The sequence below is a fragment of the Cenococcum geophilum genome (assembly GCF_001692895.1).
Source record: "Cenococcum geophilum 1.58 unplaced genomic scaffold K441scaffold_8, whole genome shotgun sequence".
In the NCBI taxonomy this organism is placed as follows: domain Eukaryota; kingdom Fungi; phylum Ascomycota; class Dothideomycetes; order Gloniales; family Gloniaceae; genus Cenococcum; species Cenococcum geophilum.
The window spans coordinates 1,057,874-1,181,447 of record NW_027137566.1 but is presented as its reverse complement, the minus strand read 5'-3'; the positions used below and the strand labels follow the sequence as shown (position 1 = coordinate 1,181,447).

Sequence of the window (123,574 nt, the reverse complement as noted above, 5' to 3'; positions counted from 1 at the left end):
AGCCAACCAAAATATTGCGATATGAATGAATAATCACGATATCNTAGATATAGGCGGTATCACCGGTCTTGGCATGGTGGGGGTACTGAATCGATGGGGCCGATGTCTCCTTAGAGGCCTCTACCCCCCCNCTACCCCCCCTTCTAGCAGCTCTCTCCTCCTAGCCTTATACAACTCATCCTTTTTCCTACAACTTTAAGTACTCCGACGGCTTAATATTTACTAGCCCAAGTCTCTATATATATTCATAATTTTATGAATATTCAATCATTATCACTCCTTATGAATGAATATATCGTTATGAAGCAATGAATAAAAATATCATTGACAACCCTGTCTCTCGCCAACCTCTCGGTCTTGTCCCACTTGAACTTGCTCCATCCCCTTTTCTTCTCCTCACTTCCCTTCTCCTTCTTCTCCTTCTCTCAACGCTTCCCGAGAATCCTTTGTTTCTATGATAGCTGATTATCTGAGCAAGAGATCTCTTACTAGCTTATTGTACTTCTTTAGAGCAGCAAATTATGGACTCGGCTGGCACTCCTGCATGTATGGTTCTTCAATAGAGGCCAAGCAATGTTGGCCCCGCTATAGGTTCAAACCTAACAATCTTACGTCACCGACCTATGGCGCTGTGACCACCCCCGCGATGGAGAACGCTGACACCCGTTGTCTTATCTCTAGCGAGCTGGAGATCGCTCGTATTGGGATTATCTGAGGAGCCAACTACCCAGCCCTATGGAGAGTACATATACCCTATAAATACTAGGCTAAGAAAGGGCGCAGTGAGCTTGTTAGATTAATTATCCCTCCAGTTCACCAGCCCGTTATCGCTACTTTTAGGGGGTTAGAATTTATATCTTGAGTTCTTAGATAGCTTAAGTATCATGGGCCACAGCGTCACGTATATCGCTGAATCACAATTAGAATTAATTAGGCACTAGTATCTCGTGCAGCTTACTTGATTAGCTGACCCGTTATCGATAATAGATGCATACAAAGCAGCGGATTAAGGGATATATATTATGGTCCTATATTTATAATATTAAAGGGGGAAATATAAAGTTAAAAAAGGTAAGCAATTCTCTAAAATTCCTAAGTTAAAAGGTCTTCAGACGTGTTTTAGATAAACTTTAATCAAATACGGCTAACTGCCTATATTTAATATTTTATATTATAAGGCATATTACTAGGCGTACGGTAGGGAGCGGACAGGCCGAGCAAGAGTTATAGGAGAGTCAATGTAAGAGGACGATGGTATGGCGGGGGGTGGGGCGGTAACCTCGTATAGAACGAACCGATAAAGAGAGGAAGAGGGCTGCAAGCCCGAGGAGCTTATAAGGAGGTACGAAGGCCTAGCCGAAGGCTAGCCCCTAAGAGCTCTCGGGCAATCCGATAAAGATTCGCTATTATTGTTGATTGGGTATTTTGTATTTACCTAACCTCTCTGATTAGCCTAATTGTAAGCTTTGCAGTGTGGGGAATTGAACGAGCGACTTGATTGTAAATGTAGCTCTAAAGCCTCTATATATACACGAGGTAGGTAGCAAGAGGATAATGACGATAATCTATAATTGCCTCGGTAGACAGCGCTTACAGTCGGCAATAGGTAATGGAAATAGATAGTGAGACATAGGTAGTAAGACATAATGTTAAGAAACGGGTGGTAAGTCACAAGGTAATACAAGCCTCGGTAGTCGGTTATACACCCCCCCAGATTTGACGGTGTAGTTAAAGCTGTAGAAAATAAGAATGAAGGTAGAGACTATACTAAAATAGGAAATTTGGATATGGTTTAGGGGTGGCAAAAGGACAGGGTAATGGTGTTTGAAAGCTGCTTAATTACGTTAACGTGCCTATAAAAGCTGTTTAATTGCATTGACGTACTTATGGAAGCTGCTTAATTGTATCGACGTGCTAACGGAATTTAAATAGAATTTAACTAGTGCTGAATATGGCAGCATTGCAGTTCGGTGTTGTAGAAGCTGGGGTTGTTTTAGAATTAAAATTAATTGTAGATTCTGTGTTCTCTGCTTCCAGTTCTTCTTTTGTGTCTCCCCGGATTTGATTAACTATATGTTTAACCTAAGGTATAGATCAGTGCTGTAATTGGTCTGGTTGGTTACAAATTTGAGCTCTGTAACCAACCAATAGCCTACTTAGAGCTCCGAACCGGTTCGGGAACCGGTTTAACCGGTTCAACCAGATGATATTTAATATACTGTAAGGCTTGGCATGGTGTTGGGTTACAATTAATCGTCGACAACGATATATTTAACAATGTCTTCCTCGTTACCCTTATCTTCCNCCTGGCTCTTATCGTCCTCATCGCCCTTATCGCCCNTATCGCCCTTATAGCGCTTTTTTCGTTAACTACTAGAGCCCTAGCCGGCGCGCTTTTAAGAGGCGGTGGGAGCCTTGCNCGTAGAACGACTACTACTTNCAAGGCTGCCTCTTCCTCTATGCAACGATCGACTGGTTGAAATAATAAAGCCCTCCATCGAATTGGCGGTGGGTAGAAATAAGGGTAATAAGGATAAGGCAGTAAGGCGACGTAAGGAGGCGACGCGTAGAAACGCGACGCGTAGAAATAGGACGCGTAGAAATGGGCGACGCACAACACCAAGCTCGACCCTTAAATAGTATCCGGAAATAAGGTGGTAGATCTTAACGATTTAGTGGCTTCGGCTCCCTATGTGGCGTGTGCTCTTACCCAAATCATCACCATCAAAAGCCTATCCTAACTCTACTGGTTTAGCTGGTTACCCGGTTAATTAGAGAGCTTCAAAACCAACCAGCTGGAAGCCAATCAAAGCTCCGAACCGGTTGCGATTTTGGAGCTTTTCCAACCAACCAACCAATAGGCGAACCAGACCAGTTACAGCACTGGTATAGATAAGATCATTTTATCTATTTGCCTTTGAATGTCTGGGTTTGGTTTCCATCCTTAAGGGCGCTTTTACCTAATAATGTAGTAGCAGTCGTTGTATTGATGTATGAGGCCGCATATGCATTTCTTATGCAGTTTGGAATTGGAATTGGAATCTGAATTGCTTTGTAGGGTTGTAAATGCGGAGTTATTGGCAGTAGTGGTAGGAGATGCTTGCTGCTGCATGCGGTAATGTTCTTTAAATTCCTTAATTAGATTAATGATGAATGGGGCGGCTTCGTCCTTTCGGTTTTTTTTTTGGATAAGGTCTACTTCTAGTGCTCCTGCAAAGCTAGAAGAGATAGGTTTAATTGCTTGAATAAAATTGTAGTGTGGCCTGAATCCTTGTACGTCTGGTAGCTCTAATTGCTCCGTAAGTTTGTAGATGTTCTGCCAGCTATTTAACCACCTGTTAATGCTGTGTTGTATTGTAGGTTTTCAGAGCCGTGTATTGAATGAGGACGTCGTGCTTTTGACCTGAGGTGGTAGGGGCAAGTGCAGTCTTTAATGCTTGAAGCCGTGCGTGTACCATACCTTGTTGGTTTTGGCGGTGTCTTGGATGATAAAGAACTATTGAATCCAATCAGATGGCTTGTTAAGGATGAGGTTGATTTTTGATTTGGTTGGGGTGGTCGCCATTTTAGGGTTTGAAAGGGTCCAAAGAAGGGTCCAGTTGGTGTCTTGGCGTAACCTTATTTGGACGTTCCGAACTTTTGATTTGATTCGTCAGTTTGTCCGTCGGTCGGTCGTACTGTTGTGGGTCGTACGGTCGGTCGGGTTCGGTTTGATCGATGTTCGATGTTCAATGTTCGATGTTCAATGTTCGATATTCGATGTTTGATGCGTTTAATGTTTGATGTGATCGATGTTCGACTTAATTGATGTTCGATCGTCCGTCCGTTTGGTAAATGAAGAAGTTCGAGACACTTGTAAAGGTGGTAGAAGTAGTGACTTCTTAAATGAGGTAGTAGATTGACTGCTTAGCAAGTGGTGCGATCTGGGCTTATAACTGTAAGCTTTGCAGTGTGGGGAATTGAACGAGCGACTTGATTGTAAATGTAGCTCTAAAGCCTCGATATATACACGAGGTAGGTAGCAAGAGGATGATGACGATGATCTACAATTGCCTCGGTAGACAGCGCTTACAGTCGGCAATAGGTAATGGAAATAGGTAGTGAGATATAGGTAGTGAGACATGATGTCAAGAAACGGGTGGTAAGTCACAAGGTGATACAAGCCTCGGTAGTCGGTTACACTAATTCTTATCGATAAGAGAATGTCCAATTTTGACGGGTTAAGGGATACAGATAATATAACTATAACGTTATTATTCGATATAATAATAATTCATTACTTAACGTCCGATACGGATCCCTGTTGGGCCCACGCGGACTACTCCTTATTTACATGTGGGGAGAAAACTCTATTTAAGAAAATGAGAAAACCCCGTAATCCATCTCCCCGCCTTTTAGGACTCAACAACTTAGCGCCTGTAAGTCGCCTGTGAGTTGCCTGTGGTGCTCTACTACCTTACTTTTTGACCTTCTTAAGAACCACTGCTGCCGTAATAAGTCTATGGACGCGCTAGTATTATATACTTTACTCTACCACTGTAGAGTTATTAGGGGGCGCCTGCTGCTCGCCCCTTTGCCTTCTATTACTATTTCCTTTGTAACCCGGAACTAATTTAGCATACTTTAGCTAATAAGCCACTGGGTAACCGCCTTAAGACCTTTTTATATTGAGAGTAGTGTATTATAGTTCTCTGTGCTAGCTACTAAGAGCATTACCTCTTAGTTGGTGCGTAAGGGGTATAATAATATTATATGTTTTGGTGTCTGTCTTGGCTAGCTATATTCACATCTTAGGCTACCTATTAGGACACCCACCTAGTAGAGCCAATCTTTTAGTCTTATTACTTCTGTTCTTATAAGTGTTGCTATTATATTTTCTGCCTTTATTAGGCCTTTACGAAGCCCTTAAGTATTTACCCCCTATGGCGTTGACTATACTATAGCTTGGGTTTCTCTTGCCTGAGTTAGCCTTTAAACCTTCGACTCCCATACGCCTCTTTAGCGTTGGTCTAACTAGTATTACATTATAGTAGATGGTTTCCCGGCATTCTTCCGTGCTCTACTTTAGCTCCTTTCTCTCTCTTGCTGTTATTTTTGCTGGCCTCTTACGTGTCTCCCTTCCTCCTCTATATAGGCCTGGGCCCTAAAGCAGCACCATTCTTCTTCTGCTTTCTTTACCTACTTCTCTAATATATCTTCCCTACTTTAGGGTTGTTAGTTTATTCTCCTGTGGGGTGCCCTAAAGTCTCTCTATAGTTTATTTAGGCGTGTTTTAATATACTTTATAATATTAGAGTTGCGTTTATTTTACGCCCTTTATATTATAGTGGCTTTAATATATAGTTATAGGGGGGGAATATTGGCTTCCTTCTTAAGAAGTACTGTGGCCGTTCGCTTATACCCGCCTATTATACTCTAGAGGCAGGCTGTTTAGACCTTTTAGAGTAGTTTAAGGAGTAATTTAGGAGGGCCTTTTTTAGTTTCTCTAATGGCCTAAATACTGGATCTATACGTTATGGTTGGCCGGATAACTGCTATATATAGTAGGCGTGACTTCTAGAAGTATAGGCCCCATATAGAATTAACAATCCTAGATAATGTGATATACTATACTTAGCCCTTATAGGCCGCTTACGCCGCATATACGCTCTATTAGAGCTTACTGTCTACCTATACTCCTAATACCCTTAGGCCCTGAACTGGTTGGCCTTTAAAGCCTTAAATGCGAATTATATGCTAAAGATCTGTAAATTGGTTGCGTTTTCTTATAAAATAGATTAGCTGGTATTTCTCTGGTGAGAATTAGACTCTATATTGTCTTGCCTATTCTATATAGGTATTATAGGCTTTCTCTAGTGTTCTATAATTCTCTATGGCTATTGGCCCGTATATAATTAGGTTTGTGTCGTTAATAAAGCCTATCCCCTAGGTCGCCCCTTCCTTAAAGAAGTTAAGTAGGTTGCTTATAAAGAAAAGGAAGAGTATAGGCGAGAGGGGTGATCCTTATAGTATTCCTGTTGTAACTATAATAGGGGGGCTCTGGTATCCGCTAAAGACTAATAATATTTCTTTCTGGCCTATAAAACCTTAAACAAATTATATAATTTATTTTGGGAAGCCCTTTACCCTAAGGATATATAGGAGGCGCTTATAGGGTATGTTATCGTAGGCACTACTAATATTAAGGCTAAGCATTAATACTATAAAGTCCTTTCGCATCGCCTATATAGATTTAATGGTAGTAGCGAGTAGCGTAAGTGCTAATAGTGTTAAGCGGTTCTTTCTTGCCCCTATTTAGCTTTATAGTAGTAAAGCGTGTTCCTCTGCTATATCTACTATATATTCCGCTATTACCCTTTTTAAGATCTTACTAAGGGTGTTTTCTAAGGCAATAGGGCGGTAGCTTCCTAGGATTAAGTAATCTACTTTACCTTCTTTTTATAGGACAACCGTTATTATAGATCTTCTAAGTTACGGGTAGTAGCCTATAGTAAAGTATGCTCTAGCTATATCTATAAGCTAAGGTGCTATAAGTAGCCCACAGGTTTTTAGGGCCTTATTTAGAATCCTGTCTGGTCCTAATACTATATTATTTAAAAGGCAGCTAATAATTCTAGCCATTTCCTCTATTATTATATCGCTGTTAACCCGCAGGTAAGTCACTAGTGTTTTACCTGTAATGTTACTAAGGTCTGCTAGAGCCGGTTAGGGGAAGAACCTTTTTATAAGGATCTTTACCTTCTTATCATTGTTATTTATGGCCTATAATTCTCCTACTCTTTGTAAGGGTAGTAGGTATAGGTCTTCTACTAGGCGCCCTACCTTTTTCTTTACCTATTTTGCTATAGCCTAAAGGCCCTTATTATAGGGGAGGCTCGGGTTAGAAGTATACTTATTTATAAACTATCTCCAGTTATTCCTTGCTTCTTTTTTTAGGGTATTCTTTAGCTGGTTTCTTATATCTTTATATTATCTCTTATTTTTAGGGTTATGGCTACTTATATATTTCCTTTTTGCTTATTATTGGCTAGTAACTAGAACTATATATTATGTGGACCATATATGTTACGCGTAGGGGCCCGGTTTTAAAACCGGGCAGTGCTCTTCTAGCCTATTTTTAATTGCTGCCTAGATCCTTTCTAGTCTTTGGTCAATTTCCTTAGGGGTGGCTAATAAGCCTTGCTTGTTTAGTATTGGGTGGATTTCTTCTAGGTCTTAAAGTTATTGTTTAACTATATTAAGGAAACTGTTTATCTTAAGCTTCCTTATTGCGTATCTTTTTCTATTTAGTTACGCTTTAGTATCTAAGTCTAGCTATATCTAGATAGGGATATAGTCTAGGGTAAGTGCCCATTCTTCTTTAGGGTTGTACCTTTTAAGTCTTTAGTATAGGCCTTCGTCTATAAATATAAGGTTAATTGTACTTCTGGCGGTACCTTATTACTATATAATTGCTCCTAGGGGGGTAGCTAGCTTAAGGCCCTAGATATCTATAGCTCTTAGTAGGCACTCTAACTATTAATTTACAGCAATATAGATACCCCCCTACTGCGGGTAGTAGAGGTTTATATCTCCTAATAGAATAGACTCTATACCTTCGGTTTCTAGTAAGCTTATTACTGATATAATATTCTCTATTTATGGGACCCCTTTAACCCTAGGGTTATATATATTAATAATTTGTACCAGTCCCCTATATATTTAGATTGTTATAACTGCAATATTTAGGTTAACTGTCTGCTATAACCATAAGGATAGGCTAATAGCCTTACTAATTATAAAGCACACGCGTGTAGCTGCTTTTGGTTTATATAGGAGCTGGAATCCTTAGGGGCAGTATATTAATTATATAAAGGTATTGTAATACGGCTCTTGTATAGCAAGGATATAGTATTTCTCTAGGTCTAGACTGTCTAGTAGGGGCCTTGCGAGACGGTGGTTTGTGTTGCCGTAGTTATACTGTATAATGGATAGGTGGCGGACCCCCGGCGAGGGTCCTTCAACTCTCCTTTATTCCTCGCTTCTTCTGTTTCCACTTTCTCTAGGATATTTGGAGCTTCTGTCTCTTGTGTCTACACCCTAGTCACTACTTATTTTGTGTAGAGCTTTCCATTCCCGTGTCTTGTGTTCCTGTTAGCGCTTCTATGTCTAAATCTATTATTATTACCAGTTCTTCCCCTGTTCTTGCTGGTCGGCTATGTGCCCTTTGTGGGTCAGCTGCGAATGTTATATTTGCCGCGTTGAGTCTAATTCTTGATTGTCCTGGTCTTGAGCCTGCTGTCGCTGTCCATAGGGGTCTTCCTACGGGGCGTCCTCTCCCTTGTGTCCCCTGTGACCCTTGTGTCCCTGATCGGTCTGGTGATGTTGCGCGGCGTCGCTTCTGGCCCGTTGAGGCTTGGGTTATTATTCGATATAATAGATAGAGAAGCTAAAGAGCTCCTACCTCGTAGTATGTTTATAATAACTAGATGTTGGTAGGGGGGGGTACGTGGACATCCACAGGAGCTTCCTGAGATCACGTGATTGCTTTCGCCTGTTGTATATATTCTCATCCTTTGAGACTACTCCACCTTATGGAGTCCTCACACCACCATACACCTGCATTCCCGTGTGACACTAGACATTATGAAAAGGTCGAAATATGGCGGTAAAAAAGGTGATTTTTGGTGTATTTTGACGCTCCGTTACCACCAAAACGACACCCATAACTAAGCTCTCAGCCCTCGGTGGAGAATTCGTTGGATAAGGAGCAGTACTCGTATGCTTGCACATGCGCATGGTGCACGTACCACCGGGGTCTGGTTTATGAGATAACCATTATCTGAGGATATGCCTGGGGTCACGAGCTTTCCTTTGGCTCGAAGATCATCCCGGCAACCCAGGCGTTTAATAGACATCTTATGCAGGTCAGGGTTACGGGAGCATACCCGGAAGCCGCATCAGAGCCGCAAAAGAGCTTGTAGAACCGCTGGGCGAGAAGGCGGATATTAATGGCTTAGGCTATAATTCCCGCAAAGCTAGGACGCTGTAGGCCATCCCGGAAACTTTACTGTGCCCCACGGCTCGATGGTGCAGCAAAACATTGAAGTCTCAAGGCAGCTTGGCCTTCTTGCCAGACAGGTGACGTCAGAAACGTTCAGCAGGGATAGGCTTAACCTCTACGTACAAGAAAAGGGCGCCCAGAATTCAGGAGTTAAAGGATGGGGATAGGATGTCAGATGTGGCTCGAATGGCTCGATGGACTCTCAGGAACGGATTTGTTGGTGGCCATTTCGAGGAAAGCTCCCGGAACGAAGCGCCCTTGGCAAAGTGCACCGATTTTGGCGCCCACATCCTTCGCACGCTCTGGTCTTGCAAGGGTCTGAGAGTCCGGATGATTCAAGCTTCAAACGAAACCCAGCCCCGTGCTTTTGTCCATCCTCCCGTTTGCTTCTAGCGGTCCAATCATGCCCTAACAACTGAAGCTTTGGTCTCTCGGCCTTTTCCAGCCGTTGTCGCCAGCACACTACCCTCACCCAATCACAATGCGTTTATTTTTACGCCACCAACTCCCACACTCCCAACTTCTATCCAAATCCCACCCGTCGGCGTTAAAAAGTTGAAAGAGTGTGGCCTTATGGCCCTTACCTAAGGCGAAGCGCCCTGCGCAAGATAGCTAGCCCCTGCTCAGCTTGATGCCACAACTGCACGGCCTGACGCACGGCCTTATTGGAACTTGTTGGATCGGCACTGGCAGCCATCGCCAGACAGGACCAAAGAGCAATATTAAATTCGTGGAGCCCTTAGCATATCGCCCTCGTGCTTCAACCTCCACTTCCTTGCCCTAACCTCTTATTCAATTTTGACATTAGCTTACGCATGCTTCTTTAGCGGCTTCTTTTCCACTTCAGTTTTGTAGATATTAGCTATTTTTCCCTTCTTACATTGAGCGTTCAGCAATGAGCATGGCTGCCCGTGCCCCATCGGTCAGGAGCCCCACTCCGACACCCAGAACCATCTCTCGCAAGACTTCAGCGCAGTCCATACGAAGAGATATTCGATCTGAGAGAAATCATTCCATTGACTCGTCTGACGAATCTCCCACCGTCAGCGTCATGACCCCAGGCTCCAACTCAACGCATAACAGCGTATATTCAGATCGAGAGAGCAGAAACTCTTCCCCTAGACGTATTGCTGGTCTTGCTGGTCTTCACCTTGGCGATAATCTACGTGCGCCTGAAGGCCATGTCCACCAACTCTTTTCCCCCTCGGCGCCACCTAAGCAACCTGGAGATGAACTGCTGTATAATGTTGCCTCCGAAAGGCGTCCGGATGAGCGCATATTCAGCCAAGCCTTTCAAAGTGCCCTAGAGGAGACCAAAGGAGAACTCCGAGAGCTATCCCTTGCGATTTGGGGCTGTACAGCCGCTCATCAGGCCGGAACAGGTCTTTATGCCTTGCGCCAACAAGGACAGAGCTTAAGCGAGTTCGAGCCTATGAGGACTCGTACAGTCGGCCTTGTTGGAGACTCGGGAGCCGGTAGGAATCCTACTGGAGCAGGAAATTTCTGGCAATAACTTTACTGATGTAACGTCCAGGGAAAAGCAGTCTTATCAACTCTCTACTTGACCAACCCAACCTAGCGAGATCGGTATGGCTATACTCGACACCACGTTTTACTGCAAAAGCTAATGCCTTGTAGACCGGAGATGGTAGCGCTTGTACCTGTGTAGTGACCGAGTATCGATTCCGTCCTACCCACGAGGAAGAACCTTACGGGATTGAGGTGGACTACATGACCGCTGAAGAAGTCAAGGAACTTCTTGAAGAGCTTCTGAGAACATTCAAGCAGTGTTTCATTCCAGCATTCAACGATGTGGACAGCATCCAAGAACAGAACGAGATTAGAGAGAAATCATCAAAAGCGTGGGAAACGCTTCAGTCCATGTTCCGCGATCGACCAGAGTTAACCCAGGGATTCCTGAAGCAAGAATCTACGGGGGAGGAAGCGTCGGTCCTTGGCAATCTTCAGGAATGGGCAACTGCTGTACTTGCTAAACGTCCTGGTGGTGCGAATACTAGCACATGGTCCGCAACTGCTACGGATGTTGATGATTGCACCGACAAACTGGATCCCTTCGTCAGAGACCCAGTTGACGAGAAGTTGCCTTCGCTTTGGCCTTTCGTCCGAATTATCAGGTCAGTAATGACACCTTAAAGATTAGCGTATGATCTCATGTTCTACAGGGTCTATCTCCGTTCCCCCATCCTCCAAACCGGCCTTATTCTCGTGGATCTTCCTGGTGAGCCCTCCTTGAAAGTAATTGAAGGACTGCTTGTTAACCTAGGGAAGGCCTTCGAAACTTGAACTTTGCCCGTGCTCGAGCTACCGAAAGGTATCTGCGCAATTGCCACGAGGTATTCGCAGTCACAACAGTGGCTCGTGCTAGTACAGACGCGGGTGTACGAGACGTCATTGCAAGAACTGGTCGACATCGCCCATTGCGGATTATTTGCACTAAATCTGAAGTAAGTATCGTTCATAACGTGAAAAATTGTTATTAACGCATTACGCAGCTAGTCAATGCTAGGGAGACAGAAAGGTCTTCCCCTCCTGATGTTGCTCTTCAGATAAGGACCTGGCGACGCCAGATTGACAATCTGCACCTGCAAATGAGAAGATGCGAGGCAAGACGTCGCCGCGGAGTTCCAGGAGCACTAGAAGAGGAGGTCCGGACTCGGTAAGAAACTCAAATTCAGGCTCGGCATTTACACTAACTTGTTACAGTGATATACTAAATGAGATAGATTTCGGGTAGCCTCATCCCTTTCTAATGACAATGGGGCCTTCTGCTGACACTAATATACAGCTTGAAAAAGTTATTGATAGAACGACGAAACCATGAAGTAGCACACGACCTCATAGAGAAATACCAAGGGCATGTCCAGCTTGGGGACCTCAAAGTCTTTTGTGTCAGCAATGTGGATTATTTTAACCACCGCCACGATGAACAAAATCGAGCTGAATCAAGGCTCGAGCTTAGTGGCATTGTTAACCTGCGGAGGTATTGCCATAAAATTCCAGCAGAAGCTCAATTTGCTGCTGCCGCGGCATACGTTGAGCATGAAGTACCAGCCTTTATCGGATCCCTCCGCCAATGGAGCGTCGCTGGGTCCGATCAGTTGGCGCTAGAGAAAGCAGAGCATCTACAGGAACTTCTAAAACGGTCAGAGTCAACCCTTTGCAAGGTACAGTGACTGACATGTCCTTAAGCTGCTATAAAATGCTGATCATCAACAGAGACTTGTTATGCCTTCTGGGGAAGTACACAAAGCGATGACCAACCTAAATTATGAGTTTGCGGCTTCTGTTGTTCTACCGATAAGTGAGTTACCTGAGATCCCACATATTACAGTAATACTTACATTATCTAGGAGAAAACCGAGCCGACTGGAGAACATCTTCTGTCGAGATTAGTAAAGAATGGGCTGGAGTAAGCAACTTTATCCTCATTGTAATTACAGCTCTAACAAGTCTATAGTGGAATGCCAGCTCGTACGCCGCGTTCTGCAGGAAATATGGTAACTCTGAGACCACTGCCGTTGGAGCGCGGAGTTGGAACGAGGAGCTCATTAGGCCAATGCGCCTCCAGCTCGAGAGCAATTGGGGTTTCTTCGAGGAGTGGGTGGATGAGTGCAAGGGAGATTTAATCGACATGGTCGGCCGCGTTTTCGACGACGTCTGTGAATCATTAAAAGGTCAGCAGCCATGAACAGGCACTCAGTGCTAGAAAGATTAGCTGGCTAATTATACCTCAGATTATATGGGCGATGCGCCGAACACAGTTGGAAACTTGCTCGACAACATGGGCCCGCGTAAGGAGTGTATCTTCCGCATCATCGACGCCGGGTTCGACGACCTCGTTGAAGGCACATCGTAAGTCGCTCCCCAGCCGCTCCCTTCCCTTCCCCTTTATGTCCGCATCACCCCACTAACCCACCCCTCCCTACTCAGGCAAATCGAAAACGACACCCTCTACGGCCACGACAGCTCGTATACAAGCGACATCATGCGCTCCGCCTACCAAGCCTGCAACCAGGAAAGCGGTACATTTCCGTCCCTCCCCAAAGTAATTAAACCTAAGATCAAAACTAACTTCGTATGTGCACACAGGCTCCGGCAGTGACGCGCGCCGCAAAGAACTCATCAACCGCCACATCCAGGCGTGCCGGCTCTTCCCGAAGCTCTCCACGATGGTCGAGCGCAACCACCGCAGCTTCGTGCGCGCGACATTCGACTCCCTCATCAGCGACATCACGCGCGAGGTGGACAATTTCGTGCGCGACCTGGGCCTGCTGGCCGGCCCCGAGACTGAGACGCCCGAGGCGCAACGGTATCCCGAGTTTGCGAGACGGCTGCGGGTCCGGTTGGTTCAGGCGGATCGCGTGCTGGTGCAGTGTGCGCAGGCGGCGAGGAAGCTAAGGGAGGCGAGGGAGGAGGGAGGCTTGAGGCATTAGGGCTTCAGATTGGGGCTCCGGGGGATCTACATTGTGGATGGGTGCCGTAGTGGAGAGCTGGCTTTGCGCTTCGGAATGTGATGAATGGCTTAACGAAATTTTGGTGCTTTCTAAGGAGTTGCTCGGGTCGGGATTGGGTTCATGAAGGATCAAGGTTTATATGTAGTATTAAGAAAGGTGAAAATAGTGGAACGAATAGGCGCAAGATGTTGCACAACTCAAATATCCCGCCAGATTGGATGCATGAACAGCGCAGAGGCTTATTTACTAATTCATAGAGCAAGATGTTTTATGCGTGCTCTACAATTACGACTACGAGGCAGATGAGAGGAAATTACTGGCGTTGAGCATGTTATTGGTTCAGGAGATCTAAAGAGCTGTTCCGAGGGTGCAATTTAAAGCTTCAGAAACAAGCCGATCTAGAATTCGCATCTGCAGCCGCTGCGATCGGAAGGTGATATGACAATTTTTCACTGAAGTTCCTTCGAATCAGCAAATACGTTTGAATTTTGATTACCCCAAAGTAGTAGTTACTCCGAAGCTCTCTGCTCCAAATCAGAGTCTGGAACCGTCCTGAAGTCGGTTGCGCGAGTACCTGTCCCTGCATTCCTGGAGCATAGCGTACGCTAGAGCTTTCTATATCCAACGGCGCCGGGGATGTGCGGAGAGTTAGCGTGCACTAAAATAACTTGTCATGAGCAAGCGCAACCACGTATGTCCCTGGTAAAAATTTATTCACGGTCTGACCCGATCTTCAATCTTAAATCTGGCATTCACATCACCCACACCTTAGGCCTCGCTCGCCAAATGTTTTGCGTTTCATCTTCGTTAAATACGGGTGATAAAAGTCACCATGGTCGTCTTGTGAGTAAGAATGTTATTAGTAGGAGCACCGGGCTAAGCATAATATTTGTCTACTAATAAGAGCCAATTTTGCGTTTCTTTTTTCTTTTTACGTAGTGTTGCATTTCCCAAATAATTTCGTCCTTTAAATCCACAAAATCTGAGCAATAAAAATTCCCTGGGTTTTTATACTTCCGTAGTTTTATTCTCACCGATTGCACCAACTCTTTTCCTAAGTATTTTCGTGAGATGTATCGTCTCTCTAAGCAAACATTCACTGGTACAAGACCCGCTTACTTCAAGTAGTAACATCGGCCTCGAGACATCGATATACCTTGCTCGCGAAGGCGCCCGTCGCCTTACGTCTGATACCTTCGGGCCCTCCCTGGAAAAGACCATCCTAAAACACATGAACTGACCTCCGATTTTGCAAAAATCGACACCACCTGCACCGACCTCTCCTATGAGTCTGAAGTGGTGACTATAGTTGAATACGTTGATACTTAGTGGCGGCGTTGACGTCATCTTTTAATAACGACAATGGCAAGGGAAAAAAACAGTATTAATAATACCGCCCCCCATTAACCGCACTCGTTAGTTCTGCAATACCACAACTTACCTATGCCGCATCGAAGAACGCTGTTTTAGCCCTGACTCGCGAATTCTCTACCAAGCTCGAGTGGGAGGGTGAACGCCCTCTGCTGGAAAACTGGCTTATCAACGACGTGGCCAGTGACAGCCAGGTCTGCACATGACCCTTTGCAGCCTGAGGCATGCACAACCTAGGCGTAATGTGGGGATATGATTGGGCTGAGTGGAGGATGCTTAAGGGCCCCCATGACAGGCTTGCTATTCGGTTGCCGCGCCTCCTTTCTCGCATGCAGTCCCAAGCTCCTACGCCCATGGTGGCAACGCCACTAAACTATTCATTTTCAGTTTATCCACGATTCAGGACTCACAGGCAGTGTCGGTCTTGACAACAGACCAGAGGTTCTTACAACAAACCCGCGGTGTTGACAACGTCGTCAGAATCCACTGAAACTAGCTTCGCCACGACCACAAGCGTAGCAAGTTGCGATATTATGCATGGTGCTGCGCCAACACGTTTCAGATTCGTTGTTGGGAACCTCTGGAATCCAACAAGGGGTGGGCCTGATTATAATGGAGGGGAGGTAACCAGAGCACTGGAGAGCAAAAGAGCCCGGGTGACTTCGAGCCTATTCTGAGAATCACCAACGACTACAAGACACGACACGAGTTCCTGATCTGGTATTTCCGGTCAACAATGACAGACACTCTGACGTGTGAATCGAAGCATGGAGGATAAAATATCTCTTATCTGGTAGACTTGCTCACTTCACCGAACAAACCCACAATAAACTTACCGAACAAACTTACCGAACAAACTCGTCGAATAAACTCGTCGAACAAACCCGTCGAACAAAAGTATAGATGGAAAAATTCCTGCACCCCAGCCCCGCCGCCATCACAGTTACCGATGCCGACCCCCCCAAAGAGATTCTGGAAAAGCCTTGTTATCCGGACCGGCCCGAACACTCGCGCCAATTGAATCTAAAATCGTGGGCTAGCCCATATAGGTAACTATTATTCTTATTTAGGTATAGTGCATTAGATTTGGATTAGAGCATTGGAGTGGATTTGACCTCAGATCCACGCCACGCCAGTCCAAATAGATCACTGGGTGATTCTACTTTTCTCGGCAAATAGCTCACTATATAGTCTTTTCAGGGGATATGGTGCAAAACCCGTAGCGGAACTCCCAAAACAGCAGCAACGGTTAGCTGTAACGGTCTCTTCCGAGATAATCACGGATACGAATAGCCAACGAACGCCCACTGGCGAAGGCCACAAATATAATTCCATCACTGCCAGCAATGATGCTAGGCAGGTGAATGGCGATATGGGATTGGAGAATGGTGGTCGTTCTAAGAGAAACATATACAAGGGAGTCAAGGCGACGGGGAAGAGCAGACAAGTAAATGGAAACTTGTCCGAAAATATGGCTAAAGGGTTTTGGGGGTAGTGGGGTATGGTTTTCGAGTAGACATCATGGGAGCTTCATACGAAGGCGCATTTTGTGAGCAGGTTCTGTCGACCAATATTTGGATTTGCTTACCACTCTGTTGCCTATCACCCTATTACTCACCCCCCCTCCTCTGGTTGCCTGCACCTACCTCATGTATATAAAGGACTCCCGGAGCCGGCTTGAATAGACAGAGTTCCTATTCTGAATTGTCTGGTCAACAGGTTCGGATGTATCCCAGGTCGATTTTGTTGTTAACTTAAACTATATTCAATGCATCTAGAGATAGATTTTTAACCTATTTAAGACGAGCCATTTATAGACTTTTGTTTCATTTTAAATAAATCCAGTCTTTATCATAAAACTCCATTCACTTTATTATAATTTCTAACACTCGACTCAGCTACCTACCCATTGACTCAGTCATTGGCTCGGTTACCTACCCCGTCTTGACTCGGTGACCTACCCCTTGTCTTTCCTACTTCCTACACCTTTCTTATGTATATATAGAGGCCCTAGAGCCATATTCGATAGACAGAGTCCTCATTCTTTTCTTATAATCAGCGCACGGACTACCGATTGACAATTAGTGTGCTGGCAGCCTGAGCGCTTAGATCCCTAAACCTAAGTTTTATGCCTTCTAAAATAACCCATTATTCTAAAATATGCAAAATCTTCAAACTGATTTTTTACCACACTGTTAAATATAAAGCGATTGGTTTTTCTCAAACGGAGGAGCGTATATTTTGCCAGAGATAGTAAGCAGATCCAACATTTACCATAAAGGAAGACTAATAGAGGAGGTAAAAAGGGCATAAAATACATAAAGACAGATGCATACACGAGCTAAGATTGGAATGCATTGTTATCGTTTCGTTAAATGGGGGAGCAGCTGGTAAGCCACCCAAGCGTCCAGGAAGAGCGATCGTGACAGTTCAAGCCCATTTCAACGCCTAGAAGGACGGTGAGTCACCAGAGGCTAGAGTAAGAATCTCTGCTGACACATCTATTACGAGTCCTGATGTTCTCACCGCGCTGCTTATACTTCCATAGTCTACTCCTACAAGTATGAGCAACAATCGTTACCAATCCAATTAGATTGCAACCTCCCTACGATATACCAATCTAATCTAGTCCCGCTGAGCCACAATCTGTTAGTCTTAGGAAAGTACTAAGATTAAAACTAATAAACATAAATTGGTGTCCATTCTGACTCCTACATCTTCATAAACTGGAGGAAAACATGCGAATCCAGGATATTACCATTGACTTGTCTGCTTACTCCTTTGGCAACGACATTGTTATATAGATGGCTTGAGGATTCCTATATCTGCGTTTACTTGAATACTACTGTCTTTAGAGATGACATGGTAGTAGACATGTCCACCATCCGTTTGGTGTCTAGGGGTATGGCCAATAGTTGCCGTTGCCGCTTCCAGAACCCAGGGCCTGTGCTACTCTACATCCCATGCGCAATTAATCTCCACATAGGCACCCAGTATCAACGCCACAGTTAGAGCGTCCAGAAAATTCACACCCTCCATTATCCGGGTACCAACGCGTTTGGGCATGCGGTGGATGAGACATAACGGTCGGATTCGATATTTGTCCGTATCTCTGCTCTGTGCTCTTATAATTGTACTGTGCTAACAGAGCTTGGATCTCGCTGGTTGGTTTCGCTATGACGTCGTCTACAAACCCATCCGCAGGTGAAGAAGCTGCGTTATACTGTCCAGACGGATTGATTTTTGTTATCAACGTAGTCATATTCGACTCGATTCGAGCTTGCGAAGAGCTGTAACTTGACTTGTAAGCTTATACTGTACGGTTTATTGAGTAAATGATAGAGAAATGCAGCTACGGCTTGAAAAGTGTTGGAAGGAATAACAATACTGGGTTTGACTTACTTGGTAAGGGTTTTGTTGAAAGCGGTAAGCAGGGTTATGTTTACTGTGAGTCGATGCCTTATGCCTGAAACATCCTCTGACCCCCACTTCATCTTATCCCTTCGCCCTAAGGCTGCGATATTTTCGCAGAAGATCTTGGATGTCTTTAAGGATACTGTAACATTCATTTTTTTAAAGACTTGAGGCACACTGCTGCATCGGCATCTAGGGAATGCTCTGAAAGATATTCTGAGATTTTCTTGAGAACTATATGCAGCAAATTGACCTCGCTGGTGATGCTCTTAAAGCTACGAGATGAGTTCTTGCAGGAGCTATAAATATTCATAGCAAGCGCTGAAATGGCAATAAAATCACCGACACTGAAGCCGAAACTCATTTTAGAGCGTTTCAAGTAATAAAACAAGGAGCGAAATAAACCCTTTTTTTGGACAAGTTTTGTTTTGTAAAAGTTTAGCAGAGTGGCTAATTTTCAATTTTGGACACGTGTGAAGCGGTGAGAGGACGGTGCTCGGGGTCCCCAGCCTTGACTTTTTTTAAATGAGCTTCGCTTTCCACTTTTTTTCCTTGGGAAAAATTTTCGAGAAATTATTTCAGATTATTATATGATGCGCCATATGCAGCAGCAGTCTCTAATTCTGATTGCAGAAGATAAATACCCGGAGAATGCGCTAACTGGGATCCTCTTTTCGTGCAGCCCTGGCTATCTTGGATGCCATTTGTGAAGGCATACCGAAAACAATTATTGCGGTAGAGCAGGGGCAAAACTCTGCACTCCAGAACCAAGCCCTACCATGATAATGCACTAAGAAACACTTTACGGAGGTAAAGAGGACCTTTGATATTTAATAATAGTAGGAGCAACTGACTTAGTTGATTGTATATACTAACCGATAAAGTCACTAGGTGATGATACATCACCTGCACGGCATCTTTGCTACGTGCTGCAAAAGTTTTCCGTAAGCAACTCTCTATTTAGTGTACACCAATTCTATGGGCCGAGATACCCTCTAGCAAATTGTTGAACGGCCGATGAATGCTGCGCGATATATGTAGATCAATTCTGTGACGTTTAGGACTACTGCTGACTAAATCTGCAGTTAAAGAGTACGATAATATTAAGGCTAGCCAGCTTTCATTTCCTGATATATATCGAAATAAAACGAAGATAAATATTGTTAATAGGACACGTTTTGACCCCGCCCTAGAACTCAAAAGGTACTCCACATGGATACAGCCAATCCCGAGCAAGCCTCATCTAAGACTAAGCTGGACTACATATCGATATCGAAAACCGAAACCACTCGATCACACTCTCACATTAGATTGACATTATACAGTTTCCCAGGCATCTTAAGTTTGCCATAAGAATGATTATAAAGCCAAGTAATAATGCTATCCCCCCGGTTTCCGACGCCGTCCATTGGTCTGATGTACAACGTCGGTCGAGGTAGTAATATCGGCGTCGGCTGCAGCATCGGCGTCGGCTGCGGCACTGGCGTCGATCGCAGCGTCGGCGTCGATTGCAGCGTCTGTTAAGAGTCGGCGTTTGTGGAGGTTGCGGCATCGGCTGAGGCTGTGGCGTTGGTTGAGGTTGTGGCTTTTGCTGGTGCAGCATCTGTCCGCACTGGGTTTCCGGTACGGGTTGCGGTGTCTGCAATCTCAATGTTAGTTACTCTGCAATCTCTAGCTGTTCAAACTCCTCACGGACTTTCGCCACCCCCTCTCTTTCGTCAGGCAAGCATTTTTTTTGTTCTTTGGATTCTTCCACCTTTGTTTCTCCCTGAGCAGGCTTGTTTCTTGAATCTAACTGTATCAGTTGTCACGATGATGTCAACTTCACGACCTTCAAGACTGCTTGTGGTAACTTACATCGCTAGAATACATGTTAAGAATTAACGTAACGCTAACATTCATGCGACTGTTATCTACATTGCCATTGTGTTGACGTGCTGATCCACCCGCTTTCGGAGCTAGATACGTATTTTTTTGCCTGAGGGGAACTCGTGACCTGCGGACAGTCCTCATATTGCTCTGTGGAAATCATATGAGTAAGGAGCGTTAAGAGAACAACAGGAAGCTTTAATTCCATGGGCGGATTTCGAAGATGAATATATGCGATGGAGTAAGAGGGATGGAAAAGGGGCTTAGGAGAGGTTCCGAGGGAATGGGACATGTTAGGTTGGCAGAGAGACGTGTTGCTCTATCTCTCGACAGGCACACTTCAAGGCACCCACTTCGAGGCACCCTCTCCGAAGCACACACTCCGGGGCGCACTCTTTTCGCATCCTATTGAAAGACCGTAAGTTTCTGCGCGCACGGTTATCTCCACATATCGCTGTCTGCTTGGGAAGGCTCAGGATAAAAAGGTGTGAAATTTACTCGAGGGCGTCGAAGTTTACACCCTTCACTCGGCGCGGTCAAACCAGGGTGTCAAAGCCAGGTGTCAATGGGCTGCAGGGCGATATCGTATAAGCGCTAGGACCTGATAAGGGGGAAGAAGGCTGCATGAACTTACGTTCTGTGGCAGGATCACCACAGCGGCAGGTTGGCACGTGGTAGTTCAGGGCCCAGTTCACTTACCTGAACACGGCAAATTCCAGCGCCTAGCGTAGCAGACTTTGCAAATAAGTCCAAATTTTTTGCCACCTTTCTTTCAAGTCCATGAAATTGCACCACAACAGAGTATAAAACTTACATTAAAACAGGAACTTGTTAATTAATCGCTTCTTTTAATTAGACCGGCTGGTTATCACGTCATATTTGAAAAGGCTAGGTTCAACTACGAATTTCATGCCCATCGGGCATGATAGCTAGCCCCTGCCTCTGGCTGATGAGTTGGCATTTACTACACACCCTCCCTTGAAAATATTGGTGTGCGGCTTGGCATAGAATGGATAAAAATATTCACTTTCTTGATACAAATCTGTCTTAGGCGCTAGCAATCCGTTCAAGGGAGGGAGGTGTATCATCAACGATCTCTTTTGAATTCTAGCACGACGTGTTCAAAACGCCACGCCACTCTTCCACCACCTCACCCCCCTATACAGATACAACCACTGCCCACCCTAGCACCACCACCCATCGCCCCTGACGCCGAGCCCCAGCGCACGCAGCGGACTGATAGGGGCCGGCTCGTACAACCACAGTCCGCCCCTCGCAAAATCGTCCATCAGCAACGGCGCCGTATGATAGAACCACACATGCACATATACCAACCTCACCAGCCGCCCGACCCCCACCGGCAGCCTGCCCTACACGCCCTCCCCAGCGCCCAAGAAGCGCGCCAGCAGCGTCTCCGCCGCAACGCCAGCAGCCTGCAAGACGAAGAAGCAGAAGAGCCCGAGAAGGGGCCGCGTCGGGCCCAGCTGCGTGTAGCTAGCGCAGGCGTGCAGGAAGCCGGAGAAGGCAAACGCGGTCGCGGGCCGGAGGAGCTTCGCGGGCCGCGAGCGGGGGTCCAGGCGCGCGAGGGCGACTAGCTTGCGCGCGGGCTCCGCGAACGCAGACTGGAACGTCTGGTGCCACCACCCGGCCCACCACCCTGCGAGCCCGCGGTCCAGCACGTGTGCGTAGCTGCCCCAGGTGTCCGGGTACATCCAGGGTGCGGCGCGCGCCGATGGTTGGGGCTGAGGATGCCGCTGAAGAAGAGGGGCGCGGGCTGAAGGCGGTTTGGAGGGACCATTTGATCAGGTACTGGCTTATGGCGAGGTGGTAGAAGTGGAGGAGGATGAGGGAGCGGGTTAGCAGTGGGGAGGTAGGCAGGGGGCGGGCGGTCTGGGATGCCCCAGAAGTAGGGGTCGTGGTTGACGATGACTTTTAGGAGGTTGAGGATGGGGTAGCCGAGTATGAAGGTTTTGAGGTTCGCGCGGAGGAGCTTTACTTGTGTTTGGTATAGGCGTGCCATCCCGGAATGTGCTGCGCGGGAGTCTCATTGCGGTATATCCGAACCAGAGTTTTCGCGGAGCTGCTCCTGAACCCATTTAGGAGGAGGCGGAAGACCTGATATCCGCCAATTCCACCCCATACCACGGAAATTGCAGAAGATATCGAGAACCCAATCTAAACGTTCTATAAACGGCAGCAGGGGGTATGGTTGCCATGCGAAATCACCATGACGCTTCCCAGGACCAAGATGCCTCTCTTTTGATACAGTGACGTGCTTGCCTCCAGAGGGGCCATTTGTTATACTTCGGGCCTCTTCTTTCCTATGTTCTTTAATTTCGGTCAAGGTACCATTCTGCTCCACTTTCCTACCGCTCCCATGCACGCCCTCCAGCCTCTCAATTCTCTGGAAGTCTAGCTGGGCATCATTCACCACCAGGATAGTCGCAACCCACAGCACCGACCAGGCCGAGATAATGCCCGTACCAAACGCCGATGCCATATTACGTGAGCGACAATACCTAACCGTATACGCCGCAAAGCCTGCTATCCACGCGAAGGCTAGAAACCTGGCGCGACGCAGCAGCGGTGAGTTTCGGTGCGGGATCAACAGATACACAACTACGACCGCTGCACCGAGCGTGCCCCACGGATATACGAACGGCTCATACCTGCCCTCCTGGATCCCAGCGTCATACTTGGCGTGGTAGAAGGCTGTTAGCTCATGGTGGGTTGTGGGGAAGCCCGGGGGCAGCTTCATCCTGCGGCTGAGTGGCGGGAGTAGTGAGGGACTCGAGGAAGATGACCCAACGGTGCTGCTTTTACGCTGCGGGAACATGATATATATGCATGTGGTTGCATGGTGGCGTTTCCTTTGAAGGTTTTGGAGGTCGGTGTATCGAAATTTGTTACGCCAGCGCTAGGCTGCATTAGGACGGATCGTTACTCAACACCAAACTTCTTCCGTCGTCGCTGGCGAGGCGCAGAATTATCGAAATTTAGATTCTGGCCCAACAGCCACTTATATTCATAGTCAGATCGGTTAGGCAATTCCTGGTTAGCCAAAATGGTTAATATTACAGATAAGATCAAGGAGTAAGAACACGATATGGTTTTTGCCAGGATGAGAGGAATTGACAGCGTGCAGGATTGAGGAGGAGATGAGGAGGACGCAGAGTAACCACCTCTCGCTACATTAATATAAACCGTACTGACTCCTTAAAAGAGAACAAAGCTACTGGTACACGGCATATCCAGCCCTCGAAGCCCATGCGCTGATTTACCGCCCACAGAATACCATCTCGGTCTTTTAAAAGGGTCTGTGAACCCCAGCCCCCAAAAAAAAGAAAAAAGAAAAAAAAAGAGAATGTTACCAACAACACTCACTTCTTTGAAACTAACCACCCCCTAGCAAACTTGCACGACTCCGCGCTCAGCTCCTCGAGCCCGCCCCCGGCGCCGGCTCGGGCGGCGGGAGCGGCTTCGACGTCAGCAAGAGCGGCGATGCACGTATCGCGCTGGTCGGCTTCCCGTCTGTCGGCAAGTCGACGTTTCTGTCAAAGATCACCAAAACGAAGAGCGAGGTTGCCGCGTACGCTTTCACGACGCTGACAGCCATCCCCGGCGTGCTCGAGTACGGCGGCGCTGAAATCCAGGTGCTCGATCTGCCGGGAATCATTGAGGGTGCAGCCGAAGGGAAGGGAAGAGGAAGGCAAGTGATTTCGGCGGCGAAGACGAGCGATTTAATCCTTATGGTCCTGGATGCGACGAAGAGGGCTGAGCAACGGAAGTTGCTGGAGGGAGAGTTGGAGGCTGTGGGGATTAGATTGAATCGTGATCCTCCGTAGGCATCATGGAAATTATCCAACGATTTTAGTACCAGCTAATGGCGACAGCAATATCTATTTGAAACAAAAGAAGGCTGGCGGTATGAAGATCACGTTCCAAGCGCCGCCGAAGAATCTCGATGAGAAGATGCTGTACAACATCCTCCGTGATTACAAGATGCTGAACTGTGAAGTCCTTGTACGGGACGAGAACGGTATGTAACTTACAGCAACATTATCGTCCTTGCATCTTTCTGGCTCCTAGCTCACGAATACTAGCAACTGTCGACGACTTCATCGATGTCATCATGAAAGATCACCGTAAGTATATCAAATGGTAAGCAAATATATTCCCGGCCTTCCCAACTGCCTCAGATTAAATCCCGCAGCTTGTATGTCTACAACAAAATCGACAGCGTCAGCCTTGACTTCCTGGACAAGCTGGCCCGCGAAGATCACACCTGCGTCATGAGCTGCGAGCTCGATCTAGGAATCCAAGACGTGGTAGATAGGTGCTGGGAAGAGCTGCGTTTAATCAGAGTATACACAAAGAGGTACGTCTTTACTTCATCTCTTTCCATATTTCCTCTAACTTTTCATGCAGGAAGGGCATTGATCCAGATTTTTCTGAGGCGCTCATCGTCCGGAACGGATCTGCCATTGAAGATGTCTGTGACCAGATCCACCGCACCCTCAAAGACACGTTCAAGTACGCTTTAGTGTGGGGTGCCAGCGCGAGACACGTGCCGCAGCGGGTAGGGTTAGGGCATATAGTTGCTGATGAGGATGTGGTGAGTATCGTGGCCAAGTAACTCTGCTGGTCATTTGGTTCAGCTGGCCCTTCAATATTTCAGCGAAAGACGGAATGTAGATGCCGCATGAAAGTCAAAGGTGCATGCACCGACGAAAATATGCGTGACATTCAGACGGAAGGGGGATGTTGTAAACATGCCAATCCCAGCATAATTAGGCGTGAAGGGGTATTTGTTCTATGCTTGAAGAAGAAAGCCAGAGATTCCTACACCGAATGTCTCAAAGTTTTCTAATGAGAAAAACGAAATTGCTTCCTTGAGACATCATTGCTTTATATTATCCAAAATACCTTCTCTACAAATATGTGCCTTAATGCTGTCAGATTTTCAATAGCATAGTTGTGACTATATGTAGCGGGCGGCTTCTAAAGGTCCTCAGGAGCCCTGTTAAAAGTACATATTTCATGAGAGCGAGTAAATCAATACTCTTAGCCTCTTCTCTTCTCCAACAATTTCGAGCTTCTATTGTGCTGCTTTACGCAGATTATTCTTTTTAATCTTGTCTATATCTTAAGAAACCAGGATGTTATTTTTCACAAGCCTCCTTCCGCAGCTTTCCCGGCTTCTTGGCAAAGTCCTTATCAGCTCCTGCGAGTCCACCATCTCCACTTCCCGGCGCGGAGTTTGAAGATCTGATGTCAGATTTACGAATGTCAGCATTCATGTTATCCCAACATTCATTGCACCTACACAACATCACCATCTATGACTTAATTTCAGTTCAGCACAATGTCTAGTACACAGCCATCCCGGCTCTTCCCCCCACCAGCCATCCCTCAAAAGTAAAAGGAAGCGGCCCAATCAGAGCCCTAGTGATATCGCGGACCCTATCCCATCCCACCCGTTCGCCATGCCCAAAGCAAAAAAAAGAGTCGTGACAAATTTTCGGACCAAGGCCGTCTCGTCTCAAAATGACGAAAAAAAAGGAAGAAGCAAAAAAATAATACGCCTTCCATAGGTTCCATCCTAGAACACCTTGCTTTAAATCCCTAGCTTTCCCGGTTACCATTTGAACAACACAGATTCGAGGAAGAAGATTTGAGATTAGAGGAAAGGAGAATCTAGTAGGACTAAGAGACTAGGCCGAGCGAAGGTGCTTGTGAGAGCGTGTGGTCAGCCCGTCGGCAAGGTTGCGCTTTTCACCTACGCGTAAGAAATGTGGTATTAGCTTTTCGTAACGCAGAGATAGAACAGTCAAGGAGAGCCGCCGTAGCCGCTATATGTTCCTTGATTTGGATAACTCGATGGTGCAGGAGGACGCGGTGGGATCGTGCTATATGGTTGTGGGGTATGGTGGGTGGGAAGAGGTCGGAATGGTGCTATGCCGTTCAGTGGTCGCGTGTGGGTGTTGTTCGATAGGCTGGGTTGTCGATACGAGTTCCGCGATGGGTCTGGGAGGCTGTTGGGGGTATTGTACGCTACCTTCTTAGCCGGCCGAGGTGGCTCATCATCATCGCTTAAAGTCAGGTCGATGACATCCGAGGCGCGTTTGCTACTAGTTCTCGGAGCTGAAGCAACAGTCGATGCTTCTCGAGAGGATAGCGGAGGTGTTCTTGCTAGCGAGAGGGGGGTGTTTGAGGCTTCGGTTTTGAGGCTTGCAACGCGGTAATCTGATATTTCGACTAGATCATCGCTGTCTTCGTCGTCGTATTTAGAGGTAGCGCCACTGCGTGACGTTTGATTCTCATTAACATGAGACCACCTCCCGTTGGGTTCGATCGTCACCTGCTCAGTGGAACGTGGCACTGAACTTAGAATTTCTTGTACGTATCTAAATGCCGTTAGCTCAATATTAATGTCGTGCGACCTCTTGAGCCTACTGATCCACTGCTAGTGCCTCGAAAGACACCGTCTTATTGCACACGGGACATGTCCATGTTGGTGCCTGCTCTTGTAGTTGCAGGAACGAAGTGGCATCAAAGCATTGGTTATGGTTGCAAACTGTCGACCGGCAAGGGATTGCTATCCGTAATGTTGATACTGGATCCTTTAGCGACATCACTGTGGACTCAAAGACGATGTCCGGATCGTCGGCCTTTCTAAGCACTGGAAATTTGTTAATTTACCTCCACCCTGGCGAATGCCCGTTCATGTACGCACTATCGTTGATGACAGTCTGCTTGCTTATCACCCTTCCCCGTCTGATTCGCTCAGTGAGCTCCTCAACAGAACGCTTCTTGACCAGATTGATGATCACGGTATACTTCTGCTTTGACGTTAATATGCAGTTCAAATCGCACTAGACAGAAATAATAGAAACCTCCGTTTTTGGCCCTTTTTGGGATAAATCACTTACTTTTTGAGTCAGTGCATATGTCACCGCAACCGTATTCTTATAGTTAGGTAGTTTTCGGACACAATCAGTGATATCTGCAGGCCTTGTAGACCCTGGCTTATTTTTAAGGCCCTTGTAGTTCGCTTTGACCTCGTCGCCATTGATTCTGACTTCCACCTGACCAGGGAACGCGATATCTGCTCGGGTATAAGTACCGAGAGGTTGATCGACAGCCGCAAATATCATTATCCGCAAACTGTTATCAGACTTCAATCGATTGATATGGTCCTGAGTCAACGTAAGGCTGCCAGAAGAACTGGTTCGATGATTCGGCGTGACTTCAAGGCAGTTAGCATCTGATTTAGCCGGGGAAGGCTACTAGGAAGGCCTGAAGCCGAGTGACTCACCTTCCAGTGTTATGGGATTTGCAATAGTCTCCCTTATCTCATAGAAGGGGCTTTCCTTGAAGAGCAGGCGACCTGAGCCCGTTCAGTATTGTATCCTCAACGCCCAATACTCAGTATACGTACTTGGGTACATGTTCCGGGCGGGTATGGCCTGAGTCGGCGGTCGCGGGAAACCATTCGGCATGTCATACGGCCCAGGAGCAGTTGGTGATGTGCTTGGGAAAGCGGGCCCGGGGACAGGATATGGGCCGGCTGAGGGAGCGGCGCCGTGATTGGCAATTCGATGTCGTATCCGGGCGAGGCCCTGGACGTCACCGGTTTTGACGAAGGTTTCTATGACTGGAACGCAGGGAAGGTCAGCTTCATTTTTTCCGTGTGCGGAAGTAGCGAACAAGGCGCACGTTGAATGATCCGGTTTTGCAAGGCAGCCTTGACACCGGAGACTGGGAGATTCTCCCCTCTACATATCTCTTTTAGGTCGCTGTTGATGAGTGTCTTGATTCTGCTTTGGAGTGATATGGCTTGATCCTGTAGGGCTCGCGTACTCGTGGCCATGTCTGGAGTGGACGGGCGATTAGGATAGAATCAACGACGAATCTGCAGGAGCAGCGCAAAGACGGAAGTGTCTGGCTGGGGCTAGAGACATGGAAGGCGCGAGAGGAGAGAGAGGAGGAATGGTGAAGGCGCAAAGGTGGGCGGGGGGAGGAGGGAGAGAGAACATGGTAGTCTCTGTAGAAGAAAGAGGTTTCAATGGTGCGGTCCGGGCGATTCTTCGCAGCGACAACATAACGGGGTGGAGCACCATCACAACACGCTCTCTGGAAGGATAAATAACTGAATTGCCAGCACTCTCACGCCATTCTACAAACCACCCGAGTTCCACGGCCTCTTTTGACCTCTTTGCCCAGTTCGTTAGGATGAGGCGTATCATCTTTCATCACATCATCCCGTCGGAGGCATCCACAGCAATCCAGCTCACCCTCTAGGCCGTGCTCTAGCCAACGGGCTTGCAAGGACCAACCAGTCACGCCGGCGCCAAGTGGACTCGCCCATCCGCCACTCCAAAATCCAGCGAGCAGCCCAGACCCGCACTTTACTTTTCTAATTCACCTGCAACAATTTCCACTCCCCACCGATCCTCTCTTCTCTTCTCTCAACCACCACAACCCACACCACCCAGAACCACGCCTCCAAACTCCCCCCTTGCGAGATCCATTGCACTCCACGATTCACAATGGCGAAAGGACTACGATCCAGCGTCAAGAAATCTCACCGCACGAGGCTACGCTCTCGAGTCTTCGCTCCAGTTGAAGACGCCCGAACCGAGCGACTATCCGCAAAGCTCCTCGAGCTTGCCTCACAGCCCCGACCGGCGAAGACAGACATGGAACTAGACGAAGATAATGGTAGTAATACTATTCCTACTACTCCTACTGCTCCACTCACTCATCAAATACCTCGTCACTCAACTCGATCTAACAGCTCTCCAGCATCAAAATCCGACGCGCAAGCAGACGCGCACCAGGACCAGCAGGCAGAAGGTTTGTCACCCTGCATTTCTTGGTCAATTCCGCGTGCGCTGTCCGAAGAGACGGCGGACGCACCCCCGCAGAAGCTCAAGCGCCAGATAGAGGAAGACCTTTTCTATTCTCTGCTCGGCGTTTGTTCTGACATTGTTGGGTTTGACAAGCGGGGCGATTTGCTGTTAGCTTTTGATCGTTAAGGTCATGGGCTAACGCTTTGCTTTTTTGGGGTGGGTTAGACATGGATATCGATGATGGCACTGCTCCCGCTGCCGCTGCTGCCGCCGCCGCCGCTAAAACCGCGACGACGACGTCGTCGACCTCATCTAAGCTGAAGAAGAAATCCCCGAGGGTTCAGAAGAAGAGACGCGGTAAGCCGGCGTCTACAATCAAATTCCCTGCGCGTCGCAGGGACGGTGTTAAGGCGTCTTCGGGAAGGAAAGGGAAACGGTAGCTTTGAATTTTTGGTTTTTGTTTTATCTTCGTGGATATTCTTTACCTTGTTCTTTTCCTTCGGGAGAGATATTAGTGTGGGAGGGCGACTATGGCGTTTCTGGCACACTGCATAGCGACGGAGTTTGAGGCATCTCAGGCGCCTGGTGTGCTGCCTTGTTTCTATATGTATGAGTCACGAGCACTTAAAGCAAGTACCGCTCGCATACTCTTTCACCACCTTCGAACGCCCCATGTTGATATTCGTAGCAATTTCATCACGTGCGAATCACGATGGTGCCATCATCAATTTACCTATTCACTTGCACAAAAACCCTCACGTGAAAAAACAACAACAATACATCCGACAATGGCGAAAAAGAAATGAAAACAGTCCGCTCTGCAAACAAACGCTCCATAACACCGAAACTTCGAGCAGTCTGCATCAACCCAGAACGCACTAAAACAACCGCTCCAAGCACAGCCGCAACACCAGTCATCATCACAGTCTCCACCCACTGACTCACCACCCAACCCCCGACACCTCATACCCGGCTACCGCGCCCTCCGTCCCCCCAATCCCCCTCTCCACGCCCCAGGCACCATCCCCTCCTCCCCACCCCTCCTCGCCCCCCTCTCCCTCCCCTCAACCCAACCACAAGCACCACCACCACCAGCCCCCAACCGCAAACCCAATCACCAACCTAACCTCCAACCTCCAGCGCCGATGACGATGACGATGACGATGACCCCGCGCCGGACGCCCGCGCCGGAGACGCGCGCGAGGGGACGCCAGCCGCAGAGCGAGGGCAGATGCGGGTGCGCGAGCAGGGTCAGGGGCAAGTGGGCGTAGAAGGGGGCGTGGCGGAGGTGGGGGGCGTAGGTGAGGTGCCAGGGGTTTTTGATGTAGTAGGTCTGGCGGAGTGGGGGGTTGTGGTTGTGGTTGTGGTTGCGGTGTTGGTCGTGCTGTCGATGGGGTGAGGGAATGCGGATGCCGGCGCGGATAAGTAAATGTACTTCAGCGGGTTGCTCGTGTGGCACTCTGTCGTCGCGGCTTCGAGGAAGGAGCCGCTGTGGTCTGGGTACGCGGGCGGTAGGGGTAATGGTAAATCGGGTCGACAGAGGGGCCGTAAGGTTGAGATATAGTAGAGGCCGGCCTGTTATACAAGCTGTCGTAGGATAGCGGCGCGTCAGTGCTTCGAGAGTCGGAAGAGAATGATGGGGAGAAGAAGCCCCGGAGACGACCTGATGTCCAGCTTCCGACGGGTCCCAGACCGGAATTGAAACTGGATAGCGGACCGAGGGGTGTGAGGGAGGGTGCTTGTCGCAAATACGGTGGATTTGGGGGGGCGAGACACGGGTATATTCTCCGTGGGATGTTCTAGGCGGACCGTCTTGCATCAAATATGCTGGAGGGCCAGGGAGTAGGCGCGGTGGAAGCCGTTCAAGACGGGTTTTGTAGAGGTTGTATGGGACGGTTTCGTGATCATGTCCTACTGCCTCTTTTACCTGTACGGGCCCGAACCGACGGCTACTTTATCCTGACTCGCCGCAGCAGTCATAGATGTAAGCGCTATGCCCGCGAGAACCGTGGAGACCTTCATTGTATGAGGGATAGTAGGTGCGGAATTACAGCGGTTTCGGTCAAAAAGGTGGTATATGTATTTTCTCCTAGTCGTAGAATATTCGAAAAGGAGAAGAGAATGAGTATATCAAGGTAATATTAAATGTGCAGATTGGCACTCTCTGACTTGTGACGGTGCTAACATTTGGGTATACAGTTTTATCTTTTGAAGTTTAATTGAAATCTAACTCAATCCTATTTGGGCATGAAAAAGATACGACTATATCGTTTTCGATGTATATGCGTCTACACTAAACCGTATAATCAGCAAACCTCGAGACCATCTAAAAGAACAGCTTTGCGATATATACAAGTTAAATGGATGGTTGTGTCGCAGGCCTACGCAAAATTGCCTTCACTTAGAAACTTAAATCACGATAAAAGAAATTTGGACGTGAAAGGCTAAACACTACCAAACCTACTGACAGCCCCGCCAAATTCTCCGAAGAGTAACAATTTAACCCATGACCGATCTTGTAAAGTTCCTCAACCATAGCACACCGTCGTGGTCGGCTAACCGGCTCAATTAGTTCTTTAGAAGGTAAAATAAAATGTATAAAAGAAACTTTTCGAATAGTCGTGGAGAAAGTATATTGAGATAAAGCGATCACCGCAATAAATAGTAAATTCAAATCTATTCCCATCTAAGCGCAGGCCCCTATATCTAACTTTCTGTCGACCCCAAAATGAGGTTCGAAAATGAGGACTCGTGTAAAGATTGATCTATGAAGAAATAGAGACTATATATATGGGGGGGGTTAAGGCAACAGAGACAGGTACTAGGCAACTGAGACATTCAGATTCTGGTTGACACTTTCTAACGCTGGATGATAATACAATTCCCTTTTTCAAATGTGATCCGATTACTCTCTTGCGACGAAGTAGCCTTTCTCGGTGTCGAAAACCGAACTCGTTGACGAATTTGTGGGCGATCCCACAGAGCGCGTGCCGAAGTTGAAAGTTTGCTCCGGGACTGTTAGGTTTGCAGAAGGCCTGGGGATTTTGGGGGCCTTTGGGGCCTTGATGGGCCTTGGGCGGTTATACCATTCTTTGATACTCGAGCCCCAGGCTGAGGCGAAGATGAAGAGAACAGGAAGCCAAAGAGGCGACGTGCAGAAAACAACAACCATGGCAATTTCGACCGAAGGATATGTGTTTTGGAGGATGTTGCGGATCCTTAGCACAGTCTCCTCGCTTGGCTGGTAGTATGTGGTAGCATCAAGGCCTTCGGTTTCCTTAAAACCAATATCTCCGCGTTCGACGGCAGCTTTCACAACGTGATCGACAACGATCCAGTTGCAGTGCGCTGTATGCGGAGACGTGATATTGAAGGCACCTTTTACCAGAGCCTTTTTGAGATCCTTGTAGTATCGCACATACCATGGCGTGTCGATGAAAAAAGTGATATTGGGATTTGATGGTTCGATGAAATAAACATAGTGCCTGGAGATTCCGTGACAGCTTGGATGGTTGCCAGAGTCTTGTGGAGTCAATACTACAGCGCTACCGTTGCCGGTAGCAACTGCAACGTCTCTTTGAGAGAGCTCTTCTGGTACCGGACTTGAAGTGACTGATACTAGGCTGCATAAGAGCAGTAGAGCAGAAAAATGTGATGGAAACATTGTCTCGAGGTTGGATGTTACTGGTAGAAAGGGGTGAAGGGGTTTTGATAAAAGTAGATATAGTACAAGAGCTGGAATAGTGTAGTAGTGGTATGAGTGAAATGCAAATGTTTTACAATGCAAGAGGATGAGCGGCTTTATGTAGGTTTAATAGATGGCCACCCCCATAGAGCATTTTAATTAAGTTCCAGAGTTACCGTGAACTCAACGGGCCTTGGGCTAGCAGCACGCCACAAGGCATTTTTCTTGACCGCAGTCCGCACAGAACCTTGGGAGTGACTGGGTTTGAGCGTGATGTTTTAATTGCCCATCTGGCTAAAGCATAGGGAAAGATGAGTCTGAACAATAAGGCTTTACCGCTCTAGTATCTGAGCGCTGAGCAGCAACCTAAACTTACTGCGCCACAGCTAGCAAGCTTCAGGGTCATCCTTCGGCCTCCTGCAAGGCAGTAGAATTTCGAATCGTGTTAATGGTGGTGTGAAGCTCCAAGCTGTGGCTGGCTATTGGAAGGGCTGAGCACCCTTGCTGAGCTGTGCACAGCCGACGCCAAAACAAAATCACCCGACGTGGTGTGTGGCCCACAAAGTGACCGTCTGCCACCCCATGGCCTTATTTCGTATATGGTTTATAATTTTAATCAAGTTATAAGACGTCCGTACGAGTTTGCCTTGCAGGCAGGCTCGTCGTAGGCAGGCTTATCGCGGGCAAAAGGGAGGATAGGTGCAAGGCGACAAGCAGGCCAGATGTTAGGATATGTTATACATTTTAAAGAAGTCGAGATGCAGAAAACACCAAAGGCCTGTTCAAACGCAGAAGCTGCAAGAATATTGTGCATGTCGTGCACTCACTCACAGCCACTGAACGAGTAAGGTCGGTCCAGCCATGCCCACGGCAGGCTGAGGCGCGCCCGTCGGAAACTCGAGGCGTCATATCCCACCTACCTTACTTCGACTACTTCCCCCACCATGCGCAGCAGAGGACAGATCAGTCTCGTAGAAAGTTTTCGTCTAGCAACTAACCCTAAGTCGTTAGAATTTGAATATTTTGTTAATGTCATTCAATATTTCCTCGATAGGATGTCCACTGCTAACCATATCTATTTCTCCTAAAATCGCCTTCCTTAAAGCCTTTATTGTTGCTATTAATTAACTTCATTGTTACTAGATCCTCTCCCTCAACTACTGATCACCTGCAACGTATTTTAGCCACTTTTTGCATTCCCTTATCACATGGATTGCCGCAATGGTGTCAATAATGCGTGTGTCCCTCAGACATGTTCTTACTTGAGGTCATTAAACGATCTCTCCGCATTCACCGACTCTGGCCAAAGCACCTGACTCAAGCTCCATATTAGCAAGCCCATTACCTGCTCTACCTTCCTCACCTTGATCGGGATTTTGTGTGCCATGATACCTGTACTGAAGTAACGGACTTAATATCGTCTAAAAATCGGTTGGGAGCCTCCTAAGGGGCCGCTGCCCCTTACTCAATCCTTAGAACTATTCACTGCCTCTGGATTCGACTACACAAGCAAGAAACAGGGAACAAGTTTCTGTTAAAATAAGAATATAATTCCAAGCATAGGTCAACCTCCACAAAGATACGGATACTAGGGCCTTTTTAGGGTGTCGCTACAGGGGGGTGCTAAATGGCCCATGAGCGGCTTTGAGTGGAGTATGATCGAAAAACACATGTAACAAATATATAACCAATGAAATCTTATTTCAAATTGTGCTAGCATAAGGATAAGCCACTGGCTGGGTCTTTCTCTGTCATATGCTGGAGAACTCTGCGACGTAGCCAAGCCGAATCAATCGATGGCATCAGCAAACAGATTAGTCAAGGGCAGCGAAACTCCAATGCCGAAACCGAACGAATAGTTTCACGCTCCGCCATCCCCCGAACTCTTCATCGTGCTCATTCTAAAAATGGCCCCAAAATATTCGATAGGCTGGAAACGAATCCCTTTTAGCCGGGTCCGGACAACCATGAGCTACAATGCTTTTGCCGATCAAATTACATTGGATCCGCTTCGATATGGCACCAAGGAGACGGGGCAGTATAGGGCGGAGTGCTGCTCGCAGGGATACAGCGGACTCGCGTCGATAATAACATTCACGGCATCGAGAAAACTACACATCGAACGGTATTAAAATCCTCGCCTAAAGGCTTGTATCACGATGCGGCATGGGCACGGTGTTGTGTAGAAGACTCCATAAGGTGGAGCCGTCATTCCGAACAGATCTATATATTATAACACCGTCATCTGATCACAGGAAGCTCCTGAATGTTGCCTACACCCCCACCAACAGGTTGTTTCAACAAAGAGTGGTTGTAGCGCTGTTCAATCCTGGCAACCTGGAAGCGTTGGAAGATTTGCAATGATGCTGCAGAAGCTTTAAACAGCAGTACAGCGAAACTATGCCGCTAACGAAGTTCCAGACAGCTACGAAGGCAATTTGGAAACACATAGCAAGCGGAGGCACGTACCTTGCCAGAACTTAAGATGCTAATCATCATCCGCTGCGAATAATCTGACGCACATCATCAACGACTAGTGAGTATCTTCATTTTTAACAGTCGATGGGAACCCACTTAATCGATCCTCTAAAATGATGCTCATCAGCGAACGATACTAAACACAATCATTGCCTGTAGCGTATGTTGTGATGATGTACAAAAAATTCGCTCGTTGTAGCAGCTCCAAGGTTTGGGGGCGCCTGCTTCGATGAAGTATTGCGCTGACACATCTGGGTACGTCCGTTCCCCCGAGTAGCCTTGAATTATTTTCTAATGGAAAGCCCACCGTGAGTCTCTTCACCATTGTGCTGAATGAGACGGTAGTTGGTCCAAAAGCTGGAGTATTAGCGCCTCGAATAAATCGGTATGAACTAGAGCTTCTGTAATCTTGGCAAAATTGGTGTAATGAGTCCTGATAGTAAGACTTGAGAAAAAAAAAACTCTGGGGGTATGGCATCTGTGCCTTCAACCCCTACTCTCGTGTGTTGTACAGACATGCAGTACGGAGGACGGAACAAAAATGTATTTCTCTTCCCTTTTTGGGACTAGTGGATAACCCCTATAAGGTCGCCAAGTTATGGGGGCTCTATCGCCTAAGCAACAAGATTTTAGGCGGTCTACGTCCCTAAGACCCGCCAAAGGGAAGAGGCCTAAAACCTCAGCAACCTTATGGGGGAAATCCGCTAGTCCCAAAAAGGAAGGGGAAATCCATTTGCTCCTCCGTACCATGNTCTATCCAATGGCACTATCACTGTCTCGCAAATTCCATTGGCGGCCCAAGCGACACCCCGTCTCCAGCCTCTTCAGGCCCGCGATAATGCCGACTTCGTCGATTTTCTCGCGCTTCAAGTTTCGCTGGCACGGTGCAAAAGACTCCGGCAGGCCCAAGTGGAAGCAGGATGGCGACTCGAAAAAGCTACTATTGCCTTGTCCTTCTTGGCAGAAGTTTAAAAGTCTTGAATCACTGGTTCCTTTAAGGCTCGGGAGTGAACAGCTACAGAATGACCTTGGCTATTCTCGCTGCTGAACACGGCCCCGCCTTTTCCTCACCAACTTGTACCCAGCACTTCGCATTGCCTGCACAATTTCCATCATCCTTTAAGAGACGAAGAGATTTTAATGGTTTCGATCTTACCTTGCATATCCGTTGTTCGCAAGGAATACTCGCGCAGTGAGGACTGTTTTTCTTCGTAGGGCCCCCGATTGCTCACATTTGTGAGGCACAAGTGCGACGGTCCATCCCCATTGCGTACACCACAACGATCGCTCCTGGCCCGAAGATATTGACGGTATAAGCGCACCTCAAATAATGGTCGAATCTAAACCCTGATTACGACTGCCCTGCCAAAGTCGGCGTCCGAGCCCAGGATTCTCCTGTCCATCGATGACCCTCATCTGCAATTCGTGATCGTACCGAGCGATGTCCGGGTTGGATCCCGAGCTCTATACCGTGGCATGGTTCGCCCCCCTCGAGATCGAGGCACAAGCCGCCTTGCATATGCTGGATAACAAACACCGTGGTAGATTTCCGATGGGCCGCGGTGACGATTATGTGTTCCAAGCTGGTGATATGTGTGGACATAATGTCATCATTGCAACCCTTCCGGCAGGTCAAGAATACGGTACGGGTTCCGCTGCTGCCCTTGCCAGCCAGGTGAAGAGGTTCTTTCCTAACCTATGGTTTGGATTATTGGTTGGTGTTGCTGCCGGCCTTCCTAACTTCTCGCGATATCCCCCGCTTGACATCCGCCTTGGCGACATTCTTGTGGGTCTTCCCACTAGCGAGAGTGCCGGACTTATAGCCTACGATTTGGGCAAAGAGACAGGACAGAGCGGATTTCAACTCTTGCGCTTCGGGCATGTCTTGGCCACCACGGAAACCGTTGTCAGGTCGGCGATCGGTAGTATTAAGCTCTTGGCGCCGAATGATGCGGAGGTGGTCTCTCCGTACTACGAGTGCATTAAACACAAAAGGCATTCTAATGGCACGTTTGTGGACCCGGGCCAAAAGCAAGATATACTCTACCAGGTAGAAGATGACGGGAACGAGCGTCTTATGGAACGAGAAATACGACCAGACGACGAGCGCACTCAAGTATGGTATGGTACTATAGGTTCCGGGGATAAGCTGATGAAGAATGCTCGAAAACGGAATGAGCTGAGAGACAAGTACAACGTCATCGGCCTCGAGATGGAGGCGGCCGGGACCATGAACCGCATTCCCGTTGGTGTCATTCGAGGGGTTTGCGACTATGGGGACGAACATAAGAATAAGGAATGGCAACCGTATGCTGCGGCCATGGCTGCTGCCTATGCCAAGGCAGTCTTATCTGAGATTCCGGCGAGAACTATACCAAATAAGCCAGTGGCTCCACAGAATGGTTGGTACGCGTGGTAAACGCGCCGCTTTTGAAGGACCCTTCTACCCAAATCAGATCTCAACTCTATATACTCCTCCATCTATTACATACGGTTCTAAGGCTAACGTATTGCATTAGTGGCACCCTGGACGATCTCTACGGACGACAGGGTTAAGAAGCGCAGACTCGACGAAGAATATCCTGCCTCAATCACGGATGACAGACGCAAGAAGAACTGTGGCTATGAAGAGGTTGTTGAGGCATCCGGAAGCAGTAATAGACGAGCCGCTCAGTCTATCTCTCGCGGACAGGGGATTCAACAGACAGGTGGGAACTTCTCGGTCGGGGGGAACCTGAGTTTTGGTAATGGCTGAATCCTTGCACGAGGTAGTCGGTCTTGATTATTAACGAATAGGATAGTAAACATATGTGCCAGACCTCATAGTGACTCCGTGTGTACGTGAGCGTATTGAAATCCTTAGCCTTCATCTCACCAGAAATGACCTGGTATTCAGTACTATAGTAGCTAACTTCGTGCATTAGCTCTAGATGATCACATCCGGTGCTTACAAGACCTACGAATTACCGATCCGCGCGATGACAAGGATCGCATCCAGCAGACCAAAGGCGGCCTGCTAGCAGACTCGTACCGCTGGATCCTCGACAATGCCGACTATCGACAATGGCGCGATAACCGGGAGAGCCGGCTGCTCTGGATCAAGGGCGATCCTGGCAAAGGCAAGACGATGCTAATTTGCGGTATTATCGACGAGTTAAAGAAGTCGACTGCCGACGCGAGCCTTTTGTCCTTCTTTTTCTGCCAAGGCACTGATTCACGCATCAACAACGCCCCGGCCGTCCTGCGTGGTCTCATATACTTGCTCGTCAACGAGCAGTCATCACTCATCCCGCACGTGCGAAAGAAGTACGATCATGCAGGTAAAGCGCTCTTCGAGGATGCAAATGCGTGGGTTGCCTTGTCCGAGATCTTTGCAAACATCCTGCAAGACCCGGGCCTGAAGAGTGCATACTTGATCGTGGACGGTCTCGACGAATGCCAGAAAGACTTGCTACAACTTCTCGACTTAATTGTCCAGATGTCGTCTATATCATCTCGCATCAAATGGATCGTCTCTAGTCGCAATTGGCCGGAAATCGAGAAGCGGCTAGAAACAGCCGGAGAGAAAGTAAAGCTATGCCTTGAGTTGAATGTAGAATCAATTTCCGCTGCTGTTGGCAAATACATCTGGTATAAAGTGGACCAATTGGCAAGGCTACAGAAGTACGACAAAAAAACACAAGACGCCGTACGAGACCATCTCTCCTCGAATGCAAATGGCACATTCCTCTGGGTGGCTCTAGTCTGTCAACATCTAGAGAAGGCCTCCAGATGGAACACTCTCGCGAAGTTGAACATGAACATGTTTCCACCTGGACTTGATGCTCTTTACAAGCGAATAATGGAACAAATATGCAATTCGCACGATGTTGACATCTGCAAGCGGATACTTGCTTGCGTGACGACCGTATACCGGCCTATTACGCTAAAGGAACTGACGTCTTTCGACGATGAGCTGGAGGCTACTTCCGATGATCTCGAATCGCTCGGGGAGATTATAGGGCTTTGTGGTTCTTTTTTAACAATCCGAGAAGGCATTGTCTACTTCGTGCATTAGTCAGCGAAGGACTTTTTGCTCGGAAAGGCGTCCGATGGAATCTTTCCTTCTGGGATGCAAGAGGTTCACTACACAATCTTCTCGAGATCGCTCCAGACTATGTCTAGAACGCTGAGACGCGACATATACGGCTTACACGCCCCTGGATTCCTTGTCGACCAGATCAATGAGCCCGAGTCGGATCCATTGGCTGCGGTACGGTATTCGTGCATCTATTGGGTTGACCATCTATGCGACTTTAATTCTAGCCGAAACGCGAAGGACGAGCTCCAAGATGGCGGCGCGGTCGATAAGTTCCTGAGACAGAGATATATTTACTGGCTAGAGGCTCTTAGCCTTCTCAGAAGTATGTCGGAGGGAGTACTTTTAATGGCCAAACTCGAGGGTTTACTTCAGGTTAGCCTTACATCAGTAGTACTATTTTACTATCTAGGAAGTGCCCTAAGACCATTCTAGGAAAAGGCAGAGGCATCACGATTGATTGACCTAGTTCAAGATGCTCGCCGATTTATTCGGTACCACAAGTGGATAATAGAAAAAACTCCTCTCCAGGTGTATACATCAGCACTCGTATTCAGTCCAGCCCACAGCCTAATAAGAGAATTATTTAAGCAGGAGGAGCCAGAATGGATTACAACTAGGCCAGCTATGCAAGATGATTGGAGTTCCTGCCTTCAGACGCTCGAGGACCATAGCGGGCCGGTCTTGTCAGTGGCCTTCTCGCACGACGACAAGCACCTCGCGTCAGCATCAGACGATACCACTGTTAAGATCTGGGACACGGTATCGGGCAAATGCCTCCAGACGCTCGAGGGCCATGGCGGGTCGGTCAACTCAGTGGCCTTCTCGCACGACGACCAGCACCTCGCGTCGGCATCAGGCGATACCACCGTTAAGATCTGGGACACAGTATCGGGCAAATGCCTCCAGACGCTCGAGGGCCATAGCGATTCGGTCAGCTCAGTGGCCTTCTCGTACGACGATAAACGACAAGCACCTCGCGTCGGCATCAGTCGATACCACCGTTAAGATCTGGGACACGGCCTCGGGCAAATGCCTCCAGACGCTCGAGGGCCATAGCGATTCGGTCAGGCTCAGTGGCCTTCTCGTACGACGATAAGCACCTCGCGTCGACATCATACGATACCACCGTTAGATCTGGGACCGGCATCGGCAAATGCCTCCAGACGCTCGAGGGCCATAGCGATTCGGTCAGCTCAGTGGGCCTTCTCGTACGACGATAAGCACCTCGCGTCGACATCATACGATACACCGTTAAGATCTGGGACACGGATCGGGCAAATGCCTCCAGACGCTCGAGGGCCATAGCGAGTCGGGTCAACTCAGTAGCCTTCTCGCACGACGACAAGCACCGCATCGGCATCAAACCGATACTACCGTCAAGATCTGGGACAGGCCCCTCGGGCAAATGCCTCCAGACGCTCGAGGGCCATAGCGAGTGGGTTAGCTCAGTAGCCTTCTCGCACAACGACAAGCACCTCGCGTCGGCATCAGTCGATACCACCGTTAAGATCTGGGACACGGCCTCGGGCAAATGCCTCCAGACGCTCGAGGGCCATAGCGATTCGGTCAGCTCAGTGGCTTCTCGTACGACGATAAGCCACCTCGCGTCGACATCATACGATACCACCGTTAGATCTGGGACACGGCATCGGGCAAATGCCTCCAGACGCTCGAGGGCCATAGCGATTCGGTCAGCTCAGTGGCCTTCTCGTACGACGATAGCACCTGCGGTCGATCATAACGATACCACCGTTAAGATCTGGGACACGGCATCGGGCAAATGCCTCCAGACGCTCGAGGGCCATAGCGAGTCGGTCAACTCAGTAGCCTTCTCGCACGACGACAAGCACTCGCATCGGCATCAAACGATACTACCGTCAAGATCTGGGACACGGCTCGGGCAATGCCTCCAGACGCTCGAGGGCATAGCGAGTGGGTTAGCTCAGTAGCCTTCTCGCACGACGACAAGCACTCGCGTCGGCATCAAATCGATACCACCGTTAAGATCTGGGACACGGCCTCGGGCGAATGCTCAAGATGCTCGAGGGCCATAGCGAGTCGGTCAACTCAGTAGCCTTCTCGCACACGATAAGCACCTCGCGTCGGCTCAGGCCGATACCACCGTTAAGATCTGGGACACGGCATCGGGTAAATGCCTCCGACGCCTCGAGGGCCATAGCGAGCTGGTCAGGTCAGTGGCCTTCTACAGACGACAGCACCTCGCGTCAGCTCACACGACACCACCGTTAAGATCTGGGACACGGCATCGGGTAAATTGCCTCCAGTCACTCGAGGGCCATAGCGAGCTGGTCAGGTCAGTGGCCTTCTCGCACGACGACAAGCACCTCACGTCGGCATTAGACGATAATACTGTTAAGATCTGGGACACGGCATCGGGCAAATGCCTCCAGACGCTCGAGGGCCATAGCAAGTGGGTCAACTCATTGGCCTTCTCGCACGACGATAAGTACCTCGCGTCGGCATCATACGATAACACCGTTAGGATCTGGGATACCGCCTCGGGCAAGTGCCTCCAGACGCTTGATGTTAGTACGACACTCTATAATATATCATTTGATGCTGCTAGTCAATATCTCCGCACTGAAATCGGTGTTATTATCTTAGATGTATTATTAGCTTCAGGTACGGCGCCGAGTAGAACTGTACACCAAAAGCCTCAATACCAAGGCCTTGGTATCAGCTCCGACGGTACATGGATCATGTGCAATTTAGAGAACTTGCTTTGGCTGCCCCAGGAATATCGGCCAGCACATCCGGCCGAAAAGTCATGGACTGTCGCTATCGGCTGTGCATCGACTGTCGCTATCGGCTGTGCATCGACTGTCGCTATCGGCTGTGCATCGGGACGGGTTTTAATATTCAGCTTTTATGACCCACAACTCCTTAGCTAGTAGTTCTTGAATTCATTATTCATCTATTATGTCTCTTTCACAGAGGGTCCAGGGCGGTGAATATATAATGCTCGTGAATTGCCATCTATATTTCTCACATCCAGATGGTTCAATAGTAATGTAACAAAAAGGCTGCCAAATGGCTGTCAGACTGTCACGTGCAATAACGCTTATCGAGGGAGGGGGAACTCGGAATCTATCACTGCTTTCGTCTAGAGCAACAACAACAATATATATTCTCGAGAAGTTCTTAAGCATGGCTTACAGCGCTGCGAAAATCTCCTAGGGCGATGGCTTAGTCCTTCGATTGGTGTACTCGTCATATAGACGTGAGATTGGCTCATCGATTAACAGTCAAGATTATACGAGCCGTTTTACGATTGCGGCTAACAAGCTAGACATATTTACGTCTGCTTAGGCCTTATAGTTGTAGTATATATAGGCAAGTCTAGCACTGCCACTAAGTTCCCTTTGGAAAGATGGTCGATCGATCGCCGCCGAGAAACCATTGACCGGCTCCCTCTTCTCTCCTGGCAATGGAATCGGACTGTCGGAGCGGGAAATCAGTCGTGGGTATCTAGTCGGCGATCAGACGATGCTGTTGATGATCCAGACCATGCTGAATCGCTTGGACTCCTGCTCTTGTGCTTTTGGTATCGTCCTTGATGGCTTGAGAGAGTTTGCTGAAAATGTTATTGGTCTCACAATGCGACCTCTGCTGAGATGTGACTGACAAGTGGTCCGTCTCCAGCGCCATTTGCATGAGACTTTTCAAGCGTTCAATCCTAAACAGAATGCCTTCGACCTCCCCTTTGCTGAACTTCCAAGTAAGGGCATGTCCAGCTTTCTGGAGCCCACTTCCGCTAGTGATCTTACGCTGAAGCTACAACAGCGCAACCTTAAATTGATCAAGAAGTCCGTTCTGCATAATAAGTGCTCTGACCGCTGTGAACCGTGCCTGACAGGGGAGCTCTGGCAATGAGCTCCGAGTCTTGTTCTGGTGGGGGTCTCGGAAGATCCAGTTGGAATTCTAAGAGACTTTTTATCCCCTTCGCCCGTATATAGAAATTTCTAGAACGTCTGAATGACCCACTCCGAGCATGACCGCTCTGGCCGCAATTGTCATAATTATGTGAATGACGGAAGCACAGAGCATGACATCCGTGAAAAAAAAGCGGTGAGCATCTAGAGAGAATTACTACAGAAGTAAAAAGGGAATAGGAGACACTAAGAACAGTGCACATCTCACCGGCCCTCAACCTCAGCCCTGCGTTAACGGTCAGTGCCATGACGCGCATATTTGAAACCGCATCGCTACACCCAAACCCTAAACTTCCTGCACCACATCCTGCATGAGCATGCTGCACGACGCACAATGACGCGATGCGCCATCTTTCGCTGCAACTGAAACAGCACCACGAGTCAAGGGAACGCACAGACGAAGCTTTGGAATGCAACCGAANCATGGCACCAAAATAAACTTTCGATTCTCCGACAGCAGCTTGCGCAGGTCATACGGCCGCACGCGCAACTGCCGTCCGCGCGCTCCGCTGCGGATATTACCTAGTGTGATTGCTCACATTACTATAGACGCTAAGAAAACGCATAGACAATAGAAACTTAAACCGGACTAGGGGTATCGCCACGTGTGCGTATGTGTACAGCAGACTCGCTACCAAAACAAACCGACCATCCCGATTCATGTTGCAAAGTTGCCCCCCCCCCCCCTGCCTGATACATACAGTGAAGGAAACAACGACCCAAAGAAAAAAACGCTGGACTGGCCGGACGAACGCTAAAGATGCAGAAACAAAAATAATTGCACCGGTTGACGTAAGGAAATGCCAGAACGCCCGTGACGATGCTTGATACTGGTAAAACGAACTAGTTTACTTTTGTGCGTGAGTGCACATGTGGTTGGGGTTTTAGATTTCTATTAGGAGCGTCCTTCGATGGCTACGCTAGAGGGGAGGTGTTGGTGCCCGCTGAGATTAAGACCGCGGGGTGGCACGGGGTAGGAGGGCCCGAAATCGCCGTGGATTTGGGGTGCGGGAGGCGCAGAGGTGGCTTCGTCGTTTTGGGTCGCGGGGCGGGTATCGAGGCCAATATGTGGGTCGGGGATTTGGATGTCGAGCTAGGCAGGAGTTAGTAAATGCAGTTGCTGATGCTTTGATAAGTCTTTGAGGCAAGGTTATGATTGAGGAGCCGTAGATGAAGAGTACACACAGTCAGATAGCCGGTCCGCCTCAATGGAATAATTTTGACACCTTCTTTGGCTCCGACGTTCTGATTCCAATCCTCAAGCCACCTCTCAAGTGCTTCCAACTTCCTCTTCACTGCACTCATACCCACGTCATCCCATAACCAGAGTGTTGCTACTCCCATAAGCGAATCAACCCAGGCACGCAGGCTGGTGGGACTGAATGCTGATACTAACTCATCGTTCACTTTTTTGATGATGTCTCGAAATGCCTCTTCGGAAATCACAGGGTCCAGGACTTCCGGATATAGATTTGCGAATGTAGGTGCCAAGTCACCAGCCACCATCCAATCCCGCTTGATGCGGATAATGCGGGTGTTGTTGTGTAATGGCGATGAGAGCGGCACGTGCGGGTTCGGATGTGGGAAGCATGGATGCGAAGGGCCCCATGCATACTCAGAGTCGTTGTCTCCATCTCCGTCACCGCCGATCAGCGAACGGCGCAGCGAGTGTATAGATTGTTGACGCGAGAGAGGGAGTGACGCGCGCGAAGCTTGTGACTTGAGTTTTGGTCCGGCCTCGGGGTCGTCTAGCTTGGGACTTGGGGTCGGCGCGTCCTCCACGCCTGCTGCTCGCGCAGCGATCTGTTCCATTGGCATTGGGAGTTTCGGAGTGGGCGGGGCGGATTCAATGGCAAGGCTTCTCCGGTCCCTAGGTAATCCAATACTCGTACGACCGCTTTCTCCGCCGGCGGAACGTTCGACGACCAGGGAAGAAGGGGTAATGCTCTGGCGGCTGCGGCGCTGCTCGGGAAGTGTAAGGAGAGGATATTCGTCGCGGCCTTCGGTGGGTTTAGGGAGGCCTTCGACGATCTGCGGATGCTGGACGGGCACGTTCGGAAGGGTGAGGTTGCGCGGAGAGGAATTGACGGGGTTCCACAGTCGCGAGGCGGGAGCTCGAGGAAGCGAGGAGCGGAAGTTGAAGTTGAAGATGCGATTTGTCTGGCTCCAGCGAGCGGGCTGGGGCCGAGGAAGCGATTGCGGCGCAAACGTACGCGGTGGTGATGACGGGGTAGCTTCACTTTGGGACGCCGTTGTTGCGTGGGCCTAGGCCTCGTGGGATAGACCGGGGATGGCAGTGGTGTTGATATTGGAGAGGGAGGCCGTCGGCGACGCAGGAGGTTCAGGGGTGCAAAAGAGAGTTGGCGGGATTCGCCGCGGAACAGAACCGAGCAAGGCACACGCTCCAGACGCTCAGGACGCAGCATCGAGCGCGGATGGGCAACGAGCAGCAGGAGGACAACAGCGTGTGCTCCTGTTGCTATAGCAGTATTGGTAGCAGTGGGAGCGGCGGCGCAGTGGGAGCAGCGTTAGTATTAGTAGTTGCATGCGGTGCAGCGGAGTGCTGCTGTGTCAAACAGCGGCCGCACTGTGTGTGCAGGTGGCTCTCTTAAAAGAAACAACGACTTTGACGGCCCGAAAGACTTATTCAGAAGGGCTGGGTTGAGCATTGGGCGTTCAATAATGTGGTACCCGCTGAACATCCCAGCTTTGCGGCGATCCGGTTGCCATCATTCGACGCCTTGTTTGAGGCCGTAGCCAGACAGGCGAAGAGAAGCAAAGACAAGGGAGCATGAAGACGGCCTGCAACGCTCATCTCGCACGACTATACGGAAATCGGCCTCAGCAGGAAGGGGTCAGCACAGCACCGGTCGCGAGTAATGTTTTACGGGCGAAACGTCCCTGGCAGCGCTCCCTGGTGGGTGGTGCTCCGTCTGACCCCCTGAATAGTAGCAGGTTAGGTGGCGAGCTACGAAACGCCTCACCCGTGATGAAGGTACCGGTTCCAGTACCCGGGGACGCTCCCTATCATGTCGAACACAACTTAATATATTTCTGGAACCACTCTATCTAACGCCACTTCATTCCTGTCCGCACTATCAATAGGGCTGCTGTGCTGGCCGAGATTCAAGGACGCTTGACAGAACTATAAATTAGAAGTTATGTAAGGATCGTACCGGCTGTTTTCAGCCTCCTCGGTTTATTCCACCGTGGGTTTTCCCATATCGCCTCCCTATCCCCGCCCATGACGCCCATCCGCAAGCCCACTCCGAGACGTTGGTCCGGGTATCATACCTTCCTTCCTTGATCCTGGGCCTCTTAACTTGTAATGCTTGCTGTGTACATAAACAAAGGGGAACGAGAGTCCGTCCACCCCAAAAAAGGGAACATTCATTTCATGCATCTAGGCGTTCTTGTTGGCGGCCGCCTGCATCCGCCGCATGGCCTCCTTGTGCAGATCGAGCATGTCCCCGCGCCGCATCATGTCATCGAAAACCGTGTCGCGATACGTCGCCGCCATCGCTTGCTGCTGCTTCTCCATTTCCTTTTGCTTGCGGTCATTGATCATGGCTATACGCCGACCCTCATCCGCCACAACCGGCTGGACCGGAGCTATCTCCTGGCGCACAGATTCTCGCCAAGTTGCAAGCATTGCTTCACGCTTGCTCTGATCTATGCCTGATGTTCGCTTGGGTTGATGCGAGTCAAATCCCTGAACATGCTCTGCGAGAGGCCAAGTTCCTTGACGCCGCTGCTGTGGCTGGAGTTGCTGGTTCTGAATGAGCTGCTTTCGCTGAGCAAGCGTCATGTTCTCTTGATCAATCAATTGCTTCCTTTCCGAAAGTGAAGTATCGTCTGAACCCTGCCCTTCCAGGCGCACACCTCTCGCAGATGCTGCATCGCTTGGTGCCATAATGTTGACGTTTGGTGTCGACGAGTAAGGATTAAATGACATAGTGGATACTTTGTTTCGTACCATGCCTTCTCGCTTACCCATGAGAGTACTTCCTGGCATTGGCGATGGTGTAAATCGCGTAGCACCTGATTCCTGCGGATCTTCTTCAATGGGCGATTCTACAAGTGTCTGGTTTAGCAGAGGTGTGGAAGAAGACCTTACTCCCTTCGTCATAGTTGCTGAGCTAGACCGAGAAAGTGTGGCTGGTGTTCCAACGCCACCAATATATGGCCCAGGATTCTGGATAATTGGGATCGTGCTGACATTTGCGCTTGAAGGTGTTCTGGATAGCGAGGTTGACGGAATGTCATGTGGTGATTGTTTCACTAAGCTGGAGGAGGATCGAACAGCGTTTGCTTGGCGATATGGGTTGGTTGCCGAAGACTGTGAGACATCCCGCATCAACTTTGTAGTCGCCAGTGGAGGCGGCTGAGGCTTGACTTCGACCGTCGCTGTGGCCACAGTCTCTGCAAAACTGTGATCTACCTGGATCCCGGGAGATTCTGGCTCCTTGATCTCATCGAGGTCCGGTTTTTCCGCAAGCTCCAAGTGCTTCGCCCACTCATTTGTTCTATAGGATAACACTATCTTTGATAACTTCTCCGGCAGAATATCCATTAGGCTCCCTACACGAGACTCGATCTGCGAGCCCTCTGATTGAGGTATCGATTTCATCGATTTTGATCGTCTCCGACTCCGTGCATCATCTTCAATCGCAACAGAAGTCCCTGAACGGCGTCTTTGGCTGCCGAGCGACGCCCGCTTGGGTTTTGATTCGCTTGGTTTGGGATCTGTGCTGATAGTTAAGGACTGATGCTTCGCTAAGTTCCTCAGATCTTCATCACTAGGTTCGTTTGATACTGGACTACCCGAAGGCTTGGCGCTCGAAGGCTCATCCTCGGCGTCTGATTTGGCCGTTTCGGTCTCACCTCTTGTCTTGGTATCAGGCAACTCTGCCTCATCAGCGTTTGAGTTGAGAGGAGCTAAGGCGTAATCTTCAAATCCGAATTTTAGTGGCGAATGTGGCGGCGATAGTGTAGGCAGAGACATTTCGTCCTCATCGAGATCGTCCAACGTAGCCGCAACTGATGATGCCCGGTCATCTTCAATGTGGGGTATTATTAGAGCTTCACGAGATTCGGAATGATCCGTTGAGTTTCTACTCATAGAAAACCGGTTCAGTGCGGATTGAGTTGAATACCTCTTCGACGTCGGTCTCTGTGCAGGCAAAAAATCTAGGACAGTCGATACAGACACATTATCTTCTTTGTCGGAAGATTCCTCGGTAGGAATTGTGAACGGTAGAGGGATTATTACAGGCGGTGGTGGAACGGATGGACGGATAGAGGTTCTCGTAGAGACCATGNGAGTATTTTCACCATCCTCGGGATGTCTGATTTCCGCAGAAACCCATGCACCACTGTTGTTGGAGTTTAGTACAGAATTATTTCCTGTTCCTGGATTACTGGGCTGGACTGTATTGCCACTAGCCTCAATATGTTGAATACCGTCGTCCTGGAGAACCTGAGTAGTGATGGTTGGACTGGAATTGCGTTTGCTTGATGCCCTGGATATGAGGTTTCTCTGACTTCCTTCCTTAGACTTCGACATATCCACCATCTCCACGCTCTCAGAAGTCGATCGTTTTAGTCCTTTGACGCTAACCGAAGTTTTCGGAATACTACTATCTGAGGACCCAACAGCAGAGTCTGTTTGAATGCCAGCGCGTTTGTCTCCATATGCAGCTTCCCACTGCGCGCGTTCCCGTGTCAAGTCGTTCTCGATTCTTCGCCCAAGTTCAGATTCCTCTCGTTCCACATTTTGATCATGCTCCAAGCGCACAACAGCATTTCTCTCTCGGCGCTCTTTAACAAGCTTCCAGAGCTTCAGTTGCGAGACCAAACCCAGCAAAAATATCAAGACTGTACATGCTACCTCCACTCGAATACCCCGTGTTATTGGGTATGTATTGGTGTTGAGGGGGAAGGTATTGGAATTAAGGTCTAGAGCAATCAGCACTTGCAGAAAGGTGTAAGATTCACAATTCCTTACTCCAGAGGTATAGCCAAAATTCTTTCAAACCAGCTCGGCTGAAGCAGTCAATACCAAGCACCGCTATGGTAGCTCCTGCGAAAGAAATGCAAACAATTAAGCCGTAAGTTCGGGTATAATGACTAAATGAGAGACAGAATGCTGCAAAGCTCATGCAAGCAATAAAGATAGCTCGTCCAGTGGTGGAGCTAATAAGGCCACCCTCTTTCAAAGTTAGGAACCACATGCTTACGCAGAATCCACCCAGTAAGCAACCGAGACCATCAGTGATGTCAGTAAACACAAGTGAAAGGGCGCCGAATATTAAACCGGAAATGAATGCGGCTACGAAAAATGCTCCCTGTACTGCATTGGTCACTGGTGGGCTCATTAAATAAACAATGAGTACCTGAATGTCCTAGTCAGCCAGTTAACTCTAGATTTGTCTTTAAGCCAACATACCGTAACAGCTAAGCTGGTCAAATATGCCGCAGAGAAGAATATATATAGCCTATAGAGCTTTAGCAAAGCCTTGGAGGAACTTCGTGGGAAACCGAGTTACCATTTATTCTTTATCCCAATCACGGTGTATACCATGCCAGACATGAGCAATATTACTCCGGCTAAGCCTGTAGCGGGAGTGATTGCCGGCTGGATGGGTAAAGGATTGGTGGAATTCGGAACTGATACTCAGGTCAGGACGCGCTAAGTTATTGAGTTGCTCAGCTTACCATATGTGGCGGAAGCAGAGGCGGTACTTGGTACCGATGTCGATGGAGCCTGGATGATTGTCGTGGACGTCACCAAGACAGAAGATGTTTTTGCATCATTGCCTGTGGCTTTCGACGTCTGTTGGAAAGAGGTCGAAGCCGTGGCGGTAGCCTTTGCTGAGCCATCGGAGGATTGAGATGGATCGGCTGTTGATGAAGCGTGGGCAGCAGCAGTGCTTGAAGGAGCAGAAGACTGCGTGGGATTGGTAGACGGCTGATTATCTTGACGAGGGTCCAAAGGATATCGCAGAGCTGTGGTGGGTTCTAGGTGGAATGCGATAAGAGAGAGAGCGCATGCGAGATAACGATAGGATCGCATTGCAACTGATATGAAGTGATTCAGCTACGCAGCGGGAAGCGATAGGTAGACAATGGCCATGCTACGAGATCTCTCTAGTTGAAGTAGTTCTGACTGTTTTTGCACAACAAGGCAGTTGCGGCCTCCACCAGCAACAACAAGCAGCGAAGAGAATGGAATGAGCGTGGAAGGTAAATAGGCACGAAAGGTTGCAAAAGAATGGGAAAAACTTGGAATAAGTCCGGTGAGCGATGTGCTAGGTCATATCGACGCAGATATCGATTGTACAACGACAGGTAATTGGAACAGGGAGAGGGACTACAAGGGTACGAATCTGCGATAGAAGAAATCCACAGCCCCAGAAAGATCTCCAAGTCGTGTCGAAGAGATTTACAAAGCCATGGCCCCTTCCCTCGCCATTTCACTTCTGAGAATGAACCTGTGGCGTCCGTAGGCGTCAAGGTGAAGCTTTAACCGGGACGGCCGATACCACATCGAGTTATCAGCGGAGCCCTAGGGAAATTACATTCTGGAGACGAAATCAGCCATGGCGGTACTAGATCCAAACGGTCCGCGAACGAGAGGCCCTCACGCTTCCAAGCCCAGAACAGGCCACGCACGGGAGACGAATGGCAGGACCCAATGGCCCAGCTCACAGGGCAATTGCCTGCTTGCTTGCTGGAGAAGCGCAGCGACGATGGGGTTCCGGAGGCGCAGCTGCGTGTCATGCTTGTGTGGACGTTTCAAGCCCAGCAGAGGACGATGCAACGTTCTGCCAGAGCTAGCAATTCACGTTGGTGGCCGGCACGCGCAGAACGACAAGGTCTAGCACTTCGGCGAGAAGGGAAAAGCATCAAAAGCGAAGCGAAATTTGTTGGAGCGTAGACCGGCACAACGGGACGCCCGAAAGCGTTACAGGGCTGTCATTCTGGGCGGCAGTTTGGACGGTCGGGACTCTGCTCGTGGCTGGACAGATCAGCTAATTCGCCTATCACGCCATGCAGACGAGACTTCAGGGGCTTTATGCGGGCCAGTGCTGGTGCCTCGTCCCAGTCCTCTTCCTTGGACCTCCCAGGCCAGTCTGCACAAAAACAGGATCTCCACGCTGTTCCTTCACGCTGCTCGCGTCCTTGTGCTGATAGCCTTGCATAAAATGACGGCGTGCAGTGTCGCCCCGAGTCAGCACCTGGGTTCTGGTGTTTCATCGTCGTAATCGGCTGGAGAAGTCTCTCGCCGTCATGCTGTTGCAGAGGACCAGTCACCGTGAAGAGGCGAAGGGGGTCCATCGGTGGATTTAATTAATTGGGCGAAGAAAATAGAAAATTAGAAAATTCGCCTCAGATCGCCAAGCGATGATCGCCGCCGTCCTGAAGCGCGGGTCAACTAGCGCGAGGATTGCCCCGTGCGCCGTCGAATGTGTGGTTCCACCATTTGACCCCTTGTGTGATAAAAATGGTGGAGCTTGCTTGCAAACCTGCACTCCAACCTTGCTCCTTCTCATCTGAATCGTGAAGACCCTTGCTAGCCGAGAGCAGAGCTGGTCTCTCAAGGGTGCTTCAACGAACGAAGAGACTCGGGATTCGATAATTCTGTGCGAGACCGCGAGTAAGTTTCTTGGTGTATCCCATTGGCCAAAAAATTAATGTGAAGCCGTCCCATTTTTGCCGGAAGGCGTTCGTAGGATCAAACAGCCGTGTCTGTACAACCACACTCGTGCTTCAGGGTCCTGTGGAGTGCACGCGTTTCTTTCAATATATCGGCTCTCTCTGTCTCCTAAAACTTCAATTGCTTTTTGCTTTCATTGTCGCTTCATCAGCTCAACTGAAACTGCCGCAACTGCCCGTTAGCAGCTGAGAACATCCATGCAAAAATATCTCTCGTATTTGTAAATCTAGACCAAAGCTAACTGTAGGTGCTGATGAGCCGCATCCTACGAATTGCGTCTACAACTTACGACTTCATGCAAGGCGGCTTGTCTCCACACGCGTAGCACCTCACGTTCGGTGAGACACGGGCCACGTCGCGATGATTGGACCATCGTAGGTTGACAACGCGGAGCCTGTGACAGCCACGACATCATGCTCACACGTCCACCAAGCAACAGCTATCAACAGCTCCAAACCCTGCTGCTACACCGCCCTCCTCGCTTTGATCACCTTTTGTCCGCAGCAGATATCCTGCCTCCCAATTCTCTAGCACCTCTCCCGCCTTGCCCTGGCCCGTCCCGTTCTTCCACAAGCATACACCATAAACTCCGAGCTCGCTGATGACGCCACCCTTTTGGACTTCGCCGTTGCGCAGGATAGCATTTCTCCGAGCCGGCGGCTCAATCATCTCCATAAGTATATACGCCGGCCAGTATGGCTCGGGCAAAGATTTGAGAAACTCAGGGATTGTTTTTCGATAAACGTTATTCCCGCCGCCCTCACGCTGCGGCTTCAATACGTACTTGTCTGCCGATTCGGGGTTGGTCGCCAAGTTACGTGCTTCCACACCTGCATCGCTCTTGTCTAACGGGTATATTGGTGCGAAGGTTCGGAGCACTCGAGATGCGGTTGCATCGTCTGGCAGAAAGCGTTTCAAGTGTGGTGAGTGAGGGGTGGCAAGCACTTGCTGTATCTTCTTGCAGCCAGCCAGTTGGGTAAGAATGCTCGGACATTTGATCGCCCTGCTTCGTTCCAGCTGTAAGCGAGCAGTCCAATCCTCGGATCGGGGGTGATCGTCAGGTGTGTATCCTGCCCGGAAATACACTGTTGCCACCTCGTATGGAGTTGTTGGTGAATGAGGTGGAACATAAATTAGCGTTCGATCCGAGTCAAGCTTTGTGTCCAAAAGAGTGCGGTGAAATGGTAATCGGAACGATCGCACACCACTTTCTGCTAGCAAGGAATATTCCAAAAGCCTTTGATCAAAAATGTTCCTCTCTGGATCTTGCACAACAAATAAAACACACCTTGGGTGAGATGTTCGTGAAGACCCATAGGCATTGTAAGCTGATGCCAAGCCTGCAGCTAGGGATGAAGCTGATTTGCTTTGAGGTAGAGCATCAGCCTTAATTATCGTGGATGCTGACGAGGGATATGCATTGATATTCAAAAGGTGGTTATGTAGCACGGATACTTGGGAAGAGAGACCCCCAAAAGAAGAGGCAATTGTGTTAAATTCAACCTGCTTGAGTCCTACAGGTGCTCCAGAAATGGAAGGATCCACATGGACCATATAGTCAGATCGAAAGAGACCGAGGGATAATTCCTGGCTCCCATCAGATTATGATAACATAATACATATCCAACTTACATGCCTGGACGTAACCCTCTTTCTTCACGGCAATATGGATTTCCCATAACTTGGCAACGAAGTCGTCAATATCTACAAGTCTGACATTGAAAGAATAAGCGGACTTCTTTAAAGAGAGCGGAGTTGAAAAAGCTTCGAGAAGAGACCAGATTTGGGCTCTTTATCAAAGTTATGAAGTATTTATTCATGCCGTCCGCTGCTAAGACTCTGTACGTGAATATGACCATGCTGTTCTCGAAGCTTCGGCTAGCAATATTGGTAATCGGAATGCAAAAATATTCCATTTTTGACTTTAAAAAATGCAATACTCACTCTTCAACTATGCTTCTGAGCCACTCCTCGTCCCGTGCAATAGCGGAATACAGTTCATTATAGGCTTTCTGAATCGCTAAACCCTCTTCAAAGCATGCCCGTGGGAAAAGGCTTGGGAACAGAGTGATCGGTGCAGTAGTAGCAAGGACGCCTGAAGGGTCCTGATCTTGAGTGACAAAAGATGGCGCTGGTCTTACCGCCAGGCCATGTGCGATAGACCAATCTTTGAGGACATCCAGGAGATATTTCTCCTGCTCCGTGGTTAGTTCCGGCGGGTAATCCAGAAAAAAAGACGGTGCCATTGCGGAGCCCGTATCCTCTCTAATCAGGTAAAGGGATGAGAGCTTGCTGTTGAGGGATAAAGGTCTTCATAAATATTTCTCTATCAAAGGCTGATGACCAATCGTCTCTGACGAGAAATGGGAATTCACAATTACGGAGTTTTTGCTTTTGAAGGTCCAGTAGCGCTAGACGTGTGGTAAATATTGTGGCCCGTGCGGCGAAGCGGACTTCTTCGTCTGAGCCTGATGAGGTAAGCAACTCTGAAACTTGGAACGCTCTACATTATGGGATGCGTAGTTGTCGTATACTTTGAAGATAGACGTGCCGCAACGCACCAAAGGAGCTGAATGCCTAGCTGAGGTCCTATGTGCCTCTATAAAATTCACTGTCAGGCGTTCTTTGTCTTCCATATCATCTTGTGCTAAGATCTTTACTTTCATTTACGCGCCTTCGTGTGAAGATGGGAGATCTCTGGTGGCAATCTCATCAAGTCACGATATAGTCATTCACTTTATATTCACTTGGCTCATTATCTTCCGCTTCTCGTTAGAGGTCCTCAGCATCATCAACACGTTCAACCTCTAACTTGCCTGAACACCAGCGGCTCGCTTGACCTTATCTAACGCGTTAATTTCTTCAAGACAGTTTCACGGCAGGCTCAGAAGTTGATGCTTTAGTGCTAGCGAATCTCCTTCCTCGCTTCACCTTCCCTGTTAAATTTCTCTCCTTCCTTATCACAACCGCTTCATCTCGGCTTTGTAGCGGACATGGCTATGGCTTCAGATAAAGACCCCTGGGATTGGACCATAGATGAGGTTATTGAAGCTCTCTGCGCCTCTAGGAGGATCTATAACGATGCAGGATGGTCCAACCCAACCCTTCCGGATTCAAAAACGTTTGAGCAACAACTCCGAGAGCAGGAAGTCAATGGTGCCACTTTGTTGATTGGTGTCACTGAGCAGTTCTTGAAAGAAGAGCTCAATATCAGAGCCTTAGGCAAACGGCAGGCCCTACTAGTAGCAATCAAGCACCTTCAGAGCCGGTCGTCAAGATACTGCGAACAGTTTCCGCCCTATTTTCCTGCTAGCCAGGCTCCTCTCAGTGCTGGCTTTCATACACCTTCTTCTTCCTTTTTTCCACAGAGAAGTCTTGCGTTCGCATCTTCACTATTGAATACTCACCATACCTTGCCGGCCATTCCTCACTCTAATGAGACGGCTGAGACCGACAAAGCAGCTCAATCTGTTCAGAACACTGCTTTTAGCACGGAACTTAGCCCCGCTCCACAATTACTTTTAGGTGAGGCTACAGTGCATGCTGAGAACGGCCCAAGTGAGGGCACTCACCTAGCAGTGCATGCACGTGCTGGCGAGGACATAGTAATAGATCAAAGTGGACGGAAGCGTCGGAAACTCAAGCAATTTTCTACTACCACTTCTGAAGCAATCACTGCTTTAGCGGCACGTGCTAAACTACATCCCGCGTCATTAAACACCCCACCGTTACATGGACTCAAAGCCCCTAGTGGAGTTGATCAACCTGCCGTCGGCGAGAGTACGCAACTTGGCGAATCCCAGCTGCCGCTTTCAGACGAAATTGTCTCGCCAATACGACACTCCCAGCTTCTACCCTATCATGACTCTGTCAGCAGTTACTTTGGACAGAAGTTTCCTATTGATAAGATATTCTATGGAAATACTCCCCTTGGCCAAACTCTCCATGATGACGAGGACGATGACGACTCTGAATTCTTCTTTTCCGCGGAGGTACCATCTGGAGTCAGTGAATATGTTTATAAACAACTGTTTCACTTTCTGAACAACGTGCAACAGGAGCAGGTCATAAAGCGAAACAGACCAGCGATTGCTCTTTACCCATACCGTGAAAGTATTCTTCTAAAGGGTCAAACACGTTCTGTCACAGTCTTCCAGGTGGTCGGGGATGACGTACATGCGACCCGCGAGGATCCTTTGAGACCAGATATTGACGATCCCTACAAGGATAACGCCATTCATGAGTGGGACTTCCTTGGGCACTGGGCCAACGGAGATAAGACAGTACTGCCTCAGATTGGAGATTCAGATTCAGAAATAGACTATAGCCCATCCTTACTCGAGGAAATGGAAACCGAGGCACATGAAAAAGAAGAGCAACGTGCGAAGCGCGGTCCCTTGACAGCGGACGAAGTGTCTACGCTAGTTGATCAAACAATTGAAGATATCAAAATAAGCTGGCAAAAGAAAAAACTCCCATTGCGGGAAAGCACTGCGTGGTCCGTCTGGAGGAAGGGTAGGCGTTCAGAAGTACGACGACAGCTTAACATACAAGCGGAGGAGCAGATCAAGAAGCTCAATGGTCGCCTCTTAACATTGAAGAAGGAAATATCTGGGCAGATTTGGCAAAAAGAAGCCGAGGTTCGCCGGCAGTGCACCATCCTTGAAGAGAACGTGTTCCAACGTGAGGATCATGCTTGGAGAATATCCATCTGGCAGAGAAAGGAGGAGCCTCCGAGGCCTAAGTCAAAGCCTCGTACACGGAAGAAAGTTGCTAATGTCCATGCGAGCGACGAAGAGGGTATAAGCTTAGGTAGTGACTCAGAAGCAGCTTCAGATGATATGTCGCGTTTCATCGACATCAAGGAAATTGACATGACACAGGTTATGCAATCCCAATCTTCGCCGGAGCCAAACCTTCTGGCACAGTCGTCTGAGCTGGATCGACACTCGTCTCCGGAACTTGAACAACAATCGGCGGTGCAGAGAGCTCAACCGCCGGATGACAGCGTCACTGGTGCTCAGGCTGACGATGAAATGGATGTAGATAAAGAGGATTCGCCTGAAGATACAGCCATTGATACGGTTGAAGAGAGTGACCCTAACATGACTTCCTCAGAAAGTGCTGCTGCTACGGAAAGTTCTTCTAAAGCGCCACCACAACCTCAATCCCCTCATTCAGTGATTGATCTAACCTTCTCTCCGGATGCAAGCCCGACGATAGACACACCTATAAGATCCTACCGGACGGAAATTCCTGCGTCGCAAAGATTCAACGGTGTCCCAGAGAACTCCTCCGCTGCCGATATTGCTAGCTGGACCTGGAAGGAGCTGGATCAGCGAGGTGATCGGAAAAGAATGATCATTAAAATCCTCAGTGAGATGGACCCCACGGATTATAACATGATGAAGGAACGTATCCAGAAAGTTTCAGCAAGGGACTTTATCGACGAAGTAGGGCGTGGCTTAGGTGCACTCTTGAGAAAAGACTCAAGACTCTCAGGCGTCCAGCAAGAGACATTCCCGAAGATCATCAAATTCTCAAGACTGTATATTTGCTGGGATATTGGTTCTTGCCGGTGGTGGAAAGAGGACCTTCCTGAACAACTCGCACAGGATATTAACAGAAGTAAGAAAGGTGTTGAAGACTTTTACGGGTTCCTTTGTACCGTTCTTCTAGAAGGTCAACATGCTGTGAGAATCCCGAAAGGCGGTGGGGTCTCCACTCCGAAATCCAAGCTGAAAATTTCGGTGCCTACCGCGATAACAGGCAGTCAACCGCTTTTGATTTCCGATTCAGATGTTGAGGAGACTGAAGGAACCCTTAACAAGAAGCGGAAGCGAGCGGTTGCTCAGAGCCAAACAGCTATACAAAAACGAGAAAGCGCACAACAGCGTCGCCAGGAACAGGAATTAAAGGAGCAGCTTCTCCAACAACAGATCGGCCAAGATGTTACGGAAGGAAGCAGCAATATCATTATCAACACTAGCAAGCACGAAGATGATGGATTCGTATACCTTAACAAGTTCATTGGCGCGAGGATCAAGAAGCATCAAATCGAAGGTGTCCGTTTCATGTGGCGTGAGGTCGTTACGGCTGGTCACTCCGAATCACAAGGGTGTCTCCTCGCACACACGATGGGCTTGGGAAAGACAATGCAGGCGTGAGTGATATCAACCTCAATTTAGTGGACGGGGGCTAATATACGTTTAGGATTACACTCTTAGTGACCATCGCGGAAGCCGCGCGCTCGAAGGAAGCCGCGATCAGCCAACAGATACCGAAAAGTCTGCGCATGTCCCGGAGCCTCGTAATTTGCCCTGCCTCACTAGTCTGGAACTGGCTTGAGGAGCTTGCCATGTGGATCCCCCCATCAGCGAAAGCTTTAGTCGGAAAACCGAGACCTATCATTTCCGATGCAAGCCTTAAGCAGCGCCTAGATGAAATTCAGCTGTGGTACGATAATGGAGGGATTTTGGTAATGAGCTATGAGATGTTGAGGGTTTATGTCCAGAACAAACCCACGAAAACAAGAGCCCCGCCTTTGACCGATGAACAACACAAGAAAACCATGAAGTATTTACTGGAGGGGCCCGGAATTATCATAGCAGATGAAGCTCATACACTTAAAAATTTCGGTTCGGGTATCTCAACTGTAGCCGAAAAGTTCAAATCGAAGAGTCGCATTGCTTTGACCGGATCTCCCCTGGCAAACAACCTTCTAGAATATTTTACGATGATCAATTGGATAAGCCCTGGCTATCTCGGCGACCTCGTAGAGTTCAAAGCCCACTACGAGGAACCAATTCACCAAGGCCTATATTGTGAGAGCAGCCACGGCGAGTATCGGACGGCTTTGAAAAAGCTGCGTATCTTGAAGAATGAGATTGAACCAAAGGTGAATCGAGCTGACATCACCGTTCTAAAGGGCAACTTGAAACCGAAAGTCGAATTCGTCATTACCGTACCTCTCACCAAACTTCAGGAAGATGCTTACAAGATATACGTCAAGTCAACCCTTGAAGTCTCGCCGACGGGAGACGATTATGGTAAAGATGCTAAAAATGCCCGTATCTGGAGTTGGCTGAACGTCTTGTCACTGCTCTGCAACCATCCCATGATATTCTTTAGCAAGCTTTTCGAGGAAGAGAAGGCAGTTAAAAAGGGCCAAAACCCTAACCCAAAGGGGACGACTGCTAAGTTAAAGAAGCAAGCAGCCAGCTCCAACCATGTCAACACCGACGAGGAGAGTCCCGGAAGTCCAGAACAAGACGTTGATGATTTGCCGGTTTTAGATCTCGGACTTCCTGTGAGCATGATGGAAGCTCAAAACGCGCTTTTCATGGAAGCCCAGAAGTTAGATCAGATGCAGCGCTCTTACAAGATGGATGTATTCAACAAAATTCTGGATTACTCAGAAAAAATTGGGGACCGGGTGCTTGTCTTTTCCCACAGAATACCCACTTTGGACTATATCGAGAAATCATTCATACAAAATGGTAGAAGTTACCAGAGAATTGATGGAAAAACCAAGGCCTCTACTCGCCAGAGTTCTGTGAAGGAGTTCAACCAAGGGCTGAAATCCGCTAGTGTCTTCTTAATATCTACAAAAGCAGGCGGGCTTGGCTTAAATCTTCCGGGAGCAAATCGGGTTATTATTTTCGACTTTAACTTTAATCCTATTTGGGAGGACCAAGCCGTTGGGCGAGCATATCGCCTCGGCCAGCGAAAGCCCGTCTTCGTATACCGATTCTTGGTGGGAGGCACATTCGAATCAATCGTCTATAACAGCGCCGTTTTTAAGACACAGCTGGCATATAGGGTTGTCGATAAGAAGAACGTCCAAAGACATGCTCAAAGGTTGCGAGACTTCCTGTTCTTTCCAAAGCCAGTTAAACAGAATGACCTTCAGCCATACAAGGGTAAAGATCCCTATGTGTTGGATCGAATTTTGGCTCTCGATGGCGATGAATCACTTATTCGGTCATTATCAACAACAGAGACTCTGCAGGAGGAGGTCGCGGAAGACTTCACTGCGGAAGAGATTAAGGAGATGGAGAAGATGCAGAAGGAGGAAAGGATGAGAAAGACCGACCCGGCAGCGTATAAGGCTCTGATGCAGGCTAAGCAGAAGGCTTTGCATGTCGAGCAGATGGCCAAATTCGAGCAGGCCAGGTTGGCTACTTCAACAAAAGCAGGCTTAGCAACGCCAATTCCACCCCCTCTAAATGTGGCTGGATTCATGCGTCACCAGAATAGCGATTCCGAAGGGAACCGACAAACTGAACGAGATCCAGCGAACTCCCATGCTAGATCTTCAGCAACAACATCGGGGCCCGACCCAAAGCCGCTTGGAGAGAGGCAGCTCTCAGGCAAGTTGAGTTCTACTGCTCCGGAGCCCCATCAACCGAGGTCACGCGGGGTTGCCGGCTCTGTGTCCCTCCCTTCATCTCCACCTCGGGTTTCCCCGCACAGAAGAGAAGAACGTTCAGCGCTTGGCACTATTACAGAGCATGCGAACGATGAGCCTTCTGCCAGGAATGCACGTAGCTCTGAGCCCCCATTTCAGAGCATTCCGCCAGCAACCGCTCCTCTGCCTCGTATCTCAAATTCGCCGTCCAATGACCTCCCTGCGTTTCGTCCTAACCCCGAAGGTTCTCACGAGATGCCGGTAGATAACGATGAACATCAGCCTAACGAACGCCAACCTGATGAACGCGGCTCCAAGGAGATATCGCCAAATGCCGAGGAGATCCCGGCTGCACAACCCGAACATAGCGGCAATTCACAAAACGGCAGTCAAGCATCTTCATCTGAGAAAAAGGGTCTTTTTGACTCATTACGTAATGCCATTGGGCCTTCTTTTGGAGCATTCAAGTCTCCTAGTGGATAAGGATGACAAGGTGCTCATAGTGCTATTTACTTGTGGATTGAGAGATTCTAGGAAGGGCTTGACGAAGGGGCCGAGCGGAGGCTAGAATAAGCTTTCCTCCCTTTTCAGTGGAGGTTTTTCTTACATATTGTGTTTCTTGCCATCAAAATTTCTTGGTGTTGCTTGAGTGTTCTATATTTAGCGTGGCCACTGGAAGAGGAGTTGGCAGCGGTTTATTCGAGGAGTACAATTGATGCATTTGATGGAGGTAACATCCGAGAGATACCCATTTCTTTTGCAACTTTGTACATGGTTGTATTCCTCCAGGCCGCATAGTGATAGAGGGAGTGATGCTATGGAAAAGTTTCTCTTATGTCGTAGTGAATACATTCACTGCTCATGACGGCAATTCGATAAGGATGCATGTGAGCGACATGGGCGCGTTAATTCGCAATACACTGAAGATGTGCTTTATTTGCAAACGATTGATCCGGCCTGAGGCTCGAATTATTTAGTCGTTTCTAGCCAGATTTCCTAGACTTTCTAGTTATGCCCCCGTGAAAGGGCTTCACGCTGTAGTAAAGGCTGTCTCTTATGCTGTTTACTTTATTTTTGGTATCCTAGTTGTGCCTTTGTGGATATTCGGAACTGTAGAGGTATTCTGCATGTTCGCTTTTGAGGATGAATGGCATGTGGTGTGGGCACTTTTCTTGGTAACGGATAGGATAAGTAAGTAAAGACTTTAAGAAGGCGACTAAAATTAATTTATATATCCGGTTGTAATGCTTTCAACAACTCTTCTAAATATACATCTTCTAGCAACCTGGCTATGATTCAATCCGTCTTTGGAAACCATTCCCGAGAATTCCGGCTTCGGCCGAGATAGGGCAATCCTGCCATGTTGGCGAGTTATGCGGTATAATACATCCAAGGCCTCACAAAAGGTATTGATCTCCTGTAAAATGCATATGATGCGAATAATGCTGACAGATGTGCGTAGTCGGCTCTGTAGGCTGAGCATTGTCCGGCTCACGCTCGCAGGAAATGGCCAATCGGAGGAGGCGTAGTTTTATAATACGTGCATCTAGACAGCCAGAATCCTTGTCATATACACCAGCTGATTTCCACCCACTTCCACCTTACCAGTCTTATAAACCGGCTGAACTCCCAAATTTTACTCTCACCATAACCCTTCACGCCTACGATCACACTCAACACCCAATCCCTCAAACTTTCGCGTTCATTGATCCGCAATGGAGTCTCTCCTACGCCAATCGCGGTCCATGTGTCCATTCCTCTCGAAGACGTCTCCTGCCACTTTGCGCTCCTTATCCACCACCACTGCCGGCCATGATGCCTCTCCCGGAGGTGGCAGCATGTCGAACCTTCAAGTCTACGCTAGACGCTGCCCCGTCATGGGAAAGGCCCTCGCTGTCCAGAGTGCCCGCACTGGAAATACTCTACTTGCTGGTGCTTATGGGGGCATGAGGGCATACCATTCTCGCGCTGGCAGAGCTGGATTGCACACTTCTACCTCGAAGGAAGCCCAGACTGTCAATATTGAGGACTTTGGCTCAAAGCAAGGTAGGTTTACATATGTGTTTCTATGCATGAGTTCCGAATCCGGAGGCAGGAGTAAAATTTTGAGTCATTCAACTGACTTGCGATTTTCCAGTCCCCTTCCCTCAGGCTGCTAAACCACCTGTCGCTCGTACTAAACATCCAGTCGGGGTCCCACCCAAGCCCAAAGCGGCCAAATTCGACTATGATGGATTTTACGAGAAGGAATTGGACAAGAAGCACGAGGACAAGTCGTACCGCTACTTCAACAATATCAATCGTTTGGCTAAGGAATTTCCCCGCGCGCACATGGCTTCTAAAGAGGAGAAGGTCACAGTTTGGTGCTCCAATGACTACCTCGGTATGGGTAGAAATCCGCACGTGCTGAAGACCATGCACGAGACACTTGATACTTATGGCGCTGGAGCTGGAGGAACAAGGAACATCTCCGGCCATAATCAGCATGCTGTTGGTCTTGAGAGTACCATCGCTAAACTCCATGCTAAGGAAGGCGCTCTTGTCTTCTCGTCCTGCTATGTGGCGAACGATGCGACTCTCGCGACTCTGGGAAGTAAGCTTCCTGACTGTGTTATTCTCTCCGACAGCATGAACCATGCCTCGATGATTCAGGGAATCCGCCACTCTGGCGCAAAGAAGATGGTATTTAAACATAACGATGTCGTTGATCTGGAAGCAAAACTTGCTTCGCTTCCTCCGGAAGTTCCGAAAATTATTGCGTTTGAAAGTGTGTATAGCATGTGTGGTTCGATTGGACCCATCGAAGAGATCTGCGATTTGGCGGAGAAGTACGGAGCGATCACCTTTTTGGACGAAGTTCACGCCGTTGGCATGTATGGACCACACGGTGCTGGTGTTGCTGAACACTTGGACTATGAGGCGCACGTTGCTGGTAAGCCGACAGGCACAGTTATGGACCGCGTTGATATTATCACTGGAACACTTGGAAAGGCATATGGCTGCGTTGGTGGATACATCGCTGGGTCTGCTAAGTTAGTTGACACAATCCGTTCTCTAGCCCCTGGCTTCATCTTCACAACTTCCCTTCCGCCGGCCACAATGACCGGCGCTAAGGTGGCCATCGAGTACCAAATGAACTATCAAGGTGATAGGCGTCTCCAACAATTCCATACCCGTGCAGTCAAAGATGCACTTGGCGCGAGGGACATCCCGGTTATTCCCAACCCAAGCCATATCATCCCGGTCCTGGTTGGCAATGCACAAGTCGCGAAGCAGGCTAGTGATCTCTTGCTGGAGGACTGGGGCATCTATGTACAAGCTATCAACTACCCGACTGTCCCCGTTGGCCAAGAGCGCCTGCGTATCACTCCCACCCCTGGACACGTGCGCGAATACCGCGACCACCTGGTTAAGGCTCTCGACAGCGTCTGGTCCCAGCTGGGCATTAAGCGCACCAGTGAGTGGGCTGCTGAAGGTGGCTTCATCGGAGTCGGTGAAGCTGGCAAGGAAAAAGAGCCTTCGCTTTGGACTGACAAACAGCTGGGTGTTGATAATGTTTTGAAGGAGATGAAAACTGGCCAAGGCGCTGTTGGTGCCCTTGAATCTGTCTTGGAGAGAGAGCGTAAGGCGACGGCTCAGGCTGTCAGTGCCGCCGCTTAGTGGGACATATTAAGATGATCCCATTTACTCCAACTGAGTCACTCCTTTGAGATATGGTAGCTATGTAGTAGCAGCATTGCGATTTGCACTAATCGCACATTTTCGACTGAGATATCATAGCCTTATGATTTCTGCAAAATATTCCCTGCGGTGCATAAAGTATGCATAAAGTATGCGTGAAGTATACGTGAAGCCGCTATGAAGCGCGGCTTTATTCTGAAACGTTCCGTTTTTAGGAGCACGTGCTTGCAACTCCAGCTGCTCCGTATCAATCTACATAAGTTCACGCCAAGATATGGCTTTGATGGTGAACTAGCTTGTAGCACTGTAGAACATTTGTGACTTCATGGTAGAAAAAAGTTCTCTGCCAAATCCCCTGCGATTCGCTTGTTCAGAGCAACTAGTGAAGCTGGATAGGCTTCTATTGTCGCTACCGTTCATTGTTCTTTGCTGCTTCCAGTTCCGAGTAAGCGAGCTTTTCGCGACTTCTAGGCAAACCCTCACGATCCTCCATTTCCACATCGACGATCTCGCCTTCGTTTCTTCTAATACATTTCTCTTTGCGCTCGTGCCTTTTGGGCCATACGCCGGAATGCCCATTTGACCGGTCGCATTTGACTCCGCCCGTTTTGCATCGAGCCTGAGCTCCGCAAACGCTTCAACCGACCCGGTGCAAGAACACAGTGAATGCGAAACATAAAGGAAATTGAACCTTGCGCCCTTCCAGGCTACCAGCAGAAGGAGGGTAGCCATGCCGCCTAGTGGAAAGAGGAAGAGAGGAGATCGAACATACTCACAAGACAGCAATGATGGGTCCAGGCCATCCCCCCACCGACCACAAAACCTGAACCTTGCACAACAGAATCAACAGAACAATGCTAGAGGTGGGAGACGAAGTATTCGTGGGGGTGCGCGAGGAGGTTCAACTGTTCCCCGGAGTCCGGTCTCTACCTCAAATCCTCAAGCTTCTCCTATGACGGGGCAAGGCATGTCTCCTCCACCGTTGAGCCTCACTTCCACTAAAGGCACGTTGACGAATACAGCTTCTCCCGCTGTACCTTCAACTCCAACAGAGCGATCCACGACCCAAACCTCTACCGCTCAAACTGTATACTACTACGAATACTTGTCTGATGAGCACGTCGCGTCATGGCGTGGAGCGGGACGGAGAGCGGCGATAGAGGCAGGAGCACATGCACAGGCGGAAGGGGATACTCTGGCGCTGTCTTCTTTATTTCAAGAGCTCGTGAGAGCAGGTTTAGATGGAAAACTAGACCCTAAAGACATCGGTGCCGTCGTGCAAGAGATTTTGGCATCACAATTCGCGCCTGGGGTTATGGATCCAGTCTCGCTCTTCCTTGATTGCGTGAGCATCTTGACCGAGGCCGATACTTCACACTCACACCTGAAGATCATGTTATCTGAGACTGGAATCGATCCACAGCGAATGCGAGCGGAGCTTGAAACGTCACTCCTGATTGCTCTACCTCTCGTCCGCCCTACTTTCCTCAAAATGGCTATTCGGAAAGGGACACATGCGCTGTATCGGCAGTCTGCCTACAATCTTCTGCGTGAGGAGAGTGAGGGGTACTCGAAGTTGATGACGGAATACTTCACAACGGTCAACAGCGAACCACCATCGGATGCCACCATTACAGACACGTTCCAGAGAGTCAAGGCTCTTATTGGAGCTTTCGATCTGGACGTTGGTAGAGTTCTCGACATCACTCTAGACGTGTTTGCGAATCTCCTTGTTAAACACTTTCGGTTCTTTATCAAGTTGCTTCGGAAAAGCTCTTGGTGGCCGGAACAAAAGACTATGGAAGGCATAGAATGGAAAGATCAAGGATTCTCATCACTTCCCAACTGGGCTCTCCCAGGTAGTCCTATATGGCACACCACTGAGGAAGAGAAAACACGCCTGGCTGACTTACGGACGAAGCGGGATCAACAGTTCTGGTCGCGAGTACAAGTGGTTGGAATGAATGCCTTCTTCGAACTTGGTAGCCGTCAGATAATTAGTGATGCTTCTGCATTAGAGCTCAATAGCGAAGCCACCGAAGTGGACACTTCAGGCCCCGCTGACGCCTTAGCAAAGAAGAAAAAGGATGAAGATATTCCAGACAGCGAGAAGATTCGGAAATGGACCCGAAGTTGGATGGCATTTACTCGTACTCTACCCCCTCCCGGTAATCGAATAGCCGCACAGCTGTTGGGATTCAAGCTCCGATTCTACGCCTCAGACGCCCGCGATCCTCATGACACTCTTCCAGATAACCTCATCTTCCTTGCCGCTCTTCTGATAAAAATTGGGTTCATGTCACTTGTCGATCTCTATCCTCACCTCTATCCGCCGGACGAGGCCATGCCAGCACTGAAGGAGAGATTATTGAAGGAGAAGGCTGAGAGAGAAAAGAAGAGTCGATCAGGAGGGTCCAACAACGCTCTCGCCAATGCTGGTGCACTTAGCGATGATACGGTGCCAGCTTCAGTGTCTCGTTTACGAGAGACAGATAGCAGAGCTTCTTCAAAGCCTGAATCTGTTGCCGATAAGGGAACACCGACCAAGATTGAGGAAGAAGAGAAGGAGAAACTACCCGAACCAGCCGATCAGAAAACCCACCTTCTTCGAAGTCTTCTCTGTATTGGCGCTCTACCAGAAGCGCTCTACATTCTCGGACGCTTTCCCTGGCTGCTAGAAGCCTATCCCGATTTAGCGGAATACATCTACCGCCTCCTCCACCATTTTCTAAGCAAAGTCTCTGAGCCAGCGCGACCGTTAGCCGATGATGAGAGCGCTAGAGCCCCCAAGAAGTCGCCGACTGATGAATCAACATCGTCCAAAAGTCAGTCTCGAGCGACTGACTTTCCGCCCCGTAAGACTCTACGCTGGGCCCAACTGGAGAAGAATGACTCTGGCGATGGCATAGACTACCGCTTCTACTGGGAAGATTGGGCAGATAACGTGCCTGTATGCCAGTCTGTTGATGACGTCTTTCTTCTCTGCAACACGCTGTTCAATCTAGTAGGCGTTAAAGTCGGCCAGGATCCTACCCTTCTAATCAAGATGGCACGGATAGGCAGGAAGAACCTCAGCGACGATCCTTCAGAAAGTAATGTAAACCGCTGGGTCGAACTGTCGAAGCGTCTTCTGGCACCCGCTCTTTCTTTCACCAAAAGAAACCCCGGTGTAGTCAATGAGATGTTCGAGTTTTTCAAATGCTTCCCCACCCATACTCGGTACGCTATTTACGCCGATTGGTACGTCGGCCCGGTCTCAAGGCTCCCGGATATGAAAGCAGTATTCACTCAAGTGCGTTCGGAAACACGGGATGTCCTGAAACGCATTAGTCGAACTAATATCAAGCCAATGGCGAGGGCGCTAGCCAAGGCGGCATATGGCTCACCTGGAATTGTTTTCCAAATCGCACTTCACCAGATTGAATCCTATGAGAACTTGATCGACGTCGTTGTCGAATGTGGAAGATATTTTACCTATCTCGCATACGACGTCCTCACCTGGAGTCTCCTGAATTCCCTCGACGGGGGTGGGAGAGAGCGCGTCCAGGCTGATGGCATGCTTACCAACTCATGGTTGAGAGCATTGGCAGCATTTGCAGGAAAGGTGTTCAAACGTTACAATGTCATGAGCCCTACACCAGTTTTGCAATACGTCAGTCACCAGCTTCGGCTCGGAAGCCCCACAGACCTCGAGGTACTCGAGCAGATTCTAGTTTCAATGGCTGGGATAAGATCCGACGTCGTTCTCAATGATGCTCAGATACAAGGAATGTCGGGTGGCGAACTCCTCCGGGCACACACCCTACAATATCATTTGGGTGATAAGCGACATGAAGCGAAGTCTCCTTCTAAGCGCCTTATGAGGTCCTTAATCGACACTGGACTTGCTGCTCAATTGCTCATCGCGATTGCCCAAGAGCGACAGGCGTACGCTTTCCGCGAAGCTGCAAGTGACGCCCCGTTGAAGGTTCTAGGCAGTAATCTTGATAAAATCCACCAACTCTTTGCTCAGTTTCTTGATGTGCTCAGAAGCAATCTTCCAGTCAAGGATTTCGACGCTGCAGTACCTGATGTTGTCAGCTTGATCTCTGAATTTGGCATCGAACGTAGCATCGCTTTCACTATATCTCGCGAAAGCATTGCCCATGCAGTCGCAGAATCTGCTGCAGAGGCTAGAGCCGAGAAGGCTGAAAAGGAAAAGGCCAAGAAAGAGAAGCAGGCACGACGCGCAAGCCAAGACAACCCACAGACTAACGGCGATGTTGAGATGGGTGATGCTTCAGGATCTGGGGTAAATGGAGAAATTTCAAAGAGCGAAGAAAGCGCTGCGGATGCAGATATGAAAGATACCCCCAATACTACGGAAAGCGCATCACCGACAACTACGACTCCAGCTCCTATAACAAATCTTTCGGGGGACCCTTACAATCCTGTCCTCAAAGGGTTGATGGATCGACTAAGACCCGTTGTACCAAGCGATTTCGAGCAACGCTTCAGTCTCTCATTCTATGTCACCTTCTGGCAGCTCTCGCTACATGATCTGATCCACCCTACAGTTGAGTACGAAGCGGCCATCAAGTCGCTACGAGACATGATGCCAAACAACGAGAATCGCCGGGACGTTAGCATCCAGGGGGTGAGGAAGCGAGATGCTGAGAAGAAGCATCTCTTGGATGCACAGGATCAGATTAGATTGGAAATGAAGGCTCACATTCAAACCTACTCAGAGGTCAGGAAACGTCTCAAAGATGAGAAATTCCACTGGTTCGATGGCTTCCCTATGGTCGACACCAAATCAGAAGCTCTCCACGATGCGCTTATCCAAGATTGCTTCCTACCGCGAATTATGCTTTCTTCTCAAGATGCGCACTTCTCCTTCATTATGATGAAGTATCTTCACTCTTCAGGCGTTCCTGGGTTCAGGACCATGAAATTCCTTGACCAGTTCTTCCGACAAAAGCAGCTTACCGCCCTCATATTCCAATGTACGGCAAGGGAGTCAGAGAATCTTGGTCGCTTCCTGAACGAACTTCTCAAGGAATTGAAAGGCTGGCACGCGGACAAAGCCGTCTACACTCAACAAGCACATGGTACCAATCAGGAGCTCCCGGGATTCGGCAGAACCTTCAAACCTGACAGGACTCCAGCCACCTTCGTCGACTTTGAAGACTTCCGCCGAGTGCTTTATAAATGGCATTCTCAGCTGTTCAGGGCACTCGAAGCTTGTCTTAAAGGTGGCGAATATATGCATATCCGAAACTCCATTAACATCCTCAAAGCCGTCACCCAAAGCTTCCCGGTGGTTGACTTCATGGGAGAGAAACTCAACAAAGCAGTAGAGGATCTCTCCAACTCGGATTCCAGAGAGGATTTGAAGCTATCAGCTCAGTCCTTGCTTGGCGATTTCAAAAGAGGACAGAAAAATTGGCAGATGCCTCAGGCATTCCACGTCGTAAGACAAGACGATACTCACAGCAACAAGGCCCCGGAAACTAATAAATTGCAGAACAAAGCAGGACTCAATCCGCCTCGAAATGTTAGCCGAAGCAATTCTGAACGGTCCACTACACCGCAGCCTCCGACTTCAAGCTCTCTAAAGCCTCTTAATGCCACGGCACCCGAGTTCGCCCCTAGGTCTACTTCCCTGTAAGTCGCTCCGATGTTCTCACTTATTTCGAATTCTAATATCTTTTCAGCAGCAACGGTGTATCAAAGCCAGCCTCTGCCGGAAAGGAAGTTGAAGACGGCGAAGTCGAGGACGAGAAACGGCAATCCATATCAGGTGCAGTAACTGGAGTCACGCAACCAAAGGACAAGGAACCAGTAAAGCCTGCTACTAATTTAATTGAGCACAAGTTGGCTATACATCCTCCGCCAGAGGATACAGACTCGGCTGGTCCTACCTCTCAGCCACCGGAAGGGAAGTTTGCATCAAATCTTCCGGTACAGACCTCACCACCTGTCACCATAGGTGCAAGACCAGATAGCAGAGGCGCAACAAGTCAATCTGCTCCAGGTCGAACACCACATGCTTTGCCCAATAGACCGGAGGCCCAACCCCTGCGAAATCGGCCATCCGATCGACCAGGAGATCGGCCAGCGGATTATCATGGGCATAACAGGCACGATGGGCGCAATAACGCGAACGCTGAGTACGGCAGGCTAGACAGGCCTGAAAATAATTTTAGAGATTCCTTCCCTGATAGGCGTGACCAGTCCCCAGGACGCCGCAACCGACCTAGAACTCCAGAGAGGAGTACACCAATGGATCGAGACCGTCGCGATCCTGGTTGGGCAGGGAGAGAAAGCCGAGAGTATCCGGATGACCGTGTAATGCGACCACCTCCACGGGATCTTCGAGCACCTGGGGCGAGAGATTCGGGCTGGGGAGAAAATCCCAGAGACTCTCGAAACCGACCGCTGATGGACTCCCGAGGACCTCCTCCACCCGACAGTCGTAACCGCATGCATTCCGGCGCACCTATGCCCCCTCCTGGCACTAGTCCATATCATGGATCAGGTCGTGATGCTCCACTCAACCAGGATCGTGCTGGATTCAAACAGCAGACTGACCGACCGTCCGGGAATCCACCGCCTTATGACCGTCCTCAAAACAACGATCGGCCTGGGATGAATCCGGAACGAGTTGCTATCATCGAGGTAGACAATAGAGGCCGGCCAGAGAACTTCAGATCAGACCGTGATGTCCGCAGAGATCGAGGGTCTAGGCCCCATTCTCCTCGACGAGGTGATGAGCGTGGTCCCCCGTTCCCGCCTCGAAGCGACGCACCTCGAGACCCTCGCGATCACCGCCCCGATGATCGTGGTGCACCACTAGAGCGCCCTCCGCCGCATGGATATCCAACAAGCCGCGATCGACGTGACGAGCCTAGCGGAAACCCACCCACTGGACCACGCGGAGGTAGAAATGAATTCTCTGATGCACCTGCCGGTCGTTCACGCGATTTGTTCCAGACTTCACACGCTCCGAGGCCACCAGTGGATCCTACCCATGGAAGGTTGAATCAGGACTTCCCACTTCCACCGCGACCGCAAGCTCAAGATCCAAACTACGGCCGTCTGAATGCTTCTACAGATAGCATACCATCTGGACCACGTGGAAGGAATGCTGCCGGTCGTGGCGGACGCAATTTCACTGCTCCGCAACCTCATGGTTCCTCGCGCCTGGGTGATTCTGGGCAGATACCATCGTCGCCAGCTGCAGATCGTCCGCCACCAGGTGCACCATTTTCAGACAGACGAGAGCGTGATCGTCGTGAATCAGGCGCATTCGATCAAGCACAACCCTCAGCTCCACCAACTCCTGTCACAGAACAGTCTGCTCAAGACATGTCAAGCATTCATCCAAGCCGCCTAAACCAATTCCAAGCTCCTCCACTCCAAACCGATATTCCGCCGCCTCCACCTTCTGGGCCTCGCAGCTCGCAGCGCACGCCACATGCTGGTCCAGGGCCACCTCCTTCCACACGCAACCCACCCACCGGTCCAGCGTCATCCAGTGAACGTGGCCCGAGAACTGAAGACAAGCGCTTCGCCGGTATCCATAACGTGCTGACGCAAAACACGTCATCTAGCCAAGGCGGCTCCTTCGAACGCAGCGACCGCAGCGAGCGCAACCCAGACCGCGGTGCATCGATTCGCGGCCGCGCCAGTCGACCGGGTGGCCACAGCGGCGCCAACAACACCGGCTCCGGAGCCAACACTTCCCCGGCCGTCTCGCAACCGTCGACGCCCAACGCGGGCCGCTTGGATGCCATGCCGAGCCGTCTTGATAACAGGCCTGACCTCATTTCCGGCCGTGGCGCGCATGGCGAGAGCGGGTCGCAGGATGACGGGCGCTCAGACAGCCGCAGCCGGCGTGAGGGAAGGCGCAGCGAGCGGTCTGGGCGCCATCGCGGCAGCCGCTCGCGCAGCCCGGCGAAGGGTGAGCGCAGGGGCGAGGAGAGAGCTAGCTGGAACGAGGAGTCTGAGAAGGAGAAGCCGGCGGAGCGGGAGCGCGGCTCTGGTCGCGAGAAGAGAGGCGGTGGGGCCAGTGATCGGGATGGTGGACGCCGTGAGCGAGGAGACAGGGACAGAGACGGCGAGCGCGGTCGGGAGGGTAGAGAGCGCCGAGAGCGCGGGACTCGGGATGAAGGAAGACGGGATGGTGGTGCGGGCAGAGGTGAAGAACAAGGCCCCAGACGCGGTGGGCCGCCTATGACTGAAGGCGAGATGCCTGTATGGGGTGGCGAGGGCCGAGGAGATGGCAGAGAACCTGACCGGAATGGCGACGCGAGACCACGAGGCGGTGGCGAGCGGAGGGAAGACAGGGAGAGGAGGGAGCCCCGAGGCGAAGGGCGCGATGGACGGAAGAGAGGGCGTGGAGGAGATGAAGGGTCCCATGGGGACAACAAGCGGACACGGCGATCGAACTAAGAGGCATTCGAGGCTCATATTCCTTGACGCGGACAGCCTGTCAGACTTTCCATTAGACTTCGGAGAAGATCTCTTGTGTGTCTGCATATTGCTTTCTGGCTACAGCTTCCTTTTTTCTTCTCTCAGAAATCCGGCATGGGCTACGGAGACTAACAACCTGGACTAAAATCACACTGCATTGGAACCCGGCGTTTTATTCACCACAAATGTTGTCTCTTTCCCACAGCTTTTTCTCATATCTTGGGCTTTTTTTTTGATGTGTGCTGCATCAGACGGCGCAAGCACACACTACACCTTTCGGCCGGAAACCCCACTGCAGATACTTGGAGGCTTTGCTCTCTGTGTTTGCTTGTGTTCTCTAAGCGAATCTTGCCCGGTTCTTCTTTTTCTAAACTACTGTGTATTACAAGGGCTATTTAGGTGTAATAGATGAGAGGGAGGATGTCGCCCCTCTGCTTTGAGAGACATTCTATGCGGTTTTGGGACTTGCTGTGCTAGAGTGATTACCATAAGGTTACCTCTACTATTTGTGCACAAACTCTTGGCGTACAGTCCCTTGGCCTTCTCTGGTATATGACCCACTCAGGTCGTGGCAGGGCGATTCTGCTCCTTTGCCGTCTGATAGTTATCCTCCCAACTTAGCCCGCTGCACAAGGCCCCAAGGAAAACGCAAAGGAATTTGTCCAGAGATCCTCGATCGATTTTTCTACGAATAGCGCGTCCACAATCGCTATACGTGGGCGAGAATGTATGCTTCGCCCTTCGCATCTCAATCAGCATCCTGAGCCTCCTCCCGCTCCCTCTCCCTCTCCTCCTCGTCCACCGGCACGGGAAAGCTGAGATGTTTCCAATCCTCAATCTGCACAGCAAATAAATTAGCCTCGTCTCCCGAACCCCTCGCTTCCCCTTATCGCCAAACAGACCCAGCAGGGCCCACTCACCTCCTCAATAATGCTCCGCAACCGATCCCTAATGCTCTCGACGGCATAGCTCCCCAGCAGCAGCCTCAGCGGCGGATAGCTGCAATGGCCAAGCTGCCACACCAGCTCGGCGCTCTTGACGGCGCTCGTGGGCTGGCGGTCATTCAGCCACTGTACGACGCGCTTGGCGTGGCCGGCGGGGCTGCTGGTGCCGGCATAGGGGGGGCTCGCGGCCTTGACCCGGAAGAGACCGTAGCGCTTGAGGCGCGGGGGCTCGGTGGGGCCCTCGACGGGCTCGTCCAGCCGCACGTGGCCCGGCTCGACCAGCGTCGCTTTGATGTTGAACACGTCGATCTCGTACAGCATCGACTCGATGAGCCCTTCGACGGCGTACTTGGTCGCGCAGTAGGGCCCCAGCCCCGGCACGCCGAGCGCGCCGGACGTCGAGGAGAAGATGAGGTAGCGGCCGTGTGACTGGGCGCGGAAGTGGGGCAGGGAGAGCTGCAGGATGTTGAGGGTGCCGAGGACGTTGGTCGCGAATTGGTTGCGTAGGTCGTAGTCGTCCTGGTCTTCGCAGGCGCCGATGACGCCTGGAGGGGTTGGTTAGCACAGGTCTGGGAGGGTGTAGGAGCTCTGGCGTTGCGTGAGACTAGGCTAGTTGGGTTGGGCTGGACGTACCGTAGCCTGTGCAGCTGTTGAGTGCGGCGTTAGCTTTCTAACTGTACGTATAAACCCAGCTATGATTGAAGAGGGTCACTTTGCGATTATATCTATGTTCCCCCAGTGCTCTATGCTCGTCTTGATTACATTGTCTACCGTCTCCCGCACTCGTACGTCGCACAGCAGACCTAGGCAATTGCGCTCGTGCCACCGCTGCATCTGCTCCAGTGTGTTCTCCTGCGTCCACCCAACCGCGGTGCACTTATCACCGTGTGACAGTATCGCGCGGATGAGGGAGCGGCCCATATGGCCAGTTGCGCCGAAAACCTGCACATTGAATGTAATAAGCAATTGGCCCTCTCCAGTGGATTTATGATAGCGGGGGAGAGTAACAGCCGGGGCATACGATCCATGTCGCCTGTTTTGGCGGATTTAGCTCGGAGGGGGGTTCGCATGTCGCAGGCAGACGCAACTTCGAGTGGTGGGAGGCGGCAGCGGGAGAAAGGCTGGTGCTGGCGGCGCCGTCCATGCTTACGGCGAGAAGGATGGGTGGTGATGTGGGGATGGTGTTGAGGCTTGCGTAGGGCTGAAATGCCCGATTTGACCGCCTTCGGTATGCGTTCATCAACTTTGACAGCAACACCACCAACATTCTGTGATGCTGCAGAGCGTGCCATTCGGGTGACTATGGCTGCGGGCAAAGGTGAGCAATTGTAATGTTTTTATAGAGACATTCTTCACCGCTAATACAGAAACAGAACAGCCGCCTCAACCTCAGGGTTCTTCGTAAGTCCATAACTGCATCTCATGTCCTCCGCCAGCTCTACAATTGACACCCCTCACTACAGCCTTTCCTTCACTCAAGGCTTCCTTCTCGGCCAATTATCCATTGTACTCCTAATATTCTTCTTCATCAAATTCTTCATCTTCGGCGAACTCCCATCAGCCGATGAACGCGCACTACACCTATCCTCCCTCCGCCGCGCGCGCACACTCGCCCATCAACGCTCACGCTCTCTCTCCTCTAACATCCACACTCACCCACTACGACATAAGGGCTCTCGCTCTGTGATCCGCAGCCCAGCCACCAGCACCAGCCCCACCGTAGCCACAATCCTTGCAAAAACATACTACAATGTGAAACGTCACCAGCCCGAGAGTTTAGACTGGTTCAACGTGCTGATAGCGCAAACAATCGCGCAGCTACGCAGCGACGCAAGACAGGATGGCGCCGTGCTGACCAGCCTGACAGAAGTGATGAACGGGCCCGGGAAGCCGGACTGGATTGGCGAGATCCGGGTCACGGAGATCGCGCTCGGCGACGAATTCCCGATTTTCAGCAACTGCCGCATCATGGCAGGCGAGGAAGGCGGGCTGGGCTCTGGGGGTAGCGGAATCGGTAGCGGGCCCGGCGACGAGGGCGGCCGGCTACAGGCGCGCATGGACGTCGACCTCAGCGACGTGATCACGCTGGGCGTCGAGACGACGCTGGTGCTCAACTACCCGAAGCCGCTCGTTGCGGTGTTGCCCGTCGCGCTGGCCGTCAGCATCGTGCGCTTCTCTGGCACGCTGTCCGTCTCCTTCATCCCGTCCTCCCCGTCCTCGTCCTCCACGCCCTCAAATCCCTCAAACCCTTCCAACCCCTCTGCCTCCTCTTCGTCCGCACCACCAACGCAGCCCGAGACCCAGCAGGGCACCGGCGCCCGCCCCACCACGCTCGCCTTCACCTTCCTCGACGACTACCGGCTAGACCTCTCGGTGCGCTCGCTCGTCGGCTCGCGCAGCCGCCTGCAGGACGTGCCCAAGATCGCGCAGCTGGTCGAGGCGCGCCTGCACGCCTGGTTCGACGAGCGCGCCGTCGAGCCGCGCTTTCAGCAGATCGTGCTGCCGAGCCTGTGGCCGCGCAAGAGGAACACGCGCGGCGGCGACGGCGATCCCGACGGCGATGTCGCCGTTGAGGACGACGACGAGCCGGAGCGCGAGCGCGAGCGCGCGCAGCAACGCAGGACTGGCAGCGCGGTGGGCGAGAGAGATGCTGGGATGCGCTCGTCGGGGGAGTTTGTCCCCGCGCCACAGCCTACGGGGTTTGAGGTGAGAATGGAGGCTGAGAGCGCGAGGCTGCGGGAGGCGGAGATGCGGGCCGGCGAGAGGTTACGGCCCGATATGGAAGGGATGAGGTGGAGAGGGGAGAGGGAGAGTAGGGGGGAGAGTAGGCGCAGTGGCGATTGGAGCGGTATGCCTGGTGCCATTCCGGGAGTCATCTCTTGATGTTGAGTAAAAAATACTTCTTTGGGGTTGTGCAGCGTTTTACGTCGGCAGAGAGCGTTCAGCAGTTCTCCTGGAAGCATGGGCTGGCGTTGGGTATCATGAATGCATCTGAGCGGACTGTAAGATACATAGGAAGAATTACATCACCATGCCAATGGACTGGCATAATCAAAGCAAATTATATTCTGGTATCAGGTTGGTTCCAAGCACAAAGCCACCACGTCGCGATCCTGTCCAGCCAGCGGAGCCACCTCCGAGCAGCCCGACATAGAATACTGGTTCTAGTATATAGAAAACAGTGAAAGCAAGCCATAAATCGCCGGCCCCAGTCTCCCAACCCTCTAAGCAAGACAATGCTTACAGAAGCTGCGCAGCCAGCAGAGAAAAGCAAATGAAGTATAGCCGCCCTAGACGCCGAAACTTATTTTACCCCAGTCATGGAGCAATTCTACGGCGTATAATAGTGGAAAAGTCAGGTCAGGCTAACAATAGAAGTAGCCAACAAAGATTAGAGAACTAATGGTAGCTAAAAGCGGCGGTTTGAGGGGGCATGACGGGATTCTGGAATGTCTGGGTTGGAGGCTCGGACGTAGTAGCTGTGCCTGTAATGGTAGAGGGAAACTGAGGCTTGAAAGATGCTTGAGCGGACGTGACGTGCGGTTTTTCAGAGTCGATCTGCTTTGGAATGGGAGCACAGTAAGTCTGTGGTGTTACTTGGATCGGTCCTGGCAAGGCTGGTGCCTGAGAAGCACCATTCGGAATAGTTGTGGTGGTTATATTCGCGGGGGGAACTGGAACAGTAGAGCCATTGGCTTGTAATTTGCCATGGATATTGGAGGACGGCTTGACAGTGATTTCGTCTTTCATCGCACCAGGAAAACCAGACCCCTTTCCATAGCGAAGATTGACCACCAAGCTGCGTTTTGGTTTAGCCTCAGTTCCATCTTCGGATATTTCGTCACTAAGCTCGCTGTCGTCTTCGTCGTCATCAACATCCATTTGATCAGGAATTTCGTCATCATCATCGCCGCCCCATTCTCCTCCGGATGAACAAGCGTCCTCTTCATCATCCATCTCATCAACAGAATTATAGCCTTCGATGTGTTTGCGTACTTTGGGCCAACCACCCCCTGGCTTGGCAGTTGCGCGGGCGGCACCACGGGTGGCACGCCCGTGGGTAGGATGAGGCTCTTCCGACGCTTCAGACCGCTCATATTCTCCAGTGGCTGGCGATACCCTATCCGTGGTAGTTTGCCCGCTAAGCAGTGACTCTCCATAGTTCCCTACAAGCCGTGACCTAACTTGACGACCGCTCGCAGTAACAGTTGGACCAGATGGCGCCGCCGGCGTCGCTCTCCCTGACTGACGTGTTGACCGCCGGGCAGATGTAGCATCTGAAGCATCCTCCTCGTCGTCGTCCGAGAATGTGTACTTCATACGCTTGCCTCGAGTCCTGCCCTCGTAAAGCGAAAAACCTGGCTCAGGCCTGGTGAAAGCAGCCTTACGAGCTAAGCGATATTCTCGGCGCTTGCGTTTCTGTCCATTGATTAGCGATAATAGCTATGGTATAGGTGCGTATAGCGTTACCTCTTCGGTGGCCTCAAAACGAGGGATGGCGTTGGATATTCTCTCGCTCAGTTTTCTAGCAACCTGGCTGCCGTCCTCCGTAAGTTTCTGGGCAAGGACGCGAAGCTCGTCAATAGAGCCAGCGACACTCCACCAAGTGTTATGTTTGAGTGCTGGATTACTCTCCCGGTAGACTCTGAAAGCAGTATCATCCTTTCCTTCAACGAGCCAGTAGCGTCTTTTGTCCCCATCACGACCCCAGACTTGTACGGAAAGTGGCTGATTTTCATCACTGTCCCACCGGGCTTGTTTGTATGAATCTTTGATAACGGTCGAGATAGCCTCTGAGCCGTGCAGACTCCAAAGTATTAAAGTCTTAAGGAGGGTGAGCTGCAATAAAGGGGGTCAGCGGAAGTATACCATAATAAAGTCAAGGAAGGCTGAGACGAACGCGTTCCTGTGGACTCATGGTATTGAACGATCGACCACCATGGAGTGGATTGACTCCATTCCAAGCTCTTGGCCATTGATGCTTCTGGGTCTGTATAGCCTCCTCTAAGGCTCGGCCATAATGCCCTCTCCTATAAAGTCATGACGCATGTTAGCGGGTGATCTTTGAAAAATATTTCTTGAGCACCTCAACGCGTTCAAAGACCCGCGCATACAACGCAGATAGAGCGTATTACTGACTCGACATATTTCTTGCGATTGAGGACTAATCCAAGAAGAGCGCAAAGAAGACTCTCGACTTGCGGCGATGGCAATTGATCAACAACCCCTCTCTCTATATCTTGCGGTCCCATTTGAGGCAATTTCGCAGGAAAGGCATCGCAGAAGCGTGACCTGAACATTACAATGAACTGCATATCGTATGGTGTTAGCTGCATGCGCATCTCGAGGCCGGGCGTGTAGAGGTGTAATTCACGTCCAACAAGACGCGATTTACGCGATATCGACTTACAGCTATATCAGGATTATCTGCTAGGACTTCCTCGTGAGGTGGAGACGCTGGGCGTTTCTTCCGCGCCGGAGAAGACTCGACGAAGCTGAGGATAGAGGCATTGTTCTTTGAGATAGACTTTACGGAGGACTTCGGTGCTGGAGTGGGCTCCGGCATTTCATCATCCGTTGAAGGGGGTGAGGATAGAGCAGAAGACTCCGAGTCACTCATTTTGGTGGCTGTTGTGTTGACTTTGTTGTTGTTGTCCAGTCGGTTAGGTGGGTAGGTGCGGTGACTGTGTTTCGAGGTTGGGAATGGAGGGAGGACGATGAAGGAAGCTAGGCATAGACCACACCGCACGACGTAATTTGACCGCCTTGATTCGCCAGTCACCCATAAAGCATCAGTCAGACGTCTTCACAGCAGCTTTACAATCACTGGTCTCCAGTTGGTTCTTAGGAGACTCCTAGAGCTGAAGACTCAGGAGAAGCGACGAATATAGTAAAAAGAGAGTTTATTAGAACGCCCAGGAGCGATAGGTCTATAGGTCTATATAACGTGCAAATATGCTAACGAGAGAAGGCAAGATGATACGCCATGCATCGGTTTTTCATCCATAATAACCTCCGCATCCAACAGTATTATTGCATTCGATCGCATTGCAATACGACGTTACAGAAGGAGTATCGCGACGTAGTCTGATATTGTTAATGATGTAGGGTCAATGGGTTGAGCGGATAGGATTTGCTTGATGGTCGGGCGCAAAGCAACACGTGAGTTTCAACCCCGACCCGACAGCAACCAGCTGCAAGCGGCACCCAACATATACATTTCTGATGCGACGCTGTGAAGGTGACGCTTAAAAACTCGTGTTGTCTTTCTCTTCGAGGTTGAACGTTTGAACGGCGGCACAACCCAGAGGCTTAGCTTCGGACAGGGCCCAGAGATCTCGGTGATCGCAATCTTCTCCCACGAAATGATGGGGAAACCGGTCTTTCTGACACGACCATCCACAACACCAGCAACCGGCAGGGTATCGAGCGATCCACACCCGTGAATTTGGTGGTGTTTGCGATAGAACCTGTTATTCCGTCTCTTTTAAAAAGAAATGGAGAGCAATACTATCATTTCAAGTGCACGCTATGCTTATCGAATATGAATAATCACAACTAAGTATGGAAAAAACAGATTAAGCACACAATGAGGTAAAAATCGCGAATCATGAAGAATAGGCTACTTAGCCATAAAACGAGGCACATAGCAAGTGCGGTAAGATAATACAGTTTTTCAAAACCTACATATATGAATGAAATAAAACCGATAAGTTCAACTTATAAGAGTATAGCCTAGCAACCGATAGTGTTGTAAGAGAACAGCACAGAGAGTACTTTGGCAAAGGATCCCTGAACAGTGGATCCACATGTGGTTTTGGCCTGACACTATTTTCGCGGTGTTGGCGGTCATAGAGATCTACCTCTAAAGCTATACCCGTAACATAGGTCTTGATATGGGTCGTTTAGAATGTTGAGCAATGAGAGCAATGTGATGAAGTGAGAGTCGTAGGCGGGCGGGAGCGAGGGGAGTGGGCTGAGGACATTTCGACGCTTGCAGCGCACGTGATTTGTGGCTCGCTTACGCACGCACTGAGGAAATTCAACCTCGTCCAAGCCCAGATTCGCATCACGAACTTCATTCCACGACAACAGGACTCAAGATGGTAAGCTAGAGATAATCCTATTTGGAAGTTCCCAATTCCGACACCAAATACACTACACTCCTAGTTTTCTCGAAAGCGGATGTCTCAGGATTGTTCCCAAGATACATTCAACGACTTCAATCAAACGACATCTGAATGAGCTTTAGCTAACACTCAACAGGGTCGCGTGATCAGAAACCAGAGGAAGGGGTATGAACGCAATTCAGTTCCTCGTATGAATTCTAAATACTGACAACCTTCGAAGTCGCGGTTCGATCTTCACGGCCCACACCCGCCTAAATAAAGCTCCTGCGCAATTCCGATCACTCGACTACGCCGAACGACATGGTTATATTCGAGGGGTTGTGAAGGATATAGTCCACGATCCTGGCCGTGGTGCTCCTCTCGCCAAGGTCATCTTCCGTGACCCTTACCGATTCAAACTCCACACCGAGACCTTCATCGCCAACGAGGGCATGTACACTGGTCAATTCATCTACGCCGGCAAGAACGCAAGCTTGACTGTTGGCAACGTGCTACCTTTGGGCTCCGTTCCGGAAGGTACCGTTGTTAGCAACGTCGAAGAGAAGATTGGAGACCGGGGTGCTTTGGGACGAACTTCCGGCAACTATGTCACTGTCATTGGCCACAACCCTGATGAGGGCAAGACGAGGATCAAGCTCCCGAGCGGTGCGAAGAAGGTTGTCAAGAGCAGCGTTCGTGGTATGGTTGGTATCGTCGCTGGTGGTGGAAGGACAGACAAGCCTCTATTGAGTACGTGCAGGGGTGATACGTAAATACGAAAGGAGAGTACTAACAAAAACTGCAGAGGCATCCCGTGCCAAGCATAAGTTTGCCGTCAAGCGCAACTCTTGGCCTAAGACCCGTGGTGTTGCCATGAACCCTGTCGACCACGTAAGTCTCACAGCTGCTCGGACACTTACGAATAGCGTGCTAACGTAACATTCAATAGCCTCACGGTGGTGGTAACCATCAACATATCGGTAAAGCTTCTACTATCTCTCGTTACGCTGCACAAGGTCAAAAGGCTGGTCTCATTGCTGCCCGGAGAACGGGTTTGCTTCGCGGTACACAAAAGACAAAGGACTAAGGGAGGAGATATGGGTGCATGGCTTTGGGTGTTCTCTTTCGCTACGGCTTCGGGTTGTTTCACGGTTGTAGTATCCAATCGCGCCTGTGAATAGAAAGCTGGTGCATTTCAAGATTCTGGGAGGATCCACTCTGAATGTGAAGTCGGAAAATAAAACGCCAGAAAATGACTCAAAGCGCCGACAGGGCTGCAGTTTCGTAACATGGCAGTTCTGATACACGCATCGTCTACAGTACAGGTGCCATGTGAACCCGCGCGATTCGGATTGAATAAAGGGATATCAATGAGGGTTTACTAAAATTAGGACATGTGTTGTTTGTGCGCGCGTGAAACATGAAACAGGATTTCCGGTCAGAGCCTCAGGTCTGTAACGGCATTTGAAGAGCATTGGGAGAGCAGCTCTCGTGAAGCGCCTAAGTCAACCGCCGCCAAGGTTTGGGGCCCGGGTAGCGATTGGACTGCGAGTGGTAGTGCAAGTGGCGTGTGGTGGGCCGCACGGGGCCGCCCAGGGCCGCCCACCTGCTTTTTATCGCCCAGCCCTTGAACTCTTGACTGCATAAGACCCGCTTACCCCAGATTGGAAGAATGAGAGCATGCGCGGCCCTGAAACTCCTGGACCTCTCCACTCCATCGCTGTAATATATACTCCTATGAACACCTTATCCACTTTGCACTCTCGCCGCCCCCTTCGTTGTTCGCTCTATTCAATTGTTCCGCGTTGCTATTGACCACTGAGAACTGCCTGTTTATCGATAATACAGGCCACCTCAACAGATCCCGCCACCACCCAACGTCGCGCTGCATCCGACAAGAACCGCTCTGCTTATCCTCCCACTGAATCTGCTCTCTGCGGTCGCAAATACGCAAGCATGAATGTCAACAAGAAGCTCGATCGCCTCAAGCAGTGGGCTGGCGAGAAGATGGGCGGGGAAGCTAAGACAAGTACCTCTGATGACTTCAAAGCTCTTGAAATGGAGATGGCGCTCAGGCACGAGGGTAAGGCACCCTACGTGTCATCAAGTGTGACAATTTACTCTAGCTCGTTGTTAATTCTCCATAGGCATGGAAAAGCTCCAAAAATCCATGACAATGTATGTCAAATCGCTTTCAAAGCGCAACGAAGTGGAGGATAGGGAGAAGGCCCTCCCAGGCGGATATTTGGGCTCCACAATGGTTAGCCATGGTGAAGATTTTGAGCCAGACTCAGAATTCGGAAATTGTCTATCTTGTAAGTATTGGACTCACTCCGACACCAGTCGCATTTGAATGGTCATGCTAACACATTTCAGCACTCGGCAGAGCAAATGAGAGGATTGCACGCATGCAGGAAACATACGTTGCAGGCGCTACTTCAAGCTGGCTAGAAGGACTCGAACGCTCTCTGGCTCAGATGAAGGAGTATCAAGTAAGCCATCCCCCGCCTACCAAGACACCACTTCATGGTCGCACGTGCATTTGGTCAACACTGGACACTAACAACATCTAGGCAGCACGAAAGAAGCTTGAGACACGTCGACTTGCCTACGATGCCTCCCTTGCGAAGATGCAGAAGGCCAAAAAGGAGGACTTCCGGGTCGAGGAAGAGCTCCGGTCACAGAAAGCCAAGTATGAAGAATCTAGCGAAGACGTATACAGGAGGATGCAAGATATCAAGGAAGCAGAAGTGGGCAGTGTCGCAGATTTGACAGCATTTCTGGAGGCAGAATTGACGTACTATGACCGGTGTCGGGAGATCCTACTTAATCTCAAGCGAGATTGGCCAGCAAGGTAAGCAGGGGTTCAACCCATTTCACTATTCTGCCGGGATGAAGGATATCTTTTCGGGACAGACTCGTGTTAATACATGTCACTTATAGGGATACTCGCGAACCCCGCCGCGCCACCCGCTCACGCTCCAATACTGCCCACGGTTACGCAGATCGTTACAACCAGACCGAAGAAGAACCAATGCCAGAACCCCGCATACAAATTCCTAAACTCTCGACTCGGGGATTATCACCAGGCCCAAGCCACGACTACCAAACCCAGAGCCCTGGCGGCTACTCCTCTCGCCCTTCAATCAACCGTTCCAATACGTTCGAAGGCCCCTCACGCATGCAGCGCGACTCGTCACCCGCTCCTATGCCGCGCATAACACGCGTTCCCACCGACTCCTCTATCATAATGGCAAATCGTGCACAGCTACGTCCCGTTAAACGACCAACAGCACCTGCAGACTCTTTTGCAGATCCATATGACGATTCGTACGAGGAGAGCAATGGGTCGAGGCGAGATAGATCCCCACCGAGTCCAGCTACGAGCCACGGGAGCTTACAGTCGCGAGCGGCAAGCTGGACAACGGGAGAGATAACAGGGGCGAAGAAAACACCCCCGCCACCTCCACCATCCAGGGCCAAGAAGCCGCCACCTCCTCCTCCGCCGATGAAGAGAAGCGCGTTGAGTAATTCAGAAACACCGCATTACTGAACCAGCCTACGGGTGCCTTCAGGATATGTTTCCGCACCCCAAAAGTTCGAATCAAAGAATCAATCTTGCATCGACGCCTTGCACTCATTTTATCTCCGATATGTTCTGGTGTTCTAGGACATTTCCTTTCACCCCTTCAGCTTTGAAAGTTTAGGTGCATGCATTGGGAACGGGGCCTGGCTGTCAGGTTTCTGGATTAGACTGGAATTTCCCTCTCATCGCGCTCTGCTCGTCATTTGGCTTTATTTTGCATTTTCCCATTTTCGCTTCCGCGGGACTGCGGGGCGGTCTAACGGAGTTTTGCATGGAACGGAAATGGGATCGAATCGCATATAGCTTGTACCGGGGTGAAGCTGGGTATGTAACATTATCTTCATGAGGGTATGATTTGATATTTTCCGATTAGCTAGATTTAATTGACGTTTTCTGCGGATTTGGCTGATGCCGTGTAAAGTTTGAGTAATTGATAAGATAAAAAAACTCTTCGATAAAGCTCCTACCTATAGAACGACTCGTAGCGCGTGTTGATCACGCACGGCCATCCTAACATTTCGCTAACTACTTTGCACGGTCTTCCTTAAATGGGACGAGATCAACAGCGCTGGAAGCGGCCAATTGGGTTTTCAGTAAAGCTCTGGCCAAAATTTCGCTCCGAAATACATCAGGGACCGAAATTATACCGCTCAGTAGGAAAGCCAGGAGTCCGCTTTCAACTAGATAACCGCCTCACACTACTAACGCATATAAGAAGTATTGAAGTAAGAGCGGACATTGCTAATCTATAATTCCCACACCGGCATACAGCCCCCGTGGCGTTGAGCGAAATGGCAAAAACTTTTTTCCTCCGCTTGAAGTTAATCCAAGGTATCCATCCCCAAGATGAGCCGCCCAATTGTTTATACAAGGTGTAGGGTTGACAGCTGAAGCGCTGTGCTAATTACATCACCCCTGACGGCGGTTGTCGGGCGCTCGGGTCCGGGAATTCCCAATTATCCTAGGACTCATGTTAGCTCCTCTGAATATAATGTATTTATGCGAACTGGTACGCTTTACCCATTGCTGCAGTGGCGGTAATTGACCACCGCCCCCGCTACCTATCCAGTCATTCTCCACGCCCTCGTCCGCTGGCACGAAAATGGCTGCGGCCTCCGAGGACGGAATTGTGGCCAAGAAGTCGTCAAGGCCGTCAGTAGAGGGAGCATTTCCGAGCCCTTCGAGCAGTGAGTCGATGTCCACGTCTATTCCCTCCATCTGTGACTGTGGCTGAATGGATAGGCGTGCCAGACCGTTTTCAGCTCCAAAAGGATAGGGATCTTCTATTACTCTGCTTGACCGGATTTTGTTCATCCTATGCTTCTTGAAATCGCGTCTCCCGTAGAATGTTTCAAGGATCTCTTTTATCGTCCAGAGCAGATCCTCACATCGTTCCTGCACGTCTACACCATAACAGTGCCCGAAAACATGGTCTATTATTGTAAACATGCGTTTTTTACCAGGGAGTTCGGGGTTGCGATATAGCTCGGTAAGAAGCAGTAGCACACTATGATACTGCTGGTAAGTACTTGCGTACCAAGCCCAAGAGCCAAGAGATGGGAGTGTCTCGAGCGTTGCGCCAGTCTCAAGGGTTGTCAGACCAGCTCTGAGAAGAATATCTCGTAACCTATTTTCAGATTCTGATCGCGTGTGATGAGGGTTCTGAGAAAGATGGCGGTACAGCAGCATCGAATCGCACCGTGAGAGGAGTAGTGTAGCTACCAAGCCTGCACAGCGCTGAATAGGGATTTGGGGATCGAGAAAACGAAGGTATGTAGAGTGGATATGGCGCTTTCGGGCCTCGACTCGTGCACGGAGATCATGGAGCGAGATGACTTTGCGGTCCATTTCAACGCGGCCACGAAAAATAAGGCGATGGAGTTCATTGCATTCGAAGCGGATCAGAGAGAAAGTGGCATCTGTCCAGCCCGGATCAGGAAGCGGTTGCGCTTGCCATGTCGCGGAATCTAGTTCGAAGACCTCGTCGTTCACGTTAAGAGGTAATGGCACGTCAAATTCATCAGAGCGGATCGAAGGCTGAGGTCCTTGTGCTTCTGCAGTCTTAACATCAAGGAAACAGATCTGGTACCAAAGAAGTGCGCGTATATGGCGTTGCAGTGGGCTGAGGGAGGTTGTGGAACTGTTGCCAGCACGGTGTATACCAACGCACTGCGCCAGGCGGATCACCGCACCAACAACTACGGAAGTGGTACGGGAGATTTGGGCGCGACATTGCGGTATCTAGGTTTAGCTCAGTATCTTAAAGAGTTTAGTGTAGCTAATAGGAGAATTACTAGATATATCGTGAGTGCTTGGAGCGTTTGAATATTTGTTGTTTTCGACCACTTGGCGCGCACCAGGGCCTGCTCGGTGGCCGTCTGAAGCCGTTGAAACAGGTCTTCTTGAGAAAGCCCAAAATGTGCCTTTGATTGAATCGTGGTAATACTGGCAGCAGCAGCTGTGCAGACGGAAAGTACTAATGCGACTGATGATTCCGAATTTGCGTGGCCCAGATCAATGTTCGTCCAGAAGCTTTCAAGAAGGCGTCTGAAGGAAGGAATATGCAAAACATGAACAATTGGATTAACAGACTCTAGATATTTTTGATAGAGTATTTCTGCTTCTAACCTGGTTGGGAGTTGTGCTATTTCAGAAGTGCTACTTGGGCTCCCATGTATTGAATTACCGAACAAAAGTGTCAGGGACGGTGACACTAAAGGAATCTTTTGAGCCGATAGTAGAACCGATGATTCTGCCACCCTTTGACTGGTTGCTGATAATGGGCGTTGCGATCTGTCTAAAAGAAGTCTCCCAAGCTGGAGAAAGGAAGAGTTTAGTAAAGGTACCATAAGATAAGAAGGGAAGAGGAAGAAATGGAATTGAGTGTTCTAGTAGAAAAGGGCACAAATACCTCTTCTGCGTATTGTAGACGAAACAAGCCGCAAACCCTTTCCGTCATAATCATCCTACCGATTTGCAAGTTCGCATCCATCGTATCTCCATCGCGATCTTCGTCATCCTCGTAGACGCCATCGTGAGCGGGCTGAGGGTTCGCCGGTAGCTTCCCCCATACATCGTCATCCAAGTCTACGTCCTGCTGGTAGGCTTCCCATTCGTAATCACGTGGAGGTGTCCCTGGAGTAGTGGTGGCGTTAGAGTTAGTATTTTCCGACTGGTTTCGTAATGGCAGTGGCTGCGTCCAATTGGCTTGAGAATTTGAACTTGACTCCCTCGGCCTCTTCCGTTGACTTTCCGCCACTGTTATAAAAACGCAGTCCCGTCCAAATGCGGTACAATTTTGACAAGGTTGAGTCTTGCTACATCTTGACTTCCGTTGACGGCATTCGATACACGAATTGATTGGTCGGGGATTACGGCGACGAACTACCCTAGATTGAGCGATTTGGTCTGGCATATCTCAATACCATCTCCAAAGATTGGCTGTGGCTGATGACAAAGGGAATAGCTTAAGCGTGGAAAGGGAGTGAAAGGCTGTTAGGTTGGTTGAGGGTTTTCCTAGAGGTCATGAGCTCGGGGTTGGGCTGACGTAATAAGGCTGAAAAGTAGTCAGCCCTGTTAAGCTAACACACCTAATTAACGCATGCTACCTTCTCAAAAAGTGCTAGCGTTCCGGATGCTCTTAAAAGAAATGTGATTGGTACTATAACCTGACACCGCTGCGCCTCCACTACTTTGCCCCGGTCAGTCACTGGAGAGCAAATAACGAGCTAAGGCCCTGCTATAAGAGCTTAACTATGAATGGACTCTTTAGCTATGATAATCCCTAGGCAGTAGACTCGTTAATATTGGAAAGATAGAAAAGTAGCTTTCAATTACCTCAAGTTCATCTACTGGAAACTGCTTCTAGAAGTATTCCGGACATATATATTGATCCGGAACGTGCCAGTTTATTGACAACCTCCACAGACCCTCCAGGAACAATGAGAATATCGAACCAGTTCATTACATCGAGCGCCCGACCAATTGAAATATGGCGCTTTATGGCGAACCCTTGATTGATGGTAGCCAAGTTTGCTGCGGCCGTGATGGTGATGTTGAAAAACTTGTTGTCGCGGCCTGCAATCACATTTGGAACCGACAGTGCTTCTAGTGGAGCAGCAAGATCCAGTGTGTCCATACCGGTAAAGACCATTACAAGTGCCTAAATGGTAGGCATATGGTATTCAATGTCTGGTATCATTAAAGGTTCTGATTGGTGTAATATAGGTTATCCCATCACCGTCAATTATCGTCCCACGTTATCGATAAGAATTTGGCCAATCAGGAGGCATGGATTGAGTACAGTTCCTTAGTACCCTGACGGGTGATGGGATAAAAAGATACACTCATATAGATGTTTTATCTTCAAACCCATTCGAATCATTATTTGCAATCTTTTTTTGGATTGATTTATATGTAAATCTCAGTCCGTCGTTGGGGATCGGACGTTCACTTTACGTTGGGAATCCCACAGTCGAGAAGCAAGAGACGGACGAAAGTAGTATGGGCTGGTTTTGTTTTACTTCATATGGAACTTCCGAAGCTGAACTAAATTGGGAATTTCGAAATTGCACTCAACTACCAGTTATGCATCGGGTAAGCTGAATTGTTGGCGGATTTGGCCTCGTGAACTCTTGTCCTGCTTCATGCTAAAGTTGTCTTCCACTACTAATCGGATAATATCATCAATAAACTGAAGAGAATAGAAGATCCGATCAGGGGATTCTGACCACTCCCATCCGACTGGGTGCAAAGGCGAATTCGCCGGCCGGGAAAGCCAACTTGGTGACGCCAACAACTGGACTCTTGCAGCTGAGTAGACCCTATCAACGGTGAAGGTTCCCACACTTCCGGTCAGGTTGCCTTCTTGTATCCATGGCGCTCAGGCAGAGTCAGCTTTGCAGCTACGTCGCACAGTCTAGCATTAAGGCGGGGGCTTAAACGTAACTACTTGTCAACACTAGCTCACGTAAGGCCGATCATATTGCTTTCGGCTATTTGCCTGCCACCGGGGGTTAGCTTATTTCCTCTTTAACGCGGGCGACGTTATTCGTGGTTCTACAAGTGAGACCTTATAAACCACTCGCCGTTAGACATATTCGAAGTTTGAAAATTCTCATATCTAATTCAATCAGACTTAGGCAGAATGGAAAAGCAAATCTTCGATTTCATCGTCGTTGGTGGCACTGCTGGTAAGACGAGAAAATGGAATTATATTAACTAAGGAGGGGGTCCGTCGCTGACGCTACCGATAGGTTATGTCTTTGCCAACAGGCTCTCCGCCTTGCTCCCAACCCTTTCGTTTCTTCTTATCGAAACCGGCCGGAATCTTATTCAAGTATTGAAACATCATTAGCCCACCTCCCTGGCGCAGGTGTCGAGTGGCAGAATCAAACAGTGCCGCAGAAATACGCTGGAGGTGTTATTCTAGACGCGATGGCTGGTAGGATCCTTGGGGGCTAATTAGCAATCAACTACTCAGCGTGGACGAGAGGACCAGCAATAAACTTGTGTGTATTTCTGGCATTTTAGCCTGGAGGTGTTCTGACTGAGAGCAGTGATCAATGATAACCGATGGTCCTGGTCTGGAATGCTCCGATATTTCAGGAAATCCGAGACCCTCTGCCCCGGAGAAGATCCAATTAGCACGAGCTTACATGGTGTTGACGGTCCGGTGAAGGTCAGTGCATTTATTAAGAGCAATATTAATCTTCGCTCAGGTTGCTAGTGAGAATGGTTGTGGTACCAAACCTCCCTCAAAAACTTCATCGCGGACACGTACGAATCTATTAGTGTAGCTCATGCTATTGATATGAACGGGGTAAAACCCATTGGCTGCTCAGAGATCTATAGTAGTGTATATGCCGGCAAACGACAATGGGCGTCCCAAAGCTATAAACTTGGATCAAATGCAAATGTTTCAGTGATAACAAGCGTATACATTGAACATGTTTTGATAGAAAACATGCGCGCACTTGGCGTCCAGGTGGACGTAATCGGAACTGAGATAGGTCAGATATTCCGCGCTTGAAATGAAGTTATTGTTTCAGCGGGAACTTACGGTTCTCCGAAATTGTTACTGTTGAGGTATAAATTATTCAGTGCTCCGTAAACTGAAAGTCCCCCCGATGGTGTCATCAAGTAGTATTGGCCCAAAAAGTGAGCTTAATCACCATGGAATCCCTCAATACGTTGAACTCCTGTTGGGGAAAGTCTTTGTGATCATGTGTGTATTCAGACATTCTGGAAGATCAAAGACGACAATACTGTTATAGGACAAGTGAGCCGCTCTGAGTGGATGTCCTTCCACGGCAACGAGCCTGCAGCACTGAATGATGCTCATCGATTGCTCCACGGCGATGACTTGGAAAGATATGTTGCCCCAGGAAAGGTTCATTCTGAATCCTTTACAATGTAAGCGACGCGCTCGGGTTGTCCGGTTATTCAGCTGATTAGTGTAGGTATGGACATTACTCATTTAGGGGCGCTACGTTAATGGCTCCCGAGAATAGTAGCACTATTACGATGCATAATACTCTGGTAAACCCGACATCTCGGGCTCCTTGACGCTCTCTTCTTCTAGCCCAAAAGACTCGCCGCTCGTTGACCCGAACATCCTCTCGACTAAGCTTGATCGCCGGACAATTTACGAACCAACTAAACTCACCAACCGGGTACTGGAAGGTGAGATAGGCTGGAACATGGGCGCTGAAGAGTTCGATATCTCAGACGATCAGCGTGGGAATATGTCTGAAGAGGCTTTCAACAAACGCGTGGAGGGGACAGTTGTCGGTTGCTGTCACCCGAGTAGCACATGTGCAATGGGCACGGTGATCAACTCTAACTGCCAGGTCTACGACGTGGAGAGTTTGCGTGTTGTTGATGCAAGTATTTTTCCTTTTCCGCTGGCGGCATACTACCAAGAGGTTGCTTATGCTGTTGTAGAGCAGGTAAGAATGCTTCATTTTCAAAAGGAAATCGCTGATGGTTCAAAGCTGCTGACATTATCGCCGCGTCGAATATTGGGCAGAAGTAATTGAATGATATTCATCCCAAAGCCATGGCGTAATAGGTGTTGGAGCCTCCAGATGATTCCCAATAGAGAGCCGGTTATGCGGAATTGGTTATTGGTGTAATCTGGGCATGGAAGCATAGCGCTTCTTTCAGCATGGGTTTCTGCACGGGATTTAGCATGTGATTTGGCATTATGGTGAAGACAGAATTTGTGACAAAGTTGGGCACACACACACGTGAACGCAATGCCCTACCAAGTAAACATTGATGGCAAGTTGAAAAGATGTAACGGCTTTCATATTGTAATATGGGAGGAGTGGGGCTAGGAGAATTGTCCGGTGAAGATGCGGCTCATGAAGCGAATCACGTGCAATGCTAATCCGCTTCGGGCCTGCCCTTCAGCTTCCCACTCTCGCTCACAGAACGTCGTTTCGCCTCTGCCCAACCTGAACGCCAGTACCCCAAGCCGACAGAAACACATCTAGACCCGCATCCATCTTATCTCCGTTGGGCAACACGCTTTTCACGACGCGTGTATTGAGCCCTTCACTCTCCGCGCCTCCTCTCTCACTTCAACCTCGCCATCCTGATTTTGCCTGGTCCAATTCTACCCTTCCCTAGATCGCGACATCAGCAAGGAGGCCCCCCCGGTCTTCATCCATCAGCCTCGTTGACGGACTGTTTGGACCGGCAACAACACCGCTCGAGGATGTTCTGAAATTCCACCCCGCGCGCTTATTCACCGCTCTCCTTCATCGTCGTCTCGGATTCGCACATTTGGTGGTCACATTCACTTCGGTTCTGGCGAGTCGTGGTGCTACTTTTTGGCTATAGCGAATAGTGTAACGGCGCGAACAGATATCTGTCACTCACTACATTCACCATGGCTTCGGTACAATCGGCGCCGGGCTTCTCTGCCCAAGGCGGTATGATGCCCCTTCCTCCCAACCTTACTAAGGAGCATGTCCAAGCTACCTACGTCGTAAGTATCTCCCCGGATGCGCTTTCCATCACAACCCATTAGATATTTGTTTACAGCTGAAAAATAACTAACACAATCGCAGAAATATCAGCAAATGAGACAGCAGGGCGTTCGCGAGGACGACCCCGAATTCATCAAGGCTCGAAACTTCCTCCAAGCTGTGCAAAAGCAGAATAGCCTTCAGAAACAGAAACAAATGTGGTTACAGCAACAGGCACAACAGCAGCAGGCGCAACAGCAGGCGCAGCAGGCGCAACAGCAGGTGCAACAGCAGGCGCAACAGCATCAACAGCATCAACAACAGCAACAACAACAGCAACAACAGCAACAACAGCAGCAACAGCAACAGCAACAGCAACAACAGCAACAGCATCAACAACAGCAACAACAGCAACAGCAGCAACAACAACAGCAACAACAACAACAACAACAGCAGCAGCAGCAGCAGCAGCAACAGCAGCAGCAACAACAACAACGCCAACAGAATGGAACTGCTGCACTAGCGATGACAAATGGCACAATGGCCGCTCCTGCCGTAATGAGCGATGGTCAAGGCGCTTCAAATGCGCTTGTTTCCACTGCCTCAACGCCAGCAATACAAGTTGCGACACAATGCCAAATACCAAGTTCCGATGGCAGGACCCCAACCTCAGCCAATAGCGCCGTCAGCAGTCCTTTCAGTCAGGAACAGTTGTTGATCCTTAGAAATCAAATTGCTGCATTCAAGCGCCTTTCGAAGGGCCTTCCAATTCCTACTAATATGCAACAATCTTTGTTCCCATCGCAGCAAGCAAAGAAAGCACCAACTCCTACTGAAGCCGTTGCAGCTGCTAGCCAAGCGCTTGAAGATGCCACAAAAGCACCGGGTGTCTCTGGACCTGATGCAAGCGCAGATCAGGCAGACGTATCCACTGTGCAGAAGGGCTATGAAACATTCGTGTCTCCCTGGAACCAAGTCAACACACCGGTTAACTACCTTGATCATGCGCTTCGAGATAAGCGACTACAACTTCCCTCTATTATACCTATTGGTGTCGATGTGGATAAAGTGCGTGAAGAGAGGGAGAATATTGTCTACAATCGGATACTATCAAGAAAGTCGGAGTTGGAAAAGTTACCGGCGAATCTGGGGACTTGGGACACTAGCAAATCGGATACTCCGAACGAGAATGGGTCCTTGAAGCTTCGAGCTCTTATAGAGTACAAGATGCTTTGCCTTTTGCCTAAGCAACGCTCCTTGCGACACTTAATCAGTCGGGAAATGGTTCATGCAGACAACCTTGCTATGACGGCGAATCGTGCTATGTATCGCAGAATCAAGAAGCAATCTCTACGTGAGGCTCGCATTACAGAGAAGTTAGAGAAACAACAACGGGACGCTCGAGAATCGAAGGAGAAGAAGAAGCATGTCGACTTCCTCAAATCTATCGTTACNCATGCAGATGATATTCAGAAATCGGCTGTGGCTCAACGCCAGAGGATACAAAAGCTTGGTCGGACAATGATACAAACACACCAGAACATCGAAAAGGAAGAGCAAAAGCGCGTCGAACGTACTGCCAAACAGCGTCTGCAGGCTCTCAAAGCAAACGACGAAGAGACTTACCTGAAATTGCTTGGCCAGGCAAAGGATACTCGTATCTCGCATCTGTTGAAACAGACGGATGGTTTCTTGAAGCAACTCTCTGCTTCCGTCAAGGCGCAGCAGAGAAGTGCTGTCGACCGGTATGGCGACAGAGACTTGCCAGATGCAGATTCTGACACCAGCGAGGACGAGGACGGAGATGAGGAAGATGGACGGGGCAGTAAGAAGGTTGATTACTATGAGGTTGCTCACCGTATCAAAGAAGAGGTCACAGCCCAGTCCTCGAATCTTGTGGGAGGCACTTTGAAGGAATACCAAATCAAGGGTCTTCAGTGGATGATTTCCCTATACAACAACAACCTCAATGGTATTCTAGCAGACGAGATGGGTCTTGGCAAGACAATCCAGACTATTAGTTTGATCACATACCTTATCGAAAGGAAGCAGCAACCTGGACCTTACCTGGTTATTGTGCCATTAAGGTAAGTGATCTTCCGATGCGATCTACCCTTACCATTTCTAACATTCTCACAGTACTTTGACGAATTGGAATAATGAATTTGAGAAATGGGCTCCTAGTGTTCAGAGAATCGTATACAAAGGCCCTCCCAATGCTCGCAAACAGCAACAGCAGCAAATCCGCTGGGGACAATTCCAGGTGCTGCTTACAACTTATGAGTTCATTATTAAAGACCGACCTATTCTCAGCAAGGTCAAGTGGCTACACATGATCGTAGACGAGGGTCATCGTATGAAGAACGCCGGCTCGAAGCTTAGCAGTACCATTACACAGTACTACACCACACGATATCGTCTCATTCTTACTGGTACTCCGCTACAAAATAATCTTCCGGAGCTCTGGGCTTTGCTCAATTTTGTCCTTCCAACGATCTTCAAGTCAGTCAAATCTTTTGACGAATGGTTCAATACGCCATTCGCAAATACCGGTGGCCAGGATAAGATGGACCTTACTGAAGAAGAACAATTACTCGTCATTCGTCGGTTGCACAAGGTTCTTAGGCCATTCTTACTCCGTCGTCTGAAGAAGGATGTGGAGAAGGATCTTCCTGATAAGACAGAACGAGTCATCAAATGCAACTTTTCAGCTCTTCAAGCCAAACTTTATAAACAGTTAGTTAGCCACAATAGGCTGATGGTTAGCGACGGCAAGGGAGGAAAGACTGGCATGCGCGGGTTGAGTAACATGCTTATGCAGTTGCGAAAACTTTGCAACCATCCTTTCGTCTTTGAAGAAGTTGAGGAGCAAATGAATCCTGGAAAGGGTACTAATGATCTTCTCTGGCGGACAGCTGGCAAGTTCGAATTGCTGGACAGGATTTTACCCAAATTCCAAGTAACGGGGCATCGTGTCCTGATGTTCTTCCAAATGACGCAGATTATGAACATCATGGAAGATTTCCTGCGGCTAAAGGGCATGCAATATCTTCGTCTCGATGGCTCAACAAAATCTGATGATCGGTCGGAGTTGCTCAAGCTGTTCAACGCCCCCAATTCACCTTACTTCTGTTTCCTGCTGTCAACGCGTGCCGGTGGTCTCGGCCTCAACTTGCAAACAGCTGACACTGTCATCATTTATGACTCAGACTGGAACCCACATCAAGATTTGCAAGCCCAGGATCGTGCGCATCGTATCGGTCAGAAGAACGAAGTTCGTATTCTACGTCTCATTAGTTCCAACTCGGTCGAAGAGAAGATTCTGGAACGAGCAAACTTCAAGCTTGATATGGATGGCAAGGTCATTCAAGCTGGTAAATTCGACAATAAGTCCACAAACGAAGAACGAGACGCCATGCTCAGAATAATGTTGGAATCTGCTGAAGCTGCTGAGAACCTAGAACAGGATGAGCAAGACGATGACGATTTGAACCTGATCATGATGCGTTCGGAGGATGAGCTTGAGCTGTTCCAAAGAATGGATCGTGAGCGTGAAAAGGGTGACCTATACGGCCCGAATAAGAAGTTGCCTCGTCTACTTGGCGAATCCGAGCTACCGGACATCTACGTAAACGATGATAATCCTGTCGTAGAAGAGATCGAGGAGAACTTTGGTCGTGGGGCGCGTGAACGGACTCGCGTCAAGTACGACGATGGACTTACTGAGGAGCAGTGGCTTGAAGCTGTCGATAACGATGAGGACACTATCGAGGCTGCTATAGCTCGCAAGGAATCCAAGATCGCGAAGCGTCAAATCAACAAAGCAAAGAAGACTGGCGATTTCGGTGAATCTCCAATCCCATCTCGCGAGAGTTCCGAGTCTCCAGCGCCCAAAAAGCGCGGCCGCAAACCAAAAACTGCCGAGAAGAAACGCACAGCAGATGAAGCCTCGCTTGATGGTGATGTCGCACCCCGCAAGCGTGGTCGTCCTGCGCCCAGCAAAATACAGGAAACGCTCAGCTCCGAAGAACGCGCAACCCACCAACGAATCCTCAACGCAGTTTATGAATCTTTGAATGATCTGGAAGAAGAGTCTAACGATGACGACATCCCAAATCGTGGTATAATAGACCCCTTCATTGAGTTGCCGGACAAGTATGACTACCCAGACTACTACCAGATCATTAAAAATCCTATCTGCATGAACCAAATCAAGAAAAAGATCAATAAAAAGGAATACCAGAGCCTGAAGCAGTTTAGAGCCGATATTGGGTTACTATGCAGTAATTGTAGGACGTATAATGAGGATACAAGCATTCTTTACAAGGACGCGAACCTGATTGAGGTATGTTCAACTCTAAAATCTTGTTTGCGTTCATATATTGATTTCTTCATTAGGAGACTTGCCTCAACCACCTCAAAGAAGAGACGGAGGCGCATCCAGAGTTAGCGGATTTCGATGACTTGACGTCATCGATGGCGGATGGGAGATCCACAGCCCCTATCTCAAGTGTTGGTACGCCTATGGCATCTAATTCAGGAAGTCAGTACACACTCACTACCCTATCTACTTAACGATATATGCTGACATATGATGCGCAGGGTGATGGACCCATAAACTTCTTTCTTTTCACACCACGATAATTTGATATTCAAGCTTTTGTTATGACGAACAGAGTGAATGAGTTAGATGCGAGTTAGGATAGCACGCACAGTTTGGAGGGCTACTTTTCTTGTACTCCTCCTCACATAAGAGCCTCGCCTACAGTAATGCCTGTGCAGGCCTATTTTTTTTTTATCATAGCCTTCTCACCCGTTTCTTAGTTTCCATTTTGGTTAATGGCGCTGCATGCGGCGTATACAAAGGCAAAGGTGTGGACCACTGGATTGGGCACCGGAATTGAGCTGAAAGGGATAATTGATCGATTCTTCGGCATCACGGGCGCTTCCTTGCGAAAATGATCTTGAGCTAGGCTGTACTTTAGATCCTTTTAGCTGCGAATTGAGATGCATGCGGAGTATGCGCTTTTGAAATACATGATGAGTAGATTGGTGAATTTGTAATTGCTCACTTTAATGAGCATTTCATTGAGGATTTTATTTATAAATCCTTTGTTGGAAATTCCACAGCACACAATCTGAAAATTTGACGCCGCTGCCTCCGAAAATATCCAGCGCGCTCCCGATCGTTAGATCTATCTTCCCGCTGCTCAGTTTGTCAACAGCTTCTAGGTCTTCAAGACTTCTACCACCGCCAGCATAGGTGACGGGGATTGAGCACCATTCTGCAAGCCTCTGAACTAGCGCATGGTCGATCCCAGCCTGCAGTCCTTCATTGTCGGCGGCGTGGATTAGGAACTCAGAGCAATAAGGTTCAAGGAGGGATATGCTTTCTGCTCGTGTCCGTGTCAGAATCAATTAGAGTATGTAGCTAGTGGAGAATGTGGTGCAAACAAAGGCGGAGAAGATGAACTCGGCGACAATTACCTTGATTAAGTTCCATGTCGGTAATTGTTTGCCATTTATTCATGGCCACAAACCAGGAATCGTCTTTACGCCTGCAACTAAGGTCGATAACAAGTTTAGACTTGTCGTTGTTCAGGGCTTTGAGCACAGATTGGAGCCGTGCAAGGGAGAAGGTGCCGAAGGGAAAGAGAAAAGAGGTTATGATCACCTACTGCTTGCATCATTAGCCTTAGGAAAGAATCTCTTTCACTGGCCGGCCCTATTGCTAGATCTTCTTATTCTCTAAAACTGTATGGAATGCCTCACCTTCTCAGCCCCCCACTCAATCCATTGTGCAGCGTTCTCGTCCGTGATCCCCCCACCCACTTGTAGGTTGTCTTTCCACACCTCAACAGCCTCCCTTGCAGCCTCCTGGTTCCCGGGGCCTAGCATTATGACGTGTGCGCCTGTAAGATTGTGCTCTTTATATAGCTGGGCGAAGTGGTGGGCCGGGAGGGTAGAAACATGGTTCGTTTTGAGATATTCGGAGGCATCAGTGAGCGTTCCACCAACAATTTGCTTTACCGATCCGGCGTGGAGGTCGATGCAAGGGCGAAATCGGGTCATGCTGCTTAGTTGGACGAAAGCTGCTCTGGTTATGGGAACATGGTTTGCTTGGAGATGTTTCCGAGAGATTTGATACAGGGCCTGAGGTGGGAGATTCTGCCACCGCCTTTGGAATTTTGGATCTCAACCTAACACCAAGTATACGATTGAGGACGGCATCGACGAAGCCATGGCGATTATCCTTGGAAAACGAAAACGAGTACACCGGGTGGATCTCCAAAGGAGATCATCTTCTCCAGAATCATCGCAGAACTCCGGAAGAGAGGACCTCCAAGCTATCTTCAAGCGACATTTCGAAGCTAAATTCAAACCTCTGGATCCGGAGCCGGAGAAGACAAAGATTGTGGAGCAAGTCGAAGATGTGCCGGATGAGGATGAAGATTCGGGTTGGGAAGGCATCAACTCCGGTGAGGAGGCCGCGGTAGAGGTGATCGAACACTCAGTCTCAAGAGTAGTTAATGAGCGCGCTCGGAAAGATGAACTCAAGGCATTTATGGTAAAGTTCCAAGCCATGTGTGCAAGCCATGTTGCTAAATATATATAATAGTCCTCTAAACCTCCTTCCTCAGGTACCGAGACTCCCTCAAAGGTTACCAAATCGAAACCCGCCGACGTGGACGATGATGCGGAAGCTTTAAATCTCAAGAACGACCTCGCCCTCCAACGCCTGCTTCGTGAATCTCACCTTCTTGAGACATCTACCTCCAAAGGCTCTCTAGATCCCTCTGGAAAAAATCGCCACAAAGCTTTAGATATGCGATTACAGTCTCTAGGGTCAAAGACTTCAATTCTTATGCAAGAAAAAATGCCAATGTCTCATCGGAAGGGTATACAAGCTAAAGCAGCACAACGCGAAGAGAAGCGAAGGAAGGAGGCAAAAGAGAATGGAATCATCCTAGAGGCAGCGGTCAAGATGAAGAAGATAGAGAAAAAGAGGGAAAGAGGTGTTGGTGGACCTGGGGTTGGAAAGTTTAGGGGTGGGACGTTGAGTTTGAGGAGGAAAGACATCGAGAGTATTCAAGGCAAATGGGGCACAAAAGGGAAACGGGGAAAGGGATGATTTGAGAACTCGCTTCTAGACGATCATACTCGATACCCCTGAGCAACTTCATCCGGTTAACGATTGAACAATAATGCCCATCTGGATATTCAAGAAACTCACATCTGTCATCTTGGTGAAGAAAACTATATGGCTTTTAATAACTCTAGAGGCTTCATTACTAGTTGGCCTCTTCTGAAAGCCTCTATATCGGTTCTAAGGCCCTGTTTAGCAATGAGCTGTTATTTAGTAATCTGCTGAATCGATTACAGCTTGAAATCAAGAAAAATAAAATCGCTCCGAACACCTGAATCAAAGCTCGTATGAAGATTATCGGAATTAGCATTTATTTCTAAGTGGATGTCCTTTAAACCACAGAAAACTTCCCGATGAGGCTTGCCAACGGACGAACTTCTGCACCTCTCAACTTCTGACCTCCTAGAAGGGATCCGGACTACGAACTTCCTTGGGCAAGCTTCAAGCGTCTCGAAAATAAAAATCCTACATCATACTGTAAGGACCGGGCATTTTTGTATATTTGACCTTTTAAAGCTCAGAGAAAGTACGAGCCCATTCAATCACTAAGTCTTCATGTAATATGCGATGAGGTTCTTCGTCAATATTTTTGTTCACTAATATTGCAATTAATTCAGTGCTATCCCCTAATCTTCCATCGCTAGTAAAGCTTTACGCTAGGTAAGGCAAAATTCTCCGTCATATTTTCGCTTTACTTCCCCCCATGCCAGATATTAACCGGGTAATAGAACCAAAATACTGAATTCTGAACCCTAGAACGCTGCGTGTATTAGCTAATATAGCCACACGTCTTCTACACTAAGTGGACTGCCAAAAAGAAACCCCATTGTTTATTTTTCTTTGCAATCTCCGCGAGGGCTTCCAAGTCAAAAAGTTCCCCAATAGGCATAACCCCAGCCAGGAAGACAGGCTTCGTGAAGACGCATAACTGCGCAGGAATATTAGCATTCTGCATTCGATAATTTTGTTTCAACGTTATACAGCTTTTATTAGCAGCAGGAACTATTTCAAATGCAACAGCATCCCCGCCTACAGCAGCAAGACTAGGATCAACTCCTATATATTCGTTTCTGTCAAAAAGGCCTCTAAATTTGGGAGTTGATGCACGAATTAATTTGCTTAAGCCAGACCAAATAATAAAAATGGCTCCTTAGCAAATCGTCAAGCGTTCTTCCTCAATCGTTTCTTTGATCTGTGTCAGGGTTATTGGGTAGCTGCTAAGGGAATCGTATTCTATTCCACGTTGCTCCGCATAGCATACGAAATCCAGCAAAATACCACGCCCGACAATGCCGCCTCGCTTGGATATGCCTGTATTTATATGTTAGATTGCAAGAATGGGACTAGGACAAGAGAAGTTCAAAATTTGAGTGCCACGGGTCAAGTCAGTTCCCCGTTCAACAACGTCAGTATACTTTACACCATTATAGTACTCTTGCCGAGTTTGGTGATCAAAATATAAGAGTCTTTAAAAGAGTATACCTAACTAATAACGTGTTATAAATATTATATAGAGGTAGTATAATTAGGCGAGCTGTTTATAATAGGGTATAAGAGGCGTCTTATAAAGTTTAATAGTAAATAGAGTTATAGTGGTAGAGTACGGTCGCTATATTAATAAGGCTAGTTAGATATAATCGGGTTTAAAAACGCGTCTTTAAACTTTAAGGCTATACTTCGCCCCCTAATATGTTAGTTAGCTAGTTAAATTTACTAGAATATACTAATAGAGGATATTATAATTTAATTATATCGCGAACTATAGTTATAGCTACTATATTAACCCTATTATAGTTACTTAAAATTAATATATATTAAGAATCGCACCCAGTTTATAGCAAACGCGCGCCTATAATCTCTTAGACGCTTTATAGAGGAATTTTTAGGGTGGTAGGGGTGGTAGGGGGTAGTGCGACGTTCTATTGGCTTAGGAGTTCGCAGGGGTTAGTGGGCGCCGCTAATTAGCTTAGGAGTTCGCACGAGTTGGCAGAGTAGGGCTGTGGCAAGAGTGGGGCGATATAACGCCACAAATTCCTTAAAGAAGCGGCTAACTAAGATAAGGCTCGATCGGCTCCAGCGCCTCCCGTGCTATCTCGACCAACTTATTTATATCTCTTCTTAGTAGTTGCACTACTGCCGATATAAGGTCAGTAATATACTCGCTAGATATAAACTAGAAGAAAGCTAAATAGAATTTAAAGAACAAATTACTATATAGTAAGAATAAAAGAGATATCTAGGGCTTAGAATACTAGGATATTTAAGGGATAAAATACCTATATAAAAAGTTACTAATAGGCTAAGGGAAGGTATACTAAGGACTAAGTAGCTATAAGAACTAGAATAAGAAGAGAATTTAAAGATCCTAACTAAATTTAAAGAACAATATATAGTAGTAGATTCTTTGATTAACGTCTGATACGGATCCTATCTAGGCCCACGCAGACTACTCCGTACACAAGGGAAAAGTAATATTGACGGGAAAAAACCCTTGCTATTGGGGGGGAAGGAAAAACCCTATGAGCCACCTCAGTAGGATGAAAAACCCCGAATTGCCATGCCTGCACGTAGCCGCGGCCCTGCGGGCCTANAGCTACGTCCTCCTCCTTAGATGTTTTGAACTCCTTGGGAACCACTGCTTCCTTCTCTAGCTTATCCAGAGCTAGGGTTCACTACGTCCCAGCTAGGCCTTGCTAATTAATTGCCATATACTTGTAGTTGTGTCCCGTATCTTAACCACCCCCTGTATGCTATCTCTCTTATTGACCATTGCCATATACGCCTTGCCTCCCCCCCCCTAAGGCCTATTAAAGGCGTAAGGGGGATTCATCCGTTCCAATTACCGTAATACTAACAGCGGGATATTGTGTGTTGGGTATCTTTTGTGCCTAGGCCCCAGCTAGGCCTTTTCTAAGGGTCACCACTCCGTCGAAAGGAGATAAGGAAAACCGTGGGTCGCAATCCAGGCTGCTAGGTATTTAGTACTTGCAAACGGCAAGTGACCGCATGCTCCGCGGGCGATCGCCCTGGGGGTTAGGAGGGGCCGTATATTTGCTCNTTCGTTCGTTCGCGCTTGTCTGTTCGTCGATGTGAGGTCGTCNATGCTTTCNATTGGGGTTTTTGGGGATGTTATNGAAAACCGCTNATCCATGTTGGATCGTANAGGTGCCCTGGATAGAACAGTGTAGTAGTCGTCGTATTGTAGAGGGCCAACAGTAGTGGTTTTCAAGATCTCACCATCCGAAAACCCTTCACCACCGCCCTCGACGCCCACAACCACCACCAGGTCCTGTCCGCACGCTGTGCGACGTCTCTGCGTTGGCTCTGGATCTGAACTTCGAAGACCAGGTTCGTAGCCGTCACCACGTACAGGTGCAGAGTCCGATTTCGACGGCCAAGAACAATATATAAAAGGCTGTTATAACGTAGTAATAAAACAATATTTCCTTATAGATAGGTTATGTTCGTACCAATTTAATGGCACGAGTGAGTCAGATCCAGGGGCACGAAATACGTATAGTATTATATGCTCTTTTGGATGATGGTGACTATCGATTGTATAAAGCAGACTACGTGGTCTATATACTAATGCGCCTCCCCCCTAATTAGTTAGTGCTTTATAAGTGCACCAGACGCGTAAGCAAGTGGTTAGTGCACCGAACGCGTAAACGCGTACCTGGCGTACCAAACGCGTAGGCACGCGGTTAGTACGACAGGTGCTGTAATTATACACTGGCGGTACTTGAAAAATGAAACCACCTATATACAGCCTCTGTAATTGCTTTAATAAAACCATAAAACACAAAGGAAAATATATAGGAAATCTCCGCCGAGGTGCCGTCTAGGCTGCCTTCTAAACGGTGCTTCGAGCTGGCTGTAAGTTAGATCTTAAGGGCCGCCAAGGCGCTAGTGCTAAGCGAGCTAATGGCGATTTTCCATCCCGGGGATGGAAAATCGTGATTAGTCAATTTAACCACCCTATAGGATTCTATAGGTCACGTGAGTCCCCTAAGTTCTATTACAGCTTTCTACTATTTTCTACCTAACAGCTTACGGTCCGTAGAATAGGCCGTATAATAAGCCGTACGGCCTTCCAACGGGCCGTAGGCGTACCGTAGGTACTCTATTAGTCCTATTCTACCTATTCTATAACTTTTAGGTTGAGCTTATTCGTATTAATTAGGGTTTTAAGGGCTTAACACGGCTTTGCCTTAGTTATAGCGTCTACTAGGTTATCTCCGCCGCTAATCTATTTAACTTCTGTAATTTTACGTTATTTATAGGCCTGATATAAGCATATTAGGTTAACTATAAGCCTCTTCTCTTATATTGTACCTAGCTTGACTAGGTAGTTATAGAGGGACTTTAAATTAGTATATAAAACTAGGGGTAACTACTTTAGTTATAGAATCTTCTAGACCGTTAATTTAATTGCGGCTGCTATATTAAAGCTATAGGCTAGTATATATAGTTTAAAAGCTAGTGCACTTTAGGTTACTCGTTTATACTTAATTAAGGACTAGTATAGTATATTTGCGTCCTAATTATAGTCTATAAATATAATTATAAAGCCAATTTATAATAATAAGTCTTTATTATTAGTAAAAGATGCGTCTGTAAATACTAGTAGGCTAAGGGAATTTAGGTCTAGTGGTATAAAAGTAAGTCCCCTTTCTACATTATCGATTTACTATTAAATGCGCTTATTAAGCTGCTTAATATTTTCTTCTTATAGGTCTACTACCTGGGCTGTAAAGGATAGGTTATAGGCAGATTTAGGTTAACAAACTATAGCAATATAGGCGCCTCTTGCACGCTATGCAGCGTATTAGTTCTTTATATTTATAGTCTTATAGGTCCCTCTACGGAAGCTAGTAAGGTCCGTAGGCTTTACTATAATAGGCTTTAGGTTTTAAGCTTAGCGTTCCTAAGTCAGCTTAATTAGGTTACCCTTTTATATAATTAAGCCTTTATTAAACTTAATTAGAGTCTACTTAGTTAACTACTCTTACAGCTTTACTAAGAACTTAGCCTTTTATAGTTTAGTTTCTTTAGCGTCTATAAAGGTCTAGTCTACTAGGAATAGGGTATTATTTATTTAAAGTCTAATAATACTAAGGCCGTTTAATAGGCTGTATAGGAGGTAGGGGTTATAGGTTAACTATTCTATTTTAAGTTTACTAACATAGTGCTAGTAATATATTTTAAACCAATAGTTTTTAGCTTTTAGTACTCCGTAAAGAGGTTTTATAACCTATAAAATTGTTCCTAGTTATAGGTTAAGCTTATAGGGTAGTCGTATAAAGATATCTTTGCTTAGGTAGATATTAGACTTTATATAGGCTTACGAGATATCCCGTAAGTAAAGGGCTATAGATTTAATTTACTATAGTCTAGATATAAGTGTAAGTATAATTTATTAACTAACTTATTAGATTGTAGGCAATTATATAAGGACTAAGCCCTTTCCTTAGTCGTTATAAGCTTATATAATAAGTCTTAATTTTTTAAAGGCTTTATTAGTACTAGGGTGCTTAATCTTATTAATAAAGCGTAAGTTAAATATACGGACGCCTTGCGGAACATCTCTCTCTATATAAGGTGAGGATGTAGATAGAGAGTCTAATAATAGAATAATAGGTATATTATATAGATAGAGACGAATCCTTAAGGGAAAAGGAGGAGTCTATATGCGAGGTAGGAAGGGTTTTCCCTAGGTATGTGTAGAGCACGTGCCTTATGGGCGAGTTACCCCTAGGTTACCCCAGGGTCGCCCATACCTTGCGGCTATATAACTATCTACTTAGGTTTTACCTAATAATGCCCCCCCCTTTAAAAAGGGTCGTCCCCAATCCTTTATATGCTTAAGCCTTAATAAAACCCTATAAAAAACCTTAGTAAGGAAAAAATTTAGAGGGGAAAGAGTGTCTTAATTTTGCGTATAGAGATAGGTAGTACACGTGCGCGGCGCGAAGATGTTAAGGAACTTCGACCGGCGGTTAAAGTTGTCTAATTAGTTAGATTTGCCTTACTAAGACTCTCCTATATTTAACCGAGCTAGTAGCAATTTTATATACCTGGTATGGAAAATCCTAATTAGTCCATTTAATAGGTAGAGCTAGTGGAGCTTAATACTATCGCCTGAATTTAGTAGACCAGAAGTATTCTAAAAGCTCGCTTATATAGGTAGGTCGCTAGTACCTCGCGGGTTAGTTATAGGTTATTCATATACAGCTAGATTTATAGATGGTAAGGCTATATACCTATTAAATCTACCGCTAACCCTGCTTTGGCCTTACGCTATACTAGCGTAGCGATATATATACTTTATAGGTAGGTTATAGGTTACTTATATACAGCTAGGTTTAGAATAGTAAGGCTGTATACCTATTAAATCCGCCACTAACCTATGCTTTAGCCTTACGCGTTATCTATATAGTATATATAAAAATAGTATAAGTTATTAGTTATAGGTTGCTACTAGCGGGTCATTAGTAGGTCGTAGACCCTAGTTATAAATAGGCCTATTCTCTAATATATAAACAATCTGCTTAGCTAGTATAGAGTAACAGACTAGGTTTAGGAAGGGTGCTTTCTAAATTAAGCTTTATTGCTAGTATACGCCGTAGCCTTGCCTGCGAGTTACTAGCATCGCTAGGTTGCGTTAAAGTGTGGCTTATATAGGATATTGATAAATTAAAACTTTACCCCGTATATACGCCGCAGTTCTTATAGTAATTATTGCTTATTCCTTAATCCCTTAGGACGTCCTCTGCTCCGCTTTAATGTAGGTTATATTTTAATAGCGGCGCTTACTTTTTGCCTGCGCTTTAGCTATAAGGCTAGGGTGTCCCGCTTACGGTACTTATCCAGTAGTTATTAATAATTCTTAAGTTCTCTCTTATATTTCTATTCGTTATACTTATTTAGCCATTCTAGCTATTTAATAAGGTACTGCGGTTATCTAGCATGATCCTAGTAGGTAATAATTACTTCTACTTCCTAGCTGCCTTCCTTAAGCTCTTTTACTACTAGGGGTTAAAACCTAGGGTGTGACCTGTAAGGCTCTAGTAGGGAGATATAAAAGACTAGGTAGAGCCGTGCTATAGTAGGTAGAAGCTCTAGCTTATATGCTTGCTACCCTACGCACTCTAGGATCTAAAACGGTCCTATAAACTTGTAGTTAAGCTTTTTATAGGGACGTTTCGTGCGGATGTTCTTAGAGGAGAGTAGGACTCGTTCACTAACGGCGAAATTCTTGGCTAGGTAGTGACAATTGTAGTATTTTACCTAAAGCTGTTAGGCGTGTATTATTGACGCCGCCGCTGCCTTATATATAAGGCGTAGGCGTTATAGATATGTCTCTACAAGTTCGACATTTATTAACTTAGACCCCTTCCCACCTTGCTAGGCGTCTTAGACGCCGTCTAGGACTCCGTCCGGGATATTTGGCAGCTAGCTATAGGTAAGCTTAATAGGGGAACGCTTTATTATAGCATAGACCTTAGAGTTATAGGTAAAGGCTGCTTCTTTAAGTAGGGAGGCCTAATTAGACTGTTCCTAATTCGTAAATATATATAGGTATGCCTTAAGCTCCTAATTCTAACGCTTTATCTAACTATCTGTCTACGGGTAGAATATAGTGCTAAGTTTACGTTAAACGCGGAGATGGTAGTATATAGTGCTTTAATACTTACTTATAAATATACTACCTCTATTAGAGACGATATTATCTAGAGGCCCTATTTATATAAAGACTTTAAATAAAAGTTCTGTAAGTTGTATAGTATTAATTATCTTACGCACTAGATAGTAGCGTACTAGCTTTATAAAACGGTCTATAAGGATAAGGATAGAGTTATACTCTACGCTATTAGGAGTCTTAGACTCTAAAAGATCTATAATAAAGTTAAGTAAATAATGCCGCTAGGCTCGGGTGGGGGCCTAGAGAGGCTATAGCTTACTATAGGGTTTATAGCGGCGCGATTTAGAGCGTTAGTAGGTATTATAATTATCTAGGTATTTACGGAGGTCCTAGGTAAGGCCGTTCTAAGCGTATTTTTACGCGATTACCTTAAAAGTACGGTTAAAACTATAGTAGCCGCCCATAGGATCGTCATAATTCCGCTTAAGGATCTCCTATTATAGTAGTATGTAATTTAGCACCTAGACCTTGTTATTTTACCTTAGGAGTCCTTAATTATTAAGGGTATAGTCCTTATTACTAGTAGGAACTCGTTTTTAGGTTAACTAATTATATATAGAGCGTATAAAGGCGTCCCTTTTTTATACTCTATAAATAAAATTAACTAGTGACTTAGGGGGTTGTTCTATAAACGCCGTTTCGGCTAAAGCAGCTACTACTACTTTTTGCCGTAGCACGAGACTCTGCGTAAAGTCGGTGCTAGTAAAGTAACGTATAATACATAGGTAACTCACCGGGTTATCGCGGGGGACCGTAGCCTAGGCTAAGGGGTCTTCCCTAGGGTTAAGCGCTATTAGGTTAGTTAAAGTAGTCTTAAAGAGAATGGTAGGACGCTCTAGTCCGCCGGCGCCAAGTTCGCGAGGGTCGCTCGCATGCTGCATATATACTACTCGCTGGTTTAGTATAGTAGCACTAAGGCCGCCCACAAGGCCTATAACCCATAACTTTTGCTACAGTGTAGGCAGTATAGCATTAAGGATTATCCTCTTACTGCTATCTTTAAAGCCTTTAGTATAATCCGGGCGCCGGGATAGTGCGTTAGTAGGATTTATCTTGCCTAGCTTATATTTAATTTTAAAATTAAACTTAGCCAGTTCCTTAGTGTACTAGGCCTAGCAGGTAGATAAGCTTTTAGTGGTTATATAGTACCTAAGATTATTATAATTATAGAGTATACGTGTTATATGCGCGGCGTATTTAAGGTAATGGCGCTATATCTTAAAGCATTACACTATAGCGAGTAGTTCTTTGTTATGCGTATTATACTATACTTCTAGGCTAATAAGCTTCTAACTACAATAAGCAATTAGGTGCTAGTAGAGTTAATTTTCCTACCCTAAAGGCTACAGAAGTATACCGCTATAGGTATAGTCGGAAGCGTTAGTAATTATTATTAGGGGTAAATTAGGGTCAAAGTGGCGAAGTAGAGGAGCCTATATAAACGTAGCGCGTAGCTTATAGAACGCCTACTACGCGTTATCGGGCTAGGACTAAGGTTAATACTATCTAGTAGGCCCTTTTAACTTGCGCTTCTTCTTCTTCTCTCTATCTAACGTCGGGTCGCGATATGCCTATACAAGATATACATATAGGGGGTATACGGTATCCGAGTAGTTCTAGATAAATCGCCTATAGAAGTTAGCAAAGCTAAGGAAGACCTAGATATCCCTATAGAACTTAAGCTTAGGCCATTCCCTAATAGCTTTTATGCGGTTAGGGTCCATTATAATACCCCTAGGGGTAATAATAAAGCCTAGAAACTTAACGTTCTTAGTATAAAAGATATATTTTAACAGTTTAGCGTATAGGCCCTAAACGCGGAGCTGTTATAGTACCTACTTAACATACTTAACGTGCTTATCCTTATTATTTAAGTAGATAAGAATATTATCTAGGTAGACTATATAGATAGTATCTACTAGGGTTTCTAGAGCTTTATAAATATAGCTCTAGAAAGTTATAGGGGTATTAGTAAGACTAAAGGGCATCACTAGGTACTTAAAGTGACCGTAACGTATCTTAAATACGGTCTTTTATTTATCTCCCTTTTTAATATAAATCCTATAGCACGTATTACGAAGATCTAGCTTTATAAATATCTTTATATAGCTAAGCCTATTAAAGAGCTCGCCGACCAGCGGTAGGGGGTACTAATTTTTAATCGTAATCTTATTTAGGCGTCTGTAGTTAATGTATAGCCGCATTATACCGTCTACTTTCGGCATAAAGAGGATGGGCGCTCTAGTAGGCAACTTACTGGGCCTAATCTAGCCCTTTTTAAGAGCACTATCTAGGTACTCTTATAAGATCTATAACTCTTTCTATAAGAGGTTATAGAGGGGCATTTATAATAGTGTCTTGCCTTCTTCTAAGTTAATCATATAGTTATACTTAGAGTTCTGCGGTAGTATACTTACTAGCTTATTAAAGAAGACATTAATTTCCTCTTTATATACCCCTAGTAGGCTAGGGGCTATAAAGGTTAAAGCGACTATTATATAGTAGTGTGCTTCTGGGAGCTAGTAGAGAAAAGGGTGCGGCTAATATACGTTTTATAGGTGTGCTTATATAGAGAGTACATATAGCTCTACTATAGTGTACTTAATAGTTTCGGGGTTTTAATTACCTCCCCCTTACGTATAGGTAATCTGCGCTAGTACTAGAGGGTCTCTACAGGTACTCGCTGCCAGTAACGGTAGGTCCTCTACTATATTTATAATTGGTATCTCTACGTCTAGAGGGTCTATATGGGTACTTGCTGCTAGTAATAACAGGTTCTCTATTATATTTATAACCAGCGTAAAGAAGAAGTCTTCTGGCTATAGTAAATAGACTATTTCGCTAGCCTTAATATCTATTAGGAGAGCGTTAAGGGTAACTATCTAGAGGCGTCTAGGGTCTAAAGTACCCTAAACAAACTGTCTAGAATAAAAGCTAATTAATAGATCTGCTTCCGCGAGCTAATCCCATTTAAGAACTATATTATAACTATTAAATAAGCCGCCCTAAAAGGTCTGCGGGCTAATAGTGCGAGAGGTACCCTAAAAGTCGCTAGTAGTAACCGTTAGATTATAAGTATCCTAGATTGTTATCTAGTTGCTATTAAGGAAATATACAATAGGTTTACGTAAATATAGCGCGTAGCGTATAGGCAGGTTAAACCTATAGACGACATCTTAATTAATAAGGTTAATTTGGTACCTATTATTATATAAAGTATATAAGCGGACTTTACCCTAGGGCGTATCTATTATAATATGTACTATAATGCGTTTCTTCTCTCCCTTTATATTAGGCCCTAGTTATAGTTAAGAGAGATACGCTACTAGGGCTTTAGGTTTTCCGAAGCCCGAGCTAACTTCTCTTTATTAGCCTGCTTTTAGTGTTCCTTATAGTGGCCGCCTACAGTCCTTTAACTCGCCTACGTAGCACCGGCGTCTAGGGGGTCCCCTAAGCCATCTAGCTTTTAGGTGGTCTCCCTAGGAGTTTACTTAAAGAAGCGTCGCCCTTTTTAGGTTCTGTTCCCTAAGCCTAACTTTATAAAGCCTGTGCTGCGACTGCGCTTTATACACAATAATTTGCCACTACTACTTACGCGATCTTCCGCGAGCTTTATAGTATTAAGTAATTACTCTACACAGCGGATTTTATTAAAGTGGTCTTTAGCGGTTCTTACCCATTGGGCAAAGTTCTAGCAGAAGAGCTCTACTTATAGGTGGGCTAGGAGATATAAGAACTAAAAGTCTACCTATTATTTAGGATTGACAAAAGAGGTATATGCGAAGAGGTCCTCTAAGCTATATATATAGGCTAGGAAGATGTCGAACCTCTAGTTCTCCTTTATAATAGCCGTATAGTACATTATAGCGTTATTAAAGCGTTTTACTATAGGGTTCCTAATCTAGTCTTAGACCATAGTCTTAAATTTGTCCTATAGTAAAGGACCCTTATCCTTAGTACCTAACCGGCAATAAACCAGTTAGGTAATTATCTTCTCTTTTATAAGACCTTTAATGGCCTAGCGCGTGCGTCGCTTATAGTTATAGTTAGCATTATTAACCTTAAATCGGTTCTTAACTGCGGCGATCTACCGGTTAAAATGCTGTTAAGTAGTACCGCTAATATTAGGTAGTAACTTCTTAACTAGGGCGTTAAGATTTAATCAGCGTATGCGTTTACTATATAACTTATACTCTTCGCTAGAGAGGCAACGGGAGGGCTTTATTAAATCGATAATACTCTATAAGTTAGCTATTTTCTTAGCCAGCTTATCTAGCTCCTTTATATTAGCGGTATTAGGTAAAACGCTAGTAACCTTACTAAGCTCCTATTAAGCCTAGGTATATAAGTCAAACTAGTCTCTAGCGTTTATAGATATCTAATCGTTTTAGGATTTAGAAAATGGCTTAGATACTACTAGTATACTTCTAGCGGTTTTATTTACACTAGATCCTAAGGCGTTCTATAGTCGCATTACTAGCGTATTACCATCAGGTATAGGCGTCGGTTTTCTTTTCGGAGGCATTATTAAAAAATTAAACCGGCTAACCTCCTAAGGGGATTAGTAAGGATTTAAATATAAGGTAAAGATATAGATAGGGAGTCTAATAATAGAATAATAGGTATATTATATAGATAGAGACGAATTCTTAAGGGAAAAGGAGGAGTCTATATGCGAGGTAGGAAGGGTTTTCCCTAGGTATATATAGAGCACGTGCCTTACGGGTAAGTTACCCCTAGGTTGCCCTAGGGTCGCCCATACCTTGCGGCTATATAACTATCTACTTAGGTTTTACCTAATACTCCATTACGGCTGTAAAAATACCCTTTTTAAATAGTTTATTAATCTCCTTGCGTTATAAGTCCATAAAAAGTGTTTCCTATACTAGAACTAATATATCTATAGGCGGAGATTGCCTTACGGATATTTTTACGGAGGTTAGGTAATTTTTTATTATAGTATTCTTAGTTATAGGGTGCTTTTAAGGGCGTCCTCGGCTACACTTTATAGTAGGTTTAATAGGTTTAGTGGGTTTCTAAAGGAGTTCTAAGGTAGGCAAGGGTGCTTCTAGTTTATCTAATTCGGCAGATGCTTTTAGTTTATTTAGTTTAATAGATGCTTCTAGTTTATCTAGTTCAACGTTATAGGTATTTTTAAGCCGAAAGTAGGGTTTTATAGACGTACTTCTAAAGCTAGTTGGCCTATTAGGAAGCTATACGCAATACGTTTTATCTTCTATAGCTAGTAAATAATAAGGTCCAGTCTAATTACCGCTCTTACGCTATATAAGGACTTTAGAATTAAGTAGGAGATTATAAACTAAGGTTATATTAGGTCCATTACGGTAATATAGGGCGCTATTAATAGCTTATTTAGCCTATAATTTAACTATTTCGGCTATCGCCTTCCGTATTATAGCTGCTCGTTCTATAATAGATAAGGTAGGAGGGCCTAGGTTACTTATCCTTAGGTAAGCTCCGTAAACTAAGAGGGTAGGTACTAGCCCATTAGGGCTAGTGGTGTCGTTAATGGCTTTTACGGCTATTTATAAAGCTAGTTCCTTTTAAATATCCTTATACTTATCCGTAATAATCTAGTAAGCTCTCTATAGAGCTAGGTAAGCTCGCTTAATAAACCCAATAGACTAGTACGCCTTAACTAAAACTGTTAGATAATCTGTATTCTCTATAGCGTAAAACGTGCACGAGTTACGTGCACGGGGCCTATACTTTATAAATATCTTTATCTAAGCCTAGGGGCCCTAGGTCAAGACATAATTAAGATCATTAATTAATCAACCTATTTTATCAATAAATAGCTCTATATAAGTTATCTAACAGTTATAAGCCCGGTCCGCCGACACAAGAAGCTATTCAGCTATTACTCAGTCATTTAAAGAAATACTACCTCATCGTCAGACTCTGACACCCCATTGTCACAAGACGACCCTGATCGAAATCCTACCTCAATTGTCACAGGACGAGATTCCACGAGATTCCACGAGATTCCACCTTAGTCGTCAAAGGACGATCCTGACGACAAGGACGATCCTAACGACGTATTCTATCTCAATTCCCATTTGCCTATTAGTCAAATGACTCCACCGAGGTCAAGTTCGTCTACTACGATTATCCTTAATAAGCCAGAAGACTGGGAGCAATAGATCTGGCAACTATAAGCCCTCGTAGATAAATGAATTTAGGCCCACGTTAACCTAGCTAAGGAAGCACCTTAACAAGGTCTACTTTAAGAACCACCCTATCTAGATATTACAGATTTCAATAAAAATGCAACCTTATATACACAGCTCTCGACGAATTAGCAGAAAGCGTATAACAACAGCAGACGATACTACAACTAGGATATGAAGTATTTCCTAAGATAGGAAGATCATCTTTAATAGATCTGCACCTAGATTACATCCATAGTATCAATTTAGAAGAAGCTACTACTTAACCCTTCCCTCACAGTTAAAGAATAGTTGACTCGCTTAAAAGAAGACACTAAGCCCTTAAAGAACTTTATAATAAGGAAGGTACAACTATAGTATATAGAATCACTTAAGGGACTTAAGCAGATAAAGGTCACCCTATGGCTTAACCGATGGGAATATGCAATAAAGATGGCAGAGAAGCATAACCTTTTATAAATAACTAATGGGATCTGGCTTATGGACCTTATAAATATAATACAACCTATAAGCAAAACCTATTTTGTTATATACACTAAATAGGCCAATAATACCAAAAAGGCTTATTTATTAGAATACCGTAAAGTAGCAATAGAGCTACGGGAAGCATTCGTAAACCTCTTAAAAGTTATACCATCCTCGACTACTAGAGGGGGTGTATTTAATATAAACTTTATAGAAGAGTCCAAAGAGGATATCTCTATTACTGCTAAGGTTTAAAAGGGAAGAGGGAACAGCTTATCTCGCAGTTAAAAAAGGGTAGGGATAAAGTTAACTAAAGAGACGTCTTCTAAGAAGTCGAAGAACCTAAAATACCTAGTATGCGATATAAGGGGATATACCCTTCCTAACTGCTAGTATCTATTTAAGTGCAAGAGGCCTAAAGGATTTAATGCTGAGGGTATACGTATAAAGAAGGTGCGTAAAAAGGTAGAGCATAATAAGGATCTAGCTGCCTAAGTGGAATGACTTAAGCTTAAGAAATCAGATGCTAATAAAGCTTAATAATAATAGGACGAGAGTTAGAAAGTTAAGATTAAGGAAGAAGCTAATACGATATTCCTAGAATTGTATTATATAGGTTAAATCCATCTACTAAAGCTATTAACTATTCTTAACTCAGGAACCACTCTCTATATCTTTAATAATCTCTCTCGTTTCTATAACTTTAGGAAAGCTTTAAGACTTAAATACGTTATCGCCGGCAGCTTAGAAGTGCCTATACTAGGCTACAGTAACGTTACTATTTAAGTTATAAAACTAGACAAGAGTAAGGGAATCCTACGTCTTAAGGACGTTGCCTTCTATACGGACTTTAATATAAATCTAGTATCGTTCCGTCTACTTTAAAAATAAGAGTACTACTAGGACAATAAAGGAGAGAATAATCGTCTAGTTTAAAAGGATAACTTAGTTCTATATTAAATAGAAGAACGTTATAAATAATAGACTATTAAATACGTCTAACTAGGAAGTCTGTTAGTGTTTAATATAAGCCGACTACTACACTAACGGAAGCATAGAGCATTATTAAGAGACGCTTATCTAGATTTAAAAGGAGATGCATATCTATAGTATCTACGTCTAGGTTATCTAGGACCTATAAGCCTTTATTATTTAGGTCTTAACGCCTTAGAAGTTAAGCTTTAAGGCCTAAAGATAACGGAATGTTAATAGTGCAGTCTCGCCAAAATTAAGCGTTAGGTCTTAAGAAGGTTCTTAAAATATAAGATTAATAAACCCTATCTTAACCTCTATATTAACTAGACTAACCTTAAGGAAGCATATACCGGATTTGTACAAGTTATGCTTATCTATAACACCTACTTAGAAAGATCCTTTCCGTACTTTATAACAACGCACGGTAAAAAAAAAAAGACACTATAAGTACTTAAAGATTTTATCTAGTGGATTTGTCTAAGGTATAACCTTAAGGTTAATACTATTAGATTAGATAATAAGCTAGGGAGAAGAAGAACCCTTAAATAGCTATAGACTTAAGGGATTATATTTAAGCCTTTAGCGCTATATACCTAAGCTTAAAACGGTACCGCCGAACGCTTAGGGGGTATAATTATTAAGAGAGTATAAGTAATAAGAATTGCTACTAATCTACTACACAATCTATAGAACGAGATAGTTAACTATATAGTCTACCTATAAGATCAAACGCCATAGGAAAGTAACGGTTGGATATTACTATATAAGAGGTTCCATACCTTTCTAGCTAATAGGAGATTAAGAAAGCCGCAACTAGCGCACCTAAAAGCCTACGGCTATAAGGCGTACGCGATAATATTAGATGCCTAGCTAAGGAAGAAAAGGCTAAGTAAGCTAAATCCGCGAGCCTATATTAGCTACCTTATTAGCTATAACTCTACCAATATCTATAGGATCTAGATCCTATATAAGGGTATCATTATCTCTATAAGGGATATTATCTTTAATAAAAAGACGTTCTTTAATAGTAAGCGAACGGACATCTTAAAGGACCTATACGCTAAATTAGATATACTAATTAAGAAGATTTAACTACCTAATACCTAGACTAAGAATAAGGTCCTTCTAAAAGATAATAAAAAAGTATTTAAACCGTTAATTTAAGAGGAAGACGATAACGTTAATAAGCCAGTTTAAGCCTTTAATAAGTTAGCAGATCTTAAGCTTGTAAGAGCTCTTAAAGATATATACTATATACTACCTCTAATAAAAGAAGACAAAGAATCTCTATATGCCTTTTACATTAAGTATCCTATAAAGTCAGATATATAAGGTACTAATTAAGACGTCGCTTATTAAGCAGGAGATACGTTTAACACTTAGGGGGTGTCTAATAACTTAGTTAAAGACTCGTTTAAGAAAGCCAGCGATAATAGGTTTAAAGACTTTATTACTAAAAGGATTACATTAGCCTATTACGGCGCCTTCTTAGCAGGAAGGAAGTTTAACCTTAATAGTTAACTTAATAATAGTAAGCTAAAATTAGGTAAAATACGCGATATTAGATTATATAGGAAGAACCTACTTCCACTACCCTAGTTAATCCGGGACCTTAATATATATCCTCTTTAAGATTAGTTCTAAGAGGCTTAACGAGCCTATCTCCAATCTCATTATTAAATAAGGTCGTTCTAAGAAACAGATAAGAAGCATATAAAGGGACAGTAGGTCCTTAGCTTAATATAGGTGTTTATCTATAAGACGGACAAGTATAGATTTCTCTAGAAATATAAGGCACGCTTAGTAGTCTATAGAAATTAATAGGCCCTAGGAGACCTACTTATAAGAGCTACTATATTAGCTAGTACAACCTTCCAAACCCTTATAGCGATCACTACAAAATTTAACCTAAAGACGATATAGATAGATACAGTTAATGCGTTTATCCATTATAATCTTAACAAGGTTGTCTATATAAAGCTACCGCTAGGGTTTAATAAAGGAAAGACAGATAAAGTACTACGCTTAAGAAAAGCCCTATATGGACTATAACGATTACTACTATTATAGTAGAAGAATCTTACGAGCTTATTAAACGAATTGGGTTTTAAAGAAGTACCCTAGGAGCCGTGTGTTATGCTAAAAGGTAAAATAGTTATCTTCTTCTATGTTAACGATATTATCTTCTAACTACCGAAAGATAGATAAGAAGAAAGCTTAAGAAGCAATTAAGGAGCTAAATAAGGAATACTAGATAAGTACCCTTAGTAAGCTAAAATAGTTCCTAGGAATCTATATGCTATATAATCGTAGCTAGAGGCTCCTATAGCTATCCCAGGAAGCCTATATTAAGAAGATAGCTAACTAATATAAGATAGATCTTAGAGGGCGTCTTCTAGATACTCCTATAGCAGAATTAGAACTCCTCCCTACTAATTACTATATAATCCATCTAACGCGTCCGTCCCCCGATATAGACCTATTAGTCCATCTTATATCCCTACCAGCTTCTATAATGCTATATTAAAAAAAACTAGGTTTAGTACTCTATATAGCCACTATAACGCGTCCGGATATTACCTTTACAGTATTATAGCTAGTAAGGTTTAATTAGGACCTAAGCTAAAAGCACTATTAAGCGGCAGATAGAGTTATCTAGTACCTATATAGCACAAGGAGCAGAGCAATCTACTATAGAGGAGATAAGAAAGGAACGAATAGTAGAGGGAGAGATAAAGGAATACGCGACTAAGGACAAGACGACGGAGATGGTAGAAGTAAAGCGCAATCATGTAAGGGATATTATTGCGGACACCTCGGGTTGCCCTCAGGACAACCCCCAGACGCCCCTCGGATGGTCGCCGGTCACGTGCCGGAGGCACGTGCCCGTAGTATATAGTCTTTACGATCCTAGAGGTCTTACCTCCTTAAGGATTTGTTTCTCTTACCAATCTATTCTATTCTAATTGTGTCCTTATAACCCCCTATCTATAAAATCCCCTTATATTTAAATCCTTTCTACTCTTTTTTAGAAGGGCAGTCGGCTTTAAGGACTAGATTGTTTGTTTATATTATTTATTTACAACTACTATCCTCTCTTAAAATCTTATAATAACCTAAACGGAAACTCTATAGATACCTTATAGAAAGCCGTCGCGTAAAGGCAGAAAGGTCCCTCTAATAGCGAGAGATTGCGATAATATAACCCTCTAGGTAAGACGGCTAAATAAGCCCTAATACCTAGATGCTCTAGGAGCTTAAAGACTCTCGCACACCTATAGTTACTAGCAACGCTAAGGAAAATATAGATACCCTCTATAACGGTTATAATACTGCTAAAAAGCAACCGGAACCCCTTTGGCCCCACCTAGGCTAATTAAAAGATTAAGCGCCAGAGGCGACTCTAAGATCTTCCCCTAAGCTAGAAATGCTAGAGGAATATATTAATGTGTCCGACTAGGGAACCAACCAGAACCCTCCCAGAAGACCACCAGCCTATAATTAGTATAGTGGTAGTGCATAGACTGCTTACAAGCTAAGTGGGCCTACCCCTTTAGGTAATCTAAGCTAATTACTAACTTAAGACCCAAGCCCCGTTGGGAAGTCTATACTAGCTACTGGTACTAATACTACCTCTATAGTAGGAGCCTCCCTAAGCCCGAGTTTAGAAGGTTAAAAGCCTTATACTAATCTCCTTTAAGACGGATATTAAGAAGCTGTTATAAGGCTCTCGGAAGCTATATAGGAGGAAGCTACTAATAAATATATTAGAACCCTTTAAGGGCAAATCCAGATCTAGTAGGGTCTAATCTAAGCTAGATAAATTCTTTTACAACCTAGTTAAGGCTAAGGGCTTCTTAGGGGCTATTTAGTACCTACCTAAGGAGGTATAAAAGACTTAGAGAGGCACCTACGTAATAAACGGAAAAAGGATATAGACTAACTAGCTAAGGCCTCCGATAGTCTAGAACTTCGTTATAGACCCAACGCCTAACAGCTAGACGATTGGGTTCGTAAGGTAGATAACTTCTTTAAGATGCTAATAATACGAGATAATACCAAAGAGCGTATACGCTAGATTATTAGCAAGATTAAAGACCAATTACTAAACTAGATCGCGCTTAATTAACTTAATAAAGAGCAAATTATAACATAGCCATAGTTATAGACTTTCTTAAAGGGTTGGACCTAAGATCCGTATATTATATAATACGATAATATAGAATAATTCTAGAATGGTATGCAGCTGGACTGTTAAGACTTCCGCTAGTTTATAAACTTTGTAGAAACTCGTGCTTAATAGATAAATCTAGAGCCCTTTAAAAATAAGGACGGTAGCGTCTATAAGAAGGAAAAGATTAGATTTATTTAGGCTAGGATTAAGCTAGCAATTCGTGATAAAATAAAGCGCGTAGGAGCCCTACCGCGGATTACCGTATATATGGATTTTGAACGAGTGGTTCTAAACGCTAAGAATATAGTAAGGAATTAGACCTCTTCCGGTAGGAAGCCGGGGGGTCACTAAAAGCGCGGGCACTTTAGTAGTAATATAGGGCAGACTTAACCTTTAAAGAAGCCGTTCTTAAAGAGAATTTTGGAAGGGTTAAAGTTAGGAACTTTAAATAACGGGAAAGACTTCTAAGGCTAACCTAATACCCGTCCGGCACCTTTATAAAAACACTTTAAGAAGTTAAGAGAAAACTCTAGAGGTAGATTCTATTAGAAAAACAAGTAGGGTAATAACCGCACTAATAATTTAAAAAAAGAAAAGCCCTAGTCGCGGACCTCTTTTAGCTGCAACTATATCGGGAAAATATTCGTAGGATGAGATTCAAGTAGACTTTGTTTTTCGCGTTTCGCGTAATTGATATGCAATTTGACCAACTTGATACGCAATTAACTAACTTGACACGCAATTAACTAACTTGACATGCAACTTAACTAACTTAATACGCAATTAACCAACTTAATATATAACTTAACTAACTTAATACGCAATTAACCAACTTAATATATTTAAAAGTTAAATAACACGCAGTTAACCTACTTAATAACTTTAAAAGCTAACTGCATATTCCTTAACATGCAATTAACTAACTTAAAATTTAAATAATACGCAGTTGACTAACTTGATAACTTTAAAAGCTAACTGCACATTCCTTAATATGTAATTGAGGTAATGTAATATATTATTTTAAAGTTATATGCTAATTACGCAAATGAATTTTTACTATTTTCTTAGCCTGTAGTATGCTAGCTTATAATATATATTAGAATTAAAATAATTTTATATAATTTTATATAATCTTATATAATCTTATATAATCTTATATAATCTTATATAGTCCTATATAGTCTTATATAGGTTCTATGCTAGCTTAGCTGCTTTTGCTATTTATTCTGGCTTCTATATAATAACGCGATGCGGGTTTCTTCTTTAAGAAAGTTGTCCGAGTATAGAGTATTGTATTGGTCCCAATTAATATAATTATTGATATAGTACAAATCTGGATAAGAAGTAGCGGCTGAAATAATATGCGCGCTTTATAAAATAGATGGCATTGAATAAAAGCAACCACCTCCAAGTACTTGCCTAGTATTTACGCTTAAGCGTAGCTACCTTTTTACCTTAACTATGCCGTGTGTTAAATGCGGCAGTCTATAATTTAATGGCTAAAGCAGCTCTACTATAGCTCTAGTATACTGTATATATATACCGTACTTATCTAACCTTTTAATATCTAGAATAGTAACAATTAGCTAAAGCTGGCCTATAAGTCTTCCACCTAACGGTGTGCGGCCCTTTCTAATACGGTCGTCGTTATCTATATACTCTTGGACCCATACGTAATTACGCCTCCACTAGTTAGAACATTGCCAATTTAGTACGCAACATACTACCTTACTAATTTAGGCCTTAAGGTTAGTTGTATTTTTTCCGTCTTATTTCCAATAGCGGATAGATGGATGTATTTTAATAAGTAGGCGCTTAACCTATAAAGGATCCTTTTCTTTCCGGTCCATATTGGAGTTCTAGGTATATTTGCCTTGTAGTTTTCGCCTACACTTTTGGACAAATACTGTAATGCCGTCTAGAAACCCTGGGATTTCGCAGCAGTTTGCTATATAAGATATATAAAGCCACGTCTTTAACCTAAAACGCCTCTAGATAAGATCCGTTGCCCTATCTATATCTTCTAAAGGCTACTAAAGCTTTGCAACTGCCAAATGCTATATTAGTTAAGTAACCTATATCTTTAGACGCTGGGAAGACTGTAGTATAGAATTACTATTTATAAAAGCTATTTTGTCTTCTATTGCTAGTACTACTACCCGTCTTAAATTGTAAGAGTAGATTTAAGATAGCGAATCCCGTTTATTTGTTAAGTTATAAAACGCCTTAATAATATAACGGTGTCTAGCTTCGCTATTTGCGCTAGTATAGTACCCATCTGCGCATCCATATAGGCGGATATTTTCCTTAAAATGTATAAGGGCATGGAATTTTGGTATATTAAAATGGCCCATATTAGAATCCTTTACCTTTAGACGGAAACTTTAAAACACGCCTTTAAGCATATTAATTCAATATAGGGCGTGGTGTATATATTATAGTGTCTCCTTATTATAGGTGCAATACTAAGCTATAATAACGAAGTTATATACGGCTTTTGTAAAATGCATAGTATATAGTTCCCTAGATAATAGTAGTGGGGCTAGCATAGCAATAAGTTAACGAACTATAGCTTTTTATTTATTACCTGTCTATTAAGTAACTTTACTAAATAACAGATTATTAAACTATTTTAGCCCTGTAAAAGCTAGGACTTATCTAAAACGCTAATTAAGCTAAGCCTCCGCAGATATATTTGTTATAGTTATCTTTATCCCTCTTCTCTTTCTTTTTAGCTGGACGATATCGCCTACCAGTTTCTGTACCTATTTAATAAGTTGTATAACGATACCCTTTAGAAGCTAATATAGAATATCTACTATTATACCCTTATGGATATTAAATAGGCGATGGTGCTACGTAAAACATTCTACTAGGTATACCTAGTTGTCTAAGGATGGAAGAATATTCTTTAGTTACTGGCGTTTAATCTGTCTTTTTGTCTTCTTATAGGTATATAGCGGGTATTATTTCTTAGTTAAGTTTTCGCGCTTTAAAGGGGGGACCTGGTATATAGTGCAGTGCTGTCGGCTTTTAATACCTATGAGTAGCACTTATTCTTTATAGTCTGCCATTATTCTATATATAATTGGATAACATTATTATATAAAATTATCCATATATTAAAGGTCTATGCCGCTTTCTATAAGATACTTAATTGTTATTATATTTTAGTTTATAGAATATAGCGTTAGAATACTAAAGCAGGACTTATGTTTAAGTATAGTTCTTATCGCCTTATAATATGCTTTACTTTTTATATTATTATCCTTTTCTTTAATAACTAATATAAAACCGACAAGAATATTTATAGGGGATATCTGTCGGCGTTAAACTTATTAGTTAAGATTACTGATAGTAAGATATACCGGCTAGGCCGATTTGTTACTATAGTGTATTGTTAGCTGGGTTTTATTAACTGCTATAAGTATAGGAACTACTATAGCACCGCTAGGAACCTTGCCTTATGTCTTCTACTACTAGTTACCGCTATATAGCTTATTATAGACTTAGTGGTTGTTGGCATTATAGAGTCTCTTTAGTATATATACTAGTGCATCTTTGAAGGGTTAATGGCCAATTAGAAAGGTAATTATATTTATAATATCCTAGTAAAGAATATAGTATTTCCTCTGCTTAGAGCCTTTAATGTTTAATTCCACCTTACACTCTAATTGGAGCTATTATTCGTCTTATATGCTAAATAGAATAGCGGTAATTAGTTCCTCCCATTAATTTACAGATTAAAAGCTAAGTAGGCTATAAAGTAGGCTAAGGCGGGTGTCTTTAAGCAGTGTATTAACGTCTCCCTTTATACAGCGAATGCGGTACAGCTATATTAAAAAGGCATAATTAAACTCTAAATAAAAAGGATTGTATGGTATACTTTAGCTATTATTATGTTATTATATGGTAATATCTAAAATTGTCTAGTTAACTTACTATATATTATTATTGGTTTTACACAAAATTAGTTTACCCACCTTTATATTCTTAGTTACTTTAAATGTCTCTACTCTAAGTAATAATAATAATAATAGGACGCTTTTCTGATGTAGTATACCATATAGAGGCACTAGGTGGGTATTTTGCTTATATTTTACTACTACTAGAGCGTACTTATTAATATCCGTGTTTATACTATCTAGTTGCGATTACGCGTTATTTAACCAGTTAGAGTGGTGGAATTAATTATAAATTATAAGTAGTCGGGCCGTAATAAACGTGCGAGTGTTATATCTCTCTTTACGTATTTTTTTATAGACGTATTAGTGGCTAGGCAGCCGCCTTTTATAGCACTATAGGTGTTAGTAAAGGCCGCCATAACTCTTAGGGGTATAAGAACACTATAGACAGCTCCGCTGCATTGTCGCTAATTATATATTAAATAATGTGGTATTATTTTTAGGCGTAAAGAGTACGTGTTATAGTACTAACGGTTAATTACTGGTATTTAATCTAAGTGGCTTGGCTTTATGGCTGCTAAGAGTATACCTCTTATTTTCTTGCTAGAACTAGTTATACTAAAGCGCAAGTATAACTAGCTTAATACTAAGTTTAAGGACTTAAGAGTCCAAGGCAACCAAACTAGACGCTAAAGCGCAAGTATAACTAGCTTGACACCAAGCTTAATACCAAGTTTAAGGACTTAAAAGAGTTTAAAGTAGCCGAACTATAAACTAAAGACTTAATAGTACCCAAAAAACCTTTATCCGTCTAAACAACAATATATAGTATTTTTAGGCGATGGCTATAGGACCATAGCTATAGCGAAGATATTATTTACTACTAATGTTATAGAGCCTAATAAT

General features: G+C 46.9%; 26 protein-coding genes across 26 annotated transcripts; 12 read left to right on the top strand and 14 right to left on the bottom strand.

The window, feature by feature from the left end:
* The first annotated feature begins 9,850 nt into the window (after positions 1–9,850).
* K441DRAFT_654893 (uncharacterized protein) lies at positions 9,851–13,772 on the top strand. Its single transcript, XM_067647755.1, has 14 exons — positions 9,851–10,518; positions 10,578–10,630; positions 10,682–11,178; positions 11,227–11,282; positions 11,333–11,508; positions 11,557–11,720; positions 11,768–11,794; positions 11,850–12,228; positions 12,281–12,365; positions 12,415–12,473; positions 12,522–12,738; positions 12,799–12,916; positions 12,995–13,086; positions 13,154–13,772. Exons 1-14 carry the CDS (start codon positions 9,939–9,941, stop codon positions 13,495–13,497), a joined length of 2,847 nt encoding a protein of 948 aa, XP_067507496.1. The 5' UTR covers positions 9,851–9,938; the 3' UTR covers positions 13,498–13,772.
* Positions 13,773–17,424: 3,652 nt separating this feature from the next.
* Positions 17,425–18,513, bottom strand: K441DRAFT_341045 (uncharacterized protein). Its single transcript, XM_067641267.1, has 2 exons — positions 18,292–18,513; positions 17,425–18,179 (listed from the first exon to the last, which is right to left on the bottom strand). Exons 1-2 carry the CDS (start codon positions 18,456–18,458, stop codon positions 17,861–17,863), a joined length of 486 nt encoding a protein of 161 aa, XP_067507495.1. The 5' UTR covers positions 18,459–18,513; the 3' UTR covers positions 17,425–17,860.
* A 2,780-nt stretch (positions 18,514–21,293) lies between these two features.
* On the bottom strand, positions 21,294–22,930 carry K441DRAFT_685046 (uncharacterized protein; the record flags this gene model as incomplete). The annotated part of the gene is made up of 5 exons (XM_067651842.1): positions 21,294–21,330; positions 21,364–21,444; positions 21,547–21,926; positions 21,983–22,203; positions 22,237–22,930. 5 exons carry the CDS (start codon positions 22,928–22,930, stop codon positions 21,294–21,296), a joined length of 1,413 nt encoding a protein of 470 aa, XP_067507494.1.
* A 221-nt stretch (positions 22,931–23,151) lies between these two features.
* Positions 23,152–25,185, top strand: K441DRAFT_654882 (GTP-binding protein). The gene is made up of 9 exons (XM_067647754.1): positions 23,152–23,265; positions 23,318–23,346; positions 23,396–23,410; positions 23,463–23,487; positions 23,582–24,013; positions 24,066–24,211; positions 24,276–24,333; positions 24,386–24,550; positions 24,601–25,185. Exons 1-9 carry the CDS (start codon positions 23,237–23,239, stop codon positions 24,806–24,808), a joined length of 1,107 nt encoding a protein of 368 aa, XP_067507493.1. The 5' UTR covers positions 23,152–23,236; the 3' UTR covers positions 24,809–25,185.
* A 536-nt stretch (positions 25,186–25,721) lies between these two features.
* Positions 25,722–28,272, bottom strand: K441DRAFT_654880 (uncharacterized protein). Its single transcript, XM_067647753.1, has 7 exons — positions 27,892–28,272; positions 27,614–27,829; positions 27,491–27,562; positions 27,105–27,421; positions 26,909–27,014; positions 26,629–26,854; positions 25,722–26,579 (listed from the first exon to the last, which is right to left on the bottom strand). The coding sequence occupies exons 1-7, from the start codon at positions 28,043–28,045 to the stop codon at positions 26,003–26,005; spliced, it is 1,668 nt and encodes a 555-aa protein (XP_067507492.1). The 5' UTR covers positions 28,046–28,272; the 3' UTR covers positions 25,722–26,002.
* Positions 28,273–28,724: 452 nt separating this feature from the next.
* Positions 28,725–29,467, top strand: K441DRAFT_545089 (uncharacterized protein; the record flags this gene model as incomplete). Its single annotated transcript, XM_067642793.1, has 3 exons — positions 28,725–29,031; positions 29,122–29,208; positions 29,253–29,467. The coding sequence occupies 3 exons, from the start codon at positions 28,725–28,727 to the stop codon at positions 29,465–29,467; spliced, it is 609 nt and encodes a 202-aa protein (XP_067507491.1).
* Positions 29,468–30,074: 607 nt separating this feature from the next.
* K441DRAFT_654877 (uncharacterized protein) lies at positions 30,075–31,102 on the bottom strand. The gene has a single exon (XM_067647752.1). It carries the CDS (start codon positions 30,844–30,846, stop codon positions 30,142–30,144), a length of 705 nt encoding a protein of 234 aa, XP_067507490.1. The 5' UTR covers positions 30,847–31,102; the 3' UTR covers positions 30,075–30,141.
* Positions 31,103–31,932: 830 nt separating this feature from the next.
* Positions 31,933–32,691, bottom strand: K441DRAFT_674654 (uncharacterized protein; the record flags this gene model as incomplete). The annotated part of the gene is made up of 1 exon (XM_067650776.1): positions 31,933–32,691. One exon carries the CDS (start codon positions 32,689–32,691, stop codon positions 31,933–31,935), a length of 759 nt encoding a protein of 252 aa, XP_067507489.1.
* A 2,259-nt stretch (positions 32,692–34,950) lies between these two features.
* K441DRAFT_340736 (uncharacterized protein) lies at positions 34,951–35,210 on the bottom strand. The gene has a single exon (XM_067641265.1). The coding sequence runs from the start codon at positions 35,160–35,162 to the stop codon at positions 35,010–35,012; it is 153 nt and encodes a 50-aa protein (XP_067507488.1). The 5' UTR covers positions 35,163–35,210; the 3' UTR covers positions 34,951–35,009.
* Positions 35,211–36,212: 1,002 nt separating this feature from the next.
* On the top strand, positions 36,213–42,183 carry K441DRAFT_693838 (WD40 repeat-like protein; the record flags this gene model as incomplete). The annotated part of the gene is made up of 12 exons (XM_067652677.1): positions 36,213–37,592; positions 37,710–37,898; positions 38,008–38,031; positions 38,115–38,330; positions 38,787–39,097; positions 39,248–39,447; positions 39,496–39,643; positions 39,704–40,201; positions 40,528–40,836; positions 40,905–40,961; positions 41,079–41,207; positions 41,326–42,183. The coding sequence occupies exons 1-12, from the start codon at positions 36,632–36,634 to the stop codon at positions 42,181–42,183; spliced, it is 3,900 nt and encodes a 1,299-aa protein (XP_067507487.1). The 5' UTR covers positions 36,213–36,631.
* Positions 42,184–43,898: 1,715 nt separating this feature from the next.
* On the bottom strand, positions 43,899–46,255 carry K441DRAFT_703568 (uncharacterized protein; the record flags this gene model as incomplete). Its single annotated transcript, XM_067653481.1, has 3 exons — positions 43,899–44,317; positions 44,410–45,463; positions 46,209–46,255. 3 exons carry the CDS (start codon positions 46,253–46,255, stop codon positions 44,120–44,122), a joined length of 1,299 nt encoding a protein of 432 aa, XP_067507486.1. The 3' UTR covers positions 43,899–44,119.
* Positions 46,256–46,627: 372 nt separating this feature from the next.
* K441DRAFT_685042 (uncharacterized protein) lies at positions 46,628–50,299 on the bottom strand (the record flags this gene model as incomplete). The annotated part of the gene is made up of 5 exons (XM_067651841.1): positions 46,628–49,182; positions 49,232–49,619; positions 49,673–49,721; positions 49,773–49,893; positions 49,942–50,299. The coding sequence occupies 5 exons, from the start codon at positions 50,297–50,299 to the stop codon at positions 46,628–46,630; spliced, it is 3,471 nt and encodes a 1,156-aa protein (XP_067507485.1).
* Positions 50,300–52,360: 2,061 nt separating this feature from the next.
* K441DRAFT_604725 (glutathione synthetase large chain) lies at positions 52,361–54,341 on the bottom strand (the record flags this gene model as incomplete). The annotated part of the gene is made up of 3 exons (XM_067645350.1): positions 53,888–54,341; positions 53,572–53,655; positions 52,361–53,534 (listed from the first exon to the last, which is right to left on the bottom strand). Exons 1-3 carry the CDS (start codon positions 54,187–54,189, stop codon positions 52,361–52,363), a joined length of 1,560 nt encoding a protein of 519 aa, XP_067507484.1. The 5' UTR covers positions 54,190–54,341.
* Positions 54,342–54,936: 595 nt separating this feature from the next.
* K441DRAFT_674649 (uncharacterized protein) lies at positions 54,937–60,836 on the top strand (the record flags this gene model as incomplete). Its single annotated transcript, XM_067650775.1, has 2 exons — positions 54,937–58,106; positions 58,157–60,836. The coding sequence occupies 2 exons, from the start codon at positions 54,937–54,939 to the stop codon at positions 60,834–60,836; spliced, it is 5,850 nt and encodes a 1,949-aa protein (XP_067507483.1).
* Positions 60,837–61,931: 1,095 nt separating this feature from the next.
* Positions 61,932–64,164, top strand: K441DRAFT_654869 (5-aminolevulinate synthase-like protein). The gene is made up of 2 exons (XM_067647751.1): positions 61,932–62,399; positions 62,491–64,164. The coding sequence occupies exons 1-2, from the start codon at positions 62,069–62,071 to the stop codon at positions 64,011–64,013; spliced, it is 1,854 nt and encodes a 617-aa protein (XP_067507482.1). The 5' UTR covers positions 61,932–62,068; the 3' UTR covers positions 64,014–64,164.
* Positions 64,165–64,764: 600 nt separating this feature from the next.
* On the top strand, positions 64,765–72,470 carry K441DRAFT_674647 (uncharacterized protein; the record flags this gene model as incomplete). The annotated part of the gene is made up of 2 exons (XM_067650774.1): positions 64,765–69,680; positions 69,731–72,470. 2 exons carry the CDS (start codon positions 64,765–64,767, stop codon positions 72,468–72,470), a joined length of 7,656 nt encoding a protein of 2,551 aa, XP_067507481.1.
* A 769-nt stretch (positions 72,471–73,239) lies between these two features.
* Positions 73,240–74,579, bottom strand: K441DRAFT_545942 (short chain dehydrogenase/reductase family protein-like protein; the record flags this gene model as incomplete). The annotated part of the gene is made up of 5 exons (XM_067642838.1): positions 73,240–73,329; positions 73,412–73,980; positions 74,069–74,082; positions 74,148–74,377; positions 74,457–74,579. The coding sequence occupies 5 exons, from the start codon at positions 74,577–74,579 to the stop codon at positions 73,240–73,242; spliced, it is 1,026 nt and encodes a 341-aa protein (XP_067507480.1).
* A 124-nt stretch (positions 74,580–74,703) lies between these two features.
* On the top strand, positions 74,704–76,576 carry K441DRAFT_340423 (uncharacterized protein). The gene is made up of 2 exons (XM_067641264.1): positions 74,704–74,753; positions 74,809–76,576. Exon 2 carries the CDS (start codon positions 74,858–74,860, stop codon positions 76,316–76,318), a length of 1,461 nt encoding a protein of 486 aa, XP_067507479.1. The 5' UTR covers positions 74,704–74,753; positions 74,809–74,857; the 3' UTR covers positions 76,319–76,576.
* Positions 76,577–76,834: 258 nt separating this feature from the next.
* On the bottom strand, positions 76,835–79,055 carry K441DRAFT_545689 (uncharacterized protein; the record flags this gene model as incomplete). Its single annotated transcript, XM_067642824.1, has 5 exons — positions 76,835–77,854; positions 77,906–78,274; positions 78,336–78,465; positions 78,575–78,744; positions 78,846–79,055. The coding sequence occupies 5 exons, from the start codon at positions 79,053–79,055 to the stop codon at positions 76,835–76,837; spliced, it is 1,899 nt and encodes a 632-aa protein (XP_067507478.1).
* Positions 79,056–80,345: 1,290 nt separating this feature from the next.
* K441DRAFT_703559 (60S ribosomal protein uL2) lies at positions 80,346–81,938 on the top strand (the record flags this gene model as incomplete). The annotated part of the gene is made up of 4 exons (XM_067653480.1): positions 80,346–80,374; positions 80,786–81,294; positions 81,350–81,435; positions 81,494–81,938. The coding sequence occupies 4 exons, from the start codon at positions 80,346–80,348 to the stop codon at positions 81,629–81,631; spliced, it is 762 nt and encodes a 253-aa protein (XP_067507477.1). The 3' UTR covers positions 81,632–81,938.
* Positions 81,939–82,500: 562 nt separating this feature from the next.
* On the top strand, positions 82,501–84,097 carry K441DRAFT_685033 (BAR protein; the record flags this gene model as incomplete). The annotated part of the gene is made up of 5 exons (XM_067651840.1): positions 82,501–82,627; positions 82,692–82,859; positions 82,921–83,036; positions 83,118–83,398; positions 83,488–84,097. 5 exons carry the CDS (start codon positions 82,501–82,503, stop codon positions 84,095–84,097), a joined length of 1,302 nt encoding a protein of 433 aa, XP_067507476.1.
* Positions 84,098–85,034: 937 nt separating this feature from the next.
* Positions 85,035–87,545, bottom strand: K441DRAFT_685032 (uncharacterized protein; the record flags this gene model as incomplete). The annotated part of the gene is made up of 4 exons (XM_067651839.1): positions 85,035–85,091; positions 85,151–86,371; positions 86,425–86,946; positions 87,042–87,545. 4 exons carry the CDS (start codon positions 87,543–87,545, stop codon positions 85,035–85,037), a joined length of 2,304 nt encoding a protein of 767 aa, XP_067507475.1.
* Positions 87,546–91,586: 4,041 nt separating this feature from the next.
* Positions 91,587–97,132, top strand: K441DRAFT_654861 (SNF2 family ATP dependent chromatin remodeling factor snf21). The gene is made up of 5 exons (XM_067647750.1): positions 91,587–92,126; positions 92,209–94,193; positions 94,246–96,451; positions 96,505–96,649; positions 96,709–97,132. Exons 1-5 carry the CDS (start codon positions 92,028–92,030, stop codon positions 96,711–96,713), a joined length of 4,440 nt encoding a protein of 1,479 aa, XP_067507474.1. The 5' UTR covers positions 91,587–92,027; the 3' UTR covers positions 96,714–97,132.
* On the bottom strand, positions 97,079–98,232 carry K441DRAFT_654860 (Phosphoribosylformimino-5-aminoimidazole carboxamide ribotide isomerase). Its single transcript, XM_067647749.1, has 3 exons — positions 97,879–98,232; positions 97,594–97,780; positions 97,079–97,499 (listed from the first exon to the last, which is right to left on the bottom strand). Exons 1-3 carry the CDS (start codon positions 98,176–98,178, stop codon positions 97,204–97,206), a joined length of 783 nt encoding a protein of 260 aa, XP_067507473.1. The 5' UTR covers positions 98,179–98,232; the 3' UTR covers positions 97,079–97,203.
* A 115-nt stretch (positions 98,233–98,347) lies between these two features.
* On the top strand, positions 98,348–99,238 carry K441DRAFT_545060 (uncharacterized protein; the record flags this gene model as incomplete). Its single annotated transcript, XM_067642791.1, has 2 exons — positions 98,348–98,674; positions 98,726–99,238. 2 exons carry the CDS (start codon positions 98,348–98,350, stop codon positions 99,236–99,238), a joined length of 840 nt encoding a protein of 279 aa, XP_067507472.1.
* A 1,165-nt stretch (positions 99,239–100,403) lies between these two features.
* K441DRAFT_545470 (uncharacterized protein) lies at positions 100,404–100,553 on the bottom strand (the record flags this gene model as incomplete). Its single annotated transcript, XM_067642812.1, has 1 exon — positions 100,404–100,553. A coding segment is annotated over one exon (150 nt), but the record flags the coding sequence as incomplete, so codon positions are not given.
* Positions 100,554–123,574: the final 23,021 nt, after the last annotated feature.

Bases quoted from the DNA above. Each gene is read 5' to 3' on its own strand.
- K441DRAFT_654893 (XM_067647755.1), top strand. From the start codon at position 9,939: ATGAGCATGGCTGCCCGTGCCCCATCGGTCAGGAGCCCCACTCCGACA. The intron at 11,283-11,332 runs GTGAGCCCTCCT...AACCTAGGGAAG, and splicing joins TATTCTCGTGGATCTTCCTG to GCCTTCGAAACTTGAACTTT. The intron at 12,917-12,994 runs GTAAGTCGCTCC...CTCCCTACTCAG, and splicing joins GACCTCGTTGAAGGCACATC to GCAAATCGAAAACGACACCC.
- K441DRAFT_341045 (XM_067641267.1), bottom strand. From the start codon at position 18,458: ATGAATGTTACAGTATCCTTAAAGACATCCAAGATCTTCTGCGAAAAT. The intron at 18,180-18,291 runs GTAAGTCAAACC...GTCAAGTTACAG, and splicing joins TTCAACAAAACCCTTACCAA to CTCTTCGCAAGCTCGAATCG.
- K441DRAFT_654882 (XM_067647754.1), top strand. From the start codon at position 23,237: ATGGTTAATATTACAGATAAGATCAAGGA. The intron at 23,266-23,317 runs GTAAGAACACGA...GACAGCGTGCAG, and splicing joins ATTACAGATAAGATCAAGGA to GATTGAGGAGGAGATGAGGA. The intron at 24,212-24,275 runs GTATGTAACTTA...CACGAATACTAG, and splicing joins CCTTGTACGGGACGAGAACG to CAACTGTCGACGACTTCATC.
- K441DRAFT_654880 (XM_067647753.1), bottom strand. From the start codon at position 28,045: ATGGCCACGAGTACGCGAGCCCTACAGGATCAAGCCATATCACTCCAA. The intron at 27,563-27,613 runs GTACGTATACTG...GAACGGGCTCAG, and splicing joins CGCCCGGAACATGTACCCAA to GTCGCCTGCTCTTCAAGGAA. The intron at 27,422-27,490 runs GTGAGTCACTCG...ACTGCCTTGAAG, and splicing joins AAATCCCATAACACTGGAAG to TCACGCCGAATCATCGAACC.
- K441DRAFT_654877 (XM_067647752.1), bottom strand. From the start codon at position 30,846: ATGCAAGACGGTCCGCCTAGAACATCCCACGGAGAATATACCCGTGTC.
- K441DRAFT_340736 (XM_067641265.1), bottom strand. From the start codon at position 35,162: ATGTGTTTCCAAATTGCCTTCGTAGCTGTCTGGAACTTCGTTAGCGGC.
- K441DRAFT_654869 (XM_067647751.1), top strand. From the start codon at position 62,069: ATGGAGTCTCTCCTACGCCAATCGCGGTCCATGTGTCCATTCCTCTCG. The intron at 62,400-62,490 runs GTAGGTTTACAT...GCGATTTTCCAG, and splicing joins GGACTTTGGCTCAAAGCAAG to TCCCCTTCCCTCAGGCTGCT.
- K441DRAFT_340423 (XM_067641264.1), top strand. From the start codon at position 74,858: ATGTCCTCCGCCAGCTCTACAATTGACACCCCTCACTACAGCCTTTCC.
- K441DRAFT_654860 (XM_067647749.1), bottom strand. From the start codon at position 98,178: ATGACCCGATTTCGCCCTTGCATCGACCTCCACGCCGGATCGGTAAAG. The intron at 97,781-97,878 runs GTGAGGCATTCC...TGCAAGCAGTAG, and splicing joins TTGAGTGGGGGGCTGAGAAG to GTGATCATAACCTCTTTTCT. The intron at 97,500-97,593 runs GTAATTGTCGCC...GGACACGAGCAG, and splicing joins CGACATGGAACTTAATCAAG to AAAGCATATCCCTCCTTGAA.